Source organism: Bufo gargarizans, chromosome 2 (assembly GCF_014858855.1).
Source record: "Bufo gargarizans isolate SCDJY-AF-19 chromosome 2, ASM1485885v1, whole genome shotgun sequence".
Lineage (NCBI taxonomy): Eukaryota > Metazoa > Chordata > Amphibia > Anura > Bufonidae > Bufo > Bufo gargarizans.
In genome coordinates, this window is record NC_058081.1 from 306378337 (window position 1) to 306522515 (window position 144179).

General features: G+C 44.3%; 1 protein-coding gene across 2 annotated transcripts; it reads right to left on the reverse strand.

Moving 5' to 3' along the window:
* Positions 1-24746: 24746 nt before the first annotated feature.
* Positions 24747-100367, reverse strand: CNOT2 (CCR4-NOT transcription complex subunit 2). 2 transcript variants are annotated; one of them, XM_044280444.1, is made up of 15 exons: positions 100140-100367; positions 52340-52462; positions 51823-51895; positions 50940-51087; positions 50601-50783; positions 49653-49732; positions 48427-48552; positions 36107-36231; positions 35117-35237; positions 33903-34059; positions 31858-31919; positions 31645-31694; positions 30497-30597; positions 28948-29092; positions 24747-26022 (listed from the first exon to the last, which is right to left on the reverse strand). In XM_044280444.1, exons 2-15 carry the CDS (start codon positions 52448-52450, stop codon positions 25936-25938), a joined length of 1569 nt encoding a protein of 522 aa, XP_044136379.1. In that variant the 5' UTR covers positions 52451-52462; positions 100140-100367; the 3' UTR covers positions 24747-25935. The 2 variants fall into 2 exon arrangements, with proteins under 2 accessions (XP_044136379.1, XP_044136378.1); XM_044280443.1 differs by lacking the exon at positions 100140-100367 and adding an exon at positions 60315-60436.
* Between the last annotated feature and the right edge of the window lie 43812 nt (positions 100368-144179).

Consider the following 144179-nt stretch of genomic DNA (forward strand, 5'->3'; position numbering starts at 1 on the left):
TTTTCTATTAATGACTCGCCCCACATTCCAACGCCTATACTCTGGTAGGCTCACAAAGTTATCATCAGGGGAGAACTCATAGCACTAGGAACCAGAGTGAAAAAACTGAGAACTAAACAAATTGACTCGCTCCTGCTCCAAATATCCACGATAGAAAATATGCACAAGACAACACAATCTACTGAGGGGCACAATACTCTTAAAACCCTGTGCTCCCAATTGAAGGATTTGCTAAACATTAAAACAGTTAAAATAATGCAATCCTTACGTTTTAAATACTACCCCCATGGAAATAAGGGCTCAAAACTAATGTCCAATCTACTGTGCTCTCAGATAAACAAAACATTTTTCATGCCATAAAATCCAAGGAAGGCCATAGGTCTATTACTACCCCCTCCATTGCACAGGAATTTAGTAAATGCTATACTTCCTTATATAACTTGGAGAAGACAGATTCCACATTTGACACAGAGTGTGCACAACTAGACTCCCAAATAGACTTCTTTCTTCACTCGATTCAAATCCCTCAACTTTCTGAGGAGAACAAAATGCAACTTCTTCAACCCTGGAGGAGGTCAATGAGGTATTAAAGGGGTTGTCCGGGTTCAGAGCTGAACCCGGACATACCTCTATTTTCAACCTGGCAGCCCCCCCTGACTTGAGCATCAGAGCAGTTTATGCTCCGATGCTCTCCTTTGCCCTGCGCTAGATTGTGCAGGCAAAGGCATTTTTATGGAGATCCGGTGATGAACCGGGCTCTCCATGGAGCAGCCAGGAAGCCCGGTGACATCACCGGCACTGATGGGCAGGATTTAGCGCTGCCCTAGCCAGTAAAACGGCAATGTGTTATTGAAAACAAAAGAGACCTTGCCCTATGCAATTTAGCGCAGGGCAAGGGAGCGCATCGGAGCATGAGATGCTCCGATGCTAGCCTCAGGGGGGCTGCCTGGGTGAAAATAAGGGTATGTCCGGGTTCAGCTCTGAACCCGGACCACCCTTTTAAGCACCATCCCTTCTGGTAAAACCCCAGGGCCTGATTGATTTCCAATAGCATTTTATAAGAAATTTAGAGACATCTTACCTCCCAACTTTGTCAAGGTATGCAACTCCCTACTACAAGGAGGAGCCCTCCCTCCACACATAATTATCTAAGCTATAGGCCCATATCCCTCCTTAACACTGACCTGAAATGGTGGGCTAAGCTCCTAAGTCATCGCATAACTACTAGGCTGCCTGGGCTTGTGAGGGATTTGTCGCAGGTAGAGAGGGTAGGCATAATGTCAGCAGGGTACTACACGCAGTATATTATGCTAAACAAAGGAATACGCCCCTAGTCCTCCTCCGGACTGACGCCAAAAAGGCGTTTGATAGAGTGAGCTGGCACTACATAAAGAGAACTTTGGATTCCTTTGGCTTCCCACACCAATTCATTTCAGCCATCTTCTCTTTATAGTCCTCACCCTCTGCTAAACGGATCCATGTCAGATGCCTTTTCCATTACGAATGGAACTAGGCAGGGTTGCCCTCTCTCTCCTACGCTTTTTGTGCTGACTCTAGAGACAGTAATTCTAAAGTTCAGACAATACCCCGATATTAGAGGCCTACAAGTAGGTAGCTACATACACAAAATGGCAGCCTTTGCCGACGACTTGCTATTGACGATTTCCAATCCAGTAGAAGCTATGCCTGTAGTGATGGACATCTTCAAGGTATTTGGTAAAATCTCTCATTTTAAGATTAACTTTGAGAAATCCGAGGCCCTGGCGGTTTCGCTATCCTCTACTCAATTAAATAGGATGAAAGTATTAACACCATTTAAATGGCAATCATCAGCCATCAAATACCTAGGCATCATGATACCAGCAAACCCAAACAGATTGTTTCACCTAAACTACACACCATTATTAAATAAGATACAATCCTTTCTATATAGTACTTCGTTACCCTTACCCATGTTGTCGTGGTTGGGCAGGAAAACTTTCCTCACCATATATCTTACCACAAATTCTCTACACTCCTCCGTTCCCTACCCCTCACCTTACCAGCAATATACTTAAACACTTTGAGGAAAATTTTCAGTAGGTTCTTATGGGCCGACAAAAAAGCTAGACTACTGTTTTCACAACTGAATAGGAAGAGGAAACTATATCTATATCTACAAGCTATCCATCTAGAAATATGGCTAACACTTACAAACTCCACATCCAAGCCCATACATGCAGATATGGAAAAAGCAATACCAGGAGCAGATAAGGAATACTTGAGTGTTGATCAGTGATCTAACTAGATGCACCATAACCTCATGCTTCAAAGCTCTCGCATTGAACATAAGCAGAGGTCAATGGTCTCCTTTAATTCCCTTACATATTCTACCACAGCTTATAACGGGGAGACCAGTTGATGTAACCCCTATCTGGAAATCTGTCTCAGCACTCAGACTGGGCGACTTGACACGCACCCAGGCAACCGCTGATCATTACCCGTCTCTTAATGGGTGCATTGTGGAATGGCGGTGACATATTGCAGAATTGGGAATTCGAAACAACATGTAACAAACTAAAAAAAAATAGATTGCTGCCATTACCTGATGCCTCCTGGCTAGAAGCTTATACACTCCTACCCTCACTCCCCCTAAAGTAACTGTCAGTGCTGTATAAGCACTTATCACTAAACAGTACTACACAAAGACCCCCATAAGTAAAGAAATGGGAAAAGGAACTAAGCATTACGCTGGATGAAGGAGATCACACATTCATACTATCCCATTCACATGGCTTTTCCAGGTGTGCGATAGTCCAGGAGAATTCTTACAAGATATTATCCAGGTGGTACCACACACCGGAATTCCTACATCGAATACATCTCCTATGTTCAGATCATTGCTGGAGATGTAATAATGCAGGCACTCTATCCCACATATGGTGGTCGTGCCCAGTGCCAATTTTGGAGAAGTGTAGAAGAAACCATTAACAAAATCTGCTCCCTTCAATTAAAGCCATCAGCCCTGTTGGTTCTCCTTTGGAAACCTGAGGCTGGATTTAGACCAGATAAAACCAATCTTGCCAGTCATATGATTACGGCAGCAAAACTACTTATCCAACTGAAATGGAGAAATATAGACCCTCCAACTATTGCGATGTGGTATGATAAAATGCTAAATGTATGCCGCATGGAAGAGCCATGTGAAGGAGAAACACACCACTCACACGATATTGTAAGCTCTAAACCCTGATCTGGTAGGCAGTCACAAACTTTCAACATTAGGAAGTGAGCATTGGAAACAGAGCCAATGATCTGATCTCTGATATATGATCCCTGACACCCACACTCATACTCCCAGAGCAATATGAGTACTATATGTTATTATGTCAAACAACAGATATGCAACATCTACTGCCATCTATACCATCTAAATGGCCTACGTAAAGGAGACAGGTCACCTCCTACATCCTGGTTCACACCTATAGTCCCCCCCTATCCGGCCTATATCTCTCAACTAAAGTATCTTCAATACCTGTTAAGTAGGGCGAACAGCACCAGCATTATAAGTTATCAAGGTTTTTCAATGTAGAATGTAGAACTGTACTCATCTGACTGCCCGGATATTTCTATAGACAATTTGAATTTGTTATTGTATGCAATTTATGTACCCTTTTCCTATTATAAAAAGATTACATTACATTAAAAAGTTAATCTATATTGTACATTCTGATATGTACTTGATATAACGAGCCACTATATATCTTCTATAGAACTTAAAGGGCTTCTGTCACCCCACAAAAGTCATATATTTTTTTTGGGATAGTTACATTACTTATAGCGCGATATAGGAGAATATAATCTTGTCACTTACTTTGATGCGGCCGTTTCTTTAGAAAACTACGTTTTATAATATGTAAATCCGGTCTCTACCAGCAAGTAGGGCGTCTACTTGCTGGTAGCCGCAGCAGAAAACCGCCCCCTCGCCGTGTTGATTGACAGGGCCAGCCTCTGAGATGAGGAGGCTCGTCTCCTCAGAACTCCCTCAGTGCGCCTGCGCCGATGACGTCTTCTCTGTCATCGGCGCAGGCGCACTGAGGGAGTTCTGAGGAGACGAGCCTCCTCATCTCAGAGCGCCTGCGCCGAATGAACAGAGGCGCGCGATTTTTGAAATACTGACAGGGCCGGCCGGAGGAGGAGATTGCGGCTGGCCCTGTCAATCAACACGGCGAGGGGGCGGTTTTATGCTGCGGCTACCAGCAAGTAGACGCCCTACTTACTGGTAGAGACCGGATTTACATATTATAAAACGTAGTTTTCTAAAGAAACGGCCGCATCAAAGTAAGTGACAAGATTATATTCTCCTATATCGCGCTATAAGTAATGTAACTATCCCAAAAAAAAAAAAAAAGACTTTTGTGGGGTGACAGAAGCCCTTTAAATGTCTTTTTTTCTGCCATAATTGTAGCCATCATATCCAACGGATTCAATGCATCTGTAGATGTTGCATTTCAAGATATATGAAAAGACGTTTTTAAGTCAACCTCCTTGTAGGCTATTCTTCAGAACATAAAAGGAGCATTCACAGGGATTGTATTCAGAGAGCACTCCTTGACAGAATCCTCAGAACTGAACTGATTTTTCTTAACATTGAAAAGAAGACACAATGAGAACAAAAAGGAATGTTATTATGTAATTTTCCATTTTGTCTTATGTAGCTTTGTATTTTATAACGTCTAAAAAATGATGTACTTTGGGGTTTTGTAGACTTCATATTTACTCTGAAGTATGACTACTGATGGATCATTCCCTGGTGTTTCTATATAATGTATTGTCTAGCACAATTTATACAGTATAATATAGCACTGAACAGTAAAGCTCCATGCCAACAATATTGGGGAAATAAAGACACTTCTCATAGAATAGAAAGATGAGCAAAAAACGTTAGCTAGAATGCAAAGTACAGACATATGTATTTATGAATACTGGCGCTACCGAAAAAAAACTGTGGGGGTAGGGGTTTGCATTTATGTAAAGTCCTGTCTAAAGCTCACATTCCGCAAAGATCTAAGTGAGGGTAATGAACATGTGGAATCATTGTGGGTAGAAATACATGGAGGAAAGAACAATAAAAATACTGACATAATAGAGTCCACAGAACATCTACTACTAAGAGAAATATATGAGGCATCAAATTATAATGAGATTGGTATAATGGGGGACTTCAACTTTTCAGATATAGAAATTAAAACCTGTAGATCTCAAAGTAAACGGGTTCTTAGTAATAACCAAAGACAATTACCTTTTCAAACTGGTTCAGGATCTGACTAGAGGGACGGCCATACTGGACTTAGTAATAACCAATAGACCTGACAGAACAACAGATGTGCAGGTTGGGGGGACACCTGGAAAATAGTGACCATAAAATAATAACCTTCCAACTGTCATTCAAAACAGTGTTTCTTCAGGGAGGTACAAAAATGCCAGACTTCCAAAAATCTAAATTTTGCCAGCTAAGAGAGGCCATTTGCCTCACTAAAGGGACAATATCCTCAAAAATAAAAATTCAGCAACAAAATGGGATATTTTTTAAAAGCATCCTAAACTGGAATTGTGAGAGGTACTGTATGTACTTTATGGGAATAAAAAGGTGAGAAAAAGGTTGCACAAATGTGGATAAATAGAAATGTAAAGAGAGCAATAATTGACAAAAAGAAAAGCATTTAAATCACTAAAACAGGAAGGTAGAGAGGAAGCATTGAAAAACGAATGAAAAAATAGAGTATTTAAAAGGCAGATAAAAGGAGCAAAGCTGGAGACAGAGAGACTCATACCCAAAGACCGTAAAAGTAACCCTAAAATGTTCTTCAGTTATATATGGTAAAAAGTGTAAACATGAAAATGTTGGCCCTTTACAGAGTGATTAGGGAGGAGTGACAGAGAGCAATGAGGAGAAAGCGAATCTATTAAATATATATTTTTTTTCTCCACTGTATTCACTGAGGAAAATGAACTGTCAGATGAAATTCAGAGCGTAAAAGTAAATTCCCCATTAAAAGTGGCCTGTCTGACCCAGGAAGAAGTGCAGCATCCTAAAAAGATTAAAATAGACAAATCGCTGGGACCAGATGGCATATACCGCAGTATCCTTATGTCATAAACAGACCCCTATTTCAGATTCTTAAGGGCACTGTAATGACAGGGAGTGTTACACAGGATTGGCACTTAACTAATGTAGTGCTAATATTCAAAAAGGGGTAAAAATAAATAAATAAATAAATAGAGCCCGGAAACTATAGGGCGGTTAGTTTAACACCCGACGTGGGAAAACACTTTGAAGGTTTTCTAAGAGATGCTATCTTGGAGTACATCAATGAAAATATGTGAATAATGCTGTATCAGCATGGCTTCATGAGGGAACGGTCATGTCAAACTAATTTAATCAGTTTCTATGAGGAGGCAAGTCCTAGACTTAACCGGGGTCAGTCAATGGATGTCATACATCTTGACATATCCAGAGTATTTGATACTGTGTCACATAATAGGTAAAGGAGTTATCCAGGAAAATATATTTATGACATCCTCAGGATAGGTCATCAGTATTAGATCTGCGGGGGCGACACCTCAGCTGTTAGAAGAGGCCTTGAGCGCTGCAGCCTCTTCCTAGGCATGTGACATCACTGTACATTGGTCAAATGGCCTAGTTGCAGCTCAGCCCAATTCAAGTCAATGGGGCTGAGCTGCAATACCAAGCACTACTACTATACAATGTATGGTGCTGTCCTTAGAAAGCTGACAGGAGCCTGCATTGCTTACCAGGTCTCAGATGAGCACAGTAGCTCCCTGAAACAGCTGATCAGCAGGGATCCCGGGACTTGGACCCCCCACTGATGTGATAATGATAACCTATCCTTAGGAAGTAAGTGGCTCAGTGATAAAAATAACAGAGGGGTAACAGGTCGGGTCACTGTCACCAATAGGGTACCACAGGGGTCAGTATTGGGCCCTATTCTCTTCAATATATTTATTAATGATCTTGTAGAAGGCTTGCACAGTAAAATATAAATTTTTGCAGGTGACTCTAAACTATGTAAAGTAAATAACACAGAAGAGGGCAGTATACTGCTATAGAGGAATCTGGATAGATTGGAGGCTTGGGCACAGAAGTGGCAGATGAGAGTTAACACTGACAAATGTAAGGTTATGCACATGGGAAGGAGAAATACATGTCACCAGTACATACTAAGGCTACTTTCACACCTCCGTTTAGGTGCAGATCAGTCTGGTATCTGCACAGACGGATCCGCACCTATAATGCAAATGCTGGTATCCGTTCAGAACGGATCCGTCTGCATTACTCTGTCAAAAAAAAGTCTAAGTCTAAGTCCTGTCCTGACTTACATTGAAAGTCAATGGGGGACGGATCCGTTTACAATTTCACCATATTGTGTCAATGGAAACGGATCCGTCCCCATTGACTTACATTGTAAGTCAGGACGGATCCGTTTGGCTACGCATCGCCAGGCGGACACCAAAACGCTGCAAGCAGCGTTTTCGTGTCCGCCTCCAGAGCGGAATGGAGGCAGAACAGAGCCAAACTGATGCATTCTGAACGGATCCTTATCCATTCAGAATGCATTGGGGCTAAACTGATCCGTTTTGGGCCTCTTGTGAGAGCCTTGAAACGGATCTCACAGGCGGACCCAGAAACGGCAGTGTGAAAGTAGCCCAAATGGTAAAACACTGGGTAAGGAACTCATGTATACGACTGTACGTATTTTTCTGTCCGCAAAAAAACTGATCCACAAAAAATACAGATGACGTCAGTGTGCATTCCGTATTTTGCGGAACAGAACAGCTGGCCCCTAATAGAACATTACTATCCGTGTCCGTAATGCGGACAACAATAGGACAGGTTCTATTTTTTTTGCAGCATGGAAATACGGAAACGGAATGCACACGAGTAACTTCTATTTTTTTTTTTGCAGACCCATTGAAATAAATGGTTCCGTATACGGTCTGCAAAAAAAAACTGAACGGACACAAAGAAAATTTGGTCGTGTGCATGAGGTCTAATGAGCTTATGCACACAACCGTATGAATTTTACGGTCTGCAAAAACGGATCCTCAAAAAATACAGACATCCGTGTGCATTCCGTATTTTGCGGAATTAAACAGCTGGCCCCTAATAGAATAGTACTATCCTGGTCTGTAATGCGGACAATAATAGGACATGTTCTCTTTTTTTGTGGAACTAAAATACAGAAACGGAAGGCACACAGTAACTTCCATTTTTTTTGAGGACCCATTGAAGTGAATAGTGCCGCAAAAAAAAGGGACACGGAAAGAAAATACGTTCGTGGGCATGAGCCATAACACTGACATGGAAAAGGACCTAGGAATTTTAGTGAACAGCAAACAATGGTGTTTTCCGAAATTTTTCTTTTTACTGATCTGTGGGGGTCTGAAACCAGTGACCCCTGCTAATCAGCTGTTTGAGAAAGTAGCAGCACTCTCAGTAGAGCTGTGGTTCAGAGGAGGGCGACCAACCCTTTCAGCCCCGGATGTTTTTCTGTTTACGATGTTTCTTACCTGCCTTTCTGGGATCAAAAGGGGTGAAATTGTAAAAAAAATAATACAATTCTGCAACAGTTTTATGGGTTGTGTTTTTACATTCCGTCCTTTTTTATCGCCATAGTCTAACCCCTATAACTCTTTTGTAGTTATGTGTGTGGAACTGTTTGAGGGATCATTTTTTGCGGAGCAATAATTTGATTTTTGTACTAACTGTAAAATCAGTTTCTCGTTCAATGCATTGGGGACACAGCACCATGGGTATATGCCCAGCTACCACTAAGAGGCACTAGATATGAAAAAAAAAAAAAAATTGGCTCCGCCCAGGTGGGCTATACCCTCTCCACAGCACTAGGCTATTCAGTTTGTACCAAAAGCAGTAGGAGAGAGAAACAAAAGCAAAGAACCAACATATCCTGGATCGGGAAACAGCAGCCCGGTGACAGGGAGAGTAAGCAAAAACAGAGGGTGGGATCTGTGTCCCCCAATGCATTGAACCAGAAACGGATTTTACAGTAAGTACAAAAATCCAATTTTCTCGTTAATGGCATTGGGGGACACAGCACCATGAAACGTCCTAAAGCAGTCCTCGAGGGTGGGATTGAAACCTCATGCAAAAAGAAGGATGCACAGGTGCAGAAGAACCATGCGACCCAACAGGACCAGGAGAGACCCTAGCATGAAATTGTTCCAAAGAAAAAGGGAGACCGTGAATATCCCAAAGGACAGGTGCCTGGGAAAACAAGGCCTGCAAGAAGGAACAAGGGAACACCCAGCTCCACCCAAGGTGAGAAAAAAATAAAGCGCTAGAAGATAAGGGACAGGGCCAGATGTCCCACGCGAGAATCAAGAGTTGACAAGAGTGCACTAGAGAGCAAGAGGAAGGATCTAGAAAAGGCATCCTCAAAGCTGCGGCCCTCCAGCTGTTGCAAAACTACAACTCCCAGCATGCCCGAACAGCCTACAGGTATCAGCCTACAGCAGGGCATTGTGGGGGTTGTAGTTTTACAACAGCTGGAGGGCCGCAGTTTGAGGATGCCTGATCTAGAAGAACGAGGGCTCCCACTGAGGAAACAGGAGAGTAGCATAGCAATGTCTGTTGGTAATGACCTAGCGCTCTGCATATGGAAGGATGCAAGTTGGAAACAACCTAGCTCTCTGCATATATAAGGAATCTTCAGGAGGAAAAGCCCTAAGAGGACAGACCCAACAAGACAAAATAGACTATGAGGGTGCCTGGCAGGAGATAAAATGCCTGGAAATAGAACGGAAGCAGTCCTCAACCAAACTTTAAAGTTGTCTCAGACCAAAACACAGCCTTCCCGTGGCCAACCACATGTAAGTGCCAGGGTAGAGAGGAAACAAAGAAGTACTGGAGGCTAAACACTTGAGAGAAATCATAACAAAACTCACAAGGGAAGGGAGCGAGCCTCCTTTCACAGCAAGGAAGGGGGCTAAGTGAAACACCCAAGAGAAGGTGGAAACCTCTTCCTGCCAGAGAAAACAGCCAACCCCCGGAGGAGGGGGGTCTTAGGTAATGGTCAGGAGAAAAGACCTGCTACCCATACAGAGGAGGCAAGGAACAAGCCTTTGAAAGACATAATATCGCTGTGAAAAGGAGCAAACCGGGCCCAAAGAAGCAGCTGTCATACAGAGCCTGTGTGGTCAAAAAGCCATGGGTAGCTTCCCCAGAAGGGAGCTGCCAGCTAGATGGTCTAAGAAAGAGTGGGGTCAGGGACCCCCAAGCAGGATTACCCGGACAGGGACTCAAGAAGGGTCTAAAGGACCGGACCACCTAAGGACAACAATAGCCAGAAAAACAAGGAAATAACATCGGCCCATGGGTGACCAGCTAACTGTATAACACTGTCCCAGAAGGGGCAAGTACAGTAGTAAAAGAATCGTCAAACATCCATATTCCAGAAGGATGCATAAGTCAGCTGCGGAAGCCGGAGAGACTACACCGACATGTAGAAACTAGCTACCAGCAGAGGGAAGGAACTGACAGGTGCAGACAATGGCCAGGTCCAGGGGACGGCCCTTCTGTCTTGTAGCACAACTAATCAGAAAACATAAGGGAGTACCAAGAACACCCGGACAATGGAAGAAGTACGGGACCACGTCCGATACCAGAGCAAGCCGTAGAAAAGTCCACCCGCCAGGAGTGTGGCACTCACTGGTTCTGTCAGTCATAACAGAGAGGACGTCCAGCGAAGACGCATGTCATTGACCACCCAGAAGGATTCTGTATGGTGGAGGACATCCAGAGATGACCCAAAACTGCAGTGGCGGCTGGTGCTCATAACGCTGCGTACCTTTGCAGGAAATAACATCCAGTGGAGATCCCTGTACTCTGCCAGGACTGTGCCATGTAAGTCTGAACAGAAGCAGAGGAGCAGTAACAACAAAGCGAGTACTCAATCATGAAATGGGGTAACGCGGCGGTGCAGTATGCAGTAGTACTGTACAGGGTTGACAAAGAACAATCCTAGCATGCCAGCCAACAACCTGCCCACGGAGGGAGAGCAAACGTCTGGTGCAAAACAGGACTGGGAAGTCTTGTTAAATAGTGCGTCAGGCAATTAAGTAAAAATCATTCCTAGTACAGAGGCAAAGAGAAGACCAGAGGGCCTGGTTCAGAAGGAACTGCACCTGGTGTCAAATCTGAACAGGCCAGCCATATACTGAAACTAACAAAGCAACTCTACTCCGCCCTGGAAGGGGGGGGGGGGGGACATATGGATACCAGGTATGCCATGTATGCTAGAAGCAGAACAGAGTGATGAATACAGCATCAGGAGATGGAAACACCACTCCACGTGAATTGGGGGCCACATGATTGCCTATCACAGATCAGAGCCAGGGAAGGGAGAAATACGCCCAGTAATGTAGGCACCGCATGGGCCGCAGATTGTACCAATAGGGCATAGCTCCTGGAGATACTGCAAATACTCCGCCTATAATAGGTGTAATGTGGCTGCATGGTGCTCATTATATTGAGAGTGGAACATAGCTACGGCATTGGAATGCTACAGTATATGGAGGCCGTACAGGTACTCTACCTAATAAGGGAGAAATACGGCTTTGAAGTGCAGACTTAAAACCAGACAGGTGTAAAGGGTACAGCATCTGGAGATGGCACAGGAACTCCACGTCAGAGGGGAGCGATGCCTGCGTGGCATGCATTAGAACCAGAGAAGTGCAAGAAGATGGCCACTATACCTCGCCCGGTAAGGGAGAAATAGGGCTGCATCGTGCTCAATAGAACCAGAGAGAAGTATCTGCTACAGCAAATCTGGAGATGGTACAGGCACTCTACCTCTAAAGGGAGCAATGTGGCAGCTTGGTGCACACTACCCAGCATAAGATAATGGTACAGCCTCTGGAGATGGAGCACCAGAGAACCAGACAGGTGTACTGACTACAGCGTCTTAAGATAGTACAGGTACTCTACCTATGAAGGGAGCAATATGTCTGCTTTAGAACAAGTGTAATGGCTACAGCCCCTGGAAATGGAGCACCATAGAACCAGACAGGGGTAATAACTACCGCCCCTGGAGATGGAGCACCAGACAGGTGTACTGACTACAGCATCTGAAGATGGTACAGGTACTCTACCTATGAAGGTAGTAATGTAGCTGCTGGGATACAGCTGCATAGTGTACTGTAAAGGCTACAGGCACTCACTCTGGTGAACCAGGGCTCCCTCTGTATATATTGTTGCGTGTTACACACTAGCACCAGAGTGGCCGTTTTGGCTACAGCGCCTGGCGGGTGTATATGAACACAACCTAGGTAAAAAGCTGGTCACACTTGAAAATCAATGGCGCCCAAAATATGGAGTCAAATAAATTGAATATTGGAATGCCTTAAAATATATCTTTAATACCATTTAAAATGATAGGCCCAACAACAAGTGTAAAAGTAACAAAAACCTCACTAGGAGGTAACATATCCCTGCCAACCACAGTGAACTGGTAGGAAAAGAAAAAACACAGCCAGGTGGTGTGTTCACTGGCCCACTCCGCCCCTGGAGATGGAGCACCAGACAGGTGTACTGACTACAGCATCTGAAGATGGTACAGGTACTCTACCTATGAAGGTAGTAATGTAGCTGCTGGGATACGGCTGCATAGTGTACTGTAAAGGCTACAGGCACTCACTCTGGTGAACCAGGGCTCCCTCTGTATATATTGTTGCGTGTTGCACACTAGCACCAGAGTGGCCGTTTTGGCTACAGCGCCTGGCGGGAAAACTCTCCGACTAGGAGGGTGTGTAGAGTATAGCCCCTGGTACGGAGAAATAGCTGCAATGCTGGGTACAGCATTTGGCAGTGGTACAAGTACCCCCCTATTAAGGGGGAGGCGTACGTACCTGGGACACCACGTAGGTGTGCCGGCATGCTAACCACGGGGCGGGTTGCTTACCTTGTGCAGCCAGGGGAGCGCCATCCGAAAGGCGATACCAACCCTGGAGAGGAGAGGTTCCTCAGCGGACATTTGTCTTTAACCACCCAGAGAGAATCTGTCTGGTGGAAGACAGTCTGATGCTCTGTTACAGAGAGAAAATCGGAGCAGAGCTGTCCCCCGAGGCACCAGATGGAATGGCAGGGAAGGGTTGTCACCAGCCTCAGACTTGTCCTGGGAGTGACCCAAATATGCCGAGGAGGAGCGGGACATGGTTGCGACAACCAGAGGTAGTCGGCGGGACCTAGCAGAGTGCCCCATCCGAAGGGTCCCTGGGAGGGCAGAGGTGGCCGCACTTTTTGGTCAGGCAGTCGTTGCAGCGCCATAGACTGGGAGAGTTGGACAGTATTCCCTATGACTTGGAACAGGGAAGAGGTCCAGTCAGGAGAGACCAACAGAGAAGTAGGCAGCCGTTTATCCCCCCGAGCGCACCCAAATACATGCGACCCCCGAGGGAGGCTGGGAATGGGAGTCCTCAGAAGAGGACATGAGGTCTGAGAGGGAGCCTGAAAAAGAAAGCAGCCAGCAAAAGCTGTCTACAGGATCCCAGGGACAGAGTTCCCAAAGATGTGCTGCAGAATATCAAAGGACCCCCCCTGCTGGAAAGATGGATGCTATTTCAACTAGAAAACAGCACCCACAGGGTTAAAGCCCACGCTTGGCTGGCACAGGAGGAACTCCTCCAGAAGATTAGAGAGCAGGAAGGGGCCAGCAAAAGCCCGGAAAAGAGGGAAGGGGGCAGGAGAGAAAGTGGCCTAGGCGTGGATGAAGTCGGGGCCTCAATTAATAAGGTGGCCGGAAAAGGTGCACCGTTGAAGGGACGGAACCGCGGGCCCTCCAGAATGAAGAAACCGGTGAGGGGAGGCTCCTGAGAAGGAGCGACGCTTAGGGGGGCGAAAAAGGAGCACCGGGGGCCCCGGAACGTGGCTGGAGAAAATGCGGCCTAGTCCCGGCAGAAGTCGGGGACTAAAGTAGATGGAAGGCCGGGAGAGTGGACGGGGGGAGGCCGCAAAGGAAGGAGAATGAGAAATACCTCCCCGCCTGGGGGAGAAGAGGTTAAAAAAGGGGGAGTAGCACCCCAGACCCCTGACAAAGTGGATGCCATCCCCGCCCACAACAGGGGACCTAACCCGGGACCCCCACTAACTCTGGGACAGGGACGCAGGAGGATTATTCACAGTCCGATGTCTTTGGGTGCCGCAGGATCACCCCATCGGCAGACTAAACACGGGGACCGTGGGAATGCCGGCATGCCACTGCGAATGCAGTCAATGGGGACTGGGTGACCGGCAAGGTACCTTGGTATGCGCCCGCAGGGGGGTGCAGCTAAAGTGGCAGCTCACGATGAAGCACCCGCCTACAGCAGGTGAAAACCTGCAGAAGAGAGAAAAAAGTGAAAAAAATAAAATAGCAGCAAGACCTGCAGGAAAAAAAGCAGGTCAGGTCTGACTCATACGGCACTAGACTAAAAACTGGATAGCCTAGTGCTGTGGAGAGGGTATAGCCCACCTGGGCGGAGCCAACTTTTTTTTTTTATCTCTAGTGCCTCCTAGTGGTAGCTAGGCATATACCCATGGTGCCGTGTCCCCCAATGCCATTAACGAGAAATTTACTTTTCATCGATACCATTTTGGGGTGTGTACAACTTTTTAAATCACTTTTTAATTGTTTGTTGGAGGAGAAGCTACCAAAAAAGGGTGAACTGGCCACTTTTTTTTTCCATTTCAAGGTTTCCCGTATGGGCGTTTTTACATGTGACGATGCCAATGATGTATATTTTTATGTTTACTATTAAAAACCTTTAACACTTTCTTTTTTTTATAAAGTAGCTTGGAGGTGGTACACATGTGCTATTCAGTGCTGTCTCCTGCAGGAACGCAGGGATGAGATCATAGCATTAGCATTGGATGTGCGATTCATTTCTTCTTTTCTCTCCTTATTTAATACTTTCTTTTTTTATAGTTCACATAGGGAACTATAATAAGTAATCAACAGATTGCTTCTTTCATAGACTCCAATGCATTATCTATGTGGATTATATTATGTTCCTATGGAGCACTGCCACAGGCAGGGGCTCCATAGGAACTAAAGTGCAGCAGCCTTCTGTCACACATGAGGATAGGTGCTGCCGGACACCACATCCAGCTCCCCCGATCCATACCGGGAAGAGTGCACTTCTGGGTTTTTGCGGATCCAGATGCCGTAGTCACAATTGACCATGGCATCTGAAGGGTTAAAAGTCTGAGACATTAACTGCCGGTGTCTAAAGATGGCGCCCGGCCAGAGACGTACAGGAAGAGGTTAAAGTAATAACTGGAATGGGTGGACTACAGTACCCAGAAAGATCAACATTAGGGTCATTTCGTTTAGAAAACGACTGGGGGGAGATCTAATTACTATGTATAAATATATCAGGGGTCAGTACAGAGATCTATCCCATCATCTATTTATCCCCAGGACTGTGACGAGGGGACATCCTCTGCGTCTGGAGGAAAGAAGGTTTGTACACAAACATAGAAGAGGATTCTTTACGGTAAGAGCAGTGAGACTATGGGACTCTCTGCCTGAGGAGGTGGTGATGGTGAGTACAATAAATTAATTCAAGAGGGGCCTGGATGTATTTCTGGAGTGTAATAATATTACAGGTTATAGCTACTAGAGTGGGGTCGTTGATCCAGGGAGTTATTCTTATTGGAGTCGGGAAGGTATGAAAAAAATCAGCTGAATATGCTTTTTGAAAAATATTGTGCGGGTTGTCTAACCAGAGAAGATTCTCCCCACTACTCTCATTGGTGAGATAGCGGCAACAATATTCAGTGTATAAAAGTGCACAGCAGCCCTCCGCTCACTGGTGAGAAGGGTGGGGGGCACGTTATCCTCATGAATACAGCAGACTCATACGTTTGCTCTATTCTTTGAACAATCCAGTTTTTAATGTATTCCAACTGAAAAGTGGCAAAAAAGTAGAGGCTTGAACCTAAAAATGTTCATTAAATGGAACTCCAAGGAGAGGCAGAGTCCGTGTTACACTACCCACACAGATGATTGACAGCTCACCCTGTATTAATGTGTGTACACAGAAGGTTGTCAACCATCTGATGTAGGTGAGGTAATCAGGACTCTCAGTCTCTTCTAGGAGTCCTGGCAGGAAATAGGGCTCATGCACGCGACCGTTAGCCGCTTTGTGGTCTGCAAAACACTGATACCGGCTGTGTGCATGGCCGGCCCTGAATAGAACAGTCCTATCCTTGTCTGTAATGCAAATTTGGCAAAATAAATGGGAAACAAGGCGCTCATAGGGTAGTAAGTTTTGGGTACCAGATTCAGAGAGTATGCGGTGTCAAATGTTAAACTCACCTTCTGGTGTTGTGCTTGCGTCAGTACAACACTTGCAAAAGGAGGGGGGGGGGGGGGGGGGGGGGAAACCTGCCGGTATCTTCTCAGTCCTTGGAGTTGGCAGCACTCCAATGCGTTTCAGAGTAAGGGTACTCCTTTTTCAAGTCTTTGGAGCCGGGTACATACAGTTAGTGCGACCAATCCGGCTCCAAAGACTTGAAAAAGGAGAACCCTTACTCCAAAACGCGTTGTCACCTGAATAAATACCTTTTTAAAAAGACGTCACTCGTAATTGTGGTTTTGCACCAAGAGGTATCACATCATGTATGACCTAGTACACAGATTTTCACAGTTGTCTGCAATGCGGACAAGAATAGGACATGTTCTATAATTTTGCAGATGGCATAAAAAAACGGATGCGGACAGAACGCAGAGTTCTTGTGCGGCCCCATTGAAGTGAACAGGTCCGCATCCATCCTTCAAAAAAATGCGGATCGGATGTGGACCAGAAATATGTTTGTATGCATGAGCCCTTACTCTGCTTTTTAGGCTACATGCACACGAACGTTGTTTGTTTCCGTGTCCATTCAGTTTTTTTTGCGGATAGGATGCAGACCCCATTCATTTCAATAACTGAAGTGCAAACTTGGCCTTACTCAACATCTATGCTGACCGCTTTAATGCATGCAATCCCTGCAGCCTGGTAGACCTAACCTGACTTTCTGTAAGCAGAAGGGGGCATCGCCATTAGGGATCCAAATGGTAGCAATAACTTTGGCTCATCTGAGCCAATACATTCCAATCCTGTACGGAGCAGTATTAGAATGTATTGGCTCCGATGAGCCAAAGTTATTGCTTCACGAAGTCTCATGAGACTTCGTGCAATAACTTCATAAATTAATTTGTACTGTAAAAAAAAAACATTTCCCGAACTCAGGTTCGGTTCCAAGTGGTAGCAATAACTTCGGCTCATCTGAGCCAATACATTCTAATACTGTATGGAGCTCCTGATCCATACAGTATTAGAACAAAGTTTTATGCAAATCGACTTTGGATGTTTAATCCGAAGTAGATTCGCTCATCCCTAATCGCCATATTAATGCCATTTGGCAATTAGAGAGGTGTGTGCATGTATCTAACACCTGGTGCCCGTTGAATCATACAAAACTATCAGCACACATATTCATCCATTATTAGGTTCCACATGTACTGCAGCTCTGGTAACTCAGCAATGGCAAGGATGATGGGTACTAATTTTCCTTATGTACAAAGTGGAGAAATATATAAAAAGGAAACACTTTGTGCTTTCAGTGCAAGCCTGACAGCTGCCAAATTATCAGTTATAAAATAACCTTCCACTGCAGCAGAATTTTCTAAAACTGTCATTTGTTAACCCTTTCACCAGCAAGTCTGTGTTGTGATGTAAAATATTCACTGCTTCCTACTTTTCCCTCATCGTATCGGGTCTCGTTTGTGGCAAGAAATACACTCTCTCAACACTCAGTTACTGTTATATGAATACGCTCTCATTAAAGGACTGCAATGCTGAAGAAACTGTTACAAGGTTGGCATATTTTTAGTAATTTCAGGAGTTTGCGGAAAAACCTATCATGAGAACAGGTCTGCCATGTGAGTGATGCACCATGCATGAACTGTATATGCAGTGCTAATGGAAGATCGCTCTGTCTTTTTAGATCCAGAAAGACTTTCTAAAACAAAACTTGGGGAATGGTCTTCAGGGGACAGGATCTGATCCAATCCTTGGCTCTAAATACACAGTTCATACATGACACCGTAATACAGCTGCTCATGAACATGACACCATCATCTGCAGAAAAGGCGGTTGGGTTTGCACATTTTAGAACAACTCTAGCAGATTTTTTTGTGCATTGCCTCAGTAAAGAGATGGCAAACACCAAATACAAAATCAAATTAAGGGCTTGTGCACACAAGTTTTCACAGTTTCAAATGACCTTCACTTGCGTATAGTACAGAATATCTGAGAAATACAATCCTGTACAGAGCTACTACATGCATGCAGCTTTACCCTGCGCATAAGTGCAAGGAGTAGTGTCATGGCAGTGTCTTTTTTCAGTTATTTTTTTCGTGAGGCACACGTTGGGTCCCTTAAAGCCACATTATAAATTATTTGAATGTCACTGTGTAATTGAATATACTAACGAAGTGTAGTGCAAACAAGACATCATAACATATGTATGAAAAGTCATTAAAGATGTAAATCGAGCAGTCACCCATAATACTCAAGTCAATGTTTTAGGTTCTCAAAAAGGCCTCTAAAAAATGAGTTGTCATAGGTAACTTCTCAACTTCACCATTTTATCAAGTTTGATAAATCTCACAGGTATCTCAATTCAACCATTTTTTGCATGAAAGGGAAAAGGCTGTAGGCTCTACAAGGCCTGCCTGGTGCTTGGTACACCTTCCCAGAGACAGGCGATTAGGTAGCCTATATTTAACAAGAATCATTCTGGAAGTATCTAGTACTATAATAATGGTGATATCAACATAGTGCCACCTACAGTGCTGCCCATAATTATTCATACCTCTGGCAAATTTTGACTTATAGTTACTTTTATTCAACCAGCAAGTCATTTTTTGACGGGAAATGACATAGGTGTCTCCCAAAAGATAATAAGATGATGTACAAGAGGCATTATTTGGGGGGGGGGGGGGGGGGAAGAAAGATGAGAAATGTTTATTTACATTTGAGCAAAAAGTGTCCAGAAAAGCCTTTATTGGCTATTACAGCAATCAAACGCTTCCTATAATTGCAGACCAGCTTTTTGCCCATTCATCTTTAGCAATGAGCTCCAAATCTTTCAGGTTGGAGGGTCTTCTTGCCATCACCCTGATCTTTAGCTCCCTCCACAGATTCTCAATTGGATTCAAGTCTGGACTCTCGCTGGGCCACTCCAAAACGTTAATGTTGTTGTCTGCTAACCATTTCTTCACTACTTTTACTGTGTGTTTTGGGTCATTGTCATGCTGAAATGTCCACTGGTGCCCAAGGCCAAGTTTCTCTGCAGACTGCCTGATGTTGTCGAGAATCCTCATATATTGCTCTTTTTCATGGTGCCGTTTACTGTGATTAGATTCCCTGGTCCATTGGCTGAAAAACACCCCCAAAGCATTAGGTTCCCACCACCATGTTATGTTTGGCAGTGGGGATGGTGTTCTTTGGGTTGAAGGCTTCTCCTTTTTTACACCAAATGAAGGAAACATCATTGTGACCAAACAATTCAATATTTGTTTCATCTGAACACAGAAGTCTTCTTCTTTGTCCAGATGAGCTTTTGCAAAGGGCCAAGCGAGCTTTTGCGTGCCTTATCTGGAGAAGTGGCGTCCTCCTTGGTCTGCATTGTGCAGTGTCCTTTGGATTGTCTGCCTTGAGACATTGCCACCAGCAGAGCCCAGATTCACCAGGATGGCCTTGGTGGTGATCCTTGGATTCTTTTTTCACCTCTCTAACTATCCTCCTGGCCAGCACAGGTGTCACTTTTGGCTTCCGACCACGTCCTCTGAGATTTTCCACAGTGCGGAACATCTTGTATTTTTTGCTGAAATGTAAATAAAAGCTGAGATTTTTTTTTCCCACAATAATGCCTCTTGTACATCGTACAGTCCTGATCAAAAGTTTAAGACCACTTGAAAAATGGCAAAAAATCATATTTAGCATGGCTGGATCTTAACAAGGTTCAAAGCAGAGCTTCAACATGCAACAAGAAGAAATGGGAGTGAGACAAAACATTTTTTTGAGCATTCAATTTAATGAAAACGAATAAACTGAAACAGGCTGTTTTTCAGCTGATCAAAAGTTCAGGACCACATGCCTTTAAAAGGCCAAATCTGTGCAAAGATGTGGATTAATTGTCATTTTCTGTCAGGTAGTCACACGTTGTGATGGCAAAGGAAAAAAAACTCTCCCTTTTTAAATGTGGTCGGGTTGTTGAACTGCATAAGCAGGGTCTCTCACAGCGCGCCATCGCTGCGGAGGTAGGACGCAGTAAGACAGTTGTAACGAGCCCCTGCTCGCTCTATTCTGCTCTCACGGCACTCCCTGATGTGACCACAATATCTGCTGGTTCCGCCGTTGATGATCCGGCCTCAAACGACCGCTTGTGTCGTTTTAATTCTCACAGAACTAACACCAGTCAGGCTGTATGTGAGTTCAAACTGACAATTCTTTATTGAATGCATCACATGTATTTATATTGACAGTTGGAACACCTCTTTCAATTGGTAAATTGTAAAACCCCCTCTGATTGGCTATGCAAATGAGGTAAGCAGAGATTAGTTCAAGAGCTTGGCTGGGAGGCAGATGGGTGTGGCCATTGTCACAGAGAGATTCAAACCATGACAACAGTCATTTGGAATTTCTTAAATGATCCTGATCCTTTTGTTATGGAACAAAAAAGTCCAGTGGCAGACCCAAAAAAAATTCATCAGCACTGAGCCGGAGGATCCAATTGGCTGTCTGTCAAGACACTGAACGATCCTCGACCCAAATTAAGGCCCTTACTGGTGCTGACTGCAGCCCCATAACCATCAGGCGGCATCTGAGACTGAAGGGCTTCAAAAACAAAAAACGTCTTCAAAGACCTCGTCTCCTTGAACGCCACAGAACTGCTCGTTTGGACTTTACAAGAGAGCACCAAACATGGGACATTCAAAAGGTGGAAGAAAGTTTTATTCTCTGATGAGAAAAAAATTTAACCTCGATGGTCCTGATGGTTTCCAACGTTACTGGCATGACAAGCAGATCCCACCTGAGATGTTTTCTACGCGCCATAATGGTCTGGGGTGCTTTGTCCTTCAGTAAAACAATAGATCTTCAGGAAGTGCAGGGGCGTCAAACGGCCGCTGGCTATGTCCAGATGTTGCAGAGAGCATTCCTCATGACTGAGGGCCCTCGTCTGTGTGGTAACGACTGGGTTTTTCAACAGGACAACGCTACAGTACACAATGCCCGCAGGACAAGGGACTTCTTCCAGGAGAATACCATCACTCTTTAAGCCCATCCTGCGTGTTCCCCTGTCTAAATCCAATTGAGAACCTTTGGAGATGGATGGCAAGGGAAGTTTACAAAAATGGACAACAGTTCCAGACAGTAGATGCCCTTCGTGCGGCCGTCTTCACCACTTGGAGAAATGTTCCCACTCACCTCATGGAAACGCTTGCATCAAGCATGCCGAAACAAATTTTGGAAGTGATCAACAATAACGGCGGAGCTACTCATTACTGAGTTCATGTTTGGAAGTTTTTTTTTTTGGGAGGTGTGGTCCCCTAAACTTTTGATCAGCCTGTTTCAGTTTATTCATTGTTTTTGTTAAATTAAAGGCTCAAAAAATATTTATTCTTGTTGCATCTTGAAGCTCTACTTGGAACCTTGTTGTTAAGATCCAGCCATGCTAAATATGATTTTTTTTTGCCATTTTTCAAGTGGTCTTAAACTTTTGATCAGGACTGTATTATTACATTGTATGATCTTTTGGGAGACACCTATGTCATTTCCCGTCAAAAAATTACTTGCTGGTTGAATAAAAGTAACTTTAAGTCAAAATTTGTCAGGGGTATGAATAATTATGGACAGCACTGTACCTGCCAATGCATAAAATAACCCAGAACCCTAAATCAGCAGATTGCTCTATGTATAGCAGTGCATCAGATTTAAAGGGGTTATCCAAGTTCTATAATGTCCCCCCATATGCCTGGGGCCCTCACAGAGATTGTACTTACCACGCTCCCCTGCGTCGCTTCTTATCCAGGCACGGCCAACGCTGCATCTCCCCGTCATGCAGATGAGAACATACATCGTCGTGGGGGACGGGAAGGTGGGTGGTAGAAGTGTTGGGGGAGACAGCCAATAGGCCGAGCCTCTGTAGCATCTCGTGGGTAACGCTAGGGAGGCTCATCCCTGTCATCACCTATTGGCTGTATAACACTCCCCCCCCCCCCCATGCCGGTATGAAAAGAGACGCGGGTGTCAGGAAGCAAGGCAAGTACAATCTATGTGAGGAGCTGAGCATATGAGGTGTGTGTGTGTGTGTGTGTGTGGGGGGGTGGGAATAGAACCTGGATAACCCCTTTAAAGGGAACCTGTCACCGGAATTTTGTGTATAGCGCTGAGGGCATGGGTTGCTAAAAGCACACAGAGCTATAGAGACTGGGTATTGCGGATGTGCTAGCGGTGATCTAGCAACCCATGTCCTCAGCTCTATACTCTATACACAAAATCCCGGTGACAGACTCCCTTTAAGACACAGGTTTAGATTCCTCCCTGCCTCGTTTATCTCCACCTCGTCAAGCTGCTCTACAAGTCCATGACAAACTTACTAGAATAACAATGTATGGAGAGTGCATTTCCATTACTGCAAGGAAAGAATGATTATAAACTAAAATATGAGTAACTGCCAAATATAACAGAGTCTGAGTAAAGCCGGGGATGGGGAGATTGGGGAATAATCATAGATTAAGGAGAAATATTAGAGCAGCAGCAAAGTTGGGGGGGGGGGGGGGGAACAAAACAAACAAAAAAAAAAAATACGTGAAAATTGTTGGCCCAGTCAACGGAAAGAATACCCAGTAAAAAGACTTGTTACACAGCGCTAGCATGAGCACCCTAGATGAGGAAGGATGGTGCAAGGAGGAAGACTACTTTAAAAGAGAAGCTAAGGGTTATAGATGTACATTAAAAACACAATTAACACTAAGTATTTGCGTTACTATTACACTCCATGAATCAGCTGGGGGTGTCTGGCAGTTTATCTTTTTATTAAAAAGGCTCCGCTTGGTGAAAAATTATGTCATACTAACCTTACTCAGCCTCCACCACTCCCCATTCTTATGTTTTACTGTCCACTACCAGTCACTTCTTTGTGGTCCCTCTCAACAATGTTTAGCCAAACACTGGCTGAAATGGGCACCACTAATAGGAACCAGTAAGCGACGATCAAAGACGGAACATCAACTGTCGGAACTGGAGTAGCCGGAGATTGGTAGGGCAAATATTAGTTAGGCTTCATGCACCCGACTGCGCAGTGTTTTGTGGTCCGCAAATTGCGGATCCACAAAACAAGGATGCCAGCTGTATGCGTTACACAATTTGCGGAACAGAACGGGGTGCCGATTATAGAAATGCCTATTCTTGTCTGCAAAATGGACAAGAAAAGGACATGTTCTAATTTTTTTTGCAGAGCCACGGAATAGAGCAACGGATGCAGACAGCAGAGAGAATGCTGTCTGCCTCTTTTGCGGCCCAATTGAAGTGAATGGGTCGGCAAAAAATGTGGCTCGGATGTGGCCCCAAACAGCGGTCATGTGCATGAGGCCTTATTCTACAACATGCAGAGCCTTTTATGAATTATAATTTTATTTATTAAATTTACTAATAAATAAAACGAGACGGCCAGACAACCCCTTTAAGACTGTGTAAGCTTTCCAACTGCAGAAACGTGAAATTACAAATGCGGATTATTTGTATCCTAATACTTACGATCACAGTGTTCTCACCAAGTGGAAAAGATGCAAAGAATATTAAATGCAAAGATTGTACAAAAGCTCAACATTGTCTTTAATACAGTGGTGGAGTCTCAAGTAGAAAAAAGCAAACAGCAAGATACAAAGTATTGCAGTGCTTGTCATACACTCAACATATACAGCTTATATATATTTTTTAACTCTTTGCATTGACCAAACAACGAGGGCATTTTTTCAGTGGTAACATTTAGCGCCCCTTCTAATTTAAACTTGCCTGTGGTGATGATACCAGCCTACAACAGACGCGACCTGCGTCAGCAGTTCCCCCTTCTGACAGTACCTGAGATTAAATTCAAGCTTCTCCATAATTTACCACCTACTATACATCCACTGTATAAAGTGTCACTGCTGTGCGTATATATATATATATATATATATATATATATATATATATATATATATATATATATATTTGCATGAGAACAGTGAAGTTCTTTCAACCCTGATATCCCCACAATCATGACAAATGTAGTACAGTAATAACTAAAACTGTAAATGTATTAATAGTACAGGCAAGATTAACACATAACATGGCTGTTAACCTTAATAGTGGAAATGTGCGAGGTTGTTCTAATTTGCGATCCTTGATCCATTTCTTTATGATATAAACTGGTGTGACTGATACATAATGCAGGTCATCTACTCAAATGCTCTATAGGGTTGGTGCCAAACGAAGAGCATGGCCACTTAGCGGCCGAGGAGACAGATTATTACTTACATTCAAATGCTCGGTGCTGCCCGCCTTTACTTACAGGTACACAGGGTGTTAAATGGGAATCCCTCTCATGAATGCACAAATGACTTCACAATCTCAAATCAAAGTCAACACTGCGATGAGGAGAGCTTTTCTACTTTATTACAAAGAGAAGAAGCCTTTATGTGGTCAGAAAATACAAGATTGATCTTTTTTTATTTTTTTTCTTCCTATGAAACGCTGCTGTTCAAACAGCCAGAGTGAATTGTCTCAGTTCACTTCTTTAAGTCCCATCACGTTCACTTGGGTATGGATGTCCTTGGCTGCTGAAAATCTGGCCCTTTAGTGCACAGGGCGACAATGGAGTCCCCTGACCAGCAGTTCCAGAATGTCCCATTTTTCATATATTGCATCCATGCACACCTCCTAAAAATGAGGTACAGCAGGGCAAACATTTCCAAAATAGGTGTCATATATATAATATATACACATTCGTACATACATACCTTTATTCATGTGATGTCCAAAAATTTAAAAAAAATGTACACATTTATTACAAAATCGTAACAAAGACTGGACAGTGTTTTGCTCATTCTGGAAAGATGAAGCTCAGTAATACACAACTCTGGAAATTGTCCAAAGGTTGCCGCAATATCTTTCTCCTTACTAGTAAATTATTGGTTTTCGCCTGCCCATTCCCTGCCACAGGGGCCTGCAGATCCTTGCACCGCAAGGACACACATACTCCTCTGGCCGTGAAGGGGCTGGCCGTGGCAGAAAATTGCCTTTGAAAACAGAGGGGAAGTAAAATGAAGGAAGTTGACCTTGCCCATCTTTCCAAATGAAATACGAGAAGGATCTTCACATAAAAATGCACAAACATGTGTTTCTTTTATTACCAAATAGTGCTACAATGAACAATGCAAACTTTGCTTTCTAATCTCGTGTTTGTCTCTCTCGCGCGCGCGCACTCTTTGTACAATTTGGAAACTGAGTGGTAAACTCTGTCAGTATTCTGTTCTTATGTGTATGTTTGTGTACAGACCTAAGTCTGCCTGCTGGCATAAAATGGAAACGAGGGGAAAAAATAAAAATAAAAAAAATAAAGAAAAAATAAATCAGACCCTGCTCAAACTAAAGAAACAAATGACAATTCTAGTTGTTGGGCAGCACATAATTAGTAAGGCAGGACCTCAAGTGATGATCCCTTTGCATGAGACAATTGCCAGATCCTCAAGGAATTAAAACCAGGATGCCTGAGCCACATCAGTTCTGCAGTTAGGTTGAGTATTGTGCTGAGACAGCCATACCCCATGAACAGGGAAGTCTTTAGAAGGCTTGCTGAGCAGGATTGTAATTGAACGTGGATGGCAGATGAGGCCTTTCTTCTAGCTTGTCATATTCCAAATGGAACTCCTATCATGAAAGAAAAGAGAATCAAAATGCAGGGTTTAGGAAAAGCTCTGCCCATGGATTCTGGGATTTAAATACTGATGGCCTATCCTCAGGATTGGTCATCAGTATCTGATCTGTGGTTGATGGGGTATCTCCCTAGGTCCGAGAGGTCATAATCATTGGTCACATGGCCTTTGTGAATGGGATTAAGTTGCAATACAAAGTACAGTCACTACACAATGTACTACACCAAGAATAATGCTGTACAAAGCGGTAGTAGCACTTGGTCCTATTCTATGGCCTCTTCAAACAGCTGATTTAGCAGGGTGCCAGGAGCTAGACCCCCACTGATCTGATATTGATGATGTTTCCTGAGGACAGGTCATCAATGTCTAAGCACCACAAAACACCTTTAACAGTATATATGTCTTTGTGAACATCTTTCATTTGCTTTATTTACTTCGACACTTAAGATGGCCATACACATTAGACAAAAGTTGGTCAATATGGACAATTTCAACCAAAAAGAACGTTAGTCGGGTGAAATTTAACAATGAACAATTGTTTGCCGGAGTCAGCCATGTTAAAATTTTTCGTCCCATAGTTGGAGGAAAGATCTTTCTTTGAAAGAATGTTCCCAGGAAGATCTTTCATCCATTGGCCGCTTGAAGAACCTTAACAACTAAAATGGACTAAATTGTGTATGGTCGTGACTGTGGTATGAACGTTCAACCATCAACTAATATCTAACATGTGTGGCCGGCTTAAGGGTCCCTTTACACAGACACATGGGTAAAGAACAAGTCCTGAATAATCACAAGACTTGCATTGACAGTCTTCCTCTTATGCTCTTTCCATTAAAAACATGTAGATGGCTGTTTACACTGGTGGAAGTACTGTTGACCAGCAACCATGTTTAGCTCATTGCACACGTTTACACTGGTCAATGGTCCAGACATTTTGCACGAATGATCATATCAGCCATTATCTCCCTGCGTAGACATGCAAAGCAGCAATACATTGACAATTCCTCTTTGTTTCTAGTTTGTAACCATGGTTACAAATAGGTATGTATGGGAGCTGTAGACAAAAAAAGATCATATACTTTTTGAATATTTTGCAATATTGCTTCATTCTTCAAAAGTGGTCTTAAAGGTGTACAAAGCCCAAGGAGAAATGAGTAGTCGCAGTGATTGACACCATTTCATACAGATGTAATAGAGGAGGCGTCCAACGGCCAGTCCCACATCTACAGCCAGAACCAGCTACCCTCTGAGATGCATTACACTACTGGAAGCATGTCATAATGTGACCTTAATATGGACCTTTTCTAGACTCATTCAGCTGCAACAAATTTACTTCAAGATATTGTTCAAAAGGCAGATGTCTGACTGCTTTGGTTATTAATTTCTTCCTCTAGACACGATGCAAAATTAATGCAAATGTTTTCCTTACAAAATTATTATTTCTATTATAAGGCATCCTACTCCACTATAATTAGGCTTATTTCATTTGTATAACTAATTGCGGAAGCTGTACAAAGATAATTCAGAGTTAAAGCGGGCATAGTGATTGCTCAGTGTTAACCAATCATATCCTGAACTCCGCTACACAGAAGCAAAGGAAGGAAGAAAACATGCAAAGCTGGCATGTCAGAACACTTTGGGTTCACATGAAGCTGGTCTTGTGATAACTGGCTGGACACAGTCACCGGACTGGTACAGTTTGCCATTTAGGCTAAGGCTACACGGTGACATTGGTTGAGCCAATGATAACTGGGTAGGGGTGATCCCATGGAATCGCAGCGGCAGTCACGAGAACTCTAGCTGGATTTCTTGCAACCGCCGTGGGTCTGGATAGGTCATCAGTATTTGATCATTGGGGGTCCGACACCTGGGAAGGGCTGGCTAATCAGGCTGTGCTCCTGTGAGCTCTGCAGCCTTCGCGCAGCTTAACCTAGGCCAGTGACGTCACGTTCATTGGTCATATGGCCAAGGCACAGCTCAGTCCTATTCAAAGTAATGTGGCTGAGTTGTGATACCAAACACAGCCGCTATACAATGTATGGGGCTGTGCTTGGTAAGCTAGAAGGAAGCCGCAGTCCTGTGGAGAAAACACACAGTGCAAACTGACTCGCACTGCAGGTTTTTAATCCGCAGCATGTTCATTTATGCTTTATCCCCAGCTTTCCAACTGTGCAATGCATAGGTTGAAAGTAGAGGAGAGCCCACTGCGATTTTGGCAGCAATGCTGCTATGAAAACTAGCTCTTTTTGGGAGGTTTTGCGGTGGCGGATTGACTCCTGATCCTGAATTTTCCTCTGCAGAGAGAAGCTGCATGTCTGGATGTACCCTCAATGAAGCCGTTTTCTGTCTTACTGCTCCAAACACTGCAATGGATGTTGGAGAAGCTTAAATTGCTAGCACCTAGGGTTCTTGAGGATAATCACATGGATGTTTACTACTGCAATATAGGATTGCCTTCCTCTTGTCTACTAACCCAAGCAGGCCAGGAATGTTCTGGCTCTAGTACTCACATACAAAGTAAAGATTCCTAGACATGGTGGTCAGACATTCTGGTATGTAAATGCCGGATGACCACAGACTGTTCAACGCTTGCAAAGTAACTTTACAACTTTCTGTCCTTAAGCAGCATAGTTCACAAACTATTGCTTTTACAGATTAAAAACATGTGCTTAAAGGAAACAGTCACTGTGAAAATGCAGTCCAATCTGAAAGCATCATGTTACAGAGCAGAATCAAAAATGCATTATTTTTTTTTTCCAACTTCTTAAAAAGCTGTAGTTCATAATTCAGCCATACAACAAATTAAAAGAGCAGCATAGCATGACACAAAATTGTGTGTGTCAAATTAAGCGACTTTTTCTTATATGGAAAAAACTGTGCAAATGAAATGATAAATTCCCCCCTAAGGAGTGTATTGTACCTTTGCGACTTTCCTCCAGTTAAGACAGTCAAAGAAATAATATGTGCCCCGCTCATAGGTGTTGGTTTTCATAGTTGGTTCCATTCCAGGCGCCCTGGTTATCCATACCCGCTCTTCTTTGTGGTATCTCCAGTCTCTGTTGAAACTAAAAACATAAAGGAAAAAAGGCCTTAGTGTGTACTATGTATGATGAAAGTAACAAGTAAAATATAATGATGGGATCTATGTTTTGGCCAAAAGATTATATTAAATACAGCTCTACGGGACTTCCATTGCCTAGATGGCCAATTATATGTTCAATGTGTTAGGCTGCTTTCACACTAGCGTTCGGGTGTCCGCTCGTGAGCTCCGTTTGAAGGAGCTCACGAGCGGACCCGAACGCAGCCGTCCAGCCCTGATGCAGTCTGAATGGAGCGGATCCGCTCAGACTGCATCAGTCTGGCGGCGTTCAGCCTCCGCACGGCCAGGCGGACAGCTGAACGCTGCTTGCAGCGTTCGGGTGTCCGCCTGGCCGTGTGGAGGCGTGCGGATCCGTCCAGACTTACAATGTAAGTCAACGGGCACGGATCCGTTTGAAGATGCCACAATATGGCTCAATCTTCAAGCGGATCCGTCCCCCATTGACTTTACATTGAAAGTCTGGACGGATCTGTCTGAGGCTATTTTCACACTTAGCTTTTTTTTGCTAATATAATGCAGACGGATCCGTTCTGAACGGAGCCTCCGTCTGCATTATTACGATCGGATCCGTTCAGAACGGATCCGATCGAACGCTAGTGTGAAAGTAGCCTTAGGCTAGCGGTAAATAGATCCACCAAGCTGTTGCTAGCGGCAAATAGATCCAGCGCTCTGGATCAGGCACTGCCAGATGCAACCTAAATGCTATGCGCAGAGGTATTTGTCTGGCCAATTTTTGGCATATTTGTCGGGTTGTGGCCAGATCTCCGGCAGTCGCAATTATAGTTAGTCGGACCCAACAGGCATTCACGTAGCATCCGGCAATGCGGGATCCAGATCCCTGCCAATCAGAGGAGGCAGAGCTTGTGAGAGCGCTACTTCCTCTTCCAGATTACAGTACACGTCGTCTTGTTTGAAGCGGTGGCACCGTGTAATTACACTGCACTGACTTCTGAGACTATGTGCAGTGCGATCTTGAAGAGAAAGTAGTGCTCTCCCGAGCGCCGCCTCCTCTTCGAACAGCTGATTGGCGGGGGTGCCAGGAGTTGGACCTCCACTGATCAGATATTGATGACCTATCCTGAGGATAGGTCATCAATATTACTGGCTGCACAACCCCTTTAAGATTTTACTGTGATAGACTGCTAGGAAAACTAGAGTGTGAGTGACAGGAAAAAGCCAACTGATGCAAGAAACTATGGCTGGCAATAGTAGATGCCAGGTAGGTGCAGGAGAGTCGGAGGAACAGAAAGTTGAGCTTACAAGAGAAAACTATTGGCCGTTACCGGGCTGATTTTGGTAGGAATTATCTTAAATTATGTTATACATACACAATCTAAAATAAAGAAGAATAAAACAAATGTATACATACAGCTCTACTGCTGCTAATAGTTGTAATACATCCCCGCCATTCATGTAATAAAGGTAGAAAAGTAGATCTTCTCCATATCGGCCAAGTTTTATTGCAGCCAGCTACAAGAAAATGCGCATAAGAATATATAACATTTACATATAGAACCTCTACCCAAAACACATTTGTCGATTCATGTAACCAACATTCACTTTCATTCAGGGATATTTTTAAATCTCATTTTCTAAATTTTACTATGGTGCCAATTTTTTTTTATCAAACTCCTCCAGACTCCTACAGGCAGCAGGTGACAGGAAATATAATCCCAGGACACATGCAGGTGTGAATGGCGGGATCGGGAGAGATAGCAGACCTTAGACACCTATCTAAGCCTATGACTAAGGCCCCTTTCACACGAGCGAATTTTCCGCGCGGGTGCAATGCATGACGTGAACGCATAGCACCCGCACTGAATCCTGACCCATTCATTTCAATGGATCTGTGTACATGAGCGTTGTTTTTCACACATCAGTTCTGCGTTGCGTGAAAATCTCAGCATGTTTTATATTCTGCGTTTTTCACGCAGCCCTGGCTCCATAGAAGTGAATGGGGCTGCGTGAAGAAATGCAGTACATCCGCAAGCAAGTGCGGGTGCGATGCGTTTTTCACTGATGGTTGCTAGGAGATGTTGTTTGTAAACCTTCAGTTTTTTTATCATGCGCGTGAAAAACACATCAAAACGCATTGCACCCGCGCAGAAAAAACTGAACAACTGAACGCAATCGCAGACAAAACTGACTGAACTTACTTGCAAAATAGTATGATTTTCACTGAACGCATCCGGACCTAACCCGTCACACCCATGTGAAAGAGGCCTAACACCTCTAGCTCATGATGAACTCATACCATCAAATGGCAAGTGAATAGGGTGCAAAATTCCAACCACAAGGATTCATGCCACAAAAATCTGCACTGGTTCATAAAGTTTTAAGATTTAGTTCAAATCAGCAAAATGCTGAATCTGATTTTCTGTTTATAGGCAGTATGAGTACAGCGAGCATACATATTCATATTTATCACCGTTCAATTCTCTAATTACAGGTAAAAAAAAATTTAAATAGTTCATTTATAGTCCAACATACATGACACTACTAGGCCCAGGCACTCACCTTATCCCTAATGTGAATGTTCGTTAAGTATTCAGAAGGGACATGGAAATCTAAAAAGACAAATGGGAAACGGTAGTTAACTCATTTAATGCTGACAACAAACTTGTGATAGCAAAAAGATGAACTGCATAAAATACAGTATATAAAAAAAAAATATCTCATGCGAGTGAAGAATTCAAAAGATAGGGGTGGGGGGAATATAGAAAAGCATACCAATATCTTGGGGTCGACAGGGTGATGATGCCCACGGTGATGCAAATTTCGGATAAAGATTTCTGGGGTTAAAATGGAAACATTAAGTGCAAAATATGAAACCTTTATTAAATTCACACAAAAATGAAAACCACTAAAATGTAAAGGCTCCCCCTGTTTTGAATTTTCTTAATTTTTTTTTTCCTATGAAATGACCCTTTTTGTAAAGAGGCTGGGTTTTTCTTCCCTCACTTCTTCAACACTGATGTTCACAGTGGGACTAGTTGTAGGTGGCCAAAAAGGAGGCACCCCTGGCGGATGGATACTGCGGCGAGAAAAAGCATCAAGGTACTGAAGCAACCCCAAGTGGGCGAGTGAAAAATGTCCCAAATAGAGCCCTTGAGTTTCAGGGAAAAGGCGAGAACTGACGTGGCTTAGTCCCAGCAGAAGCCAGGGACTAGAATATATGGTGCAGCAGAGGCAGACACTGTGGAAAATGGGGAAGGGGGGAAAAAAACACAAAAAACTTCCGAGGGAAGGAGGGAGGGAAGGTCATAGCAACCTCCAAGTTTGGAAAAACCGACCCAAATAGGGCCCCTGGGCACCGGGGAGTCTTCGAGCACCACAGGGTCACCACTTTGGTAAACTTGCACCAGAGTGCAATTACCAGCATTACACTGAAGATGCAGTAAGGGGGACTGGCGAGTTACACACCCACAGAGGGTTCTACCAAAATGGCAGCCCATGATGACAACCTGCTGCATGATCAAACCAGCAGAGTGTAGAGAATAAGAAAAAAAAAAAGCAGCAATACCTGCAGAAAAAAAGCCAGGTTGTGTCCTCATGCTACAGACATTAGACTAAAACCAACTAGACTAGAGTCTGTGGAAAGGGTATAGTCCACTTGGGCAGAGTTTTATTTCGAGTGACAGCTGGGCGTGAACAGACGGCTGCGGTTATTCATTACAGCAGTTGTCCACTTTGGATAATTCTTATTACTATGAAATTCAGTACAGTGCCACCACAGGGAAATTAAGCATCACACAGTGACTATTGTAGTCTATGGCCTGTCAATGCTCTTTGTACCCACTTTCTATTCTGACTAATAACCAGTCGCTCCTAGAGAGGGACCCTTCTCTAGTATACTGATATAGTATAATGCCCTAAGGGTACTTTCACACTAGCATTGTTCAGATCCAGGAGGCTAACCATATGCAAACGGAAATATGTTTTTTCTGGATCCGTTAGATCCCTGATCCGTCTCATCCGGAATAACGGATCTGGTATTTAATTTTTTTCAAAGATCAAAAGCAAAAATAGCTCCTCCTATGTCCACACAAATCCCTCAACGCGGCAATTTCCAAAACACTTGGTTTAATACATCTCTATGGAAATGAATGCCGGATCCGGCAAGTGCGGTAGTGTTCCGGGATTTTGGCCAATACCGTACAAGGGACGGAACGGAAGACATCCTGATGCATACTGAACGGATTGCTTTACATTCAGAATGCATTAGGACAAAACTTAAAACTTTCAATACCGGAAAAGAATAACGCTAGAGTGAAAGTACCCTAACATGAAAAATTGGGGCAGAAAACGACTTATACCTTGGTGTTAATAATTCCATCAAATGCTTTCCAGTTGATAAATGTTACTTTCCATTTCTCACAAAGACTATACACACAAAAGATCTAATAAGACTAACCTGCTACAAGGAAACCCTTCCATAGCAAAAATATCTCTCGAATTCTTAAAAGCTGATTTAATTAAACCAAAATGCCTGTAAAAGCCTTTTCTTCCCACCCCTGGTTTAAGTTCCCTACACACACAAATTTGCACCGATTGTTTTTTGGGTTGTAAAAACGCTAGAATAATCAAATGCAGGTTTTTTTGGTCACCTGCATTTTATTGTCTTTTTTTTTTTTTTTATTATAAAAAAATTATTAAATAAATAAATAAAAAATCTGAAGAAAGCCAGCAAAACTCCATGTGTGAACCCACCCCGTACTATGACACAGAACCTAGATTCCCCATTTTATAAAACAATACCGATGTAAAATACTTACTCTGGAGAGTTGAGATTGAGGCCTAGTGTTGTCAAGTCACTTCCTAATGCAAGATGTACCATCCCTGGATCTGTTTCAGCTGCCCTGATAAACGTTAACAAGCCAATCATGCCAAACTGGTCTGTCACCATGCCTTGAGGAATGTTGGTAACTCGGCCTGGATAAGAGAAGGCAGCAAAAGACCATGTAGATTACGGGCAATTAGGAAGGTAAGAGCCTAGGACAGTGATGGCGAACCTATGGCACGGGTGCCAGAGGCGGCACTCAGAGCCCTCTCTGTGGGCACCCGCACCCTGGAAAAAGTCTATGGTGTACCAATAAGCCTTAGACTTTTCCTGCCATTCATCAGCGAAGGGCGCGCTTTGAACGGCACAGGCAGTTATTATAGCTAAATGATAAAGTACATGGAAGATACTCTATATTGGTATTCAGGTTAAATTGCCGTGTTGGCACTTTGTAATAAATAAGTGGGTTTAGGTTGCAGTTTGGGCACTCGGTCTCTAAAAGGTTCACCATCACTGGCCTAGGATGACCCTAGAACATGTCAATGTGGGGCCGAGGCTCAGTAAGAAACATTGCTGAATGTGCATTTCCTAATAGGAAAATGCATTAAAAAGAGATTCAAGATCTTAAATGGGTTGCCGGGGCTCTAAATACTGATGACCAATCCTTAGGATAGGTCATCATTATCAGATCGGTGGGTGTCTGACACCTGGCACCCTTGCCGATCAGCTGTTCTCAGGAATCACCTGGCACCAGAAGAAAACCACAGTGGATGGAGTTGGGAGCAGAAAGCGATGCCAAATGTGTAGTGGTCGAGCCTGGGTACTGCAGCTCAGCTCCTAGGTCTACACGACGACATTTATCGTGCAACATTTTGTTGCACCAATGTCGCGCGACAATTTTTGTAATGGCAGTCTATAGTGTCGCACTGCAACATGCTGCGACTGCGACGCAACAGTTGCAGAAAATCTATTCGAGATGGATTTTTCTGCGACTGTCGCAGTCGCAGCATGTCGCAGTGCGGCACCATAGACTGCCATTATAAAAATTGTTGCGCGAGATTGGTGCAACAAAATGTCGCACGGCAAATGTTGCAGTGTAGTTGTGCCCCATCTGTCGCACGACAAATGTTGTCGTGTAGACCTAGCCTAAAGGTTGTATAACGAAGTAATGAGGACATAAGCCAGCTAGAAATGTGTGAAAGAACTCACCATCAGGTAAGACCTGGATCCCTTTTTTCTGCTGGTTATTATTTTGTGTTGTGGAGCTTTTGTCTCCTGGAAATTTGGGTCCATCTGTACTTGAGGCAGTCTTTCCCGATGTATTTAAATTCTGCGCATGAAAAAAAGAATGACACACATTAATAAGGCAGCTTTGAAATCTTAGCTGACAAAAAATAAATAAAAAAATTAAAATCATGACGCTTCTCTGAAGCCAACATATTTAAAAAAATGTCTGTTTTAGAAAATTTGTAATTTAAAAAAATTCCTGTTATATCTCCTAGAAATATACAAATACAATGTCAGCTGGGTGTTACCAGTTGGTGGTGTATCCTTACAGTATACAATCAGTGCTGACCATGACAGACAGTACAGGCACATACCCCTTTGATGGCAATGTTAACATCCAGTTTTCAATATATTTGCAAATTCTCAGTAGAATGCAAAGATACTCCAGAACTGATATTTTATAGGTAATACAATTATTTACTAAAAACAGACATGTCAGGAGGGGTCACTGGTCCTCTCTAATAAACGTCAACTTATACCTATACAGTGGTACTATTCACTTATACCAGGCATGCCCAACCTGCGGCCCTCCAGCTGTTGTAAAACTACAACTCCCACAATGCCATGCTGTAGGCTGTTCGGGCATGCTGGGAGTTGTAGTCTTGCAACAGCTGGAGGGCCGCAGGTTGAGCATGCCTGACATACTATTGCCAGAAATAAGAAAAAGAGCAAACCAAGATGGAAAAGTGTACAGCAACACGCATGTTCCAGGGGAATAACCATAAGTTATTAGGTATTTAATTAACACAAAATTAATGTCATAATAAAATATACTTTCATCAACTGCCTCATAAAAAGAAATAATGGTACATTTATTATCAGAAAACCAATCTACATGGTTGTACAAGAGTAAAATCTGCAGTATAATACCACACATAGAACCTAGATTTCAGCAAAACCGTCAGCACGTACAGATTTATTGTCGTCATTGCTCGATGTTGGATCCTTATAGCTGGAGCCTGGTAATGCAGGGAAGTCCTCGTTGTGTATTGAGAAGTCCTGGGACTGCTCACTTGCTGGTTTTGTCACCATGCCGACTGTGAAGAAACAAATTTATTCTTAGTATTTAGTGGTTACGTTTTTTTTGAATTGCAATGTCAATAAAAGCCTTGGGTCTGAGTGTTATAAAATGACATCACAATACAAAAGTAATATATGCATAAAGTTTTACTGTAATAATATATATACACACACACACACAGTTGCAAGAAAAAGTATGTGAACCCTTTGGAATTATATGGATTTCTGCACAAATTGGTCATAAAATGTGATCTGATCTTCATCCAAGGGCCCTTTCACACTTGCGTTGTCCGGATCCGGCGTGTCCTCCACTTGCCGGAGGTACACGCCGGATCCGGAAAAACGCAAGTGTACGGAAAGCATTTGAAGACGGATCCGTCTTCAAAATGCTTTCAGTGTTACTATGGCAGCCAGGACGCTATTAAAGTCCTGGTTGCCATAGTAGGAGCGGGGAGCGGCATACTTACAGTCCGTGCGTCTCCCGGGGCGCTCCAGAATGATGTCAGAGCGCCCCAGGCGCATGGATGACGTGTACATGCGATCACGTCATCCATGTGCCTGGGGCGCCCTGACGTCACTCTGGAGCGCCCCGGGAGCCGAACGGACGGTAAGTATGCTGCTCCCCCGCTCCCTGCTACACTTTACCATGGCTGCCAGGACTTTTGCGTCCCGGCAGCCATGGTAACCATTCAGAAAAAGCTAAACGTCGTATCCGGCAATGCGCCGAAACGACGTTTAGCTTAAGGCCGGATCCGGATCAATGCCTTTCAATGGGCATTCATTCCGGATCCGGCCTTGCGGCAAGTGTTCAGGATTTTTGGCCGGAGCAAAAAGTACTGCATGCTGCGGTATTTTCTCCGGCCAAAAAACGTTCCGTTCCGGAAGACATCCTGATGCATCCTGAACTGATTTCTCTCCATTCAGAATGCATTAGGATAATCCTGATCAGGATTGTTCCGGAATAGAGCCCCGACGACGGAACTCTATGCCGGAACCGGCCAACGCGAGTGTGAAAGGGCCCTTAGTCACAACAATAGACCATCACAGTCTGCTTAAACTAATAACACACAAAGAATTAAATGTTACCATGTTTTTATTGAACACACCATGTAAACATTCATTCACAGTGCAGGTGGAAAAAGTATGTGAACCCCTAGACTAATGACATCTCCAAGAGCTAATTGGAGTGAGGCGTCAGCCAACTGGAGTCCAGTCAATGAGATGAGATTGGAGGTGTTTGTTACAGCTGCCCTATAAAAAAAAAAAAACACACACCAGTTCTGGGTTTGCTTTTCACAAGAAGCATTGCCTGATGTGAATGATGCCTCGCACAAAAGAGCTCTCAGAAGACCTAAGATTAATAATTGTTGACTTGCATAAAGCTGGAAAGTGTTATAAAAGTATCTCCAGAAGCCTTGCTATTCATCAGTCCACGGTAAGACAAATTGTCTATAAATGGAGGAAGTTCAGCACTGCTGCTACTCTCCCTAGGAGTGGTGGTCCTGTAAAGATGATTGCAAGAGCACAGCTCAGACTGCTCAATGAGGTGAAGAAGAATCCTAGAGTGTCGGCTAAAGACTTACAAAAGTCTCTGGCACATGCTAACATCCCTGTTAGCGAATCTACGATACGTGAAACACTATACAAGAATGGATTTCATGGGAGGATACTACAGAGGAAGCCACTGCTGTCCAAAAAAACATTGCTGCACGTTTACAGTTTGCACAAGAGCACCTGGATGTTCCACAGCAGTACTGGCAAAATATTCTGTGGACAGATGAAACCAAAGTTGAGTTGTTTGGAAGAAACACATAACACTAACACGAACCACCATCCCAACTGTGAAGTATGGTGGTGGGGGCATCATGGTCTGGGGCTGCTTTGCTGCGTCAGGGCCTGGACGGATTGCCATCATCGAAGGAAAAATGAATTCCCAAGTTTATCAAGACATTTTGCATGAGAACTTAAGGCCATCTGTTTACCAGCTGAAGCTCCACAGAAGATGGGTGTTGCAACAGGACAACGACCCAAAGCATAGAAGTAAATCAACCATAGAATGGCTTAAACAGAAGAAAATACGCCTTCTGGAGTGGCCCAGTCAGAGTCCTGATCTCAACCCAATTGAGATGCTGTGGCATGACCTCAAGAAAGCGATTCACACCAGACATCTCAAGAATATTGCTGAACTGAAACAGTTCTGTAAAGAGGAATGGTCAAGAATTACTCCTGACCGTTGTGCACGTCTGATCTGCAACTACAGGAAACGTTTGGTTGAAGTTATTGCTGCCAAAGGAGGTTCAACCAGTTATTAAGTCCAAGGGTTCACATACTTTTTTCCACCTGCACTGTGAATGTTTACATGGCGTGTTCAATAAAAACATAGTAACATTTAATTATTGGCGTGTTATAAGTTTAAGCAGACTGTGATTGTCTATTGTTGTGACTTAGATGAAGATCAGATCACATTTTATGACCAATTTGTGCAGAAATCCATATAATTCTAAAGGGTTCACATACTTTTTCTTGCAACTGCATATACACAAAGTATGTGTGTGTGTGTGTGTGTGTGTGTACAAATTAAAATATTTAGATCCACGCTGCCAATAATTCAAACAAAGAAATCCAAGGAAAGAGGGTATATTCGGTTATTCCTCATAGGCTCCCTATACGTTCACACAGAATCACTGAAGTCAAATTTTCGATACTTCCTTTTCCGATGAAGTCCAATGAAGAAAAGCAGTGAAATTTCTTAGGGTACATGCACATGGCCCTGTTCTCACACCAAAATCTGCATGTGATACATGTGGATTTTGTCATGGATTTACCCCAGATTTCACCCTCCCCTGGCACCCTTCACTGATCAAAGTTTGTGCCATGCTCCACTGCATAAATCATTAGTAAATGTGAATAAGAAATTTTGTAATATATCTTGTCAGAGAAAAATGCTTCTTTTTACTCTCGAAGATAAACCCCAACATAGACCTCTGTGGGCATCTTATCTGATCTTCAGTGAGCAGAAGGCCAGTCTTCTCTCAAGACAGACTTAACAGAGAACGTTAGTTTAGGAGGGAGGAGAAAGGCATTTTATTTTATTTAAAGTCTACACACCCCTGTTAAAATGCCAGGTTTCTGTGCTGTAAAAAAGACAAAGATAAATCATTTCAGAACTTTTTCCACCTTTAATGTGACCTATACACTGTACAGCTCAATTGAAAAACAAACTAAAATCTTTTAGGTGAAGAAAACAAAAAAAAACAAAAAACTAAAATAATGTGGTTGCATACGTGTGCACACCCTCTTATAACTGGGGATGTAGCTGTGTTCAAAATTAAGCAATCACATTCAAAATCATGTTAAATAGCAGTCGGCATACACCTGCCATCATTTAACCACTTCACATCCGGGCCATTTGCCCCCTTCCTGACCAGGCCTAATTTAGCAAATCTGACATGTGTCACTTTGGAACGCTTTTACTTATCCAAGCCATTCAGAAATTGTTTTCTCGTGACCATTGTACTTCATGATAGTCACAAATTTGAGTCAATATATTTCACCTTTATTTACGGAAAAAAATCCCAAATTTACCAAAAATTTTGGAAAAATTCTTAATTTTCAAAATGTCTATTTCTCTGTTTTTAAAATAGAAAGTGATACCTCAAAAAATATTACTTAACATTCTCCATCATTTTGGAAATGTAATTTTATTTTTTTAGGACGTTAGAAGGCTTAGAAGTTTAGAAGCAATTGTTAAAATTTTTAAGAAAATTGCTAAAACCCACTTTTTAACCTCTTAAGGACATAGGGCGTACAGGTACGCCCTTGTGCCCTGGTACTTAAGGACACAGGGCGTACATGTACGCCCTGTGCATTTTCGATCACCGCCGCACGGCGGGCGGTGATCGGAACCCCATGCCTGCTCAAATCATTGAGCAGGCACTTGGAGCAAATGCGCCGGGGGGTCCGGTGACCCCCCCATGTATGCGATCGCAGAAAACCGCAGGTCAATTCAGACCTGAGGTTTTCAGCGTTTCCGGGTTATTCGGGTCTCTGAAGTCCCGATAACCCGGAACAGGATGGTAATGGTGGTGTGATTTCACTCCACCAATCACCATCCAGCGATCCTGAGTGGTGATGGTGACATCACCACTCAGGATCGCTTTCTGATTGGTCTGTGGGCGGTCCGGCGGCAGATTCAAAAGAGGCAGGCGCTCCTCTCCTCCTCCTTTTGTGTTCCGGAGCCGGAGGAGAGAGGAGCTGCCTGCACGTGTCTGCTGCACCCGATCTGTGCCCCCCAGGACCCGATCTGTGCCCCCCAGGACCCCATCAGGTACATAGGGACAGCTAGGGAAAGTTTGGTTTAGGCAGGGAAAAAAAAAGGGAAAGTTAGTTTTTGAACTTTGATTGCATCACCCTAGTTAGGGTGTCTGGGGTCCACAGTGACCCTAGATCCCCCAGGGGTGCTGCCACTTGCCCCCCCACCCCACCTTTTTTGGGGTGCATTTTTTTTTTTTTCGTGTACGCTGACTGTGGCCGGCACTTAGTGTCCGGCCACTGTTAGAGCATCGCACACCCCACCGCTGATCAACTTCGGACGGTTGATCAGCGGTTTTGAATTTTTTTCCCCACATTTTTTGCCCTTTTTTTAGTTAGTTTATTTTATTTTTTTTCTGTTAGTTTTAGGGTGAGTTCGTGAACACCCGTGCCCCCACACACACACGCACACAAAATAAAGAGTTACACACACGCACATATACACGCAGACACACACTCCCCTATGGCCCGCCGGACGTTCTCGGCCGAGGAGGCATACGCCCAGATTGCCTCTGACTCCGAGAGTCCCAGTGAGGATGAGGATGACCCCACATTCCTGTTGTCATCCGCATCCTCCTCATCATCTAGCGATGATGATGAGCCCCCAAGGCGGCGGAGACGCCGCCAGGCGGAGCAAGGGGACCGCCATGTTAGGGACCCTGTGGCCCACACTAGTACGAGCAGCTCTGGGGCTCGTACTGGTTTCCCGGCCCACCAGTTAAATCCACCGGAGCCCCCTGCCGGTGAACTTGTCTGGTGTAGCCCAGAGCGATACGAGCCTGTGATTCCTGATTTTGTAGGCCAATCAGGAATCCAGATTTCCACAGTGGGCTACACTGAATATGACTTTTTTTGTCATTTTTTCAGTGACCCACTGGTAAATCTGATGGTGGAGCAGACGAATCTGTACGCCCAACAGTTCGTCGCTCAACACCCGGGCTCCTTTTTGGCCAGGCCCGGTGGCTGGACGCCGGTCAGTGCAGCCGAAATGAGGACATTTTGGGGCCTCGTGCTGCATATGGGCCTGGTCAAAAAACCCAGTGTCAGGCTGTACTGGAGTGGGGACGTCCTATACCAGGCCCCACTTTACAGTACAGCCATGACACGCTCCCGGTTTGAGGCCATCCGGAAATGTCTGCATTATTCCGATAATGCAGCATGTCCCCCCCGAGGTGATCCTGCCCATGACCGTCTGTACAAGATACGGCCGGTCATCGATCACTTTGGGGCCAAATTCATGGAGGCCTATGTACCTGGAAGAGAGGTCGCGGTTGATGAGTCTCTCATTGCGTTCAAGGGGAGACTCATTTTCCGCCAGTATGTGCCCTCCAAGCGGGCGAGGTATGGCGTGAAGCTATACAAAATTTGTGAGAGTACCTCAGGGTACACTTACAAATTTCGTGTATACGAGGGGCGAGATTCCCGGATTCAACCCCCAGAATGTCCCCCCACTCTGGGTGTTACCGGGAAACTTGTGTGGGACCTTATGTACCCACTGCTGGATAAGGGTTACCACCTTTACGTGGATAACGTTTATACCAGTATCCCCTTGTTCCAGTCCCTTGCCGCCAGATCCACGTCCGCTTGTGGGACCGTGCGGAAAAATCAACGCGGCCTCCCTGCCCACCCCCTCCAGGTACCTATCCCCAGGGGTGAGACCCGTGCCCTTACCACTGGAAACCTGTTGCTGGTCAGGTATAAGGACAAGAGGGATGTCCTTATGCTGTCCACAATTCATGGTAACGGCATCACCCCTGTCCCTGTGCGAGGTACCGCGGCAACGGTCCTCAAGCCCGATTGTATCGTCGCTTACAATCGGTATATGGGAGGAGTTGATCTCTCTGATCAAGTCCTCAAGCCATATAACGCCATGCGCAAAACCCGGGCATGGTACAAAAAAGTTGCGGTCTACTTGGTGCAGGTTGCCATGTACAACTCTTTTGTACTATCCCGAAGCGCTGGCAGCACAGGGACATTCCTCCAGTTCTATGAGGCAGTCCTCAAGGCCCTGATCTTTTCGGACCGGGAAAGAGCAGGCCGGAGTACCTCGGGAACTGTAGGTGCCCGGATCGTCCCTGGCCAACACTTTCCAGGTGTGGTCCCCCATACTGGAAAGAAGGGACGAACCCAAAAAAAGTGCAGAGTGTGTCGCAGGAGGGGGATACGGAAGGACACGACTACTCAGTGCGACACTTGCCCCGATCATCCGGGCCTCTGCATTGACGGTTGCTTCAGGGAGTATCACACTTCCATGGAGTACTAAATTTATATCCCAATTTAGCACTGACATCGGATAAAAAAAAATGGTTCTCAGACTTGAGACACCCAAAAAAACTAAAATAATTTATTAAAAGTAGACATAGGTATTGCCGCGTCGGTAATAATCTCCTCTATAAAAATGCCCCATTACCTAACCCCCCAGATTAACACGGTCCAGAAAAAAAAAAAAAAGGTGCAAAAAGTTTTTTTTGTCACCTTACATAATAAAAAGTTTAATAGCAAGCGATCAAAAAGTCATATAGCCCCCAAATTAGTGCCAATAAAACCGTCATCTCATCCCGCAAAAAATGAGCCCCCACATAAGATAATCAGATAAAAAATAGAAAATGACTCTTAGAGTTTAGAGATACAAAATTTTTTTTAGGGTATCAAAAAGGATAATATAGTCTAAAACCTAAATAATTGTAAAAAAAAGTTGACTTATTAGGTATCGCCGCGTCCGTAAGAATCTCCTCTATAAAAATACCCCATGACCCAACCCCCCAGATTAACACAGTAAAAAATAAAAATAAAAAAAATAGGTGCAAAAAAATATTTTTTTTGTCACCTTACATAACAAAAAGTTTAATAGCAAGCGATCAAAAAGTCATATAGCCCCCAAAATAGTGCCAATAAAACCGTCCGCTCATCCCGCAAAAAATGAGCCCCCACATAAGATAATTGGCTAAAAGAAAATAAAAAAAAATGACACTTAGACTTTAGAGATACCCAAAAAAAAATGTTGTATCAAAAAAGATAATATAGTCAAAAACCTAAATAATTGTAAAAAAAAAGTAGACTTATTAGATATTGCCGCGTCCGTAAGAATCTCCTCTATAACAATATCCCATGACCTAACTACCCAGATTAACACGGTTAAAAAAAAAAAAAAAAAAAAAAAAAAACGGTGCCAAAACCGCTATTTTTGCCACTTTTCCATTTCAGTCCGTTTTTTCCGGTAACAAAACAAGGGTTAACAACCAAACAAAAGTTAAAATTTATTACCCTGATACTGCAGTTTACAGAAACGCCACATTTGTGGTCGTAAACTGCTGTATCCGTAAAAGGGAGGCCGCAAAAGGAAAGGACCGACATGGTTTCTGGAAGGCCGATTTTGATGGCCTTTTTTATTGACACCATATCCCTTTTGAAGCCCCCCTGATGCCCCCCTAGAGTAAAAACTCCCTAAAATTGACCCCATCTAAGAAACTACACCCCTCAAGGTATTCAAAAATGATTATACAAACTTTATTAACCCTTTAGGTGTTCCTCAACAGTTAATGGCAAATGGAGATGAAATATCAGAATTTCTATTTTTGGTAACCTTGCCTCACAAAAATGTAATATAGAGCAACCAAAAATTATATTTTCCCTAAAAATACTCCCCCAAAAAATGCCACCTTATCCCGTAGTTTCCAAAATGGGGTCACTTTTAGGGAGTTTCGACTCCAGGGGTGCATCAGGGGGGTTGAAACAGGACACGGTGTAAATAAACCGGTCCATAAAAATCAGCCCTCCAAAAACCAAACGGCGCACCTTTCACTCTACGCCCCGCTGTGTGGCCGTACAGTAGTGTACGGCCACATATTGGGTGTTTCTGTAAACTGCAGAGTCAGGGCAATAAAGATACAGTCTTGTTTGGCTGTTAACCCTTGCTTTGTTAGTGGAAAAAATGGGTAAAAATGAAATATTAGACAGAAAAATGAAATTCTCAAATTTCATCCCCATTTGCCAATAACTCTTGTGCAACACCTAAAGGGTTAACAACATATGTAAAATCACTTTTGAATACCTTGAGGGGTGTAGTTTCTTAGATGGGGTCATTTTTGGGTGGTTTCTATTATGTAAGCCTCGAAAAGCGACTTCAGACCTGAAATGGTCCCTAAAAATTTAGTTTTTGTAAATTTCAGAAAAATTTCAAGATTTGCTCCTAAACTTCTAAGCCTTATAACATCCCCAAAAAATAAAATATCATTCCCAAAATAATTCACACATGAAGTAGACATATGGGGAATGTAAAGTCATCACAATTTTTGGGGGTATTACTATGTATTACAGAAGTAGAGAAACTGAAACTTTGAAATTTGCTAATTTTTCAAAATTTTTGATAAATTTGGTATTTTTTGGTGCAAAAAAAAATATTTTTTGGACTTAATTTTACTAGTGTCATGAAGTACAATATGTGACGAAAAAACAATGTCAGAACGGCCTGGATAAGTCAAAGCGTTTTAAAGTTATCAGCACTTAAAAGTGACACTGGTCAGATTTGCAAAAATGGCCTGGTCCTAAGGTGTAAAAAGGCTGTGTCCTTAAGGGGTTAAGGACCAGTTCAGGTCTGAAGTCACTTTGTGGGGCTTACATAGTGGATACCCCCATACATGACCCCATTGTAGAAAATACAACCCTCAAGTTACTTAAAACTGATTTTGCAAGCTTTGTTAACCCTTTAGGCGTTTCACAAGAACTAAAGATCAAATTTTTAAATTTCACTTTTTTGGCAGATTTTCCATTTTAATCCATATTTTTCTTTAACACAGAGGGTTAACAGCTAAACAAAATTTAATATTTATTACCCAGATTCTGCGGTTTACAGAAACACCCCACATGTGGTCATAAACTGCTGTATGGGCACACGGCAGGGCGCAGCAGAAAATGTTTTTGGAAGGCAGATTTTGCTGAACTGGTTTTTAGACACCATGTCCCATTTTAAGCCCCCAGATGCACCCTTACCGTAGAAACTCCCAAAAAGTGACACCATTTTGGAAACTAAGGGATAAGGTGCCAGTTTTATTGGCACTATTTTTAGGTACATATGATTTTTTTGATCATTCATTATAACACTTTATGGAGCATGGTGACCAGAAAATTGGTTGTTTTAGCACAGTTTTTATTTATTATTTTTTACAGCATTCACCTGAGGGATTAGGTCATGTGACATTTTTATAGAGCAGATGGTTAAGGACGTGGCGATACCTAATATGCATAAATTCTTATTTAAGTTTTACACAATAATAGCATTTTTTAAACAAAATTATGTTTTAATATGTCCATGTTCTAAAAGCTATATAACATAGTAGCCCCAGTTACAGGGGAAATACACCCCCCAGAGAGGCTGTACAGCGGTATACTGCGCTATACAGCCTCAGTGCAGGGCTGATCGAGGTCTGTGAAAGACCCGACAGCTCCTGCACTGACCCGGCTCTGGAGGTCACATGACCTCCAGGCCGGAACAGTAAGCGCTTCCTGCTCTGTATACACAGTGCTCAGTGAGCGCTGTGTATACAGCGATCTAGAAGGCAGGGACACCTGGGAACTGTCCCTGACTTTTTTTAAGGTATGCTCTGCTGTCACCGACAGCGGGCAACTCGATCTGCAGCTGCAATCTCTTAAAGGACGTTCAGAAACGTCCATTCAGAGATGGAGAACAACCTCCCGGACGTTTATAGTCAACGCGCAGACGGGAGGTGGCTAAAGTGCCTCTGATTACCCCAAATAAAGTTCAGCTGCTCTAGTTGGTCTTTCCTGAAATTTTCGTAGTCGCATTCCACAGCAAAAGCCATGGTCCACAGAGAGCTTCCAAAGCATCAGAAGGATCTCATTGTTAAAAGGTATCAGTCAGGAGAAGGGTGCAAAAGAATTTCCAAGGCATTAGATATACCATGGAACACAGTGAAGACAGTCATCATCAAGTGGAGAAAATATGGCACAACAGTGACATTACCAAGAACTGGACATCTCTCCAAAATTAATGAAAAGACTAGAAGAAAATTGGTCTGGGAGGCTACCAAGAGGCCTACAGCAACATTAAAGGAGCTGCAGGAATATCTGGCTGTGTGGTACATGTGACAACAATCTCCCGTATTCCTTATATGTCTGGGCTATGGGGTAAAGTGGCAAGACAAAAGCCTTTTCTTATGAAGAAAAACATCCAAGCCAGGCTACATTTTGCAAAAACACATCTGAAGTCTCCCAAAAGCATGTGGGAAAAGGTGTTATGGTCTGATGAAACCAAGGTTGAACTTTTAGGCCATAATTCCAAAAGATATGTTTGGCGCAAAAGAAACACTGCACATCACCAAAAGAACACCATACCCACAGTGAAGCATGGTGATGGCAGCATCATGCTTTGGGGCTGTTTTTCTTCAGCTGGAACTGGGGCCTTAGTTAAGCTAGAGGGAATTATGAACAGTTCCAAATACCAGTCAATATTGGCACAAAACCTTCAGGTTTCTGGTAGAAAGCTGAACATGAAGAGGAACTTCATCTTTCAGCATGATAACGACCCAAAGCATACATCCAAATCAACAAAGGAATGACTTCACCAGAAGAAGATTAAAGTTTTGGAATGGCCCAGCCAGAGCCCAGACCTGAATCTGATTGAAAATCTGTGGGGTGATCTGAAGAGGCTGTGCACAGGAGATGCCCTCGCAATCTGACAGATTTAGAGTGTTTTTGCAAAGAAGAGTGGGCAAATCTTGCCAAGTCAAAATGTGCCATGCTGATAGACTTATACCCAAAAAGTGTGCTGTAATAAAATCAAAAAGATGCTTCAACAAAGTATTAGTTTAAGGGTGTGCACACTTATGCAACCATATTATTTGAATTTTTATATTTTTTTTCTTTCCTCTACCTAAAAGATTTCAGTTTGTTTTTCAATTGAGTTGTACAGTTTATAGGTCAAATTAAAGGTGGAAAATATTCTGAAATTATTTCTTAGTCTCATTTTTTTTTACATCACAGAAACCTGACATTTTTAAGAGGGGTGTGTAGACTTTTTATATCCACTGTATATTAGAAAGTTTCACAAATTCATCTGTACTATTACTTTATTGAAAGTTTGTTGAATGTACAGTGACCATTTAAACATTGATGACCTACTGTCAGAATAGGTCAACAACATGATTGGTGAGGGGTCCGACTTCCAGCAACCCTTCTATTCAGCTACTTAAAGGGGCAGTGGTGGGCACTGCAATATCTGTATACTATAAAAAGCACAGTGCAGTGTACTATATAGCATTTATGACTGGTATTTCAGTTCCATCCAATGCACTTGAATAGAAATGAGCTGCACAAAGGCCATCTGATTGCTGGATGTAAAGTACAGACCTAGGAAGAGATTGCTGCAGTCACCAGAGTGACACAACGCCATCAAACAGCTGCTTAGTAGGGGTGCCAGGAGTCAGTCCCATACTGAGGACCTAGTCTCAAGATAGGTCATCAATATTTCAGTCCCAGACCCAATTTTAACTTTGTGTAGGAAAAGCCATAAAAGCTTAGCCAAGCTGCTGAAAATTGTCATCTGTTTCCAATAATGACCGGCTGGTCATGAGTGACAACAGCGACAAACTGTGACAACAGCTCTTTATAATATAAACTGTGCTCAAACATGAACATATGTCATGGAACGTACTGTTCTGTGGAATAATAAGGGTAGCTGTTGATTGCTGCGATTTTGTGCTAATCACCACAATAAACCACTGACTGCACTGTGTAAATATACCCCGAATGTATAAAAGACTAGATAGAGAAAATATGTAAAAATAAAGAAAACGTTGAAAATAAAATAAAAAAGTGAATGCCAGTTAAAAGGCATCTCTGGCACTCGTAATCATGAAGTCACACTTAAATATGCACTATCTTACCATAAGGAGCCCTTCCTGCCAAGGGGTTTATTAACGGTGTAGGATTGCCACTTCCTTCCCTTCGATTTCTATCCGCTAGTGCAGGGAAATCTGAAAGGTCCAAACCTGTCACGTTTTCACTTCCGTCTGAAATGACAAAGGTGCAAAAGTAAGCCAAAAACGATGAGCAAAAGATAAAGCACAACCTGTAGATCTTTATTTTTCATGCTTTTACTCCGGTCACCGGAACAAAGTCAATTTTACATCACTCCTTGAATTAAAAGCAGTGGCAGAGGTATGCATTATCTCTTGTCCTCTGCCCTTTACCGGTCAGCGATTCTGCATCGACAAAACTGCCGAAAGGCTCCCTTTAATAATATACGTCATTACTGATTGTAAGGTGCGGACACATCTACATTATAACCAAGGTTTAAATAGAGCTTTATATGAGATTGTGATGTGGAAAGGCATAGCTATTATATATAGACAGATATTCACCCACTCACACAGTGGCACAGCCTTCAGGACAGATGTTTCGGCACAGAATGCCAGCAATCGGCCGGACACAAACCACTGCGTGCAGTAGTATTTGTTCTGTCGATTCTTGGCATATTTGCCAGGTTTCAGTTGGATCACCAACGGACCCCATTATAGTTAACAGGGTCGGATAGCATTCCGGCAGTGAAGGTTCTGGCAGGTTGTTCCCGACCAGAACAGCCTGCCGGATCTGTAAATGCTAGTTTAAAACTAGCCTTATTCATGCCAGCAGACAGGAATCTGGAATAGAAGCGGACCTGTCCCCTTTAAATAGGTTCCCTCATACAGACAACACCATTTTAAATAGAAGCTAGTTTGGCGATTAGCTGATTGCTGGTGGTAAGCCCCATCAGTAGCATTACATGCCGGGCATTCAAACAGACAGCCGATGTAATGCATAGATGGGCTTAGGCCTGCCTGCGAGTCTACTCCTGTGATGGCTAAACTCCGGCACTCCAGCTGTAGTAAAACTACGACTCCCAAGATGTACACTTGCTTAGCTGTTCTTAGAACTCCATAGAAATGAATGAAGCATGCTGGGAGCTGTAGTTTCACCACAGCTGGAGTGCCGGAGGTTAGCTATCAGTGGCCTACTCCATGACATCCATATGCCCTAATAGGACAAATGGACAGGGGCTGTCTTCTTGAGACAACCCCTTTAAGTAATGACAAATATCAAACCTGGGATATAAATACTACATATCTCTCACCTGTTCCATTAAAAATATTACTCGATAATGAATTGTTCAACCCGAACGCCTGATTTCTGTTCATACCAAACCCAGACATGCTGTATAAGGAAAGAGGACAACATCAGTTTAAAAAAAAACAGATCATGTAAAACACTAATACAGATAGAAGGTAACACAGAGGGAGTCATGTACTACTGCATATGCACATAGTATTTTTAAACGTGGCAAAGGGCCTATCATGACCGGTGCAATGGAAAAGTGGATTAGGTGCCCACAGCAATCATATTGCACCTTTCATTTTTAAAGAATGAATGCTGCAACCAGATTGGCTGCTTCAGGCAACTACTTAACTTTTCCACTGCACCAATCTTGATAGATTTCTCCCGAAATCATATGCCCTGATCTATACCAATCTTGATACCCCTGCACTGCCAGAGGAAGCATTTCATTTAAAAAGAGGCGCATCCTCCATCAGTCTGGTGCGCCTGATCGAAATCTACACCAATCATCATTTATGTCAGAAAAGTGCTGGAAAATGATGACAGCGGCATTAAAAAATAAAAAATGCAACTACATTTAGTCGCAGTGCACAATGTTGCAAACCAGGGCTTTGCAACTTTTTTACCACAGAAAACTGGCGGAGAAGGAAGGCAACCCCACACCTTAGTCATTTGTGTCAAGAAAGTGGTATGGGCATGTAGACAAATGACATGCAGCCAAGTCACTAAACAATTTCATCACAATCTCAGGTTTCTCAGTGCACACCACTGCTTCCTCTGACTGGTATTACACTGGCAGCAGTCCACAATCTAGACTGGTAAACCAAAGAAAAGGTTTGCCCATGTTAGACATGGATCTACAGGTTATGCCTAAAATGTCTGACAGGTGGTGTCTTTGTTACCTATTGGGCCATATAACTATGCCTTCACTTTATAGGCACCATAGAAAGTAAAAGAAAGGACTTACCTGTTCACAGTAAAAGGTTGCCGGGATGACTGTTGCTTTGGCATACATATTATGCTGGGCGAGCTTCTGTTTGGACTACCTAAACCTGAACTGCTCATGTTATTTGTCCTGCTGGGAATTCCAATGCCTTGACCAACTTGGGAGTGGTTCATCATATTCCTGGGATTCATCGGCAAGATACCCCTGAAACAAATCAGAAAATGTCATGTAAAACTGTACCGTATGATCTGAAAGACTACGACCAATTCTCACTCTGAAGTGCTACTGATCAAAAAGGGTAAAGTAAGGAAAAACCAAAGTAAAAAACAGCAAAATAATGAAAACAGGTCTTTCAATTACCTGCTTGGCGATGGTGGCGTATGAAGTGACATTGTTGATACCCCTGTTGTCGGCGTTACATGGTTTGGTAATTGAGTGCCTTGTGATAAGCTGCGGTTTAACTGAGGAGTATTGTTGCTCATCCCCCTCATTGGAAGGCCTAGTGCACCTATAGAAATTAACACTACACATAAGTACAAGGAAGCGTGTATTTACATCAGTTTATTACTGCTCATATTTAGAATTTTAAAGGGGTTGTCCCATGAATAAATATTCGTTCTTTGTAAAATCATGCAAAACATAACGCATGGAATTTCTTAACGGTGTTATCTGGTAATTTGATATTGATGACCTATCCTCTGACTTCCAGGATCAGCTGTTGGGAGGGGTTGCAGTTCACCTTCAGCGCTTAGGGGCTGTGTACATGGAGTTTTTAGCCACAGAATTTTGGCGCGGACACCCATGATTCAATTTCACGAGCACCCACATGGTTTCTGTCTCCCATTCATTTCGATAAAAGACTGAAGATTGCAGAGAAGTGGTTTAAAGCGACGTCTGTGCCTTCTAACTGCTGCTCCACGATCTTCAGTGCTGAAATAAATTCTGAAACTACGCTACCGCCGGCAACATTTCGGCGTGGGTCTCCAGGCCAAAGTGGCCTAGGCACAGCTCAGTCTAGTGAATGGCCCTGAGCTGTAATACCAAGCACATCTACTTTCCAATGTACGGCGCTGTACTTGGTGAGCTGTGAAGAGACGGCATCCTCCTCTAAAAGCAACTTGCACATAAACGTGCCATTCTGCTACAGGGTCAAAAGCGTATTCCTTTGGGAAAATGGTTATGTTTGGTGTGATGTAAGAGTAGCTTTAATTGTGGTACAACCCCTTTAAATAAACAAACTTACTTTGTTGCCCGTATAAACTAGCCCCAAATTGGGACAGTTGACCCGATGCAGATGGTGATGGAGATGCCAGCATCTGAAAAAATATATATACAAGAGTTAAGCAAATTTATGACTGACATTTCGGAAATTTGTGCCTTAGTTCACCTCAATTCACAGAGAATAACCCAATACATTCAAAAACAACCCAACAGAACCAAAAAAGAAGAGATAAAAGTGCTAGATTGCATTTCCAGCACTGGTTAATGGTTAGATGTATGGCTTGACTTTACATTGAACACTTCATCATTTCATTTTTTTTTTTTTTGTATTTTATGGTTTTTCTTTTCACTTACTGACATCATAAAAGACTATGAAGAACATAAAATGTCAGCATTTCTTCCAGCTCAAATACAAAGGCCTCGAGGTAAAACGAGTCCGTGTATTGTATCATAACTCCAAAGTTTGCTTTTTGGGCAGAGATTAGAGGAGTGCGATAGTGGGGATGTGGACTGTGAACAGAATGGAGAGCGGGACTTACGTCTTTCTCCGACCGATACGGAAGCATCGATGACTGGCTATAATACATATTCTCATCATGGTAGTCACTTTCGACCCCTTCTACAAATTTCTTTCTTGAAGCACCAAACATGCTGTATGTCACCTGTAAAAGAAAAAATATATATATATTTGTGGAGGGCTATGTGACCGCAGTGTAAAAAGGCTACTGGTAGGTGGTCTGCTGTTATCAGCCCTTTCAAACTGGGGAGAGGCTGACTGTAGTATGTGACAGGGAACCTGACAAACATTTGCTCTCCCCCCGCCCCCAAATATTCTCAAATTTACAAAAGATCTTGACCATTGTAGTAACTTAATAAACCAACAAATCTTCTGCAGACACATACTCAAACTCCGTTGTAAAGTCTGCTAAAAATGTATGTTCTTAAGGGGGTATTTCCATCTAAGACAATAGGGGCATATTGTCTGATAGGTGCAGGTCCACCTCTAGGACCCGCACCTATCTCATAAACGCAGCCAGAAAAAAAAAACAGCAAAGTGCTGGCCGGCAGTTCCGGGTCTGGCCTCCACCAAGTGTTTCTATTGGCCCGTGCCATAGAAATGAAAGGGAGCACACCGCTTCAATTACCTTCTATGGAGTCAGCACTTGGCCCCATAGAAATTAATAGAGGGCGGCTGCTTTTGGGGATCTGTTCTCAGTGTAGGTGCAGGTCCCAGAGGTGGGACCCACACCTATCAGACAACGGGGGCATATCCTAACAATATGCCCCCACTGTCCGAGATGGGAAACCCCCTTTAAAGAAATTTTCTGAGACTAAAACGTTAAAGGTCTGTGTTCGATCATCAAAACTTAAAGGGGTTGTCCGATCTCGCCATATAAGCGTATGAAAGATGTCTCTAGGACCTGCCCCCATCATGAGAACAGGACCCATCTTGCAGCCGCTGTGACTTCTAAGGCAGTTCTGAAAATAGCAGAATAGCCAGTCACATCGGCTGCAAGACGGATCTGCCGTAAATGTCTGAACTGAATACCCCTTTAACCGGGCACAGTGGCTCATCCTTACATGTCGTGCAGGTCAACCCAATTCATGCCACGAGGTTTTAATACCAGATATGTCCTTTAATTCTGCCTCGATGGGCAGAGCTTAACTGGAGGGAGGGTGGCTTGACCACCACCAGAAATATACCATAGCTTACCCCAGAAACAGGAAGAATTTATAGTGAAAATCTACCCCAGCTCAAAGCTGGCACACACCTGCCTTTCTGGTGCACGGACTGCCAGAAAGATGCACCAAATTTATTAACAGGCCTGTGCTTCTGGCTGCATCTGCCGTATCTACTGGTATCTGAATGCCTACAGCCGTTTCAGGTTTATCGCTCTATATCAGTGCTTGATAAGAGCGTGTTCACACTGCAGTGTACATCACAAGGCTTTCCTGACATAAATGTGAAAGACGCCACTGTAGAGGCCATGGACTTCCATGTAAAACAAAAGAAAGGGTGTGGTACGTGCGTTTTGCAAAATGCCTCCGGAGAAAACAGAGTAGCTGACTACACTATGGTATCTAGAAAATCACTGATATATATTTGCTCTTGTGTGTATTGCCACCTTAAAGGGGTTGTCCCACAAAAATATTCAATTTTTTTTAAAAGCAGCACCTTGATCTAAATCCTTTTTTTTTCTTCCCCAAAATCAGTTTATTGTTTTTGAATATATCAATAAATAAAAAAAATACAGTACAGCATATCCAGTAACAAGGTGGTATACAAATATCGGTAAACAAAAATGTCAAAAACAAATGGTGTCTACATCCCAATCGATTAGTGGCCTGAGAAATCTGTATATGGTACTAGTGGAAGAAATCTGAGTTCGGACTCTTAAGAAATATGTTTAAGCAGGCCCCTCTCGAGTCTCCCGGAATATTGTTTAAACAACGTTGAACAAAACTACAGGCTTGTAGATATATAAATTGGTTATGATTAAATGCCAGAAACCATTGGGCGGTCTCTGTAAAAGAAAGAACAGAGTAACTAGAGTCTAACATATCAAGAATCCAAATACATCCCTGTGACGCTAAGGTAGTATGTATCCTGGGTGACCCAAACATCGGGTGACCCAAACAGGGCTGAAAGAAATTGTGTGTGCCATCTAGTTTACCAAGTTTCCTTACTTTATGCCAGGCCTGAATAGTATTCCACAGAACAGGGAAATCTCTTACATTAGGAGGTCGCATTCAATCAATAACATATCGAAAGTTGGCAGCCAGGTAATATAGTGAAATTAAGACCTCCAAATATTCGAGGTTGCTGTAGTTTATAAAGACTAATATGACTCCTCCATGAAGAGCTCCAAATTAACCGCCTAAAAGTTCTCTGAAGAAGTGTAATGTCCGATGAGTGGAGCAGTAGGGGGGAAGAGTTCGAATTAAAAAGAGTCATTTAGGGAAGACCATTTTAAGGAGGTGACATCGGCCAGAGAAGGACAATGTAAAATGTTGCCAAGATTGGATTAAAGAAATGATTGAGGCAGAGGGGACAGTAGTTCAGCTTATACAGCTGGGGCGGGTTGGCAGCCAATTTAACCTCTAGGTAAGTGATGGATTCGGGATGCCATTGAAACGGAAAAAGTACCCCAATGGTTTACGGCCAAGAGCGAAAAATTGGAAGTGCCTCTGATTTATGAAAATTTACCTTAAATCCAGAGATGGCGCCAAAAGATGCTATAACTGACATTATGTCTGGGATAGCCTGATGTAGGTTTGAGATGAATAATAGTATGTCATCAGCAAAGGCTAGTAATTTAGTTTTAACTAGTCCTGTATGAATGGAGAGATTGTAAGACTAATTAAAGGATCTAGGGCTAAGTTAAGTAGCAGTGGGGATAATGGGCATCCCTGTCTCGTTCCTCTGCCCACTTCAAATGAAGAGGAGCAAGTAGAGTTAACCCATATTGTGGAGCGGGGATTATGGTACATCATCTGGAAAGCAGTACAGAACATGGGGCCAAAGTGTCGTAACCAAAGGATTTCCTGGAGATGTCTCCATGACACTCGATCGAAAGCTTTGTCAGCATCTAGGCCAACTAGGATATTCTTAGTTTGGTAACCAATCGCTGTTTGGTTATTGTAGGTAATAGATCTCCCTAACATAAAACCTGTTTGTGAAGGGCTTATAATATCGAAGAGAATGGTTTAAAGTCTGTTTGCCAATATTTTTGTAAATATTTTAAAATCTGCATTTAGAAGCGAGATAGGGCAGTAAGACTCTACTAGTAGGTGGTCTTTATCTGGTTTTGGAAGAACTGTTATACAGGCGTCATTAAATCTGTCAGGAATAGTTTTAGAAGTAATAATATGATCATACAGTGAGTGTAGGCTCAGGGTTGTGCTCAATAATTTAGAATATTCATTCCCAAAGCCATCGGGACCTGGCGCCTTAGAAAGCTTGAGGGATTTAATAGTGGCTGTAATTTCGTCTTGACTAATAGGGGCATTCAGAATTAGTCGATGGTCATCTGACAAGTTGGGTAAAAGGTTAGTATTAAGAAAAGGCGACCCTGAAAGTATGTCTATTGAGGGTGCAGTATCCAAGGATTCAAAGAAGGATTTAAATTACTTCCCAATCTCCATAGAGTGAGATATGAAAGAACCCCTATGTAGCTTTAATTTGGAGATTTTTGTAGCAGTACGAAAAGGTTTAGTAAGAGAGGCTAACAGTCTGCCTGGTTTATTACCCCAGCGGAAGAATCTATGTTTTTGATAATTCACATCTAAAAGCGCTCGCTCATGAGCAACTGCCTCGGCCTCCATTTTGGCATTTAAATATGGTTGTTTTGTTTTAGGAGTACTACAGAGCTTAAATTTCTTGTATGCCTGAGTAAGGGTCTTCTGGGTGGAGGTTAATGAGGCTGTAAATTTTATCCGTTTATGATAGACATAGGAAATGATCCGACCTCTGATAACTGCCTTAGAGGCGGCCCAGAAAAGGTTAATGTCTTCCCTATGTCCCTCATTGTCAAAGATATAATCCAACCAGAACCAGGAGAGCATGGTTTTAAAATCTTCAGAGTGGAATAAGTGTGAGGGGAAACGCCATCTTTTGGCAAGTGTTATAGGCGTAGTTAGGGTTGACTCAAAAATGACAGGTTCATGGTCTGAAATATAAATATCCATAACTCAGGATGATTTCAAAAGGTGAATGGCAGTATGTTGGCTCAACCAGTTGTCCATAATTCTCATGCGAGCATTGAGATGTGAGTAATCAGAATCTGTGGGATGTAGTAATCTCCAAGGATCTACCAGATCTAAGTGATCCATGAAAGTTTGAATAGCGTTAGCAACAGTAGTGGGAGAAGATGTACGCTGGTGAGATCTATCTAGTAATATATCATGAACATCAGTCCTCCCCTCCCAGCTGGCTATAGCTGTCTGCAGCAATGCAAAGAAGGCCCCACCGGAGGCATTAGGAGCATATACATTAACCAAACAATAGATTGTACCTTCAATAATAACCTTCACTAGGAGATACCTGCCCGTCGGGTCCTCAATAGTCTCCAGTATTTCATGTTGGATCAGAGAACTAAATAAGATAGCTACGCCCCTCATTTTCCTAAAAAAGGAAGCTTCGATGCAAGTTGGGAACCGTTTGTTATGTAAAGGACAAGGATTCCCTTTGACCCAGTGGGTTTCCTGTAAAAATACAATGTGTGATTTAAGCTTATGCAGGTGGTTTGAACACTTTTTTACGTTTGACTGGAGTATTGAGGCCGTTAACATTCCAGATACACCAGGTTAAGGTGGAGATGATGGACGCAGTAACATTTGTAGTACTCGCCATTTAACCTATACCAAGAAGCGGCCAAAATTGATATAAATACAGGGTAAAAAACCTATCCCAGCGAGCAGGCGCACCCCCCAGTATCTCACGAGGGACCCCAAAACAGTGCTCACAGGATTTCCCTTTATATGAACAAAAAATAACAAGTTACCACCATGCTGCCTGTCAGCCCGTGAGAGCAGCACCGCGGCAACAAAGAACAAAACATACTGTAACACAGACTCCATGACCGGAGTTCAGATTAAGCAAATTAATCTAAAACAGGCAAAGTATTCACTGTACACCAAAAGTGAAATGTGACCCCGCATTCAAGTAGGTGCGGTAGCAGAGGTGGGCGTAGCTCGACCTGAAGTATGAAGATGGGCTAGAGCCTGAACACTCACATTTTGTCACCCATGGAGAATTGGAGAGTGGCAGGATATTGAAGATTAAATTGGATTGATTTGTCCAGTAGAAGTTTGCAGACAGGGTTGAAGGCTCTGCGTTTTTCCGCCACTGTTGAGGAGAAGTCCTGGAATAGTAGGAGCTTGGAGTTCTCATAGCTGACTGTAGAAAAAGGCTGTCATGACTAAGTTTATCTTGATAGTTGAGAATCGGAAAAATAACAGGTCTCGGTTTTGAGGAGCTGTCAGCACGTGGGGGGCCCACTCTCTGGGCACGTCCCCCAACTTTAGTTCCTAAGGTAGCCTTTCAGATGTGAACCATAAGAGTTCATTGGGATGGACAGATTCAGGAACTCCAATAAGGCGCAAGTTATTACGCAGAGATCGATTTTCTAAGTCATCCATCTTGTTTTGCAAAGTGACAAGCAATTGCTCCTTTTCTTCCAATTGTTCACGGCACGCGTGGACCGTGTCCTCTAGATCAGAAACTCTCTGCTCGACGTCAGATAGGCGGGTGTTGTGAGCCATTACTTGAGAGACAACGAGGTCCAATGAGGACTGAAAGGCCGCCAACCTAGTATCAATAGTTTGCATTAGTAAATCAGAGATAGCCTGGGATGTCACCTTTGAGGTATCCATAATAGAGTCCAGGGGTGTATTTACCGGAGAGGATGGATTTTGACTGCAGGTTAGGGTTTGAGGACCCTCAGAAGTAGCTGTGCTTTTTCCCACGAACTTATCCATGGTGTCATAAAATAGTGGATATCTGCTTTGCAAGTCAAGCTTCAACGTAAAGAAAACAAAAGTACCCAAAATGAAGAATTGGGGTGCTGAATATAAGTCGCCTATAGCAAATGTGAAGGAAGTCCCTCAGTATGAAAATCCAGTAGAGGGCAATGTAATGAGATCACTTGTACTAGTAATATGCAGATATATATGCCCAACTATACAATCAGAGGGATCTCCTGCAGCTCTTTCCCATTCCAGTGGGAGGCAATAATAGTGCAGTCTCTGCCAATATAGTGTCAATCTAATGAGGGCAACAGGCAGCCTGTGGCTGTATAATAGAAAATATAAACCAGAGACTAACTCTGCAGCACTGTGATAACAATCCTCCCTGACCGTGCTCTAGTGATAATGGAGCGAAAGTGGAGGTGCACCTGCCCGTATGTTCGTTCAAGTGGTGGAGGGGTTATTTGTCCCTGTGACACCCCTCAATCTTACTCGGTGCAGTGGTTCAGCCAGAGGGAGGCAGCAGCCTTGCAATAGGGAGAGCACAACAGTAGACGACAGGAGCTGCGGCTGCTGTGGATGTCTGCAGGCAGTCGATGCCGCCACGAGGTAATGGAGGGTAGGTCAGCGCAGGCTGAAGCAATGACAGAGGTGTCTGGGGCTTGCAGGGATGTAGGAGAGCCGGGCTAGGTGGTTTTCAACCCTTGTCCTACCCTTATCCGGACAGTGGCCACCTTCGGTGCCAGATAGAGAGTGCGTGGGGCGGCAATCTCTGAGCGGTGGGTTCGGAGCTCAGTTAAAATGCGGCCATTGCGAAGCGCCACCTCCCGGAAGTCCGATCTAAATACTTTTGTAATTGCATGTAATTAAATTTTTTTAGTGCCACCTGCTGTTTGTCCTTTTTCTAAATTCCCTGTCCAGCTCACTGAGGTTGTCATATGTGCTCAGTTCCATCCTTCAACTGCAGCATAAGGCCTCGTGCACATGACCATTGTTTTGGTCCGCATCTGAGCCACAGTTTTTGCGGCTTAGATGCGGACCCATTCACTTCAGTGGGGCCGCAAAAGATGCGGACAGTACTCAGTGCGCTGTCCGCATCCGTTGCTCCATTCCGTGGTCCGCAAAAAAAATAAAAAATATAACCTGTCCTATTCTTGTCCATTTTGCGGACAAGAATAGGCAGTTATATCAATGGCTGTCCGTGCCGCTCCGCAAATTGCGGAACGCACACAGACGCCTTCCGTGTTTTGCGGATCCGCAATTTGCGGACCGCAAAACACACAACAGTTGTGTGCATGAGGCATGAGATTTCTGGATCCATATGGGGTACAGGGCTGGCTCCAAGTTTGTTAGAAGTTGTCATGTCCCAGGCAATATCTAATTTTCACTTTTTCATTACTCATCAGATAACCCCTTTAAAGGGAACGGGAACCTGTTACCTGGTGTGGATCCAGTAAACTACTGACCCAAACCAGATGATTTAAAGGGGTATTCTCATCACAGACAATCGGGGAATATCACTAGGATATGCCCTCATCGTCTTATAGGTGCAGGTCCCACACCTATATCGGGAAGGGAGCCCCGCAAGGTGGTAGCTGGAAGACTCCAGTCCGACCACCACCAAGCGCTCTCCCCACAGCGCATGACCGGCCATGGTTCCCATTCACTTCAATGGGCTCAACAGGAATAGCCAAGCCAGCGCTTGGATATCTTCAGAGGCCCCATAGAAAATGAATGGAGGGCGGCTGCGCATACGCAGTGCGCCCTCCACCATTTTCGGGGCTCCGTTCTCAATATAGGTGCGGGTCCCAGCGGTGGGACCCGCACCTCTAAGACTATGGGGGCATATCCTAGCGATGTACCCATTGTCTGTGATGAAACAACCCCGTTAGGTAGCAAATCTACTGCTTTATATAGACAGATTTCAGACCACCAAAAGACAATTTAAGGGGTTATCCCATGATTAAAATAAAAAAATACAAATAAAAAATCTGACATCATATAATACATAACCTCTTTCTAAGAAAGTTAGAACCAGCCCTGTACCTCACATGGATCCAGAGATCTTCACATTCACTGCCCCAATTCACTGCTGGCATCTCAGTGAAAGGTGTCCTTTCTCAGGGGTGTGTGTCCTTTCGGTTGCACCTGGTGGCAGTTGAAGGATGGAACTGTGCATGTGCATCAACCTCAAAGGGCAAACAGCAGGTGGCACTATACAGATAATATTACATTGAATAACTTAGTAGCTATACAACATTTTTAACTACATACAATTACAAAAGTCTTCAGATCTAATCCAGGTGCTGGTTTGAAAGGTGTAGAATATTTTTCATGGGACAACCCCTTTAACAGATCTGTGAATGACAACATGATCGCTGTCCTCAGCAGTGAATTATTAGACAAACCCACTGGTTCACCGTCTCAAGTTCAATGTCATTAAGTTAGTCCGTTTCCATGCACCATTTCATTTAGCGGACCCTACTCTAAGTTTAGGCTTTGGTAAGGTGGAACTAAGCAAAACCAATAATATAAAATTATGTTTTACTACTCCTTAGGGCATGTTCACACGCAAAAGCAAAATCTGCTGCGTGTTCTGCCTCAAATACCATGAAAGCCCCAGCACTGATTGCAGCCAGGCTCCCGTGGTAAAAGGTCAGGATCATAGTTCCCACCCACTTAAAGGGGTTATCCAGTAAAATATAATGATGACCTATCCTCAGGATAGGTCATCATTATCACATCGGTGGGGGTCCGAGTCCCAGTACCCCTGCTGATCAGCTGTTGTGGTGAGCACAGCCGCCTCCTGACAGATTTCCAAGCACAGCACAGTACATCGTATAGTGGCAGTGCTTGGTATTGCATCTAAGCCTTGTACTAGGCCATGTGACCAATGTACGGTCACTTCTAACAACTGATCGGTGGGCGTCTCGGGTGTCTGTCCCCTGCTGATCTGATAAGCTATCCTCAGGATAGTTCATCAATATATATTTTTGGATAAGCCCTTTATCTCCCTAGATGCTGTGGTCAATATTGACTGCTGCATCTAGGTAGTCCGTCAGGGACCAGGTTTCCTTTGTTCCCATTGCGTTTGCAGAGTGCCATAGCAATCAGGGACTTAGTATAGGCCCCCAGGCCTGGCGTGACAGTATGTCTATTAGACCATGCCACAGGTACAGCCTAATAGACTGCCTGGCACTGCAGGTTATAACATGTCACTAAGAAGCTATAAATTATTGGTATGTCGATGCATTATAAAAGCAATATCTCCCAGTGGGACAAAAAAAAAAAAAAAAAAAAAAAAGGTTAATAACGTTTATTGAAGTATAAAACATTTTTTTCCATAAAAAGTGGTTTTATTTTGAAAATGTGTGCGAGTTTTCTTCTTTTTTTTTTTTTTAAAACACATATGAGGTATTCCAAGATTTTAATATTGATGGCCTATCCTCAGAATAGGCCATCAATATCCGATTAGAGGTGGTGCGACACCCGGCACAGCCACCATTAAGCCGTTTCACAGTAGCTCTGGCACCGACTTGGTGGACAGAGCTGGTAACTGCAGCACTGCCCCCACTGAAGTTAATGGGAGCAGTGCTGCAGAAACCAACTCTTTTCACTACACCATAGAAAGAGTAGTGTAGTTCCAGCAATGGAACAACTCTGAGACATCTGATAGGTGGGGTGCCCTGAGGATAGGCCATCAATATTAACATCCTGAAATACCATTTTACCGGCGTCAGATTTGCCGCTAAAATTTCTTCTACTGAGCACGTGGCGTGTTTTGATGCCAAGCAGATGGATTTCTGAAAGCCCTATTCAGATGAATGAGACAGTTTCTGCAATTTCTACAGCAACTATGCCGTTGGGAATATACCCTTAGGGAAGGCAGAGGAAATCCTCCAAGTTTAAACAACAATCTTGGCCGGCTGACAGCAACTTTTTTATGTTATCACACATTCTATGCCAAAGGTTTATGGACTTTCATTAAAGCAAATGTCTAGACCGCATTGTCTAGTGAAATATATTCAGTAACACTTATTTAGGATCTCTCTAAAAACATATTAAAGCAATTGTCCAGGCTTATTAACAGACGATAACAAGAGTTATGGCATTGTACGCGACCAATTTAGCAGTCATTAGAAGTGACACTTCCACAACAAAGAATATTGATAAAAAACTTCTTCTATAATTTCTGGCTTTTTTTTTTTTTTTTTTTTTTTTTCAGCAATATACCACCATAGAAAATTCAAAGCTATGGACACCTTGGGGCAATTTTTTATGATTGCATTTTGGACTAAAATAAATAAATAAAAATAATCACTTTTTTTAAAATCCTTCAGCTGATTTTGAGATACAAGGGTTAAAAAATCTGTTTGAGTATCAATACTCAGTCCTGTCAGCTCATGTGAAGCCTTATCTCTGATCTCCTGACCTCATAAACAATTAGAGATAAACTCTTATTAAACTGATTAGAATATGGCTTAAACGAGTGTTTATGGGGTCAGGAGATCAGAGATAACTCTTCACATGAGCCACTGAGAAATGATACAATGCAAACAGACAGATGTTTAACCCATGTATCTCAAAAGCGGCTGAACATTTTTAACAAAGATCAATTGAAAAAAAAAATTAGCCCAAAATGAGCAAGTAAACATTGCCCGAAGGTGTCCATAGCCTTCAAATATAAAATATCCTTCTGCAGCAGTTAACACAAACAACAAGACCTCCTATATTTGCAGTAAACAGATCAGCCGAATCTTTGCAGGTCCCCATCATAGTGAAAGAGGTCGGATGGTATGTCAGCAGTGACCGGTATTCATGAATCTGGTCGGAACAGCCTGAAGTATCTGTTTACAGCAAAATGTGAAACAGAACTTCTCTATTGTCAGTTTACTGCTGCTGTGAGGGGAAGATATTATCTGCTAGTATAATAGTAGCTTGAAGACTTTAGATGACAGGTCTAGATAAAGATGTAATGTGTGACGCTCTACAGGGGAGATCTCTCTGGTCACTGTGACTGATCTGACTGAGAAAGTGAAGCAAGGCTGTCTGCTGTGCTAAAAGTCCAAACAAAGGAGGAAGTTGAAGAGCCAAGACAGGAAGTAGAATACGCAGAGTGACTGTACAAAATCTAATCCAGAAAACCATACACCTCTTTTTTTGCGTGAAAAAATACATAAAATATTCACATATAGGCAGATAATAGGTAATAGCAAAATGATGTCAGTGTCCCTTTAAAGACAAAAAATTCTGCATTAAAAGGGGCTATTCAAGAGTATAAAAAGCCAAAGGCTGACGGGGACAACCCTTCCTAGCGTCACCCACGACACCGGATGTTTTAATCTGCGCAAGGTGAAAGCAGCAGCGGCCGTGCGGGGACCAGGAGCAGACAGCCAGGTAAGTATATTAACTGTGAGGGGCCCAGGCATATAGGGGGGCTTTTTATACTCTCAGATAACGCCTTTAAGTGTATCTAAAATGTCTGCGGGGCAGGGCTCCAGATGGCAACCAAAACGGTCGCAAATGCGACCTAGAATTGCTAAATGGTGACAAGACTTAGACCCGCTGCTGCTCTGCCGCTTTCACAAACTGACATGGCAAGCCATGTTCTCAACAACACAGGGGAGAAGGGGCAGTCCCTCCCTCCTGTACGGCTGCTGCCGCTGCCACCAGTGGGCTGATAGCAGGGAGGAGGAGGGGCTATGGCCACTGCGCCACCAATGAATATCGTTTATGCTCAATACAAACGCAGGCTGCGGGTGCCGGACATATCCCATACACGGCACCCAGCATCTATGACTGCGCGCTGCGATCAGCTGCTATTAACCCCCAACCCCAACATTATAAATTAGAATCATTGGTGGTGCAATGCGCCCCTAACCCCCCATCTCCCAAGTATTATCATTGGTGGCAGTAGCAGCTTCTGATCGGAGCCCCGGCAGTGTAATCCTGGGGCTCCGATCGGTTACCATGGCAGCCAGGACTCTATTGAAGCCCTGGCTGCCATAGTTGGCTGGCTCTCTGCTGCTGTGTGCACAAAGCACAGAGCAGCAGGGACAGTGTGAGGTCCTATTTACCCTGATAGAGCTCTATCAAGGTGAATAGGACAAGGGATAAAAGATCCCAGGTTCTAAAGAAAAAAAAAAAAAAAAAAAAAACACACCTAAATATTAAAGTTTAAATCACTCCCTTGCCCAATTTTACATATAAAATATATAAACAAAAAAAAAATTATTACATAGCCACGCCCGAAAAAGTGAAAACTTAAATATTAAAAAATATAACCTATGCGGTGAATGCCGCAACCGGAAAAAAAAAAAAAAAAGTGCAATTTGCCATTTTTTGTCACCTTGTCCCGACAAAAATTTGGATCGGACTGTTCTATTATGGTCCAGACGTTCCATAAAATGTGGAATGCACGTGGCTTTTTTGGTGTTTTATTTTTTTCACGTGGTATCGAGTATCGCAATACTTTTTTATGGTATCGAAATAAAGTAAAAATTTTGGTATCGTGACAACCCTAGGTAAGACGTGTGTTTTTTTATTTTATTATACTGTAATTATATGTATTTTAAATTTGGCTCCTGAATTTTTCAGGTTAGGAGCCAATGGCTCCTTGATATTTTTTCTTCTCTGGAGCCCTGCAGGGAAGTCTGCCCTTATAGTGTCACAACTGTAAAGTTATGTGATATAATCACGTGGCTGCACCAAAAACAGCTCGGGTCTGAACATGGGCCAGGGCCAAAGAATTATCATAGTTAATCTGATGTGCCTATGAACAATGTGGTTAGATGTCATCACAGGCTGCGGTGAAGCACAGCTGCAATTCAAGAAAGTAAATGGCCACCATGCTTTGTAGACGATACCTACAAAGGAACAGAGAAGCTGCCTTCATCTTCAATCGGATTTAAATTGGAACATTACAGTCGGTAACCTTTCACAATGTAACAGTAGATCCAAAGAGCTTCACAATAAAATAAAGCTAGGCTCAGAGCAGAACATCAAGCGAAAACCATTTGCTTCTTAATAAACTGCAAAAGACATTACCGCAGCAGAGGCTCCAGCAAACGCTCAGAGATCCGCAACCTAAAATCACCAGTTATCAAACATAGCATGGCACAGGAAGGTAAAGTGTCCGGTGGCGAATATGGAAAGAATAACGGAAAAAAGAACATGAAAGATGCCTTTTATTAATGCGATCCAGGAGTTCAGCCTTCTAGCGCTGTGTTTACTCAAGGACATGTACTCCCCTGCCAAACACTACAAGGAGAAAGCACTGGCTAGTACACACGTCTGGTATACATACAGACCAGGCATCCAAACAGACCGCGCAGAATTATAGTACAGAGTGCTGATCTTCAACAGTCCAATGACAGTATTAATAATGCCTGCTATGAGAAATCCTAGACCTTACTTACAATGGATGGACATAGAGATCTCACGCACCCCAACTCCATCACACATGCATTGAGCATTAGGGTACGGCCGCAAGGGCAGTATGTCAGACTTTGCTGCACTTTTACTACAGAATTGCAACTGACTTCATTCTATGCAGTGCAAAGGGTTAACTCTGCAGTGAATATCCACATCATGAAATGACATGCCATGGATTGAAAATCAGCAATTTACTATGCTTTATGCAGCGTTTGGGTGAGCTTCCTTAAAATCACATCCGCGTTGCAGACTCAGTAAAATGCTGCACATTTTCCAAATGCATAGCTGCAGCGTTTACACCATGTGTGAATACATGGCACTGCTAGTGACGTACTGTTCTAACATAGGTTACCACTGAGGCCAGAGACTGGCTGCAGTGGTCATTGGACCAAGTCACTTTCAGCCCAGCAGAGACCTTGGCGGCCAGATAGGGAGCTGGGGGTGGAAATAGTGGGGCTAAAACAGGCTTGGGTATTCCTTGTTCTTTGCACATACTCCTAAAAAAAAATTTTTTAATTTATTTCATACTGTAGGGTAATATATGGAAAAAGCAATCTGATTGAGCCGAGATGAACAAAGTATAAACTTCTAGTGGTCCTTGATCAATGATCACAAAACCAAGGTGGTGCACCGTTTATTTGGGGTTCTTCAGCAGGGTAAATGTTGAGGCATACTGGGTGGCATCTCCCCTTGCTGCGATACAGGCTACCACTCTGGCATGGTAGCGATCATACAGATGGTGGATATCCTCCTGTGGTTGGTCATTCCAAGATCTGTCAACCTGGACCCTTAGTTCGCCAAGGTGGTTGTTAACTGCTGTGCAAGAGAGATCCATCGCCCCCATCCAGTCACACTCGTGTAGAGAGTACAGTAGATTTATTAAAAGGAGAACACCTCTTAATAAATTTGTAGCATATGATGTCCGCGTGCCAGAAACTGAAATCAACTCCAGCACAGAGCTGGTGTAGATTTCAGTTCTAATTTACATCAGTTTTCTAGCATAAATTATTGTAAATGAATTGGGCCGCTATGTCCCTGTCTCCTAGCACCAAGCTCCACCAACAGAAAAAACAAAAAAACTAAATCAATGGAAATCAAAGGAAAACATTAAAAGTCGCAAATTTTTTGCCAGAAAACTGGAGTACACATTTGATACATGGATTTTAAAAAGTGGTTGTCCACTCCTTTTCAGGATAGGTCACCAATATCTGATCCGAAGGGGCCACCCCCAATCAACTGCTCCGCAGTAGCTCCGGCACTAGAAATACAGAGCTCCATTTGTTGTGCAGTGGATGGAGCGCTGTCCTATTCACTTCAATGGAAGCAGTGCTGCAGCAACCAGCTTTGTCCACCACACAATGGGTGGAGCTGTGCAGTAGCTCTGGCATTGGAGTTACCGCAGAACAGCTGGCCGCAAGGGAACGGGTGGTTGGATCACCAAATCAGACAGCGATGGCCTACTAACCCTGAGGATGGGCTATTATGTGTAAAGGAGTGGACAACCCCTTCAGTGCATCACTGTTCAGTCCAGTATAGTGAATACACCATAAAAGTGGACATATATGGTAGATAATGGTCAGCCAGAACACAATTTCAATGAAATGGTCAGATTCTGGCCTCATGCGCAGGGTCAGTGCTGCCTATAGCTAACGGATGCCCTCTTTCATTCTGAAATTAGCTCTGGAAAAACAAAAGATGCAATCTGACCAGGGGTGTGGAGTTGGCGAGTCCTGACTCCGACTCCTGCATTTTATCACACTCCGACTCCTTCAGAAATGCCAATAAGTTAATAACAAAATTTACAGTAGTAAAATGGTGACATCGGGCTTGTTCTTACCATCATGTAAGTAATCGGGCTGCTAAGAACTTAAACCATATTTAATGGAATACAACTTCTTGTATTCATGCCAATTTCTAAACTGATGTAAATATGCAATGCACTATGCATTTAATAGCTGGAATACACTTAACTGAAAGAATTAATAACTGTAAGAAAGTAAGTTTACACAGGTGCCCACAGGTCTGGCTTCTTCTGGTTCATGGCTTGTTTACTTCCTCTCCAACATACCTCTGATGCAAACAATGACAGAAATCAGCGGTGACATATCCACAAGAGACACCATCACTGAAGCCAGTTACTGGCTGCAGTGGAGCAGATCATCATGTCAGGCACACAATAAACAAACAAGCCCCAGACTGGAAAATATGGACACAGGAGCCAGAATGCAGAACCAGAGCTGCGGATAGCAGCAAGTATGAATCTTTCCATAGCAGAGGCCGACTGCAGGCTCCGTGAAAAGTTACTTATTCCCAGACAACCCCTTTAATGCTGTCTATCTGTGCTGTCCGCATTTTTTGCGGACCCATTGAAATGAATGTTTTTTGCGGATAGGATGCGGAACCAAACAAAAAAAAAAAAAAATGTGACGGACACAGAAACAAAATACGTTTGTGTGCATGAGGCCTTATACAAAAATGAGCGCACTGATTCCAAATATGAACTCGGAATTTGCCTGGCACGTCTAGATTTTAAGTTATACATGCAAAGCCTATTCAGTTATAATATTAATGCATTATATTGGAGATATTCCAATGCACATGTCCAGACCTGTTGTCAGCAGGCTGATGTCAGCAGTAAGTATATAAGGCAAGCTGGACAGATTTTGATAAAGTGATCCGTTATAGTGCTATCAGGTTTGAAACTTAAGATGGATAAACACAAGTGTTCAGACAATTTCTGCTGCATATGTGGCAAATACAATACTAAGAATCTGACAAAGCGAGTGCATCTTGCTTACAAGTATTACTTTTATTGTAAAATTGGAGATCAAGATAAAAGCTGGGCACCTCCTGTTTGTTGCACTGTGTGTTACTCTGGGCTAACGCAGTGGTTCAATGGTAAAAGGATAGGAATGGCTTTTGCAGTGCCTATGGTTTGGCGTGAGCAGAACAATCACCATTCAGACTGTTACTTTTGCATGACTAAAATCGCTGGATATTCAAAGAGAAAAAAGTCACAAATTGTGTATCCTGACTGTGAATCTGCTCTTAAACCAGTACCACACAATGTAGAGAATCCAGTGCCTGCCCCTCCCACAGCAGGAACAGCAATTGAAACAGATGGTTCTGATCCTGATGAAGAAGATGTTGATCGTCACAATGTATTTCCTGATCTAGAACAACTGGAGGGTCAGCCGCACTTGCTGAGCCAATCAGATTTAGATGATCTGGTAAGAGATCTGTCATTATCTAAAGAAAAGTCCGAACTGCTAGCTTCTAGACTTCAGGAATGGGATTTGCTACAACGGGGCACCACAACTTCACACTTTCGTCATAGACACACCAAGTTAGCTGCATACTATTCAATGGAAAGCGATGTCTGTTTCTGTACTGATGTAAATAGTCTTATGATGGAGTTAGATGGTACACATGTACCCGATGAATGGCGGCTATTCATAGACTCTAGCAAAACAAGTTTGAAAGCTGTCTTGTTGCACAATGGTAACAAAAAACCATCTGTTCCATTGGCTCATGTGGTTGGAATGAAAGAGACCCATGCTTCTATGGAGGTAATTTAAAAAAAGAACAAATACTCAGAACAAATTGAAAATTTGTGCTGACCTGAAAGTGGTAGCACTGCTGCTTGGCCTACAGTTAGGGTACACAAATCATGTGTTTCTTGTGTTTATGGAACAGTCGTGATGACAACAATCATTACGAAATGAGACAGCGGCCTCTCAGAGTCGAGCACACAGTTGGTCAGTACAATGCACAACACAAATCACTGGTCGATCCACTTCAAGTTTATCTTCCACCACTTCACATTGCTTTAATGAAAATTTTTGTAATTGCACTTGATTGTGATGGAAATGGTTTCCAGTATTTGAAGGAGAAGTTTAGCCCACTGAAAACTGATGCTAAAATAAAGGCCAGAATTTTTATTGGCCCCGAAATCAAACTAATGCATGACGACACATTCAGAACAAAACTCAACCCTCTGGAACTTGCAGCTTGTGATGCATTTGTGCTAGTAGTGCGAAACCTTCTTTGGGAACAGATGAGCTGCAAACTAGTGAATTAGTAGACAACATGCTTACAGCATATGAAAACTTGGCTGCCGAATGTCATTGAAAGTGCATTTGTTACATTCCCATCTTGACTTTGGGACATGTCAGTGACGAACATGGAGAGCAGTTCCATAAAGATATTTCTACAAAGGAGAACAGGTATCAAGGCCGCTGGAATCCCAATATGATGGGGGACTACTGCTGGTTTTTGCAATGGGAAAATATGACCATTCACAAACGCAAAAGCTGATGCCCGAAGCACTTTTAACAGTACTGGGCCTTTAAAGGGATTCTGTCACCTCCCCTAAGCCAAAAAACGATTTTAAAGCAGCCATGAAGCACAGCTTACCTGGATTAGGCTGTGCTCTTTTATCTTGAAATCCGTCCAGCAGTTACTGCAAAAAACGACTTTGATTGATATGTAAATGTGTCCTGAAGGTGCCCAGAGGGGCGTTTTGTTCATCTTAGAGAGCCCAGTACCGCCCCTCTTACAGTGCCCAGCCCGCCTTCCTTGCGACTGTCTAACTAGGGTTGGACGATATCAAAAATATTCAGACGATAACGATATTAAAAAAGTTATCGCGATAACGATATATATCGCGATAAATGCCCATTTAAAAGAAAAAAAAACACAAGGCGTTATACTGTATGGGGACAGCCACAGGGAGACGTTACACTGTATGGGGGCAGCCACAAGGAGACGTTACACTGTATGGGGGCAGCCACAAGGAGACGTTACACTGTATGGGGGCAGCCACAAGGAGACGTTACACTGTATGGGGGCAGCCACAGGGAGACGTTACACTGTATGGGGGCAGCCACAGGGAGACGTTGTTACACTGTATGGGGGCAGCCACAGGGAGACGTTGTTACACTGTATGGGGGCAGCCACAGGGAGACGTTGTTACACTGTATGGGGGCAGCCACAGGGAGACGTTGTTACACTGTATGGGGGCAGCCACAGGGAGACGTTGTTACACTGTATGGGGGCAGCCACAGGGAGACGTTGTTACACTGTATGGGGGCAGCCACAGGGAGACGGCGTTACACTGTATGGGGGCAGCCACAGGGAGACGGCGTTACACTGTATGGGGGCAGCCACAGGGAGACGGCGTTACACTGTATGGGGGCAGCCACAGGGAGACGGCGTTACACTGTATGGGGGCAGCCACAGGGAGACGGCGTTACACTGTATGGGGGCAGCCACAGGGAGACGGCGTTACACTGTATGGGGGGCCACAAGGAGGCGTTACACTGTATGGGGGGCCACAAGGAGGCGTTACACTGTATGGGGGGCCACAAGGAGGCGTTACACTGTATGGGGGGCCACAAGGAGGCGTTACACTGTATGGGGGGCCACAAGGAGGCGTTACACTGTATGGGGGGCCACAAGGAGGCGTTACACTGTATGGGGGGCCACAAGGAGGCGTTACACTGTATGGGGGGCCACAAGGAGGCGTTACACTGTATGGGGGGCCACAAGGAGGCGTTACACTGTATGGGGGGCCACAAGGAGGCGTTACACTGTATGGGGGGCCACAAGGAGGCGTTACACTGTATGGGGGGCCACAAGGAGGCGTTACACTGTATGGGGGGCCACAAGGAGGCGTTACACTGTATGGGGGGCCACAAGGAGGCGTTACACTGTATGGGGGGCCACAAGGAGGCGTTACACTGTATGGGGGGCCACAAGGAGGCGTTACACTGTATGGGGGGCCACAAGGAGGCGTTACACTGTATGGGGGGCCACAAGGAGGCGTTACACTGTATGGGGGGCCACAAGGAGGCGTTACACTGTATGGGGGGCCACAAGGAGGCGTTACACTGTATGGGGGGCCACAAGGAGGCGTTACACTGTATGGGGGGCCACAAGGAGGCGTTACACTGTATGGGGGGCCACAAGGAGGCGTTACACTGTATGGGGGGCCACAAGGAGGCGTTACACTGTATGGGGGGCCACAAGGAGGCGTTACACTGTATGGGGGGCCACAAGGAGGCGTTACACTGTATGGGGGGCCACAAGGAGGCGCTACACTGTATGGGGGGCCACAAGGAGGCGTTACACTGTATGGGGGGCCACAAGGAGGCGTTACACTGTATGGGGGGCCACAAGGAGGCGTTACACTGTATGGGGGGCCACAAGGAGCGTTATAATAAGGTCTTATGGGAGCGAGGAGGAGGGAGAGTCAGGGCGGCCGCTGCAGGAAGTAGTAGGTTTATAATTTCGTCATCAGACAGAGCACACACTAGTGAGACAGCCGCAGAAAAAGTCTCTCCAGAGACACCAGTACTCACACAGGGGATCGCCAGTTCGCCACACACAGAGCCGGCACTGGTGTATGACGACGTCAGATGGTGGGTGGAGACTTGACTAAGGGAGGCGGAGCAAGAAGGAGGCAGGCCAGGAGCGAGAGGAAGTAATTACCCAGCGCTATGCAAGGTGCAGGGGCGGGCGGACGCACGTTTAGAAGAGGTCAGTGATGTCAGAAAATACCGCGGTATTTAGGAAACGGCGATATCGCCATATCGCCGTTTTTTTAATACCGCGGTATATCGTGATACCGGTATATCGCCCAACCCTATGTCTAACCGCCCCCATCCGCCCACAGCCTCTCCTCCCCCTCCCTCACGCCGAACGAACTCTCGCACAGGCGCAGTACCCACTGAGGGCTGCGCCTGTGCGATCAGCAGGAGACTGAGGGCAGGAGCTTCATCCTCGTCACTGGGCAGGCGCCGAGCCCAGTGACGTCCGATGCTCGCTCTTCCCTGCTGACTGAGGGAAGAGCGAGCATCGGACGTCACTGGGCTCGGCGCATGCCCAGTGACGAGGATGAAGCTCCTGCCCTCAGTCTCCTGCTGATCGCACAGGCGCAGCCCTCAGTGGGTACTGCGCCTGTGCGAGAGTTCGTTCGGCGTGAGGGAGGAGAGGCTGTGGCAGGCTGGGGGCGGCGGTTAGACAGTCGCAAGGAAGGCGGGCTGGGCACTGTAAGAGGGGCGGTACTGGGCTCTCTAAGAGGAACAAAACGCCCCTCTGGGCACCTTCAGGACACATTTACATATCAATCAAAGTCGTTTTTTGCAGTAACTGCTGGACGGATTTCAAGATAAAAGAGCACAGCCTAATCCAGGTAAGCTGTGCTTCATGGCTGCTTTAAAATCGTTTTTTGGCTTAGGGGAGGTGACAGAATCCCTTTAAAGACTTTTAAACAGAAAAACAAGACTTTTCGAAAAAGTGTTATTCCATTACATTTTCATACACTGTTTACTACGCAAACTTTGATGTAGATCAGGTAATTGTTGGAGTAAAACTCGTTCTGTTCAAAATTATTCAATGCTTTCCAAGTGAATTCATTTAGGCATACTTATGGACAGAAAATTTTTTGTGACTTGTTACAACAATAATGACTTCGGATTTGTAATCCGCACACTCGATTTATTATAGGACCAATGGTTTTTGCCCAGTAGCCGACGAAAAGTTTATTTTTTTTTGCATGGTGTTAGGACAGGAGAGGGGAGAACTGATTATCACCACCAGAACCCCCTGCTTATCACTATGTATAGTATAAAGACAGGACAGGGGAGAACTGATTATCACCACTAGAACACCCTGCTTATCACTATAAGGACAGGAGAGGTGAGAACTGATTATCACCACCAGAAAACCCTGCTTATCACTATGCATAGTATAAGGACAGGAGAGGGGAGAACTGATTATCACCACTAGAACACCCTGCTTATCACTATGTATAGTATAAAGACAGGAGAGGGGAGAACTGATTATCACCACCAGAACCCCCTGCTTATCACTATGTATAGTATAAAGACAGGACAGGGGAGAACTGATTATCACCACTAGAACACCCTGCTTATCACTATAAGGACAGGAGAGGTGAGAACTGATTATCACCACCAGAAAACCCTGCTTATCACTATGCATAGTATAAGGACAGGAGAGGGGAGAACTGATTATCACCACTAGAACACCCTGCTTATCACTATGTATAGTATAAAGACAGGAGAGGGGAGAACTGATTATCACCACTAGAACACCCTGCTTATCACTATGTATAGTATAAGGACAGGAGAGAACTGATTATCACCACCAGAAAACCCTGCTTATCACTATGTATAGTATAAGGACAGGAGAGGGGAGAACTGATTATCGCCACTAGAACACCCTGCTTATCACTATGTATAGTATAAGGACAGGAGAGAACTGATTATCACCACCAGAACACCCTGCTTATCACTATGTATAGTATAAAGACAGGAGAGGGGAGAACTGATTATCACCACCAGAAAACCCTGCTTATCACTATGTATAGTATAAGGACAGGAGAGAACTGATTATCACCACCAGAAAACCCTGCTTATCACTATGTATAGTATAAGGACAGGAGAGGGGAGAACTGATTATCACCACTAGAACACCCTGCTTATCACTATGTATAGTATAAGGACAGGAGAGAACTGATTATCACCACCAGAACACCCTGCTTATCACTATGTATAGTATAAAGACAGGAGAGGGGAGAACTGATTATCACCACCAGAAAACCCTGCTTATCACTATGTATAGTATAAGGACAGGAGAGGGGAGAACTGATTATCACCACTAGAACACCCTGCTTATCACTATGTATAGTATAAGGACAGGAGAGAACTGATTATCACCACCAGAAAACCCTGCTTATCACTATGTATAGTATAAGGACAGGAGAGGGGAGAACTGATTATCACCACCAGAACACCCTGCTTATCACTATGTATAGTATAAGGACAGGAGAGGGGAGAACTGATTATCACCACCAGAACACCCTGCTTATCACTATGTATAGTATAAGGACAGGAGAGAACTGATTATCACCACCAGAACCCCCTGCTTATCACTATGTATAGTATAAAGACAGGAGAGGGGAGAACTGATTATCACCACCAGAAAACCCTGCTTATCACTATGTATAGTATAAGGACAGGAGAGGGGAGAACTGATTATCACCACTAGAACACCCTGCTTATCACTATGTATAGTATAAGGACAGGAGAGAACTGATTATCACCACTAGAACACCCTGGTTATCACTATGTATAGTATAAGGACAGGAGAGGGGATAACTGATTATCACCACCAGAAAACCCTGCCTATCACTATGTATAGTATAAGGACAGGAGAGGGGAGAACTGATTATCACCACCAGAACACCCTGCTTGTTCATTTTACTATTTATTCCACTCACTTACATAGCGCTGACATACTCCGCAACGATTTACAGACACTCACAAGCTAAAATCACTGATTTTGATAAATAAGGGCCTTAGATTGATAAAGCATGAAATATATCTATGGTTTCTAAACTTTTCTAAATTGATATGAAAGTTAATAAATTAATAATAATATTTTTAAAGCTGGAGTCTGTCAGTAAATTTCTATCAGTATCTAATCGGGGGGGGGGGGGGGGGGGGGGTCTGACACCTGTTTGAGAAGGCACCAGCGCTCACTGTAGTGCTGTGGCCTTCTCTCAGCTTTTCCTAGGCCAGCGACAACAACGTATGGCTCCAAGCTTGGTAAGCATAAAGAAGGCCGCAGCACTCACAGGAGTGCTGGTGACTTCTCAAACAGTTGATCGGCAGGGTTCCCTGGGTATTGGACTCCCACTGATCAGATACTGATGACTCATCTTGAGGATACGTCATCAGTTCTAAAGTCTTGGAAAACCCTTTTAATTACACTATACTAATAACAGATAATATTTAAGCTGGAGTCTTAAGCTTCGACTCACAGCCCTGAATCTGACTAGCTGCTGTGGGTAACTTTGATAACTGTTTTTACACCATTTTTTTAAGTTCACTTTCTTTCTTTCACTGCATCCGATGAGCTGCATTGTGTAAGACTATCAGCCAAAACTACAGTACAGACCCTCATGAGAAAAAAAAAAAAACATGGATGGATAGTTATGGAGCAGTGGAAGTAATACATCCATAGCAAAAGCAAACTTGGCAAGAAAGAGCCCATAAATCTGTCTACTGTCTTGCAGTAGTCAACGACTAATAATGAAGTATGGCCACTCATGATTTAGGAGCCTCTGGAAAAGGCCAGAGACAGACTTTTCTTTCACGCAAACTGACCAGCATCTTATAAGATATGGGTTATCCGCTAACACAGTGGACACATGCATTTATGCCCCAGACATTCACATGGCAAACCAGCTGAATGGATATAAAATATTTACTATGAAACACATCTTTCTGGCTTTGGCTCAAAAAAATCCATGAAGAACAGCAAGCGTGTGCCAAGGAGCGGCAATTTGTATGAAGCTCCCACTGAGGAGAAAATAGGTCATTCTGTGGAAACCTCTGGGAAAATGAGGGGTGGATAAACTGTCCAACTGCCCTAATTACTAGAAAGCTGGTTGTAAAGATAGCATTATTATTATTGTTAAAAAGAATACTTCCATCAGTTTTCATAACATAAAGGAAATCTGCAGTTTGTTTAAACTGATGATCTATCCTCTGGATAGAACATCAGCATCTGATAGGCAGAGGTCCAACACCCGGGACATCCGCCGATCAGCTGATTGAGAAGGCCGCGGAGCTCCAGGAGCGCCACGGCCTTCTCACTGTTTACCGCTGGCCCAGTGACGTCAAGACTAGTATCAAGTGGCCTGGGCTCGGCTAAGCTCCAGTCAAGTGAACAGAGCTTAGCCGCACGTAGGCCAGTTGATGCTAGAACAGTGATGGCTAACCTTGGCACTCCAGCTGTGGTAAAACTACAGATCCCAAGATGCCCCCCTTGCTTGGCTGCTCTCAGAACTCTGTAGAAATAAATGGAGCATGCTGGCAGTTGTAGTTTCACCACAGCTGGAGTGCCAAGGTTAGCCATCACTGTGCTAGAAGAACTCCCACAAAATTTTTATTCTCTGGCAGTTAGGCCCCTTTCACACGGGCGAGATTTCCGCGCGGGTGCGATGCGTGAGTTGAACGCATTGCACCCGCACTGAATCCTGACCCATTCATTTCTATGGGGCTGTTCACATGAGCGGTGATTTTCACGCATCACTTATGCGTTGCGTGAAAATCGAAGCATGTTCTATATTCAGCGTTTTTCACGTAACGCAGGCCCCATAGAAATGAATGGGGTTGCGTGAAAATCGCAAGCATCCGCAAGCAAGTGCGGATGCGGTGCGATTTCCACGCATGGGTTCTAGGTGACAGTCTATTCACTGTATTATTTTCCCTTCTAACATGGTTATAAGGGAAAATAATAGCATTCTGACTACAGAATGCTTAGTATAATAGTGCTGGGAGGGTTAAAAAAAATAAAAAAAGTTAACTCACCTTATCCCCATGATCGCCTAGTTCCCGGTCGGTCTGTTCTTTAGCTGTGGCTAAAGGACCTGTGGTGATGTCAGATCACATGCTCCATCACCATGGTGATGGACCATGTGATTGGAGCATGTGATCCGACATCACCAAAGGTCATTCAGCCCACAGCTAAAGAACAGACCGGGATCTACACGATCATGGGGATAAGGTGAGTTAACTTTTTTATTTTTTTTAACCCTTCCAGCGCTATTATACTAAGCATTCTGTATTCAGAATGCTATTATTTTCCCTTATAACCATGTTATAAGGGAAAATAATACAATCTTCAGAACATCAATCCCAAGCCCGAACTTCTGTGAAGAAGTTCGGGTTTGGGTACCAAACATGCACGATTTTTCTCACGCGAGTGCAAAACGCATTACAATGTTTTGCACTCGCGCGGAAAAATCGCGGGTGTTTCCGCAACGCACCCGCACATTTTTCCGCAACGCCCGTGTGAAACCAGCCTTAGAAAGGTACATGATGTAAACTCTAATGAAGGTACTCTTACCAGTGACTATATTTCTGAGTTATAATCTACCTTCTGATCCTCAGCTGTGTCATGGGACCAGCACTAACTGTTCTGTGTCAGTTGACAAAGCTGAGGATCAGCAGGAAGGGGATAACTCACAAATATAGCAACTGGTAAAAAGATTACCTTCACTACAGTTTCCATCATGTAGCTTTCTAAGGCCCCTTGAAGGCACATGCTAATGTGTCACGCTGCGAGTCCGCAGTGCAGCTCCCGGCCTGACCTACCAGCACTCACCAGGTTACATAGCATTATATTGATTTATGATGCTATGTAACCCTTACAGTTCTGGAATGTATTGGATAACACTGACATAATGCTGCCAGTGTTATCCAATACATTCAAGAACTATAAGGGCTACATGGCATCATAAATTAATATAATGCTATGTTATCCCGTCAGTGCTGGGAGGTCAGGCCAGATCTGGACTTGCAGCAGGACACATGCTCGTCTGCAAGGGGCCTAACAGGTCAGACATTTTTTTTTTTTTTTGGGAGTGTTTCTTTAAGATCCTATATGTGAACATTCCATATAACGTATTTTCGCTTTATAAGACGTATCTACCGTATTTTTCGCCCCTGCGTCTTATGAGGCAAATGCTGCCTTTCTGTATCAGCTGGAAGGAGGAGGGGCCGTTGTCATGAAAATGCAGCGGGGCGGTGCGCTCACTCGCTGCTTTATTGCCTAAACATTTTATAATAGCTTTAAATTGACGTTCTGATCCCCAGCCCCATCTGTACTACCGTACTTACTAAGTGTCCTGTAGCAGGCAGAGCAGGGCGGGCAGCCGGAACTCACTGACGTCACGTGCCTGCGTTGCCTACTTCATTCATAAAGTAGGCGGCGCAGGCACGTCACGTGACATCAGTGAGTTCCGGCCGCACGCCCGCCCTGCTCTGCCTGCTACAGGACATTTAGTAAGTACTGTAGTACAGATGGGGCTGGGGATCGGAACGTCAATTAAAGCTAAAGCTATTATTCTAGAATGTTTAGGCATTAAGGAAATGAGTGAGCGGTGGGGCCGGAGTACAGTGACCGCACCGCCCCATTGCATTTGCATGACACCGGCCCCTCCTCCCTCCCACAGGTTTAGCTATAGTATATTAGGGCATCTGTGGATGCCACTATTATGGGGTGGGGGATCTGTGGGTGACACATATATAACAGTGCCATCCACAGATTCCCCCCCCCCCCCATTACAGTGCCATCCACAGATCCCCCCCCATTACAGTGCCATCCACAGATCCCCCCCCCCCTTAACAGTGCCATCCACAGATCCCCCCCCCCTTAACAGTGCCATCCACAGATCCCCCCCCCCCATTACAGTGCCATCCACAGATTTCCCCCCCCCATTACAGTGCCATCCACAGATCCCCCCCCCCCCCCCCCATAACAGTGCCATCCACAGACCACCATCAGTTCAAAACCCACCAAAAGAACAGCTTTTGGTTCAAAATATTTTTTTTCTTATTTTCCTCCTCAAAAACCTAGGTGCTTCTTATGGGCCGGTGCACCTAGGTTTTTGAGGAGGTTTTAGAAAATAAGAAAATACATTTTTCATCAGATCGCCACATAAAGCCTCAGATCAGACCGTCACATCAAACCTTCTGTACTCGCTTTATAAGACACAATGCCATTTTCCCCCAACTTTTTCATAAAAAAAAAAAAAAGAAAAAAAAAAGAAAAAAAGAAAAGAAAAGAATACAGTAGTCAATAAGATAAGCAAAGTTGAGAACGGGTTTGGTATAGTAGGTACTTTAGTGGGATATACTTCTTTCTCTAGTTTATGCAAGATTGCAGCACGCTTTATTCTGTCCTGACACTGGCATAGCGGAGCACTCGCCATTAGAACGGCGACCACAACCTGTACTCCTATATATACCCTAAGCTGACAACACCCTGACAACTAAGGGAACGAGATTTTTTTTTTTTCTCCAATGCATTTTGCAAGCATTGTCTCATTAAAGGAGGTTTTACCATCTCAGACAATGGGGGCATATCGCTAGGATATGCCCCCATTGTCTGATAAGTGTGGGCCCCACCTCAGGGACCCGCACCTACAATGAGAAGAATGAATGGGAGCAGGGGCTGCGCGTGGTGCGCTCCTATTTACTTCTATGGGAGCAGCGCTTGGTGGTGGATCGACGTCGGGAAATCCGGGGGTCCTCCAACCACAGCTCTCCCGCTCTGTTCTCGTTGTAGGTGTGGGTCCCTGAGGTGGGAGCCGCACCTATCAGACAATCCTAGCGATATGCCCCCATTGTCTGAGATGGTAAAAGCCCTTTAATGAGTACATAGTAACAAGGTTCATGTGTCAGGAATTTCAAAGAGGCAGTGGCGAGTTGCCCCTGGTTCTGCCTACTCTTTAAGCAACAGACTCCCTGCTCTTGGGGGCTCGACCCCTGGATTAGCCAATCCAAGTTAAAGGGGTTCTCCAGGAAATGAAAATACTAAAAGAGGACCTTTCATCGGCCCAAACATTGTGAACTAAGTATCATGACATATACAGCGGCGCCCAGGGATCTCACTGCACTTACTATTATCCCTGGGCGCCGCTCTGTTCTCCCGTTATGTCCTCCGGTATCTTCAGGGACTTGGTTATAGTAGAAGGAGACTGCCCTTGTTCTGCTGGGCGTCTCCTTCTCCTAGACTGTAGAGCTGGCCAATCGCATTGCAGAGCTCACAGCCTGGGAGAAAAAACCTCCCAGGCTGTGAACTCTGCGCTGCGATTGGCCAGCGCTACAGCCTAGGAGAAGGAGACGCCCAGCAGAACAAGGTCTCCTCCTACTATAACCAAGTCCCCTAAGTCTCCTCCTACTTTAACCAAGTCCACGAACATAGCGGGAGAACGGAGCGGCGCCCAGGGATAATAGTAAGTGCAGTGAGATCCCTGGGCGCCACTGTATATGTCATGATACTTAGTTCACAATGTTTGGACCGATGAAAGGTCCTCTTTAAATATTAATTATAAATATATTCCGAAATACATTTCATTAGTTATAATAGCTCATTTTGTCTAGGAAGCAATTATTAGGGGAAATAAAATGGTGCCAGCCTATTAGTACACACAAAACCTGTCCTAGTCACACAGGAGGACAAGTTACTTCACAACACTGAGCTAAAGAGCTGCCTCATCCTCCTCTCTGCTCTGCTTGTCATGGATTATGATCATGACTACAGGTGATAAGATCTTCAGCTGAATCTCTGTAGGAATGGAGTTCATGAGGAGACATGAAGTACAGAGAGGACAGACTGTGGTAATGAAGACTGCATATAAGCAGGCTTGGACTGGCCCACAGGGGTACAGGAGAATCCCCCGGTGGGCCCCTGAGCAAGGTGGGCCCCTAGTCTCCCACCCCCTGCACAAGTGGCAGATAACACATAAGATTTACTGCACTAAACACATATTCCATGTACAGCACCTCAACCAGCCTATGTTCATATAAAAAAAACTTGTTAGATTATTTATTATATTTGAATGTATCCGTACGGTGGGCCCCCAAAATAAATTTTACTGGTGGGTCCAAGGCACACCAATCCGACACTGCATACAAGTGCTGCTGCTTATTAACCCCACCTCCTCTCTGTACTTCATGCCTCCTCATGAACTCCATTCCCACAGATTCAGCTGAAGATCTTATCTGTATTTAGGATCATAATCCCTGACAAGCAGAGCAGAGGAAGCGGCAGCCATTTACCTCAGTGTTCTAAAGTAACTTGTCCTGAGGTGCGATTAGGACAGGATTTGTGTGTACTAATAGGATGGCGGACATTTTATTTCCCCTGATTGCTCCCTAGACAAAACGAGCCATTATAACTAATGAAAAGTTTTTGGGAATACATTTACATTGAAGTAATATTTAAGTATTTTCATTTTCTTAATTCCTGGAGAAGAGAACCCCTTTAAGTGGGAATGTCTCAACTCACCAGGTCACATCAGGCCGTACAACCGCAGATTTTCATACTGAAAAAACGCAACATAAAATACAGTACTAGCAGAGTGGATGACATTGGACAAATTTGTACACTTTGCATTTTTTTTTCCATGCGGAAACTGAACGCCGGCCCGCACCGCGCTGCACTTTCAGCCATGACACATGACCCAACGCTGTGTGACGTCAGGACGGCAGTACAGCGCGCAGAGAAGAAGGCGGAGGGAGCTGTGGAGCGGAGCCCCTACAGGAAAGGTAAGTACTGGCCGCTCCATGTCCACAACCTCACTGCAAGAAACAGTAAAGATCTGGGGTGACATGGTGCAGGCAAGGAGGATCCGGGCAGCCAGGGACTGCAGGTGATATGCACTTGTGAGCTTCATTACTGCTGAGCTCAGGGCTTCCAGAGCCCGGACCGACAATCTATGAAAAGCATCCTGACTGGACAGCAGGATTGCGAACGAGCGGCACTAACACTCCGCAGTCAATGGGACGATCAGCAAGAAGCTGTGCGAGCGTGATCTTCTGTTATGGACTTGTAAGATCATATGGCATCATACTGATTTATAATGCTGTGTGCCTCTGCTTGATCTCACTTCTACAAAATTATACTGACAGCTTTATGTCACTATGATTCTGTAGAAGTAAGGTCAAGCAGAGGCACACAGCATTATAAGTCAGTATAATGCCCTGCGCTCCTGCAGTCTGAAAGAGAGGCTCATGCTTGCATACGGAATGCAATTCCCGAAAAGGACTCAATGGTTTTCAAAACAGCCCTAAGGGTTTGCACAACCGCATTCACATGCAACAGAAAGTTTCCGCATGGATTTTTGCCTGCAAGTTAGTGTAAACTCCAACATAGAAATAAGTGGCATACTACTAATTTCAAATGGGAACATCGAGGATTAGGTCCATTGAATAACAACGGAACTAATCCTTGTGCGAATCTGCTGGACACACAGCAGCACGTCTGCAGCAAAGCCACAGGGTCAGTCTCGGATTTCCAGCAGACACGTGAACAAAGCCACACGAACATAGAAATGGATTGGATGCAAATTTTCATTAAGATTTTGCAGCATTTTTTTATTTTTTTATTATCTACCACGTTACATGCAGATTTTGTTCAAGATTTGCCCTGGATCCCCACCAATGCATTTAACAGGATGAAATCTGCAATGAAAATCCACAGAAAGAATTAAGTCTGTGGATATCAAGATCCTAACCACAGGTCAGTTTAGACCCAGTAAATTTCCGCAACATATAGATGACATTTTTAAAATCCCATTTAGGGCCCATTCACATGACCGTAGACTGTACTCCGCATGTTATCCACAGTTTTGCAGATAACATGCTGATTCATTCACTTTTATGGAGTGTAAAAAGATGCGGACCGCACATCGTGTGCTGTCTGCATCCGTTGTTCCGTTCCGCAGCCCCGCAAAAAACAGAGCATGTTCTATTCTTGTCCGCGTAGGCATTTTCTATGAGTGACGGCCATGTGTGGTCCGCAAATTGCGGAACGCACACAGACCGGTATCCATGTTTTGCAGATCCCTAATTTGTGCACCGCAAAACACATAAGGCCGTCTGAATGAGCCCTTACTTTGCTGTACTGAATTATGCTGCGGATAAGCTGCATACATATCCATGCCGCAAATCTGCATGTAAGAGGTGAACATGGCCTATGTCCATTTCCTATGAGTGGTATTTTTTATTTTTTTATATGGTACAGACATACTAACACACAAAAGCCAAAATACCCATTGCATTTGCCAGACACAGTCTCTCCTCACGCAGAGGCGGCAACCTGGCTTCTTCTATTGCAAGCAGGTAGGAGGGTGAACATGGCTAGAAGGTCCTGGCAGATTGACTGCTCTGTGTGTAGGTAGACATGTCTACATTATTTGCTGACTGCGCAGTCAGATTTGACGTCTGCTTGTAAAGGGTGGTCATCAGGTGGCCAGCAGGGCCTAACAGTCCCAAGACCAAGCAGTGGCAACTATTATTGGCTTATTTGTGAGTGCAAGAACTGCAGGATTTTAGGATTTTTTTCTTTTCACATTTAGTCATGGAAAATCAAATATAACACCAACAATGCTTTAAAGGGGTTTTCTGGCAATATTCATTTTTAAGCAAGTGCCTGCAGCCTGCCTCCTAAAATAGAAGACTCAGATTTACCTGTTCCACACCGCTCTGGTCCCTCTCACTGCCTCATCTTCCGGCATGGTCACAAGCACCGCTCAAGCGGTGAAGTGGCCACAAGCGGTACGTCACCACTGAAACCAGTTATTGGCTGGAGCGGGGCATGTGCAGGACCAGATGATGGAGAGTCTGGAGCAGGTTAGTAATCTTCTATTTCAAGGGGCAGGCTGCAGGCACTTGCTTAAGAATATAAGGCTCCATTCACACGTCCGCAAAAGGGTCCGCACCCGTTCCGCAATTTTGCGGAACGGGTGCGGACCTATTCATTCTCTTCGGGCCCGGACGTGAAGCGGAGAGCACACTACGTGCTCTACGCTTCCGCATTTGCGGAGCGCTGCCCCGAACTTCCGGTCCGCAGCTCCGCAAAAGATAAAACGTCCTATTCTTGTCCGCAGCTGCGGACAAGAATAGATATTTCTATAAGGGGTGCCGGCGGGGTGTGTTGCGGATCCGCAACACACCACAGACGTGTGAATGGACCCTTAACAGAAGGGGTTCTCAGGGATTTTAATCACGACTATCAGATTTCAGTATTCCAACCCCCACCCTCCGGGAGTACTTTGACCTCCGTGTACATTTGGCACTTGGCCTAAGCGCATTCACGTTAATGGGGCTGAGATACCAAGCAGAGCCACTATTAGATGGACACAGGAAATGTCAAATACGTCCCACAGCGCAAGATACCATCGACCAGTCGCCAGAATCAGGATAAGAATCTTTTATTGCAGCGATACAACGCGTTTCGGGGAATCACTCCCCTTCATCAGGTACAAAAAGCTGCACAACCTGTGCAGCAACCTGGTTGTGCAGCTTTTTGTACCTGATGAAGGGGAGTGATTCCCCGAAACGCGTTGTATCGCTGCAATAAAAGATTCTTATCCTGATTCTGGCGACTGGTCGATGGTATCTTGCGCTGTGGGACGTATTTGACATTTCCTGTGTTTATCATCTTCATGGAGGCTCCAGGCGTCTCCACTTAGAAGATTCTTTTGGATCCCGTAGCTGCAGACCATCTTATCCAAGTGTCCAGACATATTACACAAACTTCTATTAGTGTTGTGCCTATATTGCACAACCACGGAAGGTGAGCCTTGCAAGTTATTTTCTTCTCACTTTTGCACTCACAGAATTACCCTATGGTGCGCACATCTGTTCTTTTACAGTTTTACCTAGCCTTCTATATACTATTAGATGGACAGCGCTGTCCTTTAAAAGCTGATAGGAACATCCTGGAGAACCCCATTAACAATAGGTTTAACATAAAAACCTGATTTAAACAAAAGGTAAATTTCTGATGACACATTCCCTTTAACTCCGACACCCACGGTGGAAGATTGGGGAACACTTTGTGCACATATACAGTGAGGAACAGAAGTATTTGAACACCTGGCGATTTTGCTAATTCACATTGTAGGTGCATTCCCACTCTTAGAGACAGAATAAAAAAATATAAATTAAGGAAATCGCATTCTATGATTTTTAAAGAACTTATTTGTCTTGCACTGCTGAACATAAGTATTTGAACACCTGAGAAACAGCAAGAATTCTGGCTCTCAAAGACCTGTTACTGTGCCTTTAAAAAGTCCACCTCTACTCCACTCATTAATCTACGGTAACTTAGTAGCTCCGGTCTGAGCTCTTTAAAGGCCGCTGTCCACTCCACAGTCAGACGCCAACTACTACCATGGGCAAGACCAAAGAGCTGTCAAAAGACACCAGAGACAAAATTGTGGACCTCCACAAGGCTGGAAAGGGCTACAGGACAATTGGAACTGCACTTGGGACACCTTCCCTCTAATCTAAAATATAACTTATAAATTATCTTAAAATGTAAGCTCAGATCAAGCCCAGTCAAGTGGGTCTTTTAGTACAATCAAATGGTACACTTGTTATCCCAAATAATCAGACAAATCATGTCGTTGACATTACTCACGGTTTGTTGAGATCTCAGCACCATCATATGAATGTACGGCCCCTGGTTAGAAATGATGGAAATGGATGATGGTCTGAGGTATATAATATCAAAGATATATACAGAGGGCCTGAACAGGCGGACAATAAACTACCTGTTCTTTCCCGATAGGCTCTTCCTAATCCTCAGCCCAGGACAGCCCTTGATGGTAGGGGTTCCCTGTCCTCGGGTCTAACCTACCGGTCCCTATTTGACCCTACACGCCAAAGTATCATCAGAAGTGGCATAGTAAAGGAGTAGCTAATGCTGAGATAATTATTAGCAGTGTACCAACAAAAAAGGCATGATCATATATGACCAGATACATACTTAAAACACAATCCTGACGCAGCGTTTCCCCAGTCCCACCATAAGACTGGTTCGCCAGGGGATCAAATTGTATAAAATGCTTTGACAGATTCCCCAGGTAAAGACCCTGACAGTGGTGCCTTCAATCAGGACCCACTAGGAGACTTGGGCTAGGGTGCAGACTTCTTGGATGGCAGGTGTCTCAGTGATAAATACCACACACTTCCTTTAGTTTCAGCCCTCTACTTCCCCCTTGAGTACTGTTCCTATCTCAATGAATAAATCCAATATAGCATCTTTGGAGGGAGCTGAAACTCCGTGTTGCTCAGCGACAGCCCCGAAACCTGACAGATCTAGAAGAGATCTGTGTGGAGGACTGGGCCAAATTCCCTGTTGTAGTGTTTGCAAACCTGTCAAGAGCTACAGGAACCGTTTGACCTCTGTAACTGCAAACAAAGGCTTCTGTACCAAATATTAACACTGATTTTATCAGGGGTTCAAATACTTATGTTCAGCAATGCAAGACCAATAAATTATTTAAAAATCATACAATGTGATTTCCTGAATTTCTTTTATTTTATTCTGTCTCACAGTGGGAATGCACCTACAATGTGATCAGACCCTTCCATGATTTCTAAGTGGGAAAACTTGCAGAATCGCAGGGTGTTCAAATATTTCTGTTCCTCACTGTATTTAGTCCCTGCCACATAGACACACCTGATTTACACCCGGAAGCCAACATCAGTAGTATATGCCATTTCCATATAGCATCTACTAGCCCATCTCTCAGAGGGCATTCAGATTTCTGATTTACAGGGGGATGCCAGCCTTGAAGTTATAATTAAAATGCACATATACCCTGCTGACCCTCTCTGGGCATTTAGGACACCTGCTGTGTCACACGTGTAGATAACACATAGGCACTGCGGTGGTATTGGTGAGAAAACAAGGTACTGTTGGCGTGGGAGGGACAAGGAATTGAAAAATAAGCAGCATACCCACACTGATTTTTTTTCCCCCCACTGTGCGTGAAGTCCTTTTTGTTAACCTATTCACTGCACTGTGTTTATACAAAGCATGGACAAAAATTTGGAAAAATGCTGCTAAATGTTGTATGTAAAAGTGCTTAAGGCGGGAGTCCACCAGTACTGAAATGCCATACATTATAAAGACCGGATGGAGCAGGCGACTGCCAAGAAGGAAGCGTTCCTCCCCAACAGCTGCCTGCTCCTTAGTGGAGAAGAAACGCTCATCCATCGGGTTAAACATTTGTTCATGCAGACATATGCTGTTTGTGGGCAGCAGATCATGCTGTCTAAACAGCACTCTGCTTCCCAGTAACCGTGAATATGTATGAAGACAAGTGATGGCATTCGGAATGTTTGTCCCCATACAGTGGAGATGATCTCTACATGTATGTCACTTTTCACTCTATAAGACGCACTTTATTTCTCCCAAAAGTGGGAGAAAAATTTCAGTGCATCTTATAGTGTGAATACTAATGAGCACTTCCATTATGGAAGTGCTCGATAATACACGAGGACCAGGGAGCAGTGAATACGGCACTCCCTTTGCTCACCGGACCGTGTACAGGGAGAAGCAGCAGCAACTGGGCGGGGACCATGAGCGGCGCAAGTATATTACCTGTGAGGGGCCCAGCACATGGGGGAGCTGTTTAGGATATTGGATAACCCTTTTAACAGTGGGGGTCTGCTGAAAAATATTGTTTTCTTATTTTTCTCCTCTAAAACCTAGGTGCATCTTATCGGGCGAAAAATATGTTAAATGAGTGATTTCCTCCACTGACGAACAGGCAGTTATCGGAAGGGACACTTCCCAACAATCATCTGCTCCATCGGGTCAGTGTAAACCGGCCTTCAGACTGGTATATTTCACATTATGAGCTTATAAAGCCAGCCCTCAGTAAGGGTTAATTCACACATCATAAATTTGGTGAAAGTGTGCCCCCGGAATGCCGCTCCGTCCCTATTGACTATAATGGGGGCGGGGGCAGAGTTGCGGCGGAGGCATGGCGAGAGGCTGCCGTAATAAATGTCGGACATGTCGTAGTTTTATTCCGGCAGCCTTTCGCCGTGCCGCTGCCCCTATTATAGTCAATGGGGACAGAGAGGCAGTCCGGGGGCACACGTTCACTAGCGGCAGGACGGATCCGACAGGCTGTTCACCCGATGGAACAGCCTGCCGGAGGTCCATGCCGCTAGTGTGAAAGTAGCCTAATAAATTTGTATGTTTTACATATGGATTCAGCGGTGGCTATGTCAGTGGCATGAGATTCATGGTACATGTGAATCCACCCTTAGACAACATTATTTTCACGGGATAACGATATGACGGGGGATGTTTGCTATTACGTTTACCTCCTTTTAATCTCAGAATTAAGCACAAACTGCAGGTACATAAGAACAGGTCTTTCCATATAAGCACGAAAGCAGCACAAGACATATTGGTTATATATAATTAAGACCAGTGCTTGCAGGAGTAACTGGTTAACTGCCTGCTCCAGAGAGATGATGGGAGTGCTTGGATAAGAGGACAATTGCCATTGAAGATTACGTCCCATGGGTTATAGTACTTTCAATCAGCCACGTATGCTACTTATCTATTATTAAAGTCCTCCCCAAACACCGCTTGCTTTAAAGCGTCCGATTACCTTATACAGTATATTTGGGGAGTTGCTAAGAGAGCAATTCTCTAATGTATTATTCAATGCCTTTATGGTAAAAGATAACATCAAATTCCCAACTGCTAAGCCTTAGGCGTCACGCACACGGCCGCTGTTTGGGTCCGCATCTGAGCCGCCGTTTTGGCGGCTTGAATGCGGACCCATTTACTTCAATGGGGCCGCAAAAGATGCAGACAACACTCCGTGTTCTGTCCGCATCCGTTGTTCCGTTCCGCGGCCCCGCTAAAAAAATATAACATGTCCTATTCTTGTCCGCGCTTTGCGGACAAGAATAGGCATTTATATTGAAGGCCGCCCGTTCTGTTCTGCAAATTGCGGAAGACACACGGGCGGCTTCCATTTTTTTGTGAATCCGCGGTTTGCGGACCGCAAAAAAACGGAACGGTCGTGTGCATATAGCCTTAGACCGATTTCACACAGTGTTTCATCAGTTTTTTTCATCAGTGATTGTGAGCCAAAACCAGGAGTGTAGGCTACACAGATAAGATGTAATGGGGAAATTTTATCCTGTTCTGTGATTTTGGCTAACAATCACCGATGGAAATCACTGATCAAACACTGACTGTGAAAGCGGCCCCAGGGTTTATCCACACGACCACAAAGAGTGGATACGAAAAAACGGACACTGACTGCGTGCACCTCGCAGCGCGGTGCAGACCCACGATCCGCACGTTGCAGCCTAAGACAGCACATATCCTATCTTTTATGGCTTCGCCGTTGTCCATGTTTCGCGATCTGTGGTTTGCAGTCAGCAAAACAGACTCATTTGTGTGAACGCACCCTTATTCTAGTGGTTTTCATGATGTGTGAATAAGGCCTTAGGGTCCTTTTACAAGGGCCGATGCACAGAGGAATAATTACCTGATTCTCGGAGGCGGTAACAACTTCATTTACATGCAGCAGTCATCACCGTTGTACGGGGTCGAGTGATCGCTACAGTGGTCACTCATCCCCATACACAGTCATAGCTTTTGGGCAGCAGGTTCTTGGGTACACAGGACAATGTCCTGCCGGCCAACAAGGATTTTATCTGCAGCATGAAAGATGTGATCACCCAACAAGTGAGCGGTTTGCTTGTTCATTAGGTACCTGGTACCTCGGCGCAGTTTCAGACGGGCATGGCCACTACTAGAAACACAGTCTGTGTGAGTGTGTGATTTCCCGGGCTGGACAATTCTCCTGTGCCAGGACCTCATAGCATTATAAAGATTTATAATGCTGTGTGTCTCTGCCCGACCTCCACTGTAATGATTTATACTCTCATAATACCATCAATTCATTACAGCGGAGGTCCGGCAGAGACACACACACACGCAGCATTATAAATTATAATGCTGTGAGGTCCGGGGACAGGAGAAGAGTTCACTACGGGAAATCAAACTCCTACACGGAGCATGATTCATGCAGAGAAATTATCGGGAACGAGCGTTCATACAAACATTCATCCCCAATAATCGTCCCGATCCTCACCCCATATAAGTCTGTCAGCAGAATAAAGCAGCTCTCCATGAGGTAGTCATGTCATTGTAATAAAACAGCCTGCGACTGCACTTGGATTTTCAAGACACTATACGGGCTGATTCACATGACTGTGATCGACCCAGAAAACGCAGCCCGCGTGTCAGCTGCCTCTCCAGGGCCGATCATGGCTTCCCATACCCAAACTGACCATCAGTGATTTATGATATTTTGTACTGTGCTCCTCATCAAGTACAGTACATTAGATCCGCAATCACATACAAACTACCATAAATTAGTCGGTTCGGGTCAGGGGATTCGTGGTCAGTCCTGGACGTGCAGTCAACACACAGACAGTGTTTCCTGGGCTGATTATGGTCATGTAAATGAGCCCTAAAGAAAGGTGACATTTCCTACAGCAGGGATCAGCAACCTTCGGCACTCCAGCTGCTGTGAAACTACAACTCCCAGCATTCACACATACTAGGCTGCTCTTGTAACTCCCACAGAAGTGAATGGAGGATTGTGGAAGTTGTAGTTTGAGAACAGCTGGAGTGCCGGAGGTTGCTTATCCCTGTCCTACAGCCTCAAATCTTGTTAGCATAGACCTGTGGTGTGGTGATCAGACACACGGATCCCTGAAAAAAAAAAAATGTGTGCATGGCCGACATGAGGCAGTGTGCTAGGAGTAAAACACCCATCGGGAGCTTTTGCTTTCTCCACAATACTGACTGGACAGCGCCAGCATGTACAGAGACCTATGTCAACGACTAAGGAAAGAAGAGTTATGTCTAATCAAACATTTCCAGGAGAAATAAAGGAACAGCAAATGCAGAACTCTTAAGAATAAAAGCTCTGTAACTGTTACAATAACTGTTGATATGGAATACAAGTAGTTACTAAAACAGACATGTCAGGAGAGGAAACTTTTTTTTTTTTTTTTTTTAAAGGGTTTCTACCACTTGAATATCACATATTTGGTGTTCAGACACTAGCGATCTGCTAGTGTCTGTTCTTGCCTACAAGCTAATTATCACATTAATCCGGCCTGCCGATATCTCAAAAAAAGCACTTTTATCTTTATGCAAATGAGCCTCTAGGTGCTATGCAGGCGTTTTTCATAGCACCTAGAGGCTCCGTCTACCTTGCAGTTTGCCGCCCTGCGCCTCGCTCCAGCACGCCCATCTCTGCCTGTAATCGATCCTCCCCCTGCTTCAGCCTTCAGAAATCCCGCGCCTGCGCCGTCCGTCGCGGCATTCGGAGGCATTCGGCGCAGGCGCAGTCCATGTCTGATCGCTCCGTGCTCAGACATTTCCACTGCGCCTGTGCCGATGTCATCGGCGCAGGCGCAGTGGAAATGTCTGAGCACGGAGCGGTCAGACATTGACTGCGCCTGCGCCGAATGCCTCCGAATGCCGCGACGGACGGCGCAGGCGCGAGATTTCGGAAGGCTGAAGCAGGGGGAGGATCGATTACAGGCAGAGATGGGCGTGCTGGAGCGAGGCGCAGGGCGGCAAACTGCAAGGTAGACGGAGCCTCTAGGTGCTATGAAAAACGCCTGCATAGCACCTAGAGGCTCATTTGCATAAAGATAAAAGTGCTTTTTTTGAGGTATCGGCAGGCCGGATTAATGTGATAATTAGCTTGTAGGCAAGAACAGACACTAGCGGATCGCTAGTGTCTGAACACCAAATATGTGATATTCAAGTGGTAGAAACCCTTTAACAGTCTATTCCCCTAAGAACAGTAAAAAAAAATAAAAAAAAATAAAAAGGAATGAAATGGGGGGGAAGTTTTGAGAATTACATAAATATTGAAAAAGTTGCTGCTTAAGTTTTTATAATAGCAATTTGCATATACTCCAGAATGTTATGAAGGGTGATCAGATGACTTGCATAGTCCTTCTTTGCCATAAAAAAATGAACCTAATCCCAAAAAAAACTTTCCACTGCATTTCATTGCTATCATTAAAGGACCTGCTGAGATCATTTCAGTTATCGTCTTGTTAACTCAGGTGGGAATGTTGAGCACAAGGCTGGAGATCATTATGTCAGGCTGATTGGGTTAAAATGGCAGACTTGACCTGTTAAAAGGAGGGTGATGCTTGAAATCATTGTTCTGCCATTGTTAACCATGGTGACCTGCAAAGAAACGCGTGCAGCCATCATTGCGTTGCATAAAAATGGCTTCACAGGCAAGGATATTGTGGCTACTAAGATTGCACCTCAATCAACAATTTATAGGATCATCAAGAACTTCAAGGAAAGAGGTTCAATTCTTGTTAAGAAGGCTTCAGGGCGTCCAAGAAAGTCCAGCAAGCGCCAGGATCGTCTCCTAAAGAGGATTCAGCTGCGGGATCGGAGTGCCACTAGTGGAGAGCTTGCTCAGGAATGGCAGCAGGCAGGTGTGAGCGCATCTGCACGCACAGTGAGGCGAAGACTTTTGGAAGATGGCCTGGTGTCAAGAAGGGCAGCAAAGAAGCCACTTCTCTCCAAAAAAAAAACACCAGGGACAGATTCATCTTCTGCAGAAAATATGGTGAATGGACTGCTGAGGACTGGGGCAAAGTAATATTCTCCGATGAAGCCTCTTTCCGATTGTTTGGGGCATCAGGAAAAAGGCTTGTCCGGAGAAGAAAAGGTGAGCGCTACCATCAGTCCTGTGTCATGCCAACAGTAAAGCATCCTGAGACCATTCATGTGTGGGGTTGCTTCTCGTCCAAGGGAGTGGGCTCACTCACAATTTTGCCCCAAAACACAGCCATGAATAAAGAATGGTACCAAAACACCCTCCAACAGCAACTTCTTCCAACAATCCAACAACAGTTTGGTGAAGAACAATGCATTTTCCAGCACGATGAGCACCGTGCCATAAGGCAAAAGTGATAACTAAGTGGCTCGGGGACCAAAACGTTGACATTTTGGGTCCATGGCCTGGAAACTCCCCAGATCTTAATCCCATTGAGAACTTGTGGTCAATCCTCAAGAGGCGAGTGGACAAAGAAAAACCCACTAATTCTGACAAACTCCAAGAAGTGATTATGAAAGAATCGGTTGCTATCAGTCAGGAATTGGCCCAGAAGTTGATTGAGAGCATGCCCAGTCGAATTGCAGAGGTCCTGAAAAAGTAGGGCCAACACTGCAAATACTGACTCTTGGCATAAATGTCATGTAATTGTCGATAAAAGCCTTAGAAACGTATGAAGTGCGTGTAATTATATTTCACTACATCACAGAAACAACTGAAACAGAGATCTAAAAGCAGTTTAGCAGCAAACTTTGTAAAACTAATATTTGTGTCATTCTCAAAACTTTTGGCCACGACTGTATATAAAAACTGTCTGTTGTCCATAGCAACCAGTGACAGGACAGCATTCATTTCTTCTAAGGCTCTTGACATAAAAGCTGAGCCGTTATTAGAAACTATGCAGTGCTTTTTTTTTTTTTTTTTTTAGACAGTTGTCATAAACCTGCCATATTTAAAGGAAATAATTTAATACAGATTACCTATTCTCAGGAGAGTTCATCAATATCAGGGTCTATGCAGACAACCATAAGCTGTCCGTGCCCCTATTGCGGACCACAATTGACCGTTCCACAATATACGGGCACTGGCAGTGTGAATCCCGTATCGCGGATGCCCATTAACTTGAATGGGTCCGCAATCCTCAAGATACGCCACGGTGCAGAGGTATGGATGGGAGGCACTTCCGTGGGCCTTTTAGTCTATGCCTCCGCACTGCAAAAGATTGAGCATATCCTATCTTTTGCCATATATTGACAATCACAGACTCATTCAAATGAATGGGTCCGTGCCGCAATACGGGATTCACACAGCCAGTGCCCATGCACTGTGGGCAGCAATTTGTGGTCCGCAGCACGGGCACGTACATCTTACATTCATGTGAATGTACTATTAGATCAAGCTTTGAGGTTCCAGCACCAGAGCTACTCCCAAACAGCCTGGATGTTGGATCCCCACCGATTTAATATTGATGCCTTATCCAGTGAAAGGGCCATCATTATAAAAACCCTGGAGAACCCCTTTAAGACTGATAACCAACCCTTAGGATAGGTCAACAATATCAGATCGCGAGCGGCCGACTTCCAGCACCACTGCCGATCAGCTGTTTTCAGGAGCCGCAATGCGCTGGTAAACCAGAGCTCCATAAAGGTTGTGTCTGGATACTACCGGGATGGGGGGGCCCACAGTTTAAATGTAGCATAACGAATCCAAGGACAAAACATAATTCGGATGGTACCAATTAGTACCAATATAGATAGTGTAATCTGCAGCAAATACAGATCAGTTTATAGGATCGGTCAGGATTCTTTGAAATGTTTGACAATGGGCTAATATAGTCATCATAGCAACGTTAAAGGGGTTCTCTGGAAATAATTTAAAATGGCCACCAGCAACCTATCCTAGAATGTGAGCAGGACTGGTTGCCACCAGTTGCAGAGCTGCCTATGGGGTGAGGAGGCAGGGTCTCGCTATACTGCTCTACGATAGATGGTAATGATGCGATCCTGCCTATGATATGCCATCATGACTGAGCAGCCTGACAGGAAAAAAACTCTCCAATATGTAGTATATGTAAGTCCCAGACTGTAGAGTAAATTGAGGTCTCAAACCTTCACCACCACCACCCCCCACCCCTCCTTTGGAAGGCAAAAATCAGGAGTGCAAAATAAAAGGAAAGAAAGTATAAATGGCCAGACACTTCTCTTTTTTTATTTCACTCCTGGTTCTGGCCTTCAAAACTGCATGTAGAAACCTGACCGTGTGGCTGTACCCCTAGAATGAAGATAGTACACAGGCCCATAGAAGTGGTTCTATTCACACCATTGTTTTTTCAGCATGGGCAAGAAACTCTGGGCATGTCCTATTCTGGACTCACAGAACATGGACCTGGAGACCATTGTCTTAGAAGATCACCAGGTCTATGCGGACATATGGACCTCAATGCCACATGAAAGTGTCCATGGGTTGGGGCTACAAGACAGATGACTGAGTACAGATTTGTGAATAAGACCTAACCTTCAGTCATTCCACAAAGGTACAGTATAATGAAGATTAGAGCCTCATGTGAAAACACAGTGGGGACTGGTGCAACGGGAAAGAGGAGGAAATCCCCATAGTAACCAATCACATCACGGCTTTCATTTTCTAAAGGGTCTCCCAAAAAAGAGAATAGCATCTGATTAGATGTCACAGGTAAGCATGACTGTCCCTTTGCACAAGTCCTTTGGTATCATTATCCCAGAGATCAATAAGGATAGAAAAAATAATAATAATTTGACGTCTTGATATTTTTGTCAAAATATTTCTGTTGTCATTGGATGTCATTTTTGCACACAATTGACCAGCAGTTAACATAGTTTATTTATATATATTTATATATATATATATATATATATATATATATATATATATATAAACTTTTTAAAATTTATTTTTTAAATAGCACCACTGCATTCACTCACCCTGGGTTCACACCTGAGCGTTTTACAGCGCGTTCAAACGCGCTGTAAAACGCTCAAGACATGAAATCCAATGCTTCCCTATGGGAATGGTTCACACCTGGGCGTTTTACAGCGCGTACGAACGCGCTGTAAAACGCCCGACGCTCAAACAAGTACTTGAGCTTCTTTGGGGCGTTTTGACGCGCGTTTGTGGCCATAGGACACTGCAGTCAATGACACAAACGCGCGTCAAACGCGCGTTTACTATTACAAAAAACGCGCATAAAAACGCGCGACAAAAACGCGCGTTTGCGCAACGCTCAGGTGTGAACCCAGGGTCAGGGTTCGGCTACATGGTCATTGTGGTTGCGCAACAGCTCACCTTCTAAGGGTATATCTATTCTCGCAGGGGTTCGGCTAAACGGCCATCATGGTCCGGCATAGCTCACTCTCTGAGGTTATGTCTGTACTTGTAAGGGTTCAGCTATACAGCCATCCTGTATGGGCGACAGCTCACTCTCTGAGGGTATGTCTCTAGCTATAAGGGTCCGGCTACATGGCCATCATGGTCCAGCATAGCTCACCCTCTGAGGTTATGTCTGTACTTGTAAGGGTTCAGCTATACAGCCATCCTGTATGGGCGACAGCTCACTCTCTGAGGGTATGTCTCTAGCTATAAGGGTCCGGCTACATGGTCATCATGGTCCAGCATAGCTCACCCTCTGAGGTTATGTCTGTACTTGTAAGGGTTCAGCTATACAGCCATCCTGTATGGGCGACAGCTCACTCTGAGGGTATGTCTCTAGCTATAAGGGTCCGGCTACATGGCCATCATAGCTCACCCTCTGAGGTTATGTCTGTACTTGTAAGGGTTCAGCTATACAGCCATCCTGTATGGGCGACAGCTCACTCTCTGAGGGTATGTCTCTAGCTATAAGGGTCCGGCTACATGGCCATCATGGTCCAGCATAGCTCACCCTCTGAGGTTATGTCTGTACTTGTAAGGGTTCAGCTATACAGCCATCCTGTATGGGCGACAGCTCACTCTGAGGGTATGTCTCTAGCTATAAGGGTCCGGCTACATGGCCATCATAGCTCACCCTCTGAGGTTATGTCTGTACTTGTAAGGGTTCAGCTATACAGCCATCCTGTATGGGCGACAGCTCACTCTCTGAGGGTATGTCTCTAGCTATAAGGGTCCGGCTACATGGCCATCATGGTCCAGCATAGCTCACCCTCTGAGGTTATGTCTGTACTTGTAAGGGTTCAGCTATACAGCCATCCTGTATGGGCGACAGCTCACTCTCTGAGGGTATGTCTCTAGCTATAAGGGTCCGGCTACATGGCCATCATGGTCCGACATAGCTCACCCTCTGAGGTTATGTCTATACTTGTAAGGGTTCAGCTATACAGCCATCCTGTATGGGCGACAGCTCACTCTCTGAGGGTATGTCTCTAGCTATAAGGGTCCGGCTACATGGTCATCATGGTCCAGCATAGCTCACCCTCTGAGGTTATGTCTGTACTTGTAAGGGTTCAGCTATACAGCCATCCTGTATGGGCGACAGCTCACTCTGAGGGTATGTCTCTAGCTATAAGGGTCCGGCTACATGGCCATCATGGTCCGGCATAGCTCACCCTCTGAGGTTATGTCTATACTTGTAAGGGTTCAGCTATACAGCCATCCTGTATGGGCGACAGCTCACTCTCTGAGGGTATGTCTCTAGCTATAAGGGTCCGGCTACATGGCCATCATGGTCCGACATAGCTCACCCTCTGAGGTTATGTCTATACTTGTAAGGGTTCAGCTATACAGCCATCCTGTATGGGCGACAGCTCACTCTCTGAGGGTATGTCTCTAGCTATAAGGGTCCGGCTACATGGTCATCATGGTCCAGCATAGCTCACCCTCTGAGGTTATGTCTGTACTTGTAAGGGTTCAGCTATACAGCCATCCTGTATGGGCGACAGCTCACTCTGAGGGTATGTCTCTAGCTATAAGGGTCCGGCTACATGGCCATCATGGTCCGGCATAGCTCACCCTCTGAGGTTATGTCTATACTTGTAAGGGTTCAGCTATACAGCCATCCTGTATGGGCGACAGCTCACTCTCTGAGGGTATGTCTCTAGCTATAAGGGTCCGGCTACATGGCCATCATGGTCCAACATAGCTCACCCTCTGAGGTTATGTCTGTACTTGTAAGGGTTCAGCTATACAGCCATCCTGTATGGGCGACAGCTCACTCTCTGAGGGTATGTCTCTAGCTATAAGGGTCCGGCTACATGGCCATCATGGTCCGACATAGCTCACCCTCTGAGGTTATGTCTATACTTGTAAGGGTTCAGCTATACAGCCACCCTGTATGGGCGACAGCTCACTCTGAGGGTATGTCTCTAGCTATAAGGGTCCGGCTACATGGCCATCATGGTCCGGCATAGCTCACCCTCTGAGGTTATGTCTATACTTGTAAGGGTTCAGCTATACAGCCATCATGGTCCGGCATAGCTCAATCTTTGGGGGTATGGCTATACTTGTAAGGGTTCGGCTACACGGCCATCATGGTTTGGCATAGCTCACTTGTAAGAATTTAGCTGCATGGCCACCTTGGCGCCTAAGGATCAGGGTAGCGATGCTAGCACAGAAATGAATGGGGTCACAGCAGGACACGTTTGTCACGACCCGAAAACCACATAAAATGCAGCCGTGTCATATCTATGTTCACACAGTTCCACTATGATCCCACAGTAATCCTTGTGACCAAGACAGCCAAACCCTTACAAGCACAGACATGGGTGAGGTAGGCCCTGGTACTGAGGGCACACATAGTTACTGCTGCTTTCAGAGTCGTTGGGCCTCATCTGTCAAAAACAGAAAACTGTTGTAGTCGCCCATAGCAACCAATCACATCTCCCCTTTTATTTCTTAAAGTGTTCGGGGAAAAAATGAAAGGTGAGCTCTGATTGGTTGCTGTGGGCAACTGCAACAGTTTTCCTGTTAAACAGTCTTGGTGAATGAGGTCCATTGTTTGGCGATTTTGGTCAAAACCAGGAGCAGGTCCAAAAGAGAACAGGAGAACATGTCCCCACCCCTTACCTCTGCTGGTGTTTGCCCACAATCACTGACAGTGTGAATGCAGCCTGTATGTTCAGAGTGTTTTCAGTTTTTTTTTTTTCTTCCTTATGTGTTTTCGTGAAGATTTTTATTCCTGCCTATTTTCAGTGGGAGTTGTGGAGATGGAATCTGAGTCCAGAATGGACAGGTCACAGTGGGGAAGAAGGTAGCATCAAGATTGACACATGGATTCCCCATCAAAATCCACAGGGAGGATCGGCATGCATTTTTGGTGCTTATTTTGAAGCAGAATCCTGTGTGAACATGACCTTACAACCAGATAAAGCTGCTCTAAAAGCGTCCCCGAGTTCACAGGCAGACACCGGAGATCTCATCAGCCACGTCTTCATGCAGAATCACTTCTGCACTTATTTCTGCTCATTCTAAGACCTTGTCACCCATAGCAACAGCTTCCTTCATGTCAGAAAGTGTTGCTACGGGCAACAAGACCATTTGGCTCAGACACCGGGCACAATAAATGGGTGTAAAGCTGCACCAGATCAAGGTCTAGAAACGAAAAGCTTGAGCGTCTGCAGATTTCGGGGGGGGGGGGGGGGGGGGGGGGGGGGGGGAACACGTTCTGACAAAAACTCAGCGACCAGACTCCTGCATTCGGTCGCTATGGGCGAGAACGCCACTTTTCACCGGCGCATCCTGAGGTCCATTGTCTCACATGATAATACCACGCAGTTCTAATGAGGACAATAATAGAGCGCCATCTACAGAATGAACCCCATGTGACAATGACCGTATGACCACCAGCGGGGGATGTTGCCCATAGCAACCAGCTGTCATCGGTGCAGGCTGGAGAACAAGCTGTCATTAGGTTGCCATTGGTAACACCTCCATGCTGGGCAGACCTGCAGCGGCCTACCAGGCATTTCTATGCACCCAGGGCAGGAAGTGACAGTTGCCTCTGCAGCCCCCCACACCTGTAACGTGTCACACTGATGTACTGGACGCCCAGGCCCACACGAGAGGCCCAAGTGTCCCCAGCAGAGCATCCCTGACAGCCCCCATCACTGCAGCCATTCTCTAGGCCCGGATGCAGCCTGCGGCTGTGGTACTGCTCCGCCGGCGTCCCCCCGGCACTGCCACATACCCCCACGTCTTTCCCGCCGCACCGCCGTGTGGTACAGCCGCCTCCTCCTCCATCCACTGCCTGCCTGCCTCCCTCCCCGGCCACATCCAGACAAAAGCCGCCGCGGCCGCCCGGGCCCTGCTCCCGCTCCCAGGCCGCCGGCCTCCGGCTCTTCGCCGCTGCCCTCCCCGGCACTGCTCCGAGCCCGGCCCGGCACAGACGGCGCCTGAGACTGACGGCTCAGACAAATAAAAACACTCACCGCATGAATTTTCTTGTCTCGCAGAACCAAGATGGCTGTGTTTCCAACCCGGAGGATGCTGGGTGGGTGACCTTTCCCCTTTGACCCTCCGCCGTGACCCGCTCTCCTTCTCCTCCCTCCCTGACAACGACAGCTGGTAACCAGGAAGCGGCCCGGGCCTAGCTGGGGGGGATCGGCCTGCTCGTTCGGGGACTGCGCCCTCCTCTCCGGTGCTCCTTCCTGTGAGTGCTGGCGGGGGGAGGGAGGAAGAGGAGGAAGCTGCCGTTTTGGCGGCTTCATTCACATCCCAGGCCAGAGAGGAGGAAGCTCCGCAGCCATGTACACTCCTCATACCTGCAGCGCTCTCCTTCACACCAGCACTGGACAGAGGCCATGGAAGTACCTGAGGACCATGGGGTCCCCTCCATGCTGGCAGCACAGCCCTCATCCCTACCACTGCATGGAGAGGACGCCTGCCTCCCTTGTCCCATTTCAATGTGATGACCCACAGTCTGGGCATCTGTCAGCATGATCAACCCTAGTAAACCAGGAGTACCACATGATAGGGTTGATCATGCTTAGTGAAAGGGCTCCTCTTCATGGTCCTGTTTTAGAAAAATCAGTTTAAGGGTCCATTCACACGTCTGTAATTTGGGTCCGCATTCGCTCCGCAATTTGCGGACCCATTCACTTTCAATGGAGCTGGAACGGATGCATATCTGCATTTCAGGGATCTGCAATTCCGTTCCTGAAAAAAATAAAACGTGTCCTATTCCTGTCCACAATTGCGGACCAGAAAAGGCATTATAGTGTCTGTAATGTACGGTTTGCAGATTGCACATAGCAGGTGTCCGTAATTTGCGGATCCGCAAAACACTTACGGACGTGTGAATGGAAGAGATGCAAACCCATTCATTTTCTATGGGGCTGGAAGAGATGCAGAGAGCACACTATGTGCTCTCCGCATTTCCGGAGCGCACCCCCGATCTTCCGGTCCGTGGCTCCGCAAGAAAATAAAGCATGTCCTATTCTTGTGTATAATTTGCGCATCCACAATGCACTATGGACATCTGAATGGAGCCTTAAGCGGTTGTCTCACTTCAGTAAGTGGCATTTATCATGTAGAGAAAGTTAATACAAGCCACTTACTAATGTATTGGGATTGTCCATATTGCCTCATTTGCTGGCTGGATTAATTTTTCCATCACATTATACACTGCTCGTTTCCATGCAATCTAGCAGTGGTGGTCATGCTTGCACATTATAGGAAAAAGCAGTGGCCAGGATTGTGGGAGCGCACATAGGCTGGTGCTTTTTCCTATAGTGTGCAAGCATGAACACCACTGATGGATTGCAGGGTGGTCTGTAACCATGGAAACGAGCAGTGTATAATGTGATGGAAAAATGAATCCAGCCAGCAAAGGAAGCAGTATGGACAATCCCAATACATTAGTAAGTGCCTTGTATTAACTTTATCTACATGATAAATGCTATTTGCTGAAGTGAGACAACCCTTTAATATACTAATGCATACCTCCCAGCCTTTGAAAATCACAAAGAGGAACCATGGCAGCCACTGCAAATTTTTAAATGCTAAGCCACATCTCTAACTCCACCCATTGCATATCTGTACACGCCCAGTCCTTAGTCCCCCACACAATAGTTAAAGGGATTATCCAAGACTATAAAAATGTCCTCCATATGCCGGGCCCCTCACAATGAATATACGTACCTGGCTCACCGCACCGCCGCTGCTGCTTCTCCCCGTGCGCGGATGAAAACATCCGGTGTCGAGGGGGGAGAAGTCAATGGCAGGCGATGCTAGGGAGGCTCGGCGCATGCAGGTCTAAGCCATCAGGGAAAGCTGACGGAGTGGTACTGCACATGCACCAATTGAACATTCGGTGCGCATGCGCAGGATGATAGTGAGGATGCCTGGCCCAGTCACTGAAGGGGAGAGGTGCTGGTAAAGCACTGTTAGGTCCACCCCTCAGTGCACTCAAAATCTTTTGTTGTGGAATGTGCAAAAAAAAACTGCAGATTTCTCTAAAATAGGGCCACAGATTTCAGCAAGAGAGGGGTTGTTTCATTCTGTATAATCAACCCTAACAGGCAGTAGGCCTGCTTTAATAGGGTTGATCATGCTGACAGCTCTTTAATACGACATGTCCTTATGTCTGCATATTCTCCAGTGGTGTCCAGGTCTGTGGTCCATGACCACAATAGTACACACTCTTACAGGTGAAGGTGTGTGGGTCCTTAGACAGTACACAGCCATAAATTACATGTGAACGAGGGCAGAACTGAACCATTCTTGACAGGGCACTAAAGGCATTGCTGTATGCTTCTTTCTCCTTTTCATCAACCCAATCGTGGCATGTCTTCTAGTGTTAGACATGGGGTCAGTGTGTTCCTTTTACCAGTAACTACCAGCCCGCAGCCTCTGATCGAGCAAACACAGCTCCTGTGCCCACCCAATCAGTGCTCTATACTATTACGGCTTTTGTCAAGAACTCCCTTCCCGAGGCGCATGTTGGGAAGGAGGTAATTATGGCTATGATAGAAATAGAAGGATGCATGTGCGCCGTTTACATCGGGGAAGAGATGGTTCAGCGATGTATTTAAAGGGTTTGGCTCATCTGGGACATTGATAAACAGGATATGCCATCATCGTCAGAAACGTGCAGGTCCCACCTCTGGGACCAGTCAGGGCCGGCGCTACCATAAGGCAGACCAAGCGGCTGCCTTAGGGCGCGCCCTGTGCAGGGCGGAAGAATGAATGACTTACTACTTGTGGCGATTTATTTTGTGCCGCAGCGCCGGCGTCCGCCCGCGTCCAGCCTGCGTGTGCCGGCCACTCCCAGCCCTCACTCACGGCAACACATGGGCTCAGGCCACGGGGGCGTGACTGGTAACAGTGAGCGGCGCCACGGGAGCAGGGACTAGAGGTGAGCGAGCTGACTGTGTCTGTGTTGTGTTTGCGCTCACCGTCCTAGGTTCATTAAAGAGTTTCTACCACCAGATGTGGTCCTATTTAGCTGACTGACACTAGCGATGCGCTAGTGTCAGCAGTCCATAACAGTGTTCTTACTGATCATCTGTCTGCTGCCGTTCACCTTAAAAACGTACTTGTATAGATATGCTAATGAACCCCTAGGTGCTAGGTGGGCGTCATTAGCACCTAGAGGGCTCCGTCCACTAACCATTTCAGCCGCCCATCACGTCCCTCCAGCCCGCCCCGCTCCTGTTGATTGACGTGAAGCTTCTCAGTATCTCGTACCAATTCCCGCGCTTGTGCTGTGCGCTTCTGTATTCAGCGCAGGCACAGTGAGTGAATGCCGCGCTCCTGGTGCCGGCTTCCTCACTGTAACGTAGTTGGCGCAGGCGCAGTGAGGAAGCCGGCGCTGGGAGAACACAGAAGCGCACGGCGCAGGCGCGGGAATTGGTACGAGATACTGAGAAGTTTCAAGTCAATCAACAGGATCGGGGCGGCTGGAGGGACGCGATGGGAGGCTGAAATGGTTAGTGGACGGAGCCCTCTAGGCGCTAATGACGCCCACCTAGCACCTATGGGCTCATTAGCATATCTATGAAAGTAAGTTTTTAAGGTGAACGGCAGCAGACAGATGATAAGTAAGAACACTGTTATGGACTGCTGACACTAGCACATCGCTAGTGTCAGTCAGCTAAATAGGACCACATCTGGTGGTAGAAACTCCTAAGAAAGCAGCTGAGTACTGCAGTAAGTCATCACCTGCAGGGGAGAATCCCAGTAATGCATTTGAGGTCCTGTCAGATAATTAGAGACTGTGAGGGGTCAGCATGTGAGAACGCTATACAGTAGGCCACGTGTTAGTTACATCCATTGTGGCCCCTTATTTTATAAACCGAAGGAGTCAAGAGTAGAGATATAACGGTTGCAATGTTGCTTTCTGGGTTCATTGCTGTAAATGAATATGTAATATTTCATCTTCCTGTAACAGGGATGAGAATATTCATGATCTGTTGCATCAGCCCCATGGTGTGGTTAGTACTTTATTAATGGAATTAAAGTAAGGGGAAAGGTTGAAAAATGAAACTTTTTATTTATTTTCATTAATCACTTGCATGCCGCTGGCCTCCTGCAGCTGTTCTCCTCTGTGTGGTGGTCCTCATATCTTCTCTCTGGGCTCCCGAGTCCTGACAAGTTGTTTGAGGACCTTTCCCACTCTGCCAATCAGTGGCCGCAGCTGTGTCACGTGTCAGGGCAGTGATTTCCCGCTGAGCCAATCACTGTTCTGACACAGCTGCAGCCACTGATTGGCTGAGTGGGAAAGGTCCTCAAAGTCATGTCGGGAGCACAGAGAGAAGATACCAGGACACAGAGGAGAAGGGGAGCTGCTGCAGGCGAGGAGCATAATTTTTTACACAACATTAATAGAGGGGGGAAATGTCCCATGTTGGGGGGGGGGGGGTGATGTGACATGGGGGGGATAAATGTGACACAAAGGGGGTGATGTGACATGGAGGGGGAGAAATGTCACATTTCTCCCCCTCCATGTCACATCACCCCCCTATGTCACATTTCTCCCCCTCCATGTCACATCACCCCCCTATGTCACATTTCAACCCCCTCCATGTGACATCATGCCCTCCTTTTTACATCACCCCGACCAAGTTGGGGAGGGGGCACCGAAATGTAGCTTCGCTTGTGTGTGCAAAAATCCTTGCACCTGCCCTGGGACCAGTTGCTGTCTCCACAACGGTGTCCCCAAAGTGAAGGAGAGCACACCACTCATGCACAGGTGCTCTCTATTCACTTCTTTGGGAGTTCCTAAAATAGCCAAGTGAGGGAGCTCGGATGTTTTCAGAAGTCCCATAGCATAGAAAAGCGTACTGTGCAAGCGCAGCCACCATTCAATTCACTACTGTGGGACTGCTGAAGTTAGCTGAACTTCACTCAGCTATTTTCAGAACTCTCATAGCAGTCAACAGAGTGAACACACATGTGTGGCTGCTCTCTGCTCACTTTGAGGGCCTTGTTCTGGAGATAGACATAGATTGCATATCCTAGCGACATTGCTCAAGGATGGTTCGAAGAACATGAAATAAAATTCATCCCCAGATCTCAATTAGGGCTCATGCACACGAACGTATTTACTTTCTGCTTCTGTTCAGTTTTTTGCGGATCTTATGCGGAACCATTCACTTCAATGGGTCTGCAAAAACAACGGAAGGTACTCCGTGTGCATTCCACGCAAAAAAGTAGTGGATGTCCTATTATTTTCACGGTCTGAGGCCTCATTCAAGTCAACGGTCTGCAAAAAATACGGAACGCACACGGAACACATATGTACAGTACAGACCAAAAGTTTGGACACACCTTCTCATTCAAAGAGTTTTCTTTATTTTCATGACTATGAAAATTGTAGATTCACACTGAAGGCATCAAAACTATGAATTAACACATGTGGAATTATATACATAACAAAAAAGTGTGAAACAACTGAAAATATGTCATATTCTAGGTTCTTCAAAGTAGCCACCTTTTGCTTTGATTACTGCTTTGCACACTCTTGGCATTCTCTTGATGAGCTTCAAGAGGTAGTTACCTGAAATGGTTTTCACACCACAGGTGTGCCCTATCAGGTTTAATAAGTGGGATTTCTTGCCTTATAAATGGGGTTGGGACCATCAGTTGCGTTGTGGAGAAGTCAGGTGGATACACAGCTGATAGTCCTACTGAATAGACTGTTAGAATTTGTATTATGGAAAAAAAAAAGCAGCTAAGTAAAGAAAAACGAGTGGCCATCATTACTTTAAGAAATGAAGGTCAGTCAGTCCGAAAAATTGGGAAAACTTTGAAAGTGTCCCCAAATGCAGTCACAAAAACCATCAAGCGCTACAAAGAAACTGGCTCACATGCGGACCGCCCCAGGAAAGGAAGACCAAGAGTCACCTCTGCTGCGGAGGATAAGTTCATCCAAGTCACCAGCCTCAGAAATCGTAGGTTAACAGCAGCTCAGATTAGAGACCAGGTCAATGCCACACAGAGTTCTAGCAGCAGACACATCTCTAGAACAACTGTTAAGAGGAGACTGTGTGAATCAGGCCTTCATGGTAGAATATCTGCTAGGAAACCACTGCTAAGGACAGGCAACAAGCAGAAGAGACTTGTTTGTGCTAAAGAACACAAGGAATGGACATTAGACCAGTGGAAATCTGTGCTTTGGTCTGATGAGTCCAAATTTGAGATCTTCGGTTCCAACCATCGTGTCTTTGTGCGAAGCAGAAAAGGTGAACGGATGGACTCTACATGCCTGGTTCCCACCGTGAAGCATGGAGGAGGAGGTGTGATGGTGTGGGGGTGCTTTGCTGGTGACACTGTTGGGGATTTATTCAAAATTGATGGCATACTGAACCAGCATGGCTACCACAGCATCTTGCAGTGGCATGCTATTCCATCCGGTTTGCGTTTAGTTGGACCATCATTTATTTTTCAACAGGACAATGACCCCAAACACACCTCCAGGCTGTGTAAGGGCTATTTGACCATGAAGGAGAGTGATGGGGTGCTGCGCCAGATGACCTGGCCTCCACAGTCACTGGACCTGAACCCAATCGAGATGGTTTGGGGTGAGCTGGACTGCAGAGTGAAGGCAAAAGGGCCAACAAGTGCTAAGCATCTCTGGGAACTCCTTCAAGACTGTTGGAAGACCATTTCAAGAGAATGCCAAGAGTGTGCAAAGCAGTAATCAAAGCAAAAGGTGGCTACTTTGAAGAACCTAGAATATGACATATTTTCAGTTGTTTCACACTTTTTTGTTATGTATATAATTCCACATGTGTTAATTCATAGTTTTGATGCCTTCAGTGTGAATCTACAATTTTCATAGTCATGAAAATAAAGAAAACTCTTTGAATGAGAAGGTGTGTCTGTTAAGGATCTGTGGAAGCTTCCAGCAGGTACTTTAGAGGTTTTGTGGAGGCCATGCCTTAATAGGTTTGAGCTGTTTTGGCAGCATGATGGGGACCTGCACAATATTAGAAAGGAGATTAAGGGCTCTTTTACACTTGCGTTGTCCGGATCCGTCCTGTACTCCATTTGCCGGAATTACACGCCGGATCCGGAAAAACGCAAGTGAACTGAAAGCATTTGAAGACGGATCCGTCTTCAAAATGCGTTCAGTGTTACTATGGCAGCCAGGATGCTATTAAAGTCCTGGTTGCCATAGTAGTAGTGGGGAGCGGGGGAGCAGTATACTTACCGCCCGTGTGGCTCCTGGGGCGCTCCAGAATGACGTCAGAGCGCCCCATGCGCATGGATGACGTGTCCATGCGATCACGTCATCCATGAGCGTGGGGCGCACTGACGTCACTCTGAAGCGCCCCGGGAGCCGCACGGACGGTAAGTATACTGCTCCCCCGCTCCCCACTACACTTTACCATGGCTGCCAGGACTTTAGCGTCCCGGCAGCCATGGTAACCATTCAGAAAAAGCTAAACGTCGGATCCGGCAATGCGCCAAAACTACGTTTAGCTTAAGGCCGGATCCGGATTATTGCCTTTCAATGGGCGTTAATTCCGGATCCGGCCTTGTGGCAAGTGTTCAGGATTTTTGGCCGGAGCAAAAAGCGCAGCATGTGGCGGTATTTTCTCTGGCCAAAAAACGTTACGGTCCGGAACTGAAGACATCCTGATGCATCCTGAACGGATTTATCTCCTTTCAGAATGCATTAGGATAATCCTGATCAGGATTCTTCCGGCATAGAGCCCCGACGACGGAACTCTATGCCGGAACAAAAGAACGCAAGTGTGAAAGAGCCCTAAAATATAATGGTTGATCGGTGTATGTTCTCTGCCTCGCTAATGTGCCTACCACATGTCTGTGTTGCTGGATTAAATATTTCTGCATCACCAGGCTGAGCAAAGCCGAGAGTGGGTTCACGTTTCCCGACATAAATTAGAACATAAGTGTTTTTGCTGCTGTCATTTGCCATGATGCACACCTTCAAAAGGTTGGGGGAAAGTAGACAAGGCTGTTGATTTTCCTTTTGGGTTCATGACAACAAGGTGCCAATTATGAGGTTTATCTGAGATCTTTTCCTGCATACTACAAAAATCCATGATCGTCTCCATGATGCAGAAGGAAATATTGCTGACCTGCAGCGTACGTTTCAAAGTGTTTCCATCAATCTTAAAAAGGAGATATGGTGGCAATCATACAGAACTGTAATGTGCAATGTGAGGCGTAAATCCAGTTAGGCTTTCCTTACACCTTTACAGAGGTTGCAGTTTTCAACAGGACTTGGAAGGGACCATCAAATCTGGGCTCAAATGTTTTCCTCACGTGCCTCTTTATCACCACCCAATCTCCAGGCTGAAGACTGTGTGTGCCTTCTACTGAATCATGGTCAGGAATGGAATGACCAGTTTCTTTGCAGTGTTCTTTTCATTTGCCTTAGAAACAGGATAAGCTTCCGGCCACCCTCAAAAGAGATCAACACACACAAGAACAAACTCATATACCCCTACCTTAGGCAGTTGTATATAGTCTATCTGCAGTCTCTGGAATGGGTAAAATGGCCTAGTAGTATGCTTGCTTGAAGTCTTCACCACTTGGCCGGGGTTGTTCAATGCATAGACCATACATCCTTGTACAAATTGAGCGGCTACTGCAGAAAACCCAGGAGCAATGCACCCTTCATTTACCACACTTACCATGGCACCTTTCGACAGATGTGTAGGCCCATGGTCCTCCTGAGCCATAGCTGGGTACAGAGGGTGTGGTAGACAAATTCTGTCTTTGTTTCCCTATAGTCCTTGGTGATCTAGCCCAGCCCTTTGTTTAGTCCATTGTTCTTTTTCTTCAGGTGGGGCCTGCTCAGACAATTTGATCAGATTGTCTTTGGATATATTCACAGGTTTTAAGGCTCTTACCGGGGTGGCATCAGCATTCAGTAGCCGGACCACAGCTAGCTTGGCTGCCTTATCAGCTCTGTCATTGCCTTTTACCTCTACCGTGGTACACCTTGTGTGAGCCTTTACTTTCACAATAGCAACTTCTAGCAACAGTAAAGAGTTCATTAGTTCAAGCACAGAGTCTTTGTTTTTAATGGGCTTATCTGCAGAAGTCAAAAAGTCTCTAGCCCGCCATATGGGTCCATAGTCATGTGCAATACCAAAAGCATACCTGAAGTCCGTGTAGATGTTCACCTTCTTCCCTTCGTCCATTTTACACGCCTCAGTGAGTACCTTCAACTCTTGCACAGACATATGTGGAGGGAGTGGTTCAGCAACGGCTACCTCATGCTATGTGACCACAGCATATCCAGTGTGGAACCGGCCATCTTCCATCTACAAAATACTCAACATCAGGGTTAGGCTACTTTCACACAGAGTTATCCTACAAGCAGTTCCGTCGTCAGAACTGCCTGCCGAATCCGTCAATCTGCATGCAAACAGACAGCATTTGTAGATGGATCCAGATTCAGATGTTAGCCGGAGAAATGGATCCGTTATATATTTTTTTTCACATTTTTACCAGTCTGTGCATGCGCAAATCGGAAGGACAGATCCGGCATTGCGGTATTTTTAATGCCGGATCTGGCACTAATACATTTCTACATAATGCAGGAACCGGCATTCCAGGAACTGATCCGGAATTTTGGACGGAGATGCATGCTCCAGTATTTCCTCCATCCAAAACGTCGTTCAGTGCGTGAACTGAAGACATCCTGATGCATCCCAATCCCTCCAGGCCTCATTTGGGTCATTTGTCACTCTGTCACCCTCTAGGGTATTTTTAACCGAGCTATACTGTGCCTCCCTTAACTTTAGGGCTACCAAGTCATTTAATAAGTCTATGTTGGTCTGTAAGTGGCCTGTATCTGTTGTAACATTCGGGATGTGGGCATGGGTCGCGTCAGTGGGTCAGGTATCCTTGACAGTAGTCCCAGTTGGTCCTTAGGACTCCATGGAAACTAACTGTATAAAGTGCTGTTGAAAATAATGGGGAGCCTGAGGAGGTAGTGCCGGATGAGCGGCGGACTCTGAATTAGAAGTTTTGGATATCCATAGAGAAAAACCAAAACAGGCATAAAGCTGTGTATCAAGAGTTTCTAAACTTTATTGAAAGAAAGCAGAGTTATAAAGCAAATTTCTCGATAATTTCCAACTGAAGACGTAGTTAAACATTTACATCATTAACTCATTAAAAACACAATCTGAAATGAGCATATCTTGGCTATACGCCTAGATCGTCTCCTTAATCTTAACTGTGGGTGCTAGCCACATGTTAGTACTCCTGACAGTTGTTAAGATTCCTTTCTAACGAGCGTTGGTGGGGGCAAGGAGTGGCCTTGAAGTTATAGTAACTTTCTACAAGAAGCTCACAGTTCATTAATGTAAAATGGCAGTATGAAATACAAACATGGAGGCTGAGGACACAACATGGAGTCTTAACCCTCATATAGGTCATCAATAAAAAAAAGCCTTTAATTAGACTAAAGGACGGTCAGACTAATAATAACTTTGAGATCATTCAGGGGGAGTAGATATTATAAGACCTATCCTCTTCCCCATAGGTCCTTGGTGGTCTATGGGGAAGAGGATAGATATTTTCTAACATTACATTTCCAGTTATCTCTGATGTACAGAGAGAGGCACTTAATGCACCCATTACTGTTTATGAAGTTAACCAGACTTTTTAAGAAAATTGCTGGGAACTCTTCACTGGGTTCTGATGGCTTTCCATATGTCCCAATTCTGATACCTAGATTAGTGGATTTTATTAATAATTATTTTATTACAGGTGCCTTACCTCCCTCTATGGTCAACATGTTGGCTCAGTGGTTAGCACTCGGGTCCTAGGTTCAATTCCAACCAAGGACAACATCTTTATGGAATTTGTATGTTCTTCCTGTGTTTGTTCCTCTCACACTCCAAAGACATACTGATAGGAAACTTAGATTGGACGCCCCATTTTTTTAAAGTCCTTTGGTTATGTACTGCTATTTTTGAATACTGGATGCAGGTATATGACATTATTATTAAATGGTATGTTACGCAATAGCTTCTCAATCCTATTACTGCAATTCTTGGGCATAAGCCTGATATTAACTATTCTAAGGGTACTTTCACACTAGAAGAATCCGGCAGGCAGTTACGTTGCCGGGACTGCCTGCCAGATTCGGAAATCCGTATACAAACAGATATCTTTTTTTTCTGCTGTATTTTGTCCGGTCAAATACCATACAAGGGACGGAACGGAAAACATCCTGATGCATACTAAACGGATTGCTTTCTATTCAGAATGCATTGGGACAAAACTAAAGCGTTTTATTCCGGTACTGAGACCCTTTACTGGATTTCAATACCGGAAAAAAATAACGCTAGTGTGAAAGTATCCTAAAGAGAAATTACCTCAATCATGCAATTTTTTTTAGCCTGTTTATTAATAATCTGAGTATGGCTTTCGAGTAGAATCCTGAATTCTTCTCATATTGTCACGTCCTAGGATGTTTGCCGTGACACTGTTGCCATGCTTGCTGTTGCTGGTGGCAACGTTTCTGTTTTGGCATTGTCACTGGTTTTGCTGTGTGCGTTGTGACTCGCTTGCCACGCATGCTGTTGCCTGTGGCAACCTGTTGCCTTTTGCTTGTGTGTGCAATTCCCTTTCTGTTGCTTCTTCCTTGTGTTTGGTTAACTTGGGGTTAATGTGTGTTCTTGGTGTGGGTGTGGTCGCCCTGGGCTATTTAGCTTCTGCTGGATGCCTGTAGCTGTGTTCCTCCAGGCTTGGTGTGTGCTGGTGGTTCACTGCTCCTGGCTTTACCATCTGTCCATTGAGGGCCACCCTTGTGGTCATCAAGGTCTGCCCAGTTTCTCCTTATCCTACCCTTTTTTGCATGGTGTGGGTTTTGTCCAGGGTGTATTTATGTCTAGCGTGTTGTGACTGTTTGGTCTGTTTATGTTGTTTCCAGCATGTCTTCTAGATATTCCTCTGTTGTATGTTGTACCTCCGTGAGGGGGCTCGTATCCTGGAGGGGTGAACCATAAGCCAGTATGCAGTGCTGCCTGGGGCTGCCGTAACTGGTATGGCAGTAACTGGTATGCTGGTTTCCTGTATGCGTTGTTTGTGTTGTGCCCTGTTTGGTGTGTGTGCTCCGGTTCGTATGCATGGATTCCAGTCGTGGTGGCAGCAGCAGGTAAGTGAGTTTTCCAGTGTTCTTATCTGCCGATCTGGTTGCTGCATATGGTCTTTTCCCTTCCACCTGTTACTAGGCAGCTGGAGACTCCAGTTCGTCTGAGTCCCTGAGGAACCGATTGTCTCCTATTCCTGACCCCTATGCCAAGGACCATCAGGGTCAGCAGGATCCAGGTTCCAGTGCATGAGCCCTCCCACCTTCAGGGTTTGCTCAGGAGGTCAGGGTCAGGATTAGGGCGGCTGTAGGTTGTGGCCTGCTCCCTTCACTGTAGTCTGGCCTAGTAACAATTCCCACTATACGGTGGGGAATTTCCCCCACTCCCCACTGTGACACATATATTATCTAGGTTATATTCCTATAGAAATAGAGTAAAAAAAAAATCATGCTGGAATGGCCTCCCTGGATTTAATGGTTCTCCTTTTATCTCTTATTAGGGTGGGATGGGTTGGTTAGAGTATTCTGTATTCTATTTATTATGAACAATTCTTCATTTGTTTTTGTTTTTTCTACTTGTAGTATTGTGAAAATAAATATAAATTAATAAAAAAAAGAGAAAACACCACCACTGCTTGTTCCATTGTCAACTTTATAAAAAAAAAAAAATCTTCCATGCCTCTACCCTAATGGCATCCAAAAAAGAGGAGCGAAGCACACCTTCCTTTACATAATGTCAGCTTGTTGCTAATAATTGTTCAGCAGAAACTGAAAGCAGCAGCGAACAGGGTGAGTACAGAGCTGGATGTAAGAGGTTACAATTTGTCAACAGGGTTTAGTACTTGGAGGCACTGAGAACAGTGGTGAATATCACTTACTTTGGGTTCAGGAAGAAGTTGGATTCTCAGCCTAGCACCCCCCTCATCCTTTTACAGTTCAAGTTTTTGATTGTCTGTTGCTTTATCATAGTGATTTTTCTTATGGGCACTGATTGTCCTTTTTAGACCGCACCTTTAATGCTCTGCAGTGTCTCTGGTCTACCTGCCAGTAAGGCCTCTTTCACACGGGCGAGTATTCCGCGCTGGTGCAATGCGTGAGGTGAACGCATTGCACCCGCACTAAATTCCGACCCATTCATTTCTATGGGGCTATTCACATGAGCAGCGATTTTCACGCATCACTTATGCGTTGTGTGAAAATCGCAGCATGCTCTATTTTGTGCGTTTTTCACGTAACGCGGGCTCCATAGAAATGAATAGGGTTGCGTGAAAATCTCAAGCATCTGCAAGCAAGTGCAGATGCGGTGCAATTTTCACGCATGGTTGCTAGGAGAAGGAGACGATCGGGATGGAGACCCGATCATTATTATTTTCCCTTATAACATGGTCTCTGGTCATTATTATTTTCCCTTATAACATGGTTATAAGGAAAAATAATAGCATTCTGAATACAGAATGCATAGTACAATAGCGCTGGAGGGGTTAAAAAAAATGTAACTCACCTTAATCCACTTGATCGCGTAGCCGGCATCTCTTCTGTCTGTCTTCTGTGCTGTGTGCAGCAACAGGACCTGTGGTGACGTCACTCCGGTCATCACATGATCCATCACCATGGTAAAAGATTATGTGATGACTGGAGTGACGTCACCACAGGTCCTGTTCCTGCACACAGCACAGAAGACAGACAGAAGAGATGCCGGGCTACGCGATCAAGTGGATTAAGGTGAGTTAAATATATATTTTTTTTAACCCCTCCAGCGCTATTTTACTATGCATTCTGTATTCAGAGTGCTATTATTTTCCCTTATAACCATGTTATAAGGGACAATAATACAATCTACAGAACACTGATCCCAAGCCCGAACTTCTGTGAAGAAGTTCGGGTTTGGGTACCAAACATGCGCGATTTTTCTCACGCGCGTGCAAAACGCATTACAATGTTTTGCACTCAAGCTGAAAAATTGCGCGTGTTCCCGCAACGCACCTGCACATTTTTCCGCAACGGCCGTGTAAAAGAGGCCTAACAATTTCTTTCAGTCATTAACAGAGTACTGTATATTAAAAACTGTGACTGTCTTTTTGGATGTACATCATAAAACACAGCTGTTCCAAAATATTCGTAATGACATTGGTACTTATTATATTCATTCATTATTTTCATTTGAAGTGGCATGTATCTTTGAGCAAAAAATGATTTCCTTAGTCTGTCAAGCTAAATGATGTAAAGCCAGACTTTTGCTGTCAGTGGTGTTACTAAATAGGGCTAACAATGTAGTAGTGTGATCTGTGCTTGAGCAAGATGTTTGACGGGAACATACGGTATAGGATGTGAAAGTGTAACAGCTGCAAAATACAGAGGCTGTGAACTCTCCATGGTAATGGGAAAGAAGACTTTTTCATTGTGCTATATTTTTAGTACAGAGGGTGTATTTTTATAGCATGTAATATGGTACCTGATGGCTATTCAGATTTGCAGTACTGAGTAGATATTATAAAGAACATAAGAGTGACTTTAAAAGAACACAGCAAAACCGATACACTTTGGTACGCTTAAAGGCTATGGATACCTTTGGGGGCATTTTTCTTATCTTTGAATTCTACTCATTTTTGGGCTAAAATCATGTTTTCAATTGGTCTTTATAAAAAAAAAAAAAAAAAATGCAACAGTTTGCCTCTACAGCTTTCAGTGCATTTGCAGACTTTTGCTTCCTCCTCACAGTGACTCCATCAGACAGCAGCTCTAACGGCTTGAGCTATAGCCCTTATCTGTACTTTCCTAAACACTCTTTATAGCTAAACTCTTTATTACAGGGGCAGATTAACCACCTCAGCCCCCCTAGCGTAAACCCTTTTAATGACCAGACCACTTTTTACAATTCTGCACTACACTACTTTCACTGTTTATTGCTCGGTTATGCAACTTACCACCCAAATGAATTTTACCTCCTTTTCTTCTCACTAATAGAGCTTTCATTTGGTGGTATTTCATTGCTACTGACATTTTTACTTTTTTTGTTATTAATCGAAATTTACCCAAATTTTCAGTTGTAAAAAGTTTTCTAAAAAACCGACATCTATATATAAATTTTTCTCTAAATTTATTGTTCTACATGTCTTTGATTAAAAAAAATGTTTGGGTAAAAAAAAAAATGGTTTGGGTAAAAGTTATAGCGTTTACAAACTATGGTACAAAAATGTGAATTTCCGCTTTTTGAAGCAGCTCTGACTTTCTGAGCACCTGTCATGTTTCCTGAGGTTCTACAATGCCCAGACAGTAGAAAACCCCCACAAATTACCCCATTTCGGAAAGTAGACACCCTAAGGTATTCGCCAATGGGCATAGTGAGTTCATAGAACTTTTTCTTTTTTGTCACAAGTTAGCGGAAAATGATGATTTTTTTTTTCCTTACAAAGTCTCATATTCCACTAACTTGTGACAAAAAATAAAAACTTCCATGAACTCACTATGCCCATCACAAAATACCTTGGGGTGTCTTCTTTCCAAAATGGGGTCACTTGTGGGGTAGTTATACTGCCCTGGCATTTTAGGGGCCCTAATGTGTGAGAAGTAGTTTGAAATCAAAATGTGTAAAAAATGCCCTGTAAAATCCTAAAGGTGCTCTTTGGAATGTGGGCCCCTTTGCCCACATAGGCTGCAAAAAAGTGTCACACATGTGGTATTGCCGTACTCAGAAGAAGTTGGGCAATGTGTTTTGGGGTGTCATTTTACATATACCCATGCTGGGTGAGAGAAATATCTCGGCAAAAGACAACTTTTCCCATTTTTTTATACAAAGTTGGCATTTGATCAAGATATTTATCTCACCCAACATGGGTATATGTAAAATGACACCCAAAAACACATTGCCTAACTTCTCCTGAGTACGACGATACCACATGTGTGACACTTTTTTGCAGCCTAGATGCGCAAAGGGACCCAAATTCCTTTTAGGAGGGCATTTTTAGACATTTGGATCCCAGACTTCTTCTCACGCTTTAGGGCCCCTAAAATGCCAGGGCAGTATAAATACCCCACATGTGACCCCATTTTGGAAAGAAAACACCCCAAGGTATTCAATGGCGAGTTCATAGAATTTTCTTTTTGGCACAAGTTAGCAGAAATTTTTTATTTATTTTTTTCTCACAAAGTCTCCCTTTCTGCTAACTTGGGACAAAAATTTCAATCTTTCATGAACTCAATATGCCCCTCATGGAATACCTTGGGGTGTCTTCTTTCCGAAATGGGGTCACATGTGGGGTATTTATACTGCCCTGGCATTTGAGGGGCCCTAAAGCGTGAGAAGAAGTCTGGAATATAAATGTCTAAAGAAATTGATGCATTTGGATTCCGTGAGGGGTATGGTGAGTTCATGTGAGATTTTATTTTTTGACACAAGTTAGTGGAATATGAGACTTTGTAAGAAAGAACAAAAAAACTAAAAAATCAATTTCCGCTAACTTGTGCCAAAAAATGTCTGAATGGAGCCTTACAGGGGGGTGATCAATTACAGGGGGGTGATCACCCCATATAGACTCCCTGATCACCCCCCTGTCATTGATCACCCCCCTGTAAGGCTCCATTCAGAGGTCCGTATGTGTTTTGCGGATCCACGGATCAATGGATCGGATCCGCAAAACACATACGGACGTCTGAATGGAGCCTTACAGGGGGGTGATCAATGACAGGGGGGGTGATCAGGGAGTCTATATGGGGTGATCACCCCCCTGTAGGGCTCCATTCAGACGTCCGTACGTGTTTAGCGGATTGGATCCGTGGATCCGTAAAACACATACGGACGTCTGAATGGAGCCTTACAGGGGGGTGATCATCCCATATAGACTCCCTGATCACCCCCCTGTAAGGCTCCATTCAGACGTCCGTTCAGACATACGGACATCTGAATGGAGCCTTACAGGGGGGTGATCAATGACAGGGAGGTGATCAATGACAGGGGCTGATCAGGAAGTCTATATGGGGTGATCACCCCCCTGTCATTGATCACCCCCCTGTAAGGCTCCATTCAGACGCCTGTTTGTGTTTTGCGGATCGGATCAGTAAAACACATACGGACATCTGAATTGAGCCTTACAGGGGGGTGATCAATGACAGGGGGGTGATCAGGGAGTCTATATGGGGTGATCAGGGGTTAATAAGGGGTTAATAAGTGACAGGGGGGGTGTAGTGTAGTGTGGTGCTTGGTGCTACTTATTACAGAGCTGCCTGTGTCCTCTGGTGGTCGATCCAAGCAAAAGGGACCACCAGAGGACCAGGTAGCAGGTATATTAGACGCTGTTATCAAAACAGCATCTAATATACCTGTTAGGGGTAAAAAAAAATCGCATCTACAGCCTGCCAGCGAGCGATCGCCGCTGGCAGGCTGTAGATCCACTCGCTTGCCTGCCGATCCTGTGAACGCGCGCGCGCCTGTGTGCGCGCGTTCACAGGAAATCTCGCGTCTCGCGAGATGACGCATAGATGCGTGACTCTGCCTGAGACAGCCGCCTCTGGAACGCGATCCTGCGTTAGACGGTCCGGAGGCGGTTAAGGGTACCATGGGTCCCAGGTTTTATGAGCGGTGTGGCTTCTCCAATGAAAAGTATAGAAACCTAGAAGCTTTCTCCAAATCCTCATTTGAGGTGGTTGGGTCAGGCCTATGCCCAATATTTGCCTCCACCAGGGTTAGTAAGGCCATGGCCGAATGGGCCTCTTGCCTTCGCACAGGTATCTTGGAGGAGGAATCCCCTGAGGCACTGGTGGATATTACGCTGCAGATTTTCCACGCCAACTTCTACATCTATGAAGCCTCTCTGGATGCCACCAGATTAATGGTGTATCCCTCAGCATTGCTGGTGGCCATTTGTGGGACTCTGTGGCTTTCATGTTGGGAGGCTGATAAGGCTTCTAAGAAAGCCTTCACAGCCCTCCCTTTTTCTGGTGCTTGCCATTTTGGTAAGAAGCTGGATGAGATTATCTCGGACACCTCTGGGGTAAACAGCACTTACCTGCAGTCACCTCACTCCAACCGCTCTAAAAGAACCAGACCTTACTTTTCCTTTCCTTACCTTTACATCTTTCAGTGCTATCCAATCAAGGGTGACAGAGTGTAAGGCCCTTCAGGACCAAAAAAGGAATGTATCCTATAAGCCTTGTCCCTCATGGCCAAGCCTTCCAGGTTCTACATGCCCAGGGAATAATTATTCCAGTTCCGTTTCACAAGATTTTTTTCAAACCTGTTCATCGTCTCCAAAAAGTATGGTATTGTTCGTCCTGTGTTGGATCTCACGATCCTCAACAAGAGTGTCTGAGCAAAACATTTTCATATGGAGTTCCTGAGATTGGTAATAGCTTCCATGGAAACAGGAAAGTTCACATTGTGCATAGACATACAGGATGCGTACCTCTACATTCTCAAAAAGGACAAGAATAGGACAGGTTATATATTTTTTACAATTTACAGAGCAACGGATGCGGACAGCACACGGAATGCTGTCCGCATCTTTTGCGGCCCCGTTGAAGTGAATGGGTCCGCATCCAAGCCGCAAATACTGCGGCTCGGATGCAAACCAAAACAACGGTCGTTTGCATAAGGCCTTAAATGCGTGGGCCTAGCTATATCAAACAATACTACCTACAAAGACTGCTATTAGCCCCAACATATGAAAAATATAATCTCAATGTTAAAATATAAATCTTTATTCAATTGGACAATACATTACAAATAGGTGAAAGAAGGGGCATGGTAAACACAGCACATTACTGCTACAGGTGGGAGCTCACTGAGTGATGACCAGAACAACCAAAACCACAATGTCTATCCAAATGCCTGTCTGTAACCGACAGTGATGCCTCAAAAAAGGTAATATACCATTGAATTGTGAAGAGGCGCATGTATAATCGAGAAAAAATGACCCAACCATAGAATATTAAAATGGGGTTAAATGCAGCCACTGGGCAAATGTGTCTGGTCTCTTACATGCTGCAAAGGACGTATACAACAAATAAATATATAGTTCAACTATAACCTACAATTGGCACTGCAGAGTATAGATAAAACAGCAACTCACTCAGTCCCTCAAAAGTACCAGAGTCAATAAAGTGATTGCTGCGTGTACATATGTTAGTAACTGAAATATACACTGCATTAGCGTGGAAGTACCTGAGACTGACAGTGGAACCCCTCCAATTCCAATTTTTGGTCCTGCTGTTTGGTCTAGCAATAGTACCAAGGACATTCACCAAGGTTCTCACCTTGCTCTTGACTCTCCTTCATTCGAGGGGAATCGCTGTGATCCTATACTTGTACAACAAATTGATCAAAGCTCCCACAGATTATCCAACCTGACCAGTATGATGATTTTCATGGACAGTCTTCAACACTTCGAGTGATTGATGAACATTCAGAAATCCAACCTGGTTCCCTCTCAACAAATTGTCTTCTTCGGGATGTGCTTTGACACATGTATGGCCAGAGTCACCCTCCCTCAGGAAAAGATAAACTGCTTATTCAGCTGTGTCCCCAACATTTGGTATCCTCACCAGTTACAAATAAGCTTATGCATGCAAGTCCTCAGGTGCATGGTGGTGGCTATCTAAGCGGTACGATATGTTCAAGTTCACTCTCGTCCTCTCTCACTCTGGCTTCAGAATGAGAAGGGAAGGCTGCTTTATCCTCTTATATCCCAGGCTCTGTAGGAACTAGAGATGTGTGCATTACAGGATAAGCTCTTCTACATTGGGAGATATAACCTTTAGGGCTCTTTCACACGAGCAGATCCCGTGCGGGTAATCCGCTGCGTAAAGGGGGCCAAGGCCCGTTCCGGACAGCGGAGACACAGAGCATTAGCATGATTGATAATGGTCCGTGCCTCACTGTGATCTTTTTACTACAAAATCACAGTGACAACTTTATCTCAACGTGATTTGGTAAAAAGATCACAGAGAGGCACGGAGCATTATCAATCATGTTAATGCTCCGTGTCTCTGCTGTCCGGAACAGGCCTTGGCTCTCTTTCACGCAGCAGATTACCCGCACGGGATCCGCTCGTGTAAAAGAGCCCTTAAAAAAAACAGGTTTTAGCTGTTTTCAGTCCCTATCCAATTTCTTAAGGCTATCTCCCTACCTAAAGCAGCTAATGCTTCAATTGTCTTTTTTCAACCTTAGAGTGTCAGATTTCAAACAAAACAAGGTTCACATCTCTAGCTTCTACAGAGCCTGATATATGAAGAGTTAAGGCAATCACCCCTTCAGCTGTCTGTGATCTCAGACTGTAGGAGGATAGGGGGGCAGTGGGAGAGCTGACAGTTTGCAGAGGGGGGAGGTATCATGGACTTCTGTGCATGTTACCTATCCCCCTCTCCTCTATCAATCCAGATATGCTCTCTGATTGTCACATATAGGGGTCTTTTTTTTCCAGGAAAGGGCTGAGAAGATGAGCTCTTATCCATCTAATCAACCCTCTGTGCCAAATTAGGCCGTTTATTGATGCTATGACACAGATGTTTACTAGCATCTGGATTGTGTTGTCAAATAATTCTCACCAAGTACTGGTACCCCCGCACACAAACATCAATAACATTTCCATTTTACACTGTCTCTCCTATTCATATCCTATACCACACAATATGCTGATCACTTCTCTAGAGAAATGCCTTACATGCCTCAGTAATAGTGATAACAATTCAGTAGAGAGGAATCTAATATACTAGCCCTCACACGTGTATGTCATCAGAAAAATAGAAATGTTCTGGATCTTGGAATGCAGCTACAGAAAACTGATTATTTTGTAAAAACAAGTATTAGTATGCAAGTATTATTACACAATAAAAACTATATAAATTTGCCATCATAATCGTATAGACTCACAAAAGAAAGTTATATTATTTATACCACACAGTGAAGACTGCAAAAGTAAATCCCACAAAATAATATTAAAATTGCTTTTTTATCTTCCCCCTAAAAATAGAATAATGAAAGTTATTTAATACAAAATGGTTCAAAAGAAAACTACAACTCTTCCCGGAAAATTCAAGGTCTTATATAGCTAAGTTGAAGAAAAAAAAAAGCCACAATAGCTAAGACACAGAGGAGGAAAAATATTTCTGCTTGTTAAAGCCACATTTAGTTTTTGGAGAACTTTTTTCCCTTTCTCGGAGTGGGCAACAGCTCATCAAGCACCTGCATCTTCCAGGATGTGCTACAACTATCTCTTGCTAAAACCCTTCCTCTCCTGCACCTAGAAAATAGTCTCTGATATATAACCCCTTAGATCAGGGGTGCACAACCCACGGACGATGAGCGGCTTGGGGCAGAGGAGCGCAGAGCTGCAGGGTCAGGAAAACCTCATCAGCTCTTCCTTCTACAAACCCCCACAGGAAGCTGGTTTCCCCTGTAACTGGGGCTCCTGTGGGTACAAAAAAAAGTCTCTCAATGTCTCCAAAAGATCTTTCAGTGACCTCTTGGGGACAAATTATGTGGAAAAAATATATTAAAAAAAGTAAAAAAAAATTGAAAACTAAATAAAAAATAAAATGCAAATAAAAGAAAAAATATATAAAATATTATATGGCAAAAAAATAGAATATTATAAAAAAATACCATAAAAAAGGAAAAAGTGCAAAATAAAAGAGTGTTCACGGTCTTTTTATGCCATTTGGCAACATATTATGTGTCAAAAAAATTTAAATAAATAATAGAAAATTCTAAAAACAATAAAAATAAAAAGGAATTTAAAAATAAATAAATAAATAAATAAAATGCAAAAAAAAAATAAAGGAAAAAGTGCAAAAAAAAAAATAGACTGTTCATTGTCCCCAACAGACTTTTTGTGACCTCTTGGGGAACATATTATGTGGCAAAAATATATTTTAAAAAATAAGTAATAAACCAATTATAAAAAAAGACTATAAAATATTAATAAGATACAAAGAAAAGTAAAAAAGAAAAAGAAAAGGTGCAAAAAAAAAAAAGGGTCAGTGTCCCTCAAAGGTCTTTTTATTACCTCTTGGGGGACATATCATGTAGCAAAAATATATTAAAAATTTGGTTAAAAAAAGAATACAATTCTTAAAAGAAAAAACACCCACACCAACCAAAACCATCACCATTACGTGAAACTATACATATTAGGCTACTTTCACACCTGCGTTCGATCTGATCCGTTCTGAACGGATCCGCTCATATTAATGCAGACGGTGGCTCCGTTCAGAACGGATCCGTCTGCATTATTACTTAGAAAAATTTTCTAAGTCTGAAAGTAGCCTGAGCGGATCCGTTCAGACTTTACATTGAAAGTAAATGGGGGACGGATCCGCTTGAAGATTGAGCCATATTGTGTCATCTTCAAGCGGATCCGTTCCCATTGACTTACATTGTAAGTCGGAACGGATCCGCTCGCCTACGCACGGCCAGGCGGACACCCGAACGCTGCTTGCAGTGTTCAGGTGTCCGCTCACTGAGCGGAGCGGAGGCTGAGCGCTGGCAGGCGGATGCATTCTCAGTGGATCCGCCTCCATTGAGAATGCATTAGGGCCAGACGGCTGCGTTCAGGGCCGCTCGTGAGCCCCTTCAAACGGAGCTCACGAGCGGACACCTGAACGCAGGTGTGATAGGAGCCTTATATGACAAAACGGCCTACACAAAATAGGGAACTAATTATACTAATTTATTTTGGTGTCAGTTTGCATATTCAAAGAATAAGGAGCTATAGTTTGAAAAAAATACTTTTTAAAAATGTTTTGTACAGTTTCCCCAAAATAAAACTACAAAAAAATGTATTATAAAGTCCTATGTGTCATGTAAAAAATAGTTACAAAAATTATTTTGGTAGTTCAACAAATAAGATAGTCACAAAAAAAAGTGTCTGGTCATTAAAGGGTTAACCAATGAACTCCATCATCTGCGGTGAAGGAAAGTGCTTACTGGTTATTGCAGGGCCCCTATAACGGCAGGAGGCGGTAATAACCAGTAAGCGACATCCTCTGCAGTGAAGGGAAACGCTTACTGGTTATTGCAGGGCCCCTATAACGGTAGGAGGTGGTAATAACCAGTGAGCTCCGTCATCTGCGGTGAAGGAAAGTGCTTACTGGTTATTGTAGGACCCCTATAACTGGGGTCTGGAGGCGGTAATAACCAGTGAGCGCCGTCCTCTGCAGGGAAGGAAAGCACTTACTGGTTATTGTAGGACCCCTACAACTGGGGGCAGGAGGCGGTAATAACCAGTGAGCGCCGGTCTCTGCAGTGAAGGAAAAAGCTGATTTATGAATAGGAGGCAGGATGGAAGGAAATGTCGGCACTTTTCCGGTAAAAAAGATTTTTAACCAGTTCCTGCGGCATGGCCCCTGAAACAAAAGGTTCATACTTAACTGCTCCCCACCGTTCCGGTCCTCTGCGCTGCCCCCGCTGCCTCCATCTTCCGATCCCCGCACTGTTTACACCTGTCAGTGCATGGCCATGGTCACATGCACCTCTCCATCCAATGACTGGCTGTAGCAGTGACATGCTGCTTGTGGTGACATCACCACGGAAGCCAGTCATTGGCTGGAGAGGTGAATGTGACCATGGCCATGCACTGACAGGTGTAGGCAGCGTGGGGACCCGAAGATGGAGGCAGTGAAGAGGACCAGAGCGGCGGGGAGCAGGTAAGTATAACTCTTCGGCTTCAGGGGCCATTCTGCAGGACGATATTCGGGACAATTGCTGGAAAAAGGTGTACATAGAAGTGCTCATATCTTATATCTGGCCGGTATAATCGCGCCACTGATCAGTCGATAAACAAGGAATCGTTCGTTTGTCGGCTGATTTGCATATTTTATCAGGATGAAAGGTTTACAATTATCAGCAGCACATCTCTCTGTGTAGTCAGGGATGAGCTACCGATAATCAGTATAACTAAATGAAGGCGGAATGACTGTGGTGATCATTCCTCCCCGATCACTTTGCATTGACTTGTGTAATACGCTGATGCAAATGAGCCCCTATCGACATGTTTTTTATTTGCGGCCCCTTGAAATAGAGCGATGTGACAATGCGGCCCTCAGACCAAAAAAGGTTGTGCACCCCTGCCTCTGACTAGGCCTATTATGTAAATGACTGTAATTCATCTTGGTCATAAAACAGGGAGTATCTCGTCTTCATACAAACATTGAGGTTGGGACAGATGTTTCCTACACTGCATTGTAACAAGGACATGATTGTGAGAAATCATACACATTATGATTGATGCATTTTGTGTCCTGTTTGAATTCTATTCTATTCCAAAGCTGTTTTCAGATATATACAATGGGGAAGATTTACTATAAAAATAAACCTGATTCTGGTGCACATGCCTAGTGCCACATTTATTAAGCACCTTAGACTTCTTTTATGATAAGCTCGACAAGGGGCGTGGCTTCACATAAAAGGGTGTGGTCTAAGTTGCACCACTGTGCACTAAAATTGCACCCAAATGTTGGCAAACAGCTCTGGGCCAAATTTAACCAACTAATAGGTGACTTAAACTTTGACTAGATGGTCTAAAGATGCTCCATATTTGTCACCCACCATCGGCCACTGTGATAAATCTGGCAGTATTAGTAAATCTGCACCAGTGAAATTGAAGAAGATATACAGCAGAAGGCAGTGCTAACTATGTCCCTGGCACACTAAATATTACAGTGAGTATGTGTTAGGAATACTACAGACTACAATTTATTATCTACAATGTGCAGTTCTACTAAACATGTAATTGTTGGACATTAGTAAAATACACAGGCTGAGTTGGACATTAAAGGGAGTGTGTAACAACTTTTACTAATTATAAGAAATCGGTCATTAAAATATACTTCACTGGCATGCAGCATATTAAAGTGCTAGATCTGCTGGACCATTTAATTGGAGAGTGAATACAGTGGACTTGACCTCCATTGTTTATACAGGCATGTACACAGTGGATGTCAATCACTGGTAAAAGGGGCAGTAGATGCAGGGGAGTGCTGTCCTCATAAATACAGAGAACTCATCACTAAATCCACTGTATTCTTAGGCTAGCTTTACACTAGCCTTGTGAGATCCCGCAGGCTGTTCTTGCAGGGGAAAGCCTTCTGGGTCTCTCTGGATCCAGCATTGCCAGAAGACACTGCATTGCCGTCGGGAACCATTAAACTATAATGGGGAGCAGCAGAGATCCGGAAATGCCGAATCCAGAGAGACCCGGCAATGCCGAATCCAGAGAGACCCGGCGGGAGGAACCTGCCGGATCTCACAATGCTAGTGTGAAACTAGCCTAACTTAGCTACTAAGACCCAATGGGACATTATATTTTACATAATAGCCCAGTGGACCTGTTTACATAATATACATGTAATAGGGCATATTCAGATCCACATTAAAAACACAGGGAAAGTCTTTTTGTTTGTATTTTCTCTTGCATATTATTTTATTATATTTTCTTTACATGATTATAAGAGCAACCATCTCGCCTAATATGTTCAGGAAACTGGACATAAGAGGTTACCCAATGACATCTATGGAAGAGTGTTGTGATTATACTGTCATTTGCACCACTAGGCACTAGCACCAAGCATCTGGGCCACATACCTTGATTTTGGGTGCATGCCTGAATTTGTGGCCCAGTGCCCCAGATCACCTGGTGGCCATCACTGTCAACTGCATCACTGCCCTGAGGAGGCAGATACAGGTGAATACTATGGTGAGGCAGGTTGCTGTCAGACCATTTTAGGCCTACACTCTATTATCCATCGAGACATGACTTCTGTACAGGCCATAATGGTGACATCACTCCATTTCGTCAGCCCACACAGGGAACCTGTCCCAGTGCATCAGAGTGCATCATAGGCTGCAGGCCTAAAGAGACTGAACAGCTCTGTTCATCATGGGAACTGGGAAAGGTGAGTACTAGTTTTGTTATTTATTGTGGTCACTATTACTATGTGGGGAACTAAGGGCCAAATCATTCCTGAGTGGGGACATTAAGGGGAACCATTATTGCTTGGGAGCACTAAGGGGGCACCATTGGTGTGTGGAGTGCACTAAGCTGGCACGAATACTAGGTAGTGTCTTTGCAGTGTGTGGGGACACTGTCATTATAGGGGAACCAAATGTGCACCATTACTGTGGGAGACATACAAGGAACACTTTTACTGTGTGCTACATTATTACTGTGCGGTGCATTATTATTGAGTGGGGTGCTATCACCATGTCGTGCACTAACCTTCGTGCATCTCACTCTGTTGGTTGGGGGTAGGTGGAATCAACATGTTCTGGGCTGGAATATAAATGACTCCAAACAGAAAAGACGTCACCTCTGTCACCTTTATTATTCATGACACAGTATCACAGCATGATTATATCCTGCAGAGCAAAAGTGTAAAACTGGTATGTGACCATTGCATGGTTGCATTAGGGTGATATTATTGGATATGTTGGTTTTGTAGTAATTATATGTGGTCGTAGTGTGGAGGTATTATTTGTTCATTCTATAGTCGTATGTTGTATATTGAGTTATTCAGAGATATGCTATTATATTTACATTAGTGATTGGTGTTTATGATGGGGTAAATTATTTAGGGGTAGGACTGATGCATCAATAGGCCTGATTTTCACTTAAAGTAGAGATGAGCGAGCTTCTTGAAATTTGTTTCCTGTCTGATTCGTGAAATCTTTTAAAAAATTTGATTTGTGGCCAAATCGATTCTAGAGAAGTTAAACGTGCTCTAATTGCCCTGAAAATTGGTATATGAAACTCTGAGGTGTCATAGGACTTTTTATATTTTGTTGTTCTCTCTTTTTAAATGATATTTTACAAATGTTTGCTCTTTCTTCCCCCTCTTCTTTTTTAAAGCTCCATAACGCAATGACAATAATAGCAAATAATGTCAGAGACACTCATATAAATAGCTATGGGTAAACGCATGGTTGATGGTGTTAACAAACAGCGTGTTAAAGCCATTGTGCTTTTTCAAAAAGCGTTGCACCACTAAATTTATCATGTGCACCATGCAGAGTATGTGTTCTTTTCTTCTTCTTCAGCACAGCCACAAGGTTTCTGCCATTGTTGCTGACCACCTTGGGCAGTTGGGGTTGGAGTAGAGACAGCCAGCGGGATGTTTGCTGCTTGATGCACTTTAGCAACTGATCAGCTCTGTGGCTACTCTCAGGTTGATCAGCTCTAACACGGCTTGTCAATACTTCACTCTACACAAATGTTGGAGGACAGTAGAGTGTAAGCAATGCTCTGTCCTGCTTCTTTTGTGGAAGCCAGAGCCAGTGGGTCATGAAAGACATGTACTTTCCCTTCCCGTAACAGCAGTTCCGTTCACGTGCACCTTTCCAGACAGCAATAATTGCAAGGAGTGGCCCATGTTCTCCGAAACATAAGAGTAAAAGGCCGAGATGGGGTTTTCAGAGAAATAATGGTGGCCAGGTATTTTTCAGCAAGGCTGAACGCATGCCATCAGTTCCCTAAAGGCACCAGAATCTACTAAGTGATACAGCAGAGACTAGGAGAAGGAAGATACTTTTGTTCTACTAGGAGACAGTTCTATTTTTTCACAGGATCTGGTGATGCCACTTCATGTTCTTAAATAGAGTTGTGGGGACTATGTCCTCTCCATGGCTTATTTTAATCCTGCAGTTCTTGCACACAGCATTGCGTTTGTCTTCCGGCAGTGTGAAGAAGAACTATCAGATGGTAGATACTCGTATATAGCTAGCAGCAGCCAAGGTTGTCTTAGGTCTGGCACATTTTGAGCCTCCACCCACTGTCACCACCAGACATCTGAGAAGCTCTGACAGATGCCTTTCAGAACCTCCTCCTTGAGCTTCCTTTGTTTTGCTTTCAGTTCCTCATCTCGTTAGCCTCTCTCAGCTGTCATGTAGTTGTACTGATTGCATCCCTTTAAATTCCTCCCCATAGTGCATTAGTGTGCGGTTTATAGTTCTTCCTGGAGTGTGTGTGCATGCTGATCCTACTTCTCAGTCTTCTACAAGATAAGTGTTGTGCATTCATTTGTGATTTTCTGTTTGCTGGATCCCAGGTGACCCTGACTCCCTCCGTATCTAGTGTAGGGAGCCGGTGGTCGTATCCCCTCACTATTATAGGGTGTTCAGGTGTTATACAGCCGAGGTACGAGGATATGCGATCATCTACCATTGGGATTTTCGCATAGGCTGAGCAGTCAGGGAGAGTGCCAGGTCTGATGCAGGGGTCTCCCTTTTTGTTCCTTAGTTTTGGATCCAGTGAGTCGTATATTCATTTTTGTGTTGTCTTGTTTCCTGTACACCTTTCATGACACCCACTGTTTCAGTGGCATCACCAGGTTCCGAGCTCATCATAATAGAAGAAGATCTGGCCCTGGCAGTGTTTGGAAGGTTCTGACAGTACGTTGCCTCTGCCTATTATTGCTGCTGCAACTGCCACCACCTCCTCTTCTAATGTAAACATCTCCTTAGCACCCTGATATGGCTCTCTGGTCCTGTCCAACACACAATCATCATCATAGGCCGCACCCTTCCCGCCACTTAGACTGTGATACTGTATATCACTGTGGGCTCCTTGTCCCCCTTCTGATTACCTGCTCTTAATTTGTCCCAAGTGCTACTGTCACTACCACTGCCCCTACTGCCACTGCGGCTACAAGTGCCACTACCACCGACACAGCTATGCAAGGGGTCCCCCACCTCTCCCTCAACCTCCTCCTTATGGTAGTAGGCCAAACTCTGACTGCTCTAACACAATTCATTAGCCACAGGGAGACACTTTTGATTATCTTCTTGGGGTTTTATTGCGTATTCTTAGGAGAAAAGAAGGCAGCCCATTAGGAGAGGGTAGTGAAGACAGAGATGATGCAAGTTTTTCTGAGGCTACAAGGAGGAGGAGCAGGAGGAATGCTGTGACCCCTGGCTCTAAGGCACAGTGTCAGACTCCGAGAGGACATCTACATCATCCTGCTGTGAATGAGAGGAGGAGTGATCCAACCAGTCCACAATCATCCTCTTTGTTCTCAATAATATTGTGGCTTGAAGCTACTACTACTACTGGCTGGATGCCTGGTGCAGGTACTGCTATTTACGCTACTACCCACATTCTGACTCTCAGATGACGAGGCATGGATGTTTTGATTAGCATTCTATTGTTTATCAGACACTTTATTATGAGGCCTATAAATGAAAAGTCATGGGTTTGGTACAAAGATTATTAAACAATATAAGCAAACTTGCAAGTGTTTTTCTTGTAATTTGAAGTCAGAGGTTTAATTTAGTGTCCCTAACCTTCTACAAAGAAACTGCACACTGATATTGACAATTTACAATGGTAATACAATGCGTGGAATTAAATGGAATTATATTAATGTAGTACAGTACAACGTATACACTTATAATGTACACTACTTGACACAATACAATGAGTTAACGGTTAACTGCTATATAAATGCTGTTATTGCAGCAAAATACATTCAGTAATAATGCAGGTACAGTCCTGATCAAAAGTTTAAGACCACTTAAAAAATGGCAAAAAATCTAGCATATTTAGCATGGCTGGATCTTAACAAGGTTCCAAGTAGAGCTTCAACATGCAACAAGAAGAAATGGGAGTGAGACAAAAAGTTTTTTGAGCATTCAATTTAATGAAAACAACGAATAAACTGAAACAGGCTGTTTTTCAGCTGATCAAAAGTTTAGGACCACACCTCCAAAAAAAAAAAAAAAACAGAAATCCATTTCTCGAAGTGGTGAAGATGGCCGCACGAAGGCCATCTACTGTCTGGAACTGTTGTCCATTTTTGTAAACTTCCCTTGCCATCCATCCCCAAAGGTTCTCAATTGGATTTCGATCAGGGGAACATGCAGGATGGGCCAAAAGAGTGATGTTATTCTCCTGGAAGAAGTCTCTTGTCCTGCGTGCATTGTGTAATGTAGCGTTGTCCTGTTGAAAAACCCAGTCATTACCACACAGACGAGGGTCCTCAGTCATGAGGAATGCTCTCTGCAACATCTGGACATAGCCAGCGGTCGTTTGACGCCCCTGCACTTCCTGAAGCTCCATTGTTCCACTAAAGGAAAAAGCACCCCAGACCATTATGGCGCCCCCTCCACTGTGGCGTGTAGAAAACATCTCAGGTGGGATCTGCTTGTCATGCCAGTAACATTGGAAACCATCAGGACCATCAAGGTTAATTTTTTTCTCATGAGAGAATAAAACTTTCTTCCACCTTTGAATGTCCAATGTTTGGTGCTCTCTTGCAAAGTCCAAACGAGCAGTTCTGTGCCGTTCAAGGAGACGAGGTCTTTGAAGACGTTTTTTGTTTTTGAAGCCCTTCAGTCTCAGATGCCATCTGATGGTTATGGGGCTGCAGTCAGCACCAGTAAGGGCCTTCATTTGGGTAGAGGATCGTCCAGTGTCTTGACGGACAGCCAATTGGATCCTCTGGCTCAGTGCTGATGAAATTCTTTTGGGTCTTCCACTTGACTTTTTTGTTCCATAACCCTCAGGATCATTTAAGAAATTCCAAATGACTGTCTTACTGCGTCCCACCTCAGCAGTGATGGCGCGCTGTGAAAGACCCTGCTTATGCAGTTCAACAACCCAACCACGTTTAAAAAGGGAGAGTTTTTTTGCCTTTTGCCATCACAACGTGTGACTACCTGACAGAAAATGACAATGAATCCACATCTTTGCACAGATTTGGCCTTTTAAAGGCATGTGGTCCTGAACTTTTGATCAGCTGAAAAACAGCCTGTTTCAGTTTATTCATTGTTTTCATTAAATTGAATGCTCAAAAAATGTTTTGTCTCACTCTCATTTATTCTTGTTGCATGTTGAAGCTCTACTTGGAACCTTGTTAAGATCCAGCCATGCTAAATATGATTTTTTTGCCATTTTTCAAGTGGTCTTAAACTTTTGATCAGGACTGTATCTTGATGGAATACAATGTGTTAACAGTTAATTAGTATATAAATGCTGTTATTGCAGCTCAACCTGTTCAGTAACTATGCATGGGATCTTGAAGCAATACAATGCGTTATTTGTTAACTTGTATATAAATGCTGTTATTGCAGCACAGTACCCATTCACCAATATGTTTTCTAGAAAAAATAAGGGGCAAATGCTCAGTGTTTGTAGTAGAAAGTATGATATTGGGGTGCTGGCAATACGCCTATGAACTTTAAATACTTTATTACAAACTGAAAAAAAAGCTGTCTGGCTCTTCAAACAGAAAAATATGAATCTCTTGCAGAATTTTGTAATTCAGAATTTGCCAGTAAGCTGTATGAAACAACTGACCAGTCCTTCACTTTCTCTCTATACTTTTCCTGATAAAACTCTAAAATGTACTCAATATAATCTCCCAAGTATCTGGCTTGAGTTTGGAATTGTTTTTTGTCAGACACAGTCACAATACAGCCTATCACATCCACAAATGAGCACAGAATGGCGCCTGGCTCATTCTGAGCAGAAGGATCTGGAGGAATACTGCCCCTTGATTGGTTAATCAGGCTGTCTGTCAACCTCTGAGAGTCCATTCACACGTCCATTGTGCGTTGCGGATCCGCAACACACCTGGCGGCACCCCCTATAGAAATGCCTATTCTTGTCCGCAGCTGCGCAAATACGGATGCGGACAGCACACTGTGTGCTGTCCACATTCATTCCGTCCCCATGGAGAATGAATGGGTCCGCACCCGTTCCGCAAAATTGTGGAAAGGATGTGGACCCATTTGCGGATGTGTGTATGGAGCCTCTGAGTCAATTAGGGGAAACCCCCCGCACCCATCCTTCCCAGGGTCATGTGATCCTCCATCATCTTCCTTCCTGTCAATTTCCCTTGCAATTTTTTCAAAATAAAATGGTGCTGGGCCCTGTTTTTGTGCAATTCATCTGACAACTTCAGATTTGTTTGGCAAACAAACTTTTGTGAAATTTGTAACAAATCCGACTCATTTAGAATAGATTCGCTCATCTGTAATTTAAAGTAATTACCAGAAACAGTGTACTGATGAGGTGGTGTATCTAAACCTATCATGTTCTAAAGATTTTTTACTATTTTAAATAGAATTATCATTAAGGTACAGTCCCACACAGCAGCGGCTGGTTGACCAAGATAAAGCAGCAATGCAGCCATAACCACATGCACTGTGTGCAGCGGTATTTTTTCCGGCCGCCTCTCTGCATATTTTCCATGCTGCGGCCGGATTTCTGGCCTATCCCCATTATAGTGAATGGGGCCAAGCGGACTTCCGGCAGTACACGTGTGTAAACTGTAGTATGGATCCGACAGGCTGTTCCCCTGCCAGAACAGCCAGCCGGAAAAGGTAAACACCTGAAATCAATGATAAATTAGCAATCAATTGGAAAAAGTCAATTTGAAAACTGGACAGGGTTGCACGACCACATGGTTTTTGGGTTGCATCATGGTTTTTTCAGTAACTGAAAATAGACTGTTCGACAATGTCAGTTTTTTTTAATCATATTTCAATTCAGTATTTTTTTAGCCATTTCAAGGTTGTGTCTGGATTTCAAATTCAATATTCTAAAAATATCTATTTTTTTAAGTATATGTACAGTATATTCCAGTTATCGCATCCTTTTCTTCTTCTGTGATCTGTTACCTAGGGGCAGACAGTAGATCCGCAGTGGAATATTTCTAAAATAACTTGACACCCAGGGCCTAGGAGAGAATAAAGACATGGATATTTAGCAGCATTATAGTTTAGTGCCCACAGTATGAGAACATTCTGTAATGAAAAAGTCTTAGAAATTCTTAGTGACTGCAGAGTAAGGCCTCATGCACACGACCGTTGTGTGCATCCGTGGCCGTTGTGCCGTTTTCCGTTTTTTTTCACGGACCCATTGACTTTCAATGGGTCCGTGGAAAAATCGGAAAATGCACCGTTTGGCAGCCGCATCCGTGAGCCGTGTTTCCTGGCCGTGAAAAAAATATGACCTGTCCTATTTTTTTCACGGCCAACGGTTCACGGGCCCATTCAAGTCAATGGGTCCGTGAAAGAACACGGATGCACACAAGATTGGCATCCGTGTCCGTGATCCGTGGCCGTAGGTTTTAGTTTCATACAGACGGATCCGAAGATCCGTCTGCATAAAAGCTTTTTCTGATCTAAGTTTTCACTTCGTGAAAACTCATTTCCGACAGTATATTCTAACACAGAAGCGTTCCCATGGTGATGGGGACGCTTCTAGTTAGAATACACTGCAAACTTTGTACAAGACTGCCCCCTGCTGCCTGGCAGCACCCGATCTCTTACAGGGGGATATGATAGTACAATTAACCCCATCATATCCCCCTGTAAGAGATCAGGGCTGCCAGGCAGCAGGGGGCAGACCCCCCCCCCCCTCCCCAGTTTGAATATCATTGTGCGGCCCCCCCCCTCCCCTGTTGTTAACTCGTTGGTGGCCAGTGTGCGCACCCCCCTCCCTCCCTCCCTCTATTGTTTTAATACATTGGGGCCAGTGTGCGCGCCCCCCCCCCAACCCCCCCTCCCTCCCTCTATTGTTTTAATACATTGGGGCCAGTGTGCGCGCGCCCCCCCAACCCCCCCTCCCTCCCTCTATTGTTTTAATACATTGGGGCCAGTGTGCGCACCCCCCCAACCCCCAACCCCCCCTCCCTCCCTCTATTGTAATCATCATCGGTGGCAGCGGAGTAGAAGATTTTCATACTTACCTGCTTCTTGCTGCTGCGATGTCTGCGTCCGGCCGGGAGCTCCTCCTACTGGTAAGTGACAGGTCTGTGCGGCGCATTGCTGTCACTTACCAGTAGGAGGAGCTCCCGGCCGGACGCAGACATCGCAGCAGCAAGAAGCAGGTAAGTATGAAAATCTTCTACTCCGCTGCCACCGATGATGATTACAATAGAGGGAGGGAGGGGGGGGGGGGGTTGGGGGGGTGCGCACACTGGCCCCAATGTATTAAAACAATAGAGAGAGGGAGGGAGGGGGGGTTGGGGGGGCGCGCGCACACTGTCCCCAATGTATTAAAACAATAGAGGGAGGGAGGGGGGGGGTTGTGGGGGCGCGCGCACACTGGCCCCAATGTATTAAAATAATAGAGGGGGGGTTGGGGGGCGCGCGCACACTGGCCCCAATGTATTAAAACAATAGAGGGAGGGAGGGGGGTGCGCACACTGGCCACCAACGAGTTAACAACAGGGGAGGGGGGGCCCACTGGCCACCAATGAGTTAAAAACAGGGGGGGGGGGTCTGCCCCCTGCTGCCTGGCAGCACCTGCCAGGCAGCAGGGGGCAGTCATGTACACAGTTTTTTTGTATATTCTAACCTGAAGCGTCTCCATCACCATGGGAACGCCTCTGTGTTAGAATATACTGTCGGAAATGAGTTTCACGATGTAGCTCATATCCGACAGTATATTCTAACATAGAGGCGTTCCCATGGTGATGGGGACGCTACAAGTTAAAATATACCATCGGATTGGAGAAAACTCCAATCCGATGGTATAACAGAACTCCAGACTTTACATTGAAAGTCAATGGGGACGGATCCGTTTGAAATGGCACCATATTGTGTCAACTTCAAACGGATCCGTCCCTATTGACTTGCATTGTAATTCAGGACGGATCCGTTTGGCTCCGCACGGCCAGGCGGACGCCAAAACGACTTTTTTTTCATGTCCGTGGATCCTCCAAAAATCAAGGAAGACCCACGGACGAAAAAACGGTCACGGATCACGGACCCACGGACCCAGTTTTTGCGGGCCGTGAAAAAAAACTGTCGTGTGCATGAGGCCTTAGGCTACTTTCACACTTGCGTTCAGAGCGGATCCGTCTGAGACGGATCCTCTCATATAATGCAGACGGTGGCTCCGTTCAGAACGGATCCGTCTGCATTATAATGTTAAAAAATTTCTAAGTGTGAAAGTAGCCTCAGACGGATCCGTCCAGACTTTCAATGTAAAGTCAATGGGGGACGGATCCGTTTGAAGATTGAGCCATAGTGTGTCATCTTCAAACGGATCCGTCCCCATTGACTAAGGCTACTTTCACACTAGCGTTCGGGCGGATCCGTTCTGAACGGATCCGCCCATAATAATGCAGACGGAGGCTCCGTTCAGAACGGATCCGTCTGCATTATTTTAGCTAAAAAAAGCTAAGTGTGAAAATAGCCTGGGACGGATCCGTCCAGACTTTCAATGTAAAGTCAATGGGGGACGGATCCGCTTGAAGATTGAGCCACATTGTGGCATCTTCAAACGGATCCGTCCCCATTGACTTACATTGAAAGTCTGGACGGATCCGCACGGATCCGCACGCCTCCGAACGGCCAGGCGGACACCCGAACGCTGCAAGCAGCGTTCAGCTGTCCGCCTGTCCGTGCGGAGGCGAGCGGAGCGGAGGCTGAACGCCACCAGACTGATGCAGTCTGAGCGGATCCGCCTCCATTCAGACTGCATCAGGGCTGGACGGCTGCGTTCGGGTCCGCTCGTGAGCTCCTTCAAACGGAGCTCACGAACGGAAACCCGAACGCTAGTGTGAAAGCAGCCTTACATTGTAACTCTGGACGGATCCGCCTGCCTCCGCACGGCCAGGCGGACACCCGAACGCTGCAAGCAGCGTTCAGGTGTCCGCCTGCTGAGCGGAGCGGAGGCTGAACGCTGCCAGACTGATGCATTCTGAGCGGATCCGCATCCACTCAGAATGCATTAGGGCAGTACGGATGCGTTCGGGTCCGCTTGTGAGCCCCTTCAAACGGAGCTCACAAGCGGACACCCGAACGCTAGTGTGAAAGTAGCCTTAGGCCTCTTTCACACGACCGTATGGCTTCTTCAGTGTTTTGTGGTCCGTTTTCCACGGATCCGTTGTTCCGTTTCCGTTTATGTTCCGTTTTTCCGTATGGCATATATAGTATACAGTAATTACATATAAAAAATTGGTCTAGGCATAACATTTTCAATAGATGGTTCCGCAAAAACTGAATGGATACGGAAGACATACGGATGCATTTCTGTATGTGTTCCGTTTTTTTTTGCGGGCCTATTGACTTGAATGGAGCCACGGAACGTGATTTGCGGGCAATAATAGGACATGTTTTATCTTTCAACGGAACGGAAAAACAGAAATGCAGAAACAGAATGCATACGGAGTACATTCCGTTTTTTTGCGGAACCATTGAAATGAATGGTTCCATATACGGACCGTATACGGAACGCAAAAAACTGCCGGTAAACGGAAGAAAAAAAACGGTCGCGTGAAAGAGGCCTAAGAAAGTATTTGTGAAAATGAAGATTGTGCGTTGCAGAACATGACAACTTTTGTGCTGCATACTAGTCTTCAGCTATGCCAAGGGCAATCTGTAGTTTGCTGCAGAGCCTACTGAACTGTATAATGTACTGATTTGATTAATTGCAGTTGTGCTATGGATGAAGTCTTGGACAATTTCCCTGCACTCGTTCTCTGCTGTAGTAATAGTTCAGTATTTTCTTTAATAGGTTGGTAGCTTTATTTGTACATTATTTCAATTTTAATAAAAAAAATAATTAGAGGTATTATAGCATTATGGGAAATGTAGATTATTAATAAAAGCTCATCTTGAGTTCATACTTTTTAATATAGACAATATTAAAGGCATTGTCCAGTTTAGAAAACCCATTTTCATATACTCTTTTATGAAATTCAAAGATATAGGGTCCTCAGTTCAGAGTTCCTATCTCTTGACTACAGTGGACAACGATCAGAGTGTCTTTTGTTCTGGAGGACCTGTCTTGCATTACACAAACCCATACACTTCAATTAATACTTAATGCATAAGTATCCCCTGTGGTGGTGCTACAATGAATGAAACATACTTTTTGTGGACTTTTTATTCTCAGGAGCAGAGTGAATATAAAGTTTTATTCTGCCAGATTCTGCTCCGTTAATGTACTGGGTCCTCCAGAGTGAGAAATACTCTTTGCTCTCTGCTCTGGGTAAGAGCCGAAGGTCATCTAAGGGGATCTCTATTAAAGGGGTATTCCCATCTACACATTTACGTCATATCCATCTCTTGCACCTGCTCCTAGCTCGAGAACATGGCCAAGTGTTGCGCTGCCGTGAATGGAGAGGTGGACATGCATACTCAGCTCTCTCTGTTCACTTCTATGGGACTTTCAAAAAAAAAAAACAATTAAGCGTACTCCGTTATTTTTGGAAGCCCTAGAGAAGTGAATGGAGAGAACTGCGGATGTATTTTTTCAGCCTTGGTAACTATCTAAGCAACTACCTGTCAGAAATCTACACTGTATTTGGAGAGTTTTCAGACACTTTCTTTTTTTCACATTCTGTAATACTGCAGCCTTGTGCTAAAATAAAAAAGTTCAACATTTCAACATTTTGTTAAAAAGTTCAACATTTTCCCCATCATTCTGCACTTAATATCCCATAGTGACAAAGTGAAAACAGAATTTTTGAAATTGTTGCTAATTTTTTGATAAGTGGAAAAACTAAAATTGTGCATTGACCAAAATATACAGACCCTTTACTCAGTACATAACTAAAGACCTCTTGTGCATGGTGCCACAAGGTCTGTCCTGGATTTAGGGATTTTATGCCATTCTTCTATGCAGAGCCTCTCAAGATCTTCAGGTTGCATGGGGAGCCCCTTTGGACAGCCATTTTCATATCTGTCCAGAGATGTTTGTACTCAAGTCATGGCTCTGGCTGGGCCACTCAAGAACATTCACAGAGTTGTCCCCAAGTCACTCTGCTGCTGCCACCACCATGCAAAACTGTAGTGATCGTATATAAGCAGTGCCTGGTTTCCTCCAAATATGATGCTTTTTGCTGGAATTGAGGACAAAAATTTAATTCTTGGTTTCATCAGACCAGAGAATCTTGTTTCTCACAGTCTGAGAATCTTTTAGGTGCTTTTTGGAACTTTTTGTTAACTTTCATGTTTCTTTTACAGAGAGGCTTCTTTCTGGCCCATCTGCCTTAAAGCCCAGATTGGAGGAATGCTGCAGTGATGGTTGACCTTCTGGAAGTTTCTCCCATCTGCACACAGGATCTTGCCAGAGTTATCACTGGGTCTTGGTTATCTCTCTTGCCAAGCCTCTTGTCCCCTGATTACTTAGTTTAGTTGTGTGGCCACATCTAGGGAGAGTCCTGGTTGTTCCAAACCTATTCATATTCCAAAGTTCTTGGGAACTTTAAGGGGGCAATCGGATATCTGAGCTCTACAGGCTGTTGCTTCCTCCTTGTGGCTTTTTTTTTTTTTTTTTTTTTTACTTCTGATATGCATTGTCAGCTGTGAGACCTTATATAAACAGTGGTGTGTCTTTCCAAATCATGTCCAATCTACTAAATTTACCGCAGGTGGGCCCCAATCAAAGTGCAGAAACATCTCAAAAATCATCTAAGGCTACTTTCACACTTGCGTTCAGAGCGGATCCGTCTGAGATGGATCCGCTTATATAATGCAGACGGTGGCTCCGTTCAGAACGGATCCGTCTGCATTATATTGTTAAATAATTTCCCGCGTCCACTCAGAATGCATTAGGGCTGGACGGATGCGTTCGGGACCGCTTGTGAGCCCCTTCAAATGGAGCTCACAAGCGGACACCCGAACGCTAGTGTGAAAGTAGCCTAAAAAAAGTGTCATAGCAAAGGGTCTGAATACTTATGTTCATGTGAAATTTTAGGTTTTTCTTTTCCAATAAATTTGCAAACATTTCTAAAATTCTGTTTTCACCTTCTCATTAAGAGGGATTGCAGATTGATGGGAGAAATATGATTTTTTTTTTTTAGCTCAAGGCCGCTACATAACAAAATGTAAAAAAAATTGAAAGGGTCTGAAGACTTTCCAAATACACTGTATAGCCATTTATCCAATATTCATATACAGTGTCGGACTGGGGTTCCTGAGACTAATTTTCTCTGGTGGACCCACGCCCCATATCATTAATAAAGTCTTATAAGTTTTGAATCAAAGAAATAGACCCTAGTGGCAAGTAATTATCTTAAAAGGCAGTTCCAAAAACATTTATTCTCATGAACCTTTGGTGTCCACTCTTGTATCAGAGCCTGGGCCCACCAGATGGTCCTCTGGTAATATGGAGGACCAATCTGACCCTGTTTCTATAGTTGTCACTTGTAATTCAAGATCAGTGTCTTTATTATAGATCAGCCTTACTTGCTTAGACATTGGTTGAGAGTTATATAATGTAAATTCCTCAATCGTTCCCTTTTTTCTTCTTGCTGAAGGTATTCTTGTTCCAACACTTTTCTCTCCTTCTCCTTTCTCTTATCTTCAAAGATGGCAAGCTTCATAGAATAGAGACATATGTCATGAATATTTGAAATCAGGATCTGTACATTGATTACCGTGTTTTTTGCTTTATAAGAAACACCTTTTTTCCCTCAAAAGTGTGTGTGTGTGTGTGTGGGGGGGGGGGGGGGGTGGCTGTGTGTCTTATAAAGCGAATACTAGTGAGCTCTTCCATTAGTATGCATTAGGTGCCGGGAGTGGGGAGTGAAGCGCTGCAAGTGTTTCCTGTACTCACCCTCCCTGGTGTTCCTTCCTAGGGACGGCGCTGCACTGTCCTGACCCCGTACAGCGTCAGGACGTAGTGCGTGCACTATGACCTGACGCTGCACGCAGTCATGTGACAGTGCAGCACGGGCCGAAGAAGAAATGGGAGCACTGCCGTAGGTGAAGAGGAGCCCCGGCACAGGAGAGGTAAGAGGAGTTTCTTATTTTATTCTGATCTGAGGCCTGATGGTCTGGCTAGGAACTCTGGGGGGAGAGGGGGGTGGGGGGTCTGACAATGAGGGCTGATCTGAGGTCTGTTGGGGTCTCACATTAAGAGCTGATCTGAAATAAAGGGCTGATATAAAAACATAGAAACATAGAATGTGTCGGCAGATAAGAACCATTTGGCCCTATCTTGAATAACCCTTGGCCCTATCTTATATGAAGGATGGCCTTATGCCTATCCCATGCATGCTTAAACTCCTCCACTGTATTTGCAGCTACCACTTCTGCAGGAAGGCTATTCCTTGCATCCACTACTCTCTCAGTAAAGTAATACTTCCTGATATTACTTTTAATCCTTTGCCCCTCTAATTTAAAACTATGTCCTCTTGTAGCAGTTTTTCTTCTTTTAAATATTCTCTCCTCTTTTACCTTGTTGAGTCCCTTTATGTATTTAAAAGTTTCTATCATATCCCCTCTGTCTTGTCTTTCTTCCAAGCTATACATGTTAAGGTCCTTTAATTTTTCCTGGTAAGTTTTATCCTGCAATCCATGTACCAGTTTAGTAGCTCTTCTCTGAGCTCTCTCCAAAGTATCAATATCCTTCTGGAGATATGGTCTCCAGTATTCCAATACTATTAGGTCTGATGAGGTTCTGACATGGAGGGTGGATATGGGGGTCTGATCCAATGTTCTGATATTTATGGGGGTCTTATCTGAGGATCTGATATGAAGTCTGATGAAAAATATATTTTTCTTATTTTCCCCCTCTAAAACCTGAGGGGCTACTTATCGTCGTATGCGTCTTATAAAGTGAAAAATATGATAAATTGAGTCTCTCAACTCAAAAATCAGTTTAAAAGTAAGCATTCCTCCATGTGCATTAGGTGCCCAAAAACATAACTATACCTTTCATGTGACAATCCAGTCCCTGGATCCTGAGAAATGCTTCTTTTTCTCATGCACTAAGGGGTTTTGGTGCTATGTGGTCAGGCCCAGTTTCTACAGAGGACCCTATCTGAGAAGGCTTTTTACTATAACAAACGCCTATGCCTAACAGGTATTGCATTGTGCTTGATATCTAATATCCCCCCACGGTTGGGGTGTAATTGTGGAACAGGCCTGTTCACACTAAGTGTTGTTGCATCAAACACACAGATTGCAGTCTAAAGTCAATGTAGTGCAGCAAATTAAAACCTAAATTCCGCCCCCCAACATGTTTCGCTAGCTACTCTGGCTTCATCAGGGGTGATGGGCAGACTTGAATGACCAACGCTGGTATGAAGGATTTATAGGCTACCTTCTCACTAACTGTGATGGTAGGAGCCAATCCGATCTAAAAGTATACCTGCCTGCTACATATACCCTATAGGGATGTGTGTTATAACTCTGACGGGCTCAATCGTCACCCGCCAGGAGTCGTTACTATATGACTCGCGGCGCAGTCAAAAGTGGCACACGGACTTACCTTCCGTACGTGCCGGTTGATCATTAGTGCGCTTGCGCCAGGACTTAATAGTCCAGAGCCAGCAGGAGATTATACCACTGCTGCGCCTGCACAACAAAATTACGAGATCACACATACGATCTCATGTATAACAGCAGGAGTCATTTATGTAGCCACTTGTCCCTGTAACTTGTCCTACGTAGGAATGACATCGAGACAGCTGAGACGTAGGACACGTGAGCATGTGCTCGGAATTTTGGGAGCAAAAGAGGAGGATGACGTCCAGAGCTTGAAAACGGTCCCCCGACACTTCAAGACCCATCACAACTGTGATGCCTCCCTTTTAAAGGTAAGAGGCATCGATAGGGTTTTGATAAGCGGGAGGGGAGGCAACTGGAAGAAGGTTCTTTCCCAAAAGGAGGTCAAATGGATTTTTGAATTGAATACTGTTATACCATTAGGCCTCAATGAGGCCTTGAGTTTTTTGCCATTTTTGGGTTAGGTTAATAATATATACTAATACTCATTTTCATGATATCCTCTGTAGGTCTAGGTGATGTGTGTACCTGTGACCCTTTTAATTTTTTAATTTTTTGGTTTTATGTTTTTTAATACTGTTCTTTTCTGCTTTGATAGGACTATATATCTGTTTTTTCTGGTCATCATTCCGTGAGGCTGCCTATTATATACATACATGTGTATGGTCGACATGAATATCTGGGGAGGCGTGGACAACGCAGTTCATTGAAAAATGGTCTAATAGGAAATATTAATATGAGTACTTTTTATGTGGAGCATAACGACTTGGATATTCACGTAAAATAAACAGATCGGCTAATGATTTCGGGTGATCTAATGAGAGGTCTTGAACAGATCCCATTTTAATAATGGTGTTCACACTTGTGCTACATATTATGAATGGGAGTTATTCCAATTTTATATGTATGTTTATAATATATTTATAATAATAAATTTCTTTCTTTTCACCATCACCTTTTTGCACATTATTTCACTAAGCACTTTATCACTTTTTATTTACAGCATGTGTCACTATTTATTCATTATTATTTCTTTTCTTTTCTTTTTTCACCTTTTTACTTTCTTTATCACATATTACTATTCCGGTCAGTATTAGAGCTTCCCAACTTGTTAATGTATAGAATTTATATTTTTATGTATTTATATTTTTGACATCTCTGTAATATGTTTCATATTCCCCCATTTTTCCCAAGGGTGCCCCCTGGAGGTATATATAGCCACCCTGGTTTGAATGTTTACATACACATGTATATTTTTATGTATTTTATCAGAGTCCCATAATCAAATCAAATTAATTGGTTATTGAATCGATACTTTAGTGTTCCAGGAAGTGTGTACCCCGCCTGCGTTCCACGGTGGAATGCATTACAAGCCCGAGATCTATATGCGAGACGACATCATCCAAGGCGGAGTCATGGGAGGTAGTTATTTTGGCTGAATTCGGCCGATGCATTCCACCGTGGACCGCACGTCATACTTCCGGTTCCGGTTTGTGGAGCGGCCCTCTCCGCATCTTTGCCTGCCACCTCCTCCCACTCTCCCCAATACTGGGCACGCAAACAGTCAGTTATACTTTGGTTCTTGCTGGGATAAGTTCTGTTTAAGGCAGAACGATGATGCAGGGTTATATTGAGTGTCTGGACACTGACCGAGCCGGAAGTGGGTGTGCGTTCCAGCGTGGAACGCACCGCACTTCCGGTTTTCGGCATGCACGATAAATTCAGGTGATTTATGTTCTAATCAACATGCAGACTATATATGAACAGGCAACACACACCAACAGTATCCCCTGAGGAAGCAAAACGCGAAACACGTGTAGGGATCCAGGAGGACTTGGTCTGTATCAATTTTTGTATTTTCCCCTAGTCATTGTTTACAATTTGCACTATGCACTTTACATTGTATTGACTGTTAGCCGTGTAAGAATATACTTTGCACGGTTTGGGATTATCCATTGTCATTTGTTTTACAACAGACCATTTAACGTTATCCTGTGTGGCATCGTGCTGCTCATTTATATGTGTGGATATGTAACAATTTTTATCATTGTAAGTTCAATAAAAGTTTTTGTACTTGTTCAAACTAAGCTGTTCTGAGTCCAGTTTTGGTTTAAAATGCTGCGCCTGCACTTAGCCTGTATCTGCCGATACTTTTTCTGCGCATGCGCCAGAACGTAGTAGTTTGGCGACAACTGGAAGGAATAGTGCGGCATAGCTAGCTCACTTGTCATATTCTTTCACTTGTTTTAATAAAGAAGTAAAAGATAAGTTTTAGTGTCTGGGACAATAGTGGTTAGTAGCCTGTTAGGCATAAGCGTTTGTTATATGGTCAGGCCGCTTTATTTAGCGCTTGTGGCTTTCCCTGCTTTATTGCTCTTAAATCTCTGGAACTGTTAATAAAACAAGAGGCGGGTGCACTGGACAACATTGCTGGCGGAGCGAAATGCACCAAACTGAGTGGTCTCGCAGTGCATCGAGAACCTTATTTCTATAAAAATAAAATGAATAATTTCTCTGGATAAGAGCAACACATTTTCAGGAATGTTTATGTTGCACCCCTAATATGAAGCCAATTTCAGAGATGATCTGATCACTAGATCCCTCACCGATCACTAGAATGGGGTCCTGAGCTTCCAGCTCCTCCTTACTGCACTACCACATTGAAGAGAAATTTGAATTAAGAAGTTGTCACAAATTTATCCTGCCACTTAATTAATTTCTGTGGGCCCGCAGGAAACAGTTGAGTGCTGCAGTTGGGTATTT

Coding starts and splice junctions, on each gene's coding strand:
- CNOT2 (XM_044280444.1), bottom strand. CDS start 52,450: ATGTTTGGTGCTTCAAGAAAGAAATTTGTAGAAGGGGTCGAAAGTGAC. Junction 51,088..51,822: donor TAGTTTATACGGGCAACAAA/GTAAGTTTGTTT, acceptor TAATTTCTATAG/GTGCACTAGGCCTTCCAATG. Junction 35,238..36,106: donor GCAATGACGACAATAAATCT/GTACGTGCTGAC, acceptor TTTCATGCGCAG/AATTTAAATACATCGGGAAA.